The sequence below is a fragment of the Oryza sativa genome, chromosome 9 (assembly GCF_034140825.1).
Source record: "Oryza sativa Japonica Group chromosome 9, ASM3414082v1".
In the NCBI taxonomy this organism is placed as follows: domain Eukaryota; kingdom Viridiplantae; phylum Streptophyta; class Magnoliopsida; order Poales; family Poaceae; genus Oryza; species Oryza sativa.
The window spans coordinates 19117028-19234862 of record NC_089043.1 but is presented as its reverse complement, the minus strand read 5'-3'; the positions used below and the strand labels follow the sequence as shown (position 1 = coordinate 19234862).

General features: G+C 45.7%; 6 protein-coding genes across 7 annotated transcripts; 2 read left to right on the top strand and 4 right to left on the bottom strand.

The window, feature by feature from the left end:
• Positions 1-8821: 8821 nt before the first annotated feature.
• Positions 8822-13004, top strand: LOC9266409 (uncharacterized). 2 transcript variants are annotated; one of them, XM_066304010.1, is made up of 4 exons: positions 8822-9365; positions 9744-10130; positions 11897-12105; positions 12559-13004. In XM_066304010.1, the coding sequence occupies exons 1-4, from the start codon at positions 8992-8994 to the stop codon at positions 12684-12686; spliced, it is 1098 nt and encodes a 365-aa protein (XP_066160107.1). In that variant the 5' UTR covers positions 8822-8991; the 3' UTR covers positions 12687-13004. The 2 variants fall into 2 exon arrangements, with proteins under 2 accessions (XP_066160107.1, XP_015611189.1); XM_015755703.3 differs by having other exon boundaries at positions 11897-13004.
• Positions 13005-22216: 9212 nt separating this feature from the next.
• Positions 22217-23999, bottom strand: LOC107277671 (uncharacterized). Its single transcript, XM_015795868.3, has 5 exons — positions 23681-23999; positions 23282-23605; positions 23047-23190; positions 22834-22914; positions 22217-22741 (listed from the first exon to the last, which is right to left on the bottom strand). The coding sequence occupies exons 1-5, from the start codon at positions 23782-23784 to the stop codon at positions 22627-22629; spliced, it is 768 nt and encodes a 255-aa protein (XP_015651354.1). The 5' UTR covers positions 23785-23999; the 3' UTR covers positions 22217-22626.
• Positions 24000-26279: 2280 nt separating this feature from the next.
• On the bottom strand, positions 26280-27859 carry LOC4347055 (gibberellin-regulated protein 12). Its single transcript, XM_015755930.3, has 4 exons — positions 27657-27859; positions 27492-27548; positions 27355-27382; positions 26280-26732 (listed from the first exon to the last, which is right to left on the bottom strand). The coding sequence occupies exons 1-4, from the start codon at positions 27726-27728 to the stop codon at positions 26551-26553; spliced, it is 339 nt and encodes a 112-aa protein (XP_015611416.1). The 5' UTR covers positions 27729-27859; the 3' UTR covers positions 26280-26550.
• Positions 27860-43110: 15251 nt separating this feature from the next.
• LOC136351823 (zinc-finger homeodomain protein 9) lies at positions 43111-44692 on the top strand. Its single transcript, XM_066304219.1, has one exon. It carries the CDS (start codon positions 43213-43215, stop codon positions 44236-44238), a length of 1026 nt encoding a protein of 341 aa, XP_066160316.1. The 5' UTR covers positions 43111-43212; the 3' UTR covers positions 44239-44692.
• Positions 44693-62442: 17750 nt separating this feature from the next.
• LOC4347053 (mini zinc finger protein 2-like) lies at positions 62443-63094 on the bottom strand. The gene has a single exon (NM_001422760.1). It carries the CDS (start codon positions 63021-63023, stop codon positions 62682-62684), a length of 342 nt encoding a protein of 113 aa, NP_001409689.1. The 5' UTR covers positions 63024-63094; the 3' UTR covers positions 62443-62681.
• A 16771-nt stretch (positions 63095-79865) lies between these two features.
• Positions 79866-81708, bottom strand: LOC4347052 (myb-related protein 306). The gene is made up of 3 exons (XM_015755492.3): positions 81253-81708; positions 81041-81170; positions 79866-80954 (listed from the first exon to the last, which is right to left on the bottom strand). The coding sequence occupies exons 1-3, from the start codon at positions 81383-81385 to the stop codon at positions 80246-80248; spliced, it is 972 nt and encodes a 323-aa protein (XP_015610978.1). The 5' UTR covers positions 81386-81708; the 3' UTR covers positions 79866-80245.
• Positions 81709-117835: the final 36127 nt, after the last annotated feature.

Sequence of the window (117835 nt, the reverse complement as noted above, 5' to 3'; positions counted from 1 at the left end):
GCAGGTAATTTTCAGGGCAACCCACTGGCTCCGGTTTTAGGCACAACTACAAATGTGTGATGAAGATGGAGAGTTTCTCAAAGTTGCATGTCGCAAGTTGGAGACCACAGTTATACAATATTTTGCTAATTATGGTTGAAAATTTACAAATAGGTTAAAATAAATGTGTTCTTCTTATCTTGGTTTGGGTCCTTCTTTTTCCTGTTCGGCGTGTTCTACTTGTTTTGAACTATACTCTTTTCTGAAGTAATACTTTGTTGGCTGTATCTCTTATTAAATAAAGACCGTCATATTATAATCCATTATCTAAAAATGGCTCTCTAAACTACGGACCAAATAGAGATATGCACGATAGATATTGGGTATTTAGAAATATGGTATTTACTATATTATAAAAGGATAATAATTTCTATAAGAATACAGTAAAATATGACAACGGTTGGTATAACATTAAAATCGTTTTCGTTTATTTTTTTAAAGTGTCAATTTTCGTTTTCGTCTACTAGTATGGATGACTTCATTAAAAACATTAAAATCATCTTTTAAGAGTACCATTTTTTTCACTTGTGTCGGTCGGTCAGGAATTTCCCATTTTTCATCTCCGTCCGTGGTGATGTGATGTTTGGCGTGTGGCCGGGTGGGCACAGCGCCACAGCTGCACCGGCAGCACTGGTGAGATGGATGGAATGTACAAACTGGCCTGCACCGTACCGTGGTGGGATGTATGGAATGGATTCTTCAAACTGCGAGTGGGTATTTAGGAGAGAGGGACTAAGGGCCGATTGAATCAAATGATTTATATAGGAATTTTATAGGATTCAAATCCTATAAGAAATTTTTCTATTTGGCCCTTTGATTTAAAGGATTGAAGCTTTCCAAATCCTATGAAATTCTTATGGAATGGCACATTGTATGTGGATTTTGGAGGAAATTTAGCAAGAGCTCTAACCTCTTGGAAAATTTCCTTTGAGTCTATCTCTCTCATCCGATTCCTGCGTTTTTCCTACACTCCAATCAGACGACCATTCCTGTGTTTTTCCTGTGTTTTGCAATCCTCTATTTTACACTTCAAATCCTATCAGAATCCTGTGTTTTTCCTATTCCTCCGTTTTTCTACCCTGCGATTCAAAGGGGCCCTAAAGTTTAGTCCCTCTCTCCCAAACACCTCCCAAGTGTGGTCCAACTCTCCACGGAGAGTGCTACGCGTCGGACGTACGGGCGGCGTGAGAAGAAAAATCTGATGCATCTTTGAGCCGTCCAATCCACACGCATGCATCATCCGTCTGACGTCATCAAGCATTCATGAATACAAAACTATTTTAAACTATTTTTTCTCTTAAATTATTTATCCAAATTATGATTCGATTATACCATTAAATTCGTTGTAATTAAATCTTTAAAACAAGACCACACGTAGATATATTCCGATGAAATTTTTTTAAGCTTATTGTTAAATTATTTTTAAATATTGCATGATGTTCCATCAACTTTATAGGAATTATTTCACTAGGTAGATCGAAAATGTTTCAATCGTTTAAATCGAGCGTTGTTTCACCTTATATAAAAACAATATTTCAACAAATAGCAAAAGAATGTTTCAAGTCACTACAACATTTGATCCTTGTAAAGTGAAACATTATAAGTACACTAGGTGAAATAATTTTGGTGGAATAAAAAATAAAACGAATTCTCTTAATAGAGGGTTTCCATCACATCAAAACTTTCCTACACACATAAACTTCCAACTTTTCCATCACATTATTCCAATTTCAACCAAATTTCCAATTTTAGCGTAAACTAAACACACCCAAAGATAAACAGCTAGCTCTTCCTTGATGGTCTTCGTGCACTGGTGCCTGGCGGTTGGCCAACAGCCCAATTAGGACAGCCCCAACCCATAATATCTATAAGCAGTGTCTATGATGCCATGTCAATAAGACATCAAAATAGAAACTACACTCCACAACCCATAATTTCTTAAAGTGGGCCATTAATAAATACATCATCTCTCTTCTCTACCAATCATATTTATTCTTCATTTATTATGAAGACACTATTATCTCCTAATGCAAAACTAGATAGTGTCTATGCATAGGTTCTCGTGTTGAAGCTAGATCTTGCATGAGACCCAGTTTCTTCCTCTCTTCACTCTCTCTTAATTAATATAGTACGAAATAAGTTAAAAATCATACGTAACAATGTACTTAATGACATAAAAACTATCTTAGGTAAAAAGTTGGGGACTGCCCTTATTAATTTTTCCAATTAACTTGTTCCTCGATCTCCCCAACTCCCCATGGCCACTAGCGTGCTAGGGCAGTAGGGCTGCTGCTTGGGCGCTTGGCGTTGGTGGCAACCGGTGAGCTGGTGGCACAAGCGACGCGGGCTGGAGCAAATCGTGGGCGGCTGCAGGTGCAGGCTGCACGCTACCTCTGCGGCTCTGCCTCGATCTACAGCTAGAAGAGGAGCAGCGGTAGCAGCCAGCTTGCCGAACCATGCAGGTGGTTTTTATCAACTAGTACCGAGTACTAAACTACTAATCCATCTACTTTAAGTGTGTTTTGTTTACGTTAAAATTAGAAATTTAGTTGAAATTAGAATGATGTAACGGAAAAGTTGGAAGTTTATATATGTAGGAAAGTTTTGAAATGATAAAAAAGTTGGAAGTTTGAAAAAAAAAAGTTTGTAACTAAACACGGTGTTTGTTCATTTGCAATGTTCTTACTACTCTCTAAATATAAGGGATTTTGATTGGATATGACATATTCTAGTATAACGAATCTGGACAAGAAGTATGTGTAGATTTATTGTACTAGGCTAGGATACCCTGAAACGGCTAGGGAGGAGCGTATCCGTATCGGATACGTAAAGGGATACGGATACGTATCGGATACGCTCCGATACGTATGCCGTACGTATCCTCTATTTTCCTGATTTTCAGAAAAATGAAATAATTAGGGATACTCCCCTGGTCTGAAAAAATGAAATAATTAGGGATACTCCCCTGGTACGCATGGATACAAGGTACGATCTAATCCTAACTTCTCACGGGATACCAATCCTCGCCGCGTCCATCTTTTCCTACCCAACGACGTCGTCGTTCTAGAGCGAGGCAAAGGTAGAGCCGCCGCTCTGCAATGCGGGGCCTACTACTGCTGCCGCACGCCGCCGAGGCGCCGCATCGTCGCCATGCCCCGTGGAGCCGCCGCCGCCGCATGCCGCACCCCCCTAGCTTAGCGCACGCAGCACACACCTCTGCTCGCGGTTAGGGATTGCTTCATTCAAGTGAGGTAAGTATCGTGTATTGATGGTTCAGGGCATCCTGGATCTCGATTTGTTGGGGCCGGGGAAGGACGACATCAGTTTTATGATATTGGACACCGTAAAGTAATACTACAAAGCTATAAGTGACTTTTTGAAGATCCAGTACTACTGCAGTACTATTGGTCTGGTCAAAGCTATACAATTCTAAGCTTTAATGTATCTGTGTATTGCTCTATTAGTTATCTTTCAATTATTGGCAATCAATTCTCCCATTTTCTCTGAGGAGTGTATTGTTTCTTTTTAATTTATTATGTATATATAGACGTATCCACGTATCCATGTTTTTTTGAAAATAGTCATATCCCGGTATCCCCGTATCACATATCCGTATCCGTATCCTCGTATCGGGGTAACATAGGTACTAGGATATGTCACATCCAACCAAAATCTCTTATATCATGGGACGGAGGGAGTAATGTTTTATATTCTATGGATAGTATCAAACTGTGATGTGTACATTTCCAAAGAATTTTTCTTATATGTACTATACTTGTTTATATTTTGTGTGTCTGTATTCCCATAATATATATTGACATAAATCACTCGATTAGTATATATTTGCTTATTTCGTGATATCAACGTGGGCAATTTTTATGTTTTTCCATGGATTAGATTGAAATGCTCCGAGTCAATTCATTTGTCTCCGCCATATAGCTATGCTTTTATCCTAGGTCCACCACTGATTTCGACACTTGCACAATTTCGAAAAATCGTTGTCTTGGCCTTTCCTCTTGTGGCTTTGCATGCAGAAGCTAGCCGGACAGTTGCTGCCTACTGATCCACTCCCACTGTCCTAAAATAAGTGTAACCGTGAGTTTTCATGTCTAACTTTGATCGTCTGTCTTATTTAAATTTTTTATAATTAATATTCTTGTTGTTATTAGATTATAAAATATGAATGGTAATTTATGTGTGACTTATGTTTTTTTAAGTTTTTTTAAAAAATTTGCAAACAAGACAGACGGTTAAAATTAGACACGAAAACTTATGGCCGTGCTTATTTTAAGACGGAGGGAGCATTCGATTTGGAGGTCGTTCACGAGAATTTTAGAGGAATTGACCCATTTCTTATGAAAATCCTATAATATTAATTTCTGCCTATCGAAGAAGCCCTTATTATTTTACTGGTAGAGTAGTACTACTCCCCGAGCTCCTTAAGAGCAAATTTAATAGTATAGCCAACTACTAGCTCCAAATCATCTATAGTCAATGTAATAGCCAATTTCTACAATAGTTGCTTACTATACTATTAATATCTGGTCCTACTTGTCATACACACGTTACGTCTTAAAGTCCATGCTGCAGCTAGCTATAGATCTGTAACTCGCTGCTCTTCTTTCTTCCTTTATCTTTTTAAAATATGCTTATAGTTGGTTTATAGCCTGCTATTGTACATGCTCTAATAATAATAATATAGGTCGCAACTGCACCGATCGGCAATACCAAGAGGCTTTAACTGATTTTCTCGGGGTGACGCATGCGACACTTTCACTCCTCCCGTGTGCAATGGCCTTTGCATGCATGCATGCAACTCTTGGCATTCTTCCCCATGAACTACCTGCTATTTTGGCGCTGAACGACCCCGCGAAAGCATGCACGTAAAAATTTTGGAGGCGCCATCAACCAAATTTTGGAATGCTCCATCAACCAAATTTTGGAATACATCAACGAAAATTTTGGACGCGCCATCAACTAAAATTTTGAATGCACCATGAACGAAAATTTGAATTGAGCTAATCTGATCGCCAGCTTGTTCTATAAATATAGCGAGACTATAATTTTGGAGTACTTCTATGTGTTTGTTGCGCATGCACGCACATATACCGTTGTACGCAATAATGCATGTAGCAGTGGTAAGAGGAGGTACAATAGCAGGCTATAAGCCAACTGCAAATATATTTTAAGAATATAAAGGAAGAGATAGAAGAGTAGCGGGCTACAGATTTATAGCCAGCTATAGCACGGACTCCAAAACATAGTGTGTGTATGACAGATAGGACCAGATATTAATAGTATAGTATGTAACTATTATATAAATTAGCTGTTAGATTGGCTATATATGAATTGAAACTAGTAGTTGGCTATACTATTAAATTTGCTCTAATCCGGTCATGAATTTGTTGACGTTTTGGAGTTGGGCTGTTTGGCTTCAAAAGCTTGACGCTTTGGCCTCCACACACTCACTTTATTTAGAATGGTATGCCCCTGGGCATGCATGCAAACCACATTAATAGATGTTGACGCATCGTAATTAATATGGACAGAACATGAAATAAACACCCTAAGAGCAAGTTTAATAGTATATAGCTCACTACTAACTCTAATTTATCTATAGTCAATCTAATAGCCAATTCATATAATAGTTGCCTACTATACTACTAATATATGGTCCCACCTGTCATACACACATTGCGTCTTGAAGTTCGTGCTGCAGCTGGCTATAGATCTATAGCCCGCTGCTCTTCTCTCTCATCTTTTATCTCATTAAAATATCTTTACAGCTGACTAATAGTCTGCTATTGTACTTGCTCTAACTAATCACTCCTTGGTATATGAAATTATGTTCAAAACATCAACAAATAGAGTATATTGTGTCTGGGATGGGCTAGTGATGCGTGTGTATACCGTCCTCAGTTTCTTATTGTCACTACTAGAAAAAAGATTTTTGCAGGCGGGCCAAATCCATCTTTTCAGGCGGATTGGCGTTCCGCATATAAGCAAACAATTGTGAAAATAGATAATTTTCACAGGCAGGCCCGAGGCCCACCTACGAAAATCAACTTTTACAGGTGGATGACATCTTCACAGGTGGTAGATTCACCCGCCTGCAAAGCACATTTCAGCGAATAAAAAAAAAGACGCCCACCGCCGCTCCCGGTCTCTCCCTCCGGCCGACCACGGCTCTCCTCCGTCCGTTGCTGTCCCCACAGGTTTGGCACCGTCGTCGCGTCGTCATCGAGGAGGAAGTCGGTGGCGCCGTCGTCACGTCATCGAGGAGGAGGAAGCCGGTGGCGGCGGCGTCGCGTCGTCGTTGTCTTCGCGTTGTTGGCGCCGCCATCGTCGTCGTCGTCGTCGAGGAGGAGGAAGCCGGTGGCGGCGGCGTCTCGTCGTTGTTGTCTTCGCGTTGTTGGCGCCGTCGTCGTCGTCGTCGAGGAGGAGGAAGCCGGTGGCGGCGGCGACGCGTCGTCGTTGTCTTCGCGTTGTTGGCGCCGTCGTCGTCGTCATCGTCGAGGAGGAAGCCGGTGGCGGCGGCGTCGCGTCGTCGTTGTCTTCGCGTTGTTGGCGCCGTCGTCGTCGTCGTCGTCGAGGAGGAGGAAGCCGGTGGCGGCGGCGTCGCGTCCTCGTTGTCTTCCCGTTGTTGGCGCTGTCGTCGTCGTCGTCGTCGAGGAGGAAGAGGAAGCCGGTGGCGAGGAGGGAGCCGGCGGCGGAGGTGGGGAGGAGGGGAGCCGGTGGATCCGTCGCTTCACGATGCCGTGAAGGTCGTCGTCATCGCGGCCGAGGGGAGCCCACGGCTCGCGGAGGTGGCGTTGTCGTCGAGGAGGGAGCCGGCGGCGGAGGCGGGGAAGAGGGCAGCCGGCGGTGGAGGCGGGGAGGAGGGGAGCCAGTGGATGCGCCGCTTCACGGCGCCGTGAAGGTCGTCATCTCGTGGCTGAGGGGAGCCGACGGCAAGTGGAGGCAGCGTCGCGGTCGTCGTCGTAGAGGAGGGAGCTGGCGGCAGAGGCGGGGAGGAGGGCAGCCGGTGGAGGATTTTTTTCGTTAAGTGTGTGAGAGAGATGTGCAGAGGGAGGAGGGGGACGGAAATGAGTGGTGGAGAGGAGAGGATAAGGATGATTGATTTTCTTTTGTGGAGGCATGATTTTTCTATGCAAAATATTTAAGAGGCCCGCCTGCTAAAATAAAGGTATTTTAGCAGGCGGGCCTCTTAAGTGGTTCGCCTGGAAAAATTAATTTTCACAGGCGGACGGTGAGCTCCATCCCGATTTACATTTTTCTAGATGGCTATTTAGCTTCAAGGGTTATATCCGCCTGAAAAAAAAAGGCTAACGTTGTTAAAAATTTATAGTAGTGTGTAATTGTCGTCATAGCAGTGTACGTACATTCTCGATGCCATGTTCTAGGGTTGATCGTTGGGAGCATGCACCGAAAAACGAACGTGTGTTTGGAACACTAAACAATTAGCCTCAAAACGGATAGAGCAGCTGGATTAATTAAACAGAGGAGATCCTGATACCGAATCTTTAATTAAACAAAACGACATGCCAATGATTTTCCTCAGTCGGCTGTACGGACTACGGAGTACTCAGCTGAACACGTGTGGTTGGAACACTAAAACAACTGGAGTACTCCGGTTTTATTTTAATTGATGTTTTAAATAATGACACGCTCTACAAAGATATACCTTTGATCTTATTTTTTATTATAATATATACAATAAATAAATGCATGTTTACTTTTATTATAATGTTTTGAAAGACACAATCGTACGGTATCACAATCGTATCTGTCGAGAATACGGAGAGCTCTCGTTACATTGCCGCATTAACTGCGCAATAACTGTAATGCATGTAACGCTTCAACTTTCGTTACTCCGATCTACGAGTACTCCTACTAGCAGTCGGCTGTGTTTGGATCCAAAACTTCAGTTTTTTTTTCATCACATCTATCTGTTATACACATAACTTTTTAATCCCATCATCTCTAATTTTAATCAAAATATAAACTTTGCAGTGAACTAAATACATCCGTAGTCTAAGATTGATTGATTCGAAACGATCCTCCAAAATACTGTACTACTCCCAGTCTCGTGAGTGTATATATTCCACTCGATTAGTTAAAACTGAAAAAGGCCGCACCATACCACAAGCTGATCAACTGCTGAACCTCTAAACATTGACACGTACTGTATATTCCATCTTCGCTCCTGATTTTTTCTTTAGGGCATACGAGTATATATATGAGACAATACATATCCTTAGATTAAAATAATCTCTTAGAATCCATCTAATAACAACGTGTCCTTGTTTCCCATTAATACGTTTTTTAAACCACTAAGCGGTAACTTTGTGTAAAAATTTTTATGTAAAAGTTCCTTTAAAAAATCAAAAAATCTATCTTTTTTATTTTAACATATTTTCGGTTAAAAACTATTTATATAATTATAGTATAGTAGTAATACTACTACTCCTACCCTGACGCGTGACCCGGCCGGTGAAAACACCAACACTTTGGAGTCGAACCGCTGCGTCACTCTGGTCAGGCGGCATGTGATCGAGGCCGGTTTTGGTTTGACCGGAGTCGGCGCCGGTTCCAAGGGCAAAAGCGATCAAGCTTTTAGCTTTTCGACGAGGGGCACGTCTCGAGTCGAGTCGATGAGGTTGATCAATCAACATGGCGAGACCTAGCTCCGGTGCCGTTGCGCCTAGACACAACACAACCCTCTGCACGTTCAAAAAAACGCCATGCTTATTTATCCAAACGATCCACACCATGGCCGCACAGGGGGCACACCGCCACGCCAACTGGTACTAGTATAAATAACCTCACGCACGCCACGCACCGAGGGAGCGGAGGCGACGCGAGGCGAGGCGAGGAAGAAGAGGAGGGGAAAACATAGGGAGAGGGGAGAAGAAGAGGCAAAAACCCTAGCCCTAAATTCTCTTCTCAAAGATGGAACCAGACGTGGGGGCGGAAGACGCGGCGGCGGATGCCTCCACCGGCGGTGGGTCTCGTCGGGGATCCGTTCCCGGCGGTTCGGCCGCAGCAGCCTCTCGCGCCGCGCCTCCTGCTTCGCCGACGTCAGCGGCGGCGGCAACCACCCTCGGCGCGTCACCCGCTGCGGCTCCGCCGACGGGGCCAGCAAGCTCCCCCGCCGCGTCTCCTGCTTTGCAGACGTCAGCGGCGGCGGCAGCCTCCCTCGTCGTCGTCGAGCCTCCTGCTTCGCCGACGTCAGCGGCGGCAACCATCCTCGGCGCTTCACCCGCTCCTGCTCTGCCGACGTCGCCAGAAACCTCCATCCCCGCGCCTCCGCCTCCGCCTTCGCTGTAAGTGCTGCTCCTTCCCTTCCGTCGGCGATTGAAAGATTGATTGAGAATTTGGAATTACACAGGATTTTCTTAGGATTGGCAATTCCTTTGGATTTGTCACTGTTTATGCATTCGTTTCATAGGAACCATGCGCAGGAATTTCGTAGGAATACTGTAGCAACCCTGTGAAAACATAGGAATTTCATAGGATTCTGAACATCCACACACACCTCATTTTTTTCCATTAGCTACCATGGGACAGATGCTAATCACGTTGGAGTGACTAGATGGGAACTAATATTTTATTGCTTAATTATACTATAATACATGAGATTAATATTAATTGGAAAATTCCTGTGGTTTATATATTCCTGTGTTTTGAACACTTCATGGCAGGGTGAAAGTTTTAGATATGGACCGTGCCAAAACTCTGATAAAAGAGCAAGACTGGGATGCGGTTGAAGGATATATATGGAGTATTCTTTGTGATAATCAAGAGCACTGTGTCGATGACTTTGCTAGACTTCATCCTGCGTTATATCTCATGTTTCGTGAAGAGAAACTGTTTCAGCTATTGGCAGAAAACAAGATTGATGAAGCTCATATCTTCTACCAACACTCAATCGTTTCACTTGAGGACAGAGATGGAATTTTCTTACCTGTTGATCTCGGTGTTAGGATAAAAAATTTGGACCCATCTAATTCTTCGTCGGTTCCTATTAGAAGAAGCACGCAAGAAGAGCTCTCGCGCTATGTGAAACTTTACTTTCCAAAATCAATTGGGTAAGCATTGTTTTTTAAATTCAAATTGAAAATAGTATTAATTAATTGTCTTATTTACTGCAATTGAAAAATATGTCATTCTTTGATGAATTGAGATCACCTGCAGTGGTTATAGCCACAGCAACTTAAGCAGTCAAATAGGCACCGTTGGATTGGAAAGTAGTGGTCAAGATTTTCCTAGACGCTATTTGACAAACACTTTAGCTGGATTTCTCCTGTAGCTAACACTGTAGCATCTACTGTTTAGAACCAATGTGGCACAGATTTTAACCGTTGATTGTTTCAATCCAACGGTGAAAAATAATTCGTACTGTAGCTCTTGATGTTTTCAAGTTCACTGAAAGAAAAGAAAAGGTAAATTCAGTTGAACGTAGCTACATGATTGAAAAATATGATCTACCTTATTATCTCACTAATTTGGATGACTTGATACCCACGATATGTGCTGCCTGTTTCAAACTTTGCTTAATCTCATACAAATTTAACTAAAATATGTTCAGGGAGAATCTTTAGAATTCATTTCAGCTTGTTTGTTTGGGATATAGACATTGAGGTGGCTACGTAATATGTGCAGATATAGCAGATTCCACATAAAATGCTAGGCAAATTAGTTCATATAAGACAATAATACTGTTCAATCCTAATAAATATGCTATCTGAAAGGATGTTATCAGCTACTCTTTATCAATATTGCCATGTGCATTTTCCACAGCGGTGAGAGCCCCACTGTCATTTTGTAGAGTCTATTTTATCACATTCAACCAAATATGTAGTTGAAACTTAAAAAAATAATGGTATCTTAAAGTAATTAAATTTAGTAAAACAGCCATACTGTGGAAGTTCCTGTCGAAACAACAGCTAGTCTTCACAATTTTGCTCTTGCCTAATTGAGCGTATTAGCAAAGTAATGAGTTTTTTCCCCAAATCCTGTAATGTACTACTCCAAAGAACATGTGTACATTCTGCTGTAATTCACAACTACACCATTAAGACAGCCGACGTAGTAACTTTAGACCAGCTGTATCAATCACTATATCTTCATTTAAATTGAATGGCAGGACTATAATATATTATAGAGATGCAAGAGGCTTCTTTTATACTACTCTATTTCAGTACACAAAATCAACTTGAGTGTTTTCCTATTATGTTATTATTCTGAGAAACTGTTGAAACTGCCATGAACAATTCATTTTGCATTAAAACTGGTGTAGTACATGTTATCATTCCCATTAGTGAAATTTTGTACTTTTTGAAGATTTTAAACTGGCTGGAAACTAGAATGTCGTCTAGATAAGAATGGATGCAGTTATGCAGTTCAGCACACTCAACCCTAAAAATTGAAATTGATAGAATATATCCCCTTACCTTTATCTATGAACACAAATCAAAACCTGGTGTTCCAACCATATGCACTTCTTCCTCGGTTTCTTTAAGAAACCCTCTTGCATAGTAACCATTTGGATGAGAAGGCAATACCTGCGTCTGAAAGCAACCCTGTTGATGTCGATTAGGAGATGGTTGTGATTTGGATGGGGAGAAGGCAGCGCCGGTGCTTGGGGGCGAGTAGGTGAGGCGGCGGCACCCTTGAGCTCTGTGCAGCTAGGTCCGACGAGGGGCGTGGTTATTTTGTTGATGGCGTGGACGCATATTTTTGCAAAAAAAGTTAACTACTTTCACTACTTTAAGATTTGTTTTTGTTAAAATTTTGTCAACTGTGAGCAATTTGTGGAGAAATATTTTCATGACATATTTTCTTTTGAATTCAGACGGGAGGAATACACTACGTGTGAGCAATTCGTGGAGAAACATCAGCTGCAGAACATTTCATCTGAAAAAGATTGCATGATTTGCCTTGCTTGCGGGTGGGAAGTTTTGGGTATGTGGAAGATGAGACCTCACTTCGTATACGCACACCATGTTAAGCACTGTTCAGGGGTGACTCAAGATCTGTTGAATAGATTGAAAAATATTGATGGTAAGCCTATTCTAGATTTTACTCAGTTGGTTGGCAAGTTTGAAATGACAGCATCTTCTATGTCAAGCAAATATTCATCAGCAACCAAGAAACTCAAAAGGAAGAAAACTGATATGGTTGCATGTAGGTCTGGTTCGAAACGATCTAGGGGAAAGAGAAGTGAAGAAAAATCAGAGTTTTGTGATGAATTTGTTTTGGAGAAAGCTAAGCTAATTCACGGTTTTTGTGTTGATCTTGCCAACTTAATGAAAACATACGTTCCTGGGGAAGTACATGTGTGTTATAAGAAGATTTTGGATATTCAGCTGGTTGCATCTTCATTGGAGTCTAACATAAACCAAATGAAGTTAAAAGATGTTTTTGGGAGTAGTAATGAGGACCTCTTTGGTGATGACTTTGATGATGTTATGCTCAAAAAGCTTTCTGAACTGTACAAGCTCTGTATTGACCTAGGTAAGTTCACGAAGACAAGTGGTGTGAGGGAGGACTTGGCTCATTTTGAGGAGGTACTTTTGAGGATTGAGTCTGAAGTGGGATGTACTTTGAGGGTCGCTGGGTTGAAGAGGGCCATCTGGCTTTGAGGGTCTTGGGGAGCACAACCATCAGGGGGTTGGGAAGTGACCTGGAAGACTTCGTGGTTGTTTTTGTTGGGGAGCTCACCTGGAAGACTGGTTTAGAAGATGTTTTGATTGTATCTTTATGTATTTTGGGGGAGCGCACAAGACTTCGTGGTTATTTCTGTTTTTGGAGAAGATGTTTTGGTTGTATCTTTATGTGGAGTAGATGTTTTGGAGAAGATGGTTCTTTTTGTTTTTGGAGAAGATGTTTTGTTTGTAACTTTTGGTTTTCATCATACCAAGATATGATGAGGGACTATGGGAAAGTTTGTGGTTTCAGCAGGATTTCTGACCATACGATATTTGTGGTTTCGTCATCTGCTCTCCTCTTTTTGGCTTGGCCATCCATGCATGGCTCCATCTCCATGCAAATTAATCTCTCAAGCTCAAGACTCAAGGCTGACCAAATTAAACCAAGGTGTTTACCGTAAATTCTTCTTGTTTTTCCCCCGGTTTGGTATCGCCGTGGAGGTGTGGACTATTTTGTTTTCTTTCTGCGTGAATGCGTCATCGTCGATGGATGCATCGCGAGCTTGACATGTTCCAACCGATCAAATTATCAAAAGAATGTACAGAAGTATAACTACTTCTTCACAAGGTTTAATGGCCCTTTCTGTCGTGGGGCACTAGTAGAGCCGAAATTTTTGAAATTGCAGACATTTTGAAATATTTTGGTCCGAAATATTTCAAAATTTGAATAGATTTTATTATTTTTTTAAAAAAAGCACGTTGAAATTGTTTCTTTTTTTTTTTTGAGGCGGGAGGGAGGACCATCTATCATTTAATCTCTACTATTTTCTGAATGAATCTGACCTTTAATTTCACCTCTCTCGTAATCGATATCCCGTGAAAAATTCCAGAAGTTCTTACATTGATGGAGTAGCTAGCAGCTCAATTTGCTAACTGGTGGCACGTCACTCAGCAAGTCAACTTTCATGCAGCTTGGAGACGGGAGTCATGACCTGATGATGGACTTATATCCGTAAGAAAAATGAGATCGGATCAGACTATAAAGCAACAGACTAAACTTGATTACGATCAGGTTGGTGCAGATCAAACTAGAATTGAACTCGAAGTTCACATCCTGCAGCAGCTAGTCCGATGAGTTGACCCAGATCGATGGCCTAATATTCATGTATGTGATCGATGCTCGTTTAGTCATATATATGGTGTTGTGTTGATCAAGCAAGCAATGATTTTTGGTATCCCTAGTTGCAAAGCATGATTGGTGCTCGAAGAAAGGGCATACAGCTAATTCAGCGAAATGAAAAACACACCTAGGATCGGACGATGACATCAAACAAAGGCAGGATCTTTGATCGTGAACAAAGAAGATTGTAAGAACATATTCCTGCTGAATCAAACCATTTCCATTGTCAATTTCACCATGTCTGAAAAGTCCATGATCCTTGCAATGTAGACGAGCCTAAATTAAACTAGTGTACCAATTTTCATCATCACCTTGCTTGCAACCAAATTTCAAAATTCAAAAAGGAAAAAGAAAGAAACCTTGCTTGCAACCAACGACGATGCACACCGTGAGGAAGCTTGACATCAGAAATGCAAGCTATAATTACGTCTCTCCGACAATGCATGCCAAAACTTGTCTGAAGTTCTGAACAGTATCGTGTTTCATTGACCCGTTGAGACTTGAGAATGGAGATGAGTTGACCACATTTGCAAGAGTAGTCCAATAACTGAAGATGAATGATTTCTTGGTTCTTGTTTCATTAGCTGAACTAAACTCTAAACTATAATTGGTGTGCGCTCGCTGAAAAATGGTGTTCTTGATTTCACATGAACCAAACCCAGACCGTTCAGTGGTCGACAGAAAATTAAATTCGTGGAAAATGGAATAGAGACGAATAACTCAAGACAAAAAAACACTCTGTTACATCCAACAATGACACATTATTATTGAGATGGTTTTCTTGCAAAATACATGGATCGGTTGTAATACAACGGGGACGAAATGCAGGACACATCAACATTACACACACGCACATGTATACGTTCGAACAATTAATCGTCGAAATTAATTAAACAAAGCATTGTTAAGAATCTCAAAATCAATCAACGATCGATCACATCATGACACGCAATAATCACACACACATGACAGACAGTCAAGCACAAGTCTAGCTAGGTCTCTACTTCAATAATTGGCTCGTGTTGTACGCTGCGCATACGTACGCGTACATGTATACGGTCACTGCACACCGTATGCTCAAGGAGAAGAACGCCGTCAGCTTATTCCGATCCTTCGCCCCTTCCTCTACTACTACTTAATTATACGCTTACGCACATGTATTCTGAATTTATATGCCGTATCTACTACTCCCTCCATCCCTAAATGTTTGACGCTGTTAAACTTTTTAAATATATTTGACCGTTCGTCTTATTAAAAAAATTTAAGTAATTACTAATTTTTTTTATTATTTGATTCATTGTTAAATATACTTTTATGTATACATATAGTTTTACATATTTCACAAAAGTTTTTGAATAAGACAAATAGTCAAACATATTTAAAAAAGTCAACGGCGTCAAACATTTAGGGAAGGAGGGAGTACTATGTATTTATATGGTAGTATAGTATAGTGTATTTATATGCAGATACGTCGCCGGCTGACCGGGGTGGAAGGAGACCGTAGATCGACGGCGGTGGTCGGCGATCAGTGCGCCGGCGGCGAGTTAGGGTTGGTCGGGGGGAGCACGCCGCCGCGGGGGTTGGTGTTGGTCTTGGGATCCGAGTAGTCCGCCACCGTCGACACCATCCCGATGCCGGCCTGGAAAACCGAGCGCCACCGCACGTAGCGGCGCACTAGCTTCACCAGCTGCACGTCCCTCGCTTTCGCCACCGTCGCCACCACCACCCCTGCATCGATCGATCGACCGCACACACACCACACCAAAAATCATGAAATTAACCAATTAACACAGCGAGAGATCGATGAGGCGAGAGATGCGAGCGCGTGAGTACCGTGCGAGAAGGAGAGGGCGAGGAGGAGGAGGAGGGCGAGCAGCCTTGGCTTCGCCATTGCTGTGTGGAGATTGGGGGGAGAGAGGGATAGATGGAGAGGAAGAGATAAGAGGGGGGTATGGGATCGATGGTGGTTTTCATGAGGCTTTAAACGAGGGTTTTGGAGGCATCGATGGCGTCGGAGGGAGGTGTAACATCCTCAAATTTTAAGCTAAAATTTGACTGCGTCATACTGACTTTTGACTGGTTTTAATTCTTAATTAGCAAAAATCAAAATCCTCTTTAATTGAACCCTTTTTATTCTTGATTTTGGTTCAAGTGTTGCCCCCTAGGATTCCTTAACTCATTTTCACCCTTAAACCCTAATTTTTCCCCTACCCTAAACTCTAGTGTTTTAGCAATTTTCTTTCAAATTTCAAAACTTCAAAAATTTCCTTAGTTCACCCTTATATTAGTGAGATATTGCTACAGTGCAGAATCTTTGCAAAACCTTTCCAAAAACACTAGATTAAAACCCTTCTCTTTAGGCAAATATTCAAAATTTCCTATTCAAATCCCCTTCAAAATTTCGAAACCAATTCAACTCAAGCTGGGCCGAAACCTTCTTTCTCCTCCAGCCCAAGTCGGCCCAGTCTCCAGCCGAAGACGCCCTCTCCTCTTCTGTGGGCGCACGCGGCGCCCAAACCCGGAAATGCTAGTTAGCGCGCGCGCACCGGCGGCACGCGTTTCAGGCCCAGTAGGCCCAGCGCCGGCGCGCGCGCGTCTTCTTGCGAATTTTTTTCCTTTTTTTTTTACCTTTTTCCCTTTTTTTTCTTTCTTTTTTCTGATATTTTTTATCTTTAGCATGTTTTGAGTTTGAAAGTTTTTAAATTGACTTGAAAATTTTCAAATTTAAACTTGAAAGTTTTCAAATCTCGATTTGAAAGTTTTCGAATCTCGACTTGAAAGTTTTCAAATCTCAAATTGAAAGTTTTCAAAATTTTCAAATCTAAAGTTTTTAAATTGAGTTGAAAATTTTCAAATCTCGACTTGAAAGTTTTCAAATATCGACTTGAAAGTTTTCAAATCTAGATTTGAAAGTTTTCGAATCTCGAGTTGATTGTTTTCAAATCTCAAATTGAAAGTTTTCAAAATTTTCAAATCTGGACTTGAAAGTTTTCGAATCTCGATTCTCGAGTTGAAAGTTTTCAAATCTCAAGTTAAAAATTTTCAAATCTGAGTTGAAAGTTTTTAAAATTTAAAACTTAAATTGAAAGTTTTCAAATCTAACTTAAATTTTTTTCAATCTGTTAGTAAAATCTCCCAAAAAAATCTCCAGAATTTTTTCCTAATTATCATCATTAGTGTTAAGTGTTAAGTATATTAACTAATATAGATATAATATAGATAGTTAACACTAAATTGGAGGGAGTGCTCGCGAGCTATTTCCCTGGCGCGCACGCGCGCCCTAGCAACCCCCGCCCACGGAAACCGCCTTCGTCGCACACGCGCTCACGGTACGCCGCCGCCTCGGTCCTCCCAATGCCGCCCACCGAGTCGCGCCGACGTCATCGCCGTGCCGTGCCTCTCCTCCTCCGCCGCCCAACATCACTGGCGTCGCCGCGTGTGCACTGCCGCCATCACCAGCCAATCACGAACGGAAGCCGGTGCCGTCCCCTTCTCCTTCACGAAGTCGTCGCCGTGCCTTCCTCGTCCTCCTCCGGCGAACCGACCTTCGCAAGCAAACCGACATCTGCCGCCTATAAATAGCCGGCGAGCCCTCCCCTTTTCTCCACACAAAACCGAGCCGAGCTCTGTCTCTGTCTCTCCTGGCCATGTCCGGCCATGGCCGCCACCGATCGATCTCCATCCATAGAGCATCCCAAACCAAATCCATTCGCCACCAGCCACCCCGTACACCGAAGAACCCATTTTACCCACTTCCCCCTTCACTTCCCCTTTGAATCGAGCGTCACCGGAGCTCTCTCTCTCTCTCTCTCTCTCTCTCTCCGGTTCATGCAATTGTGCTCGCCGTTCCGGCCTCCTCTCTCACTCCCTTGTCCAGCCACCGCACTCCCTAGGTGTGCCACACCCGGGAACACAACCCGCCGCCAGTATCGCCGCCCTCCGGCCACTGGAGCACCGACGCCCCTCCTCTCCCTCCTGTCAGTTTGCTCGGCAGAAGAAGGAAGAGGAGGAAGATAACGGGAGGAAGGAGGAAAAGAAAGCCTGACAGGTGGGCCCATGAATACGTCGTGCAGCCGAGTGCCGGGTGGAAGCGCCAAACGATAAGCGACGTTGTTGATGACGGCGAGGACCTGGTACGGTCCATAGAAACGGGGCCTCAACTTGCCCTTGGTTGCATCCGGCAGCGACGCCGGCACTCGGTGGCGAACGCGAAGCCATAGATGCTTGTCATAGTAGCGCTTGGCGTACTGTTGGGCCTGCTCCAGACGGACGCGAACGTCGGCGAGGAATGCGTCCCGTTCCTCCATGGACTGCGCCACAGCCACCACCCGCGTCTCACTGGCGTCGTAGGCGCGGATAGATGGAGGGTCCCTGCCATAGACGAGCTTGAATGGCGTCGTGCGGAGTGCGGCGTGGAAGGAGGTGTTGTAGACGTATTCCGCCCATGGCAACCAGCGAAGCCAGTGGCGCGGACGGTCACCGGTGAGGCAGCGAGGATACATGGAAATGGTCTTGTTGGCCGCCTCCGACTGTCCGTCCGATTGGGGGTGGAACGCTGAGCTCCGGTGCAACTTGGTGCCCGTTGCCGCGAAGAGCGCTGTCCAGAACGCCGAGGGGAACACGGTGTCCCGGTCGGAGACGATGGACGTGGGTACCCCATGGAGACGGACAATGTCGGTGAAGAACGCGCGCACCACCGTCTCCGCCGTGTACAGGTGCGCCAGGGCGATGAAGTGGGCATACTTGGAGATCTTGTCCACCACCGTTAGTATGACGGTCTTGCCTGCAACGCGCGGTAAACCCTCGACGAAGTCCATGGCGATATCGGACCACACCGCCGCCGGCACCGGAAGCGGAAGCAGCAACCCCGCCGGGTGTAAGTGCTCCGTCTTGTTGCGCTGGCAGACAAGGCAGCCACGAACAAAGTCGCTGACGAGGCGGCGGTCATGAGGCGTGTGGAAGTCACGCCGGAGTCGATGCAGAGTCTTTTGATGCCTTCGTGTCCTTCGTCGTGAGCGGCCGCCACGATCGCCGATAGCCACGGTGACTCGGGAGGCACGTAGATGCGGCGCTTGAAGGTGACGAAGCCGTCCACGAGTGCCCACGGCGCACCGCATGTTCCTGCGTTGATTTCATCCCGGAGGGTCACCAGTGCCGGGTCGGAGGCCGAGGAAGAACGCAGCTCGTGGAGGAGGTCGAATGTTGGCATCGACAATGCAAGAAGCTGGCCCTCCGGTGGCGCGCGGCGTGACAGGGCGTCTGCCGCCGCGTTCTGCTTCCCTGGTTTGTATTCCACGGTGAAATCAAATCCCAGTAATTTACTTACCCAATGGTGCTGTGGAATCGTGGAAAGCCGCTGATCAAGCAGGTATTTGAGGCTGTAATGGTCCGTCTTCACGAGAAATTGGCGCCCCCACAAATACGGTCTCCAGTGTCGAACAGCTTGCACTAGTCCGATGAGCTCCCGTTCATATGCCGCCAGTGCTTGGTATCGAGCGGCGACCGGCCGACTGAAGTACGCGATCGGCCCGGCGCCTTGGTGTAGGACCGCGCCAAACCCCGTGCCAGACGCGTCGCACTCCACCGTGAAAGCCGTGGTGAAGTCTGGAAGGGTGAGGACCGGAGCGGTGGTCAGTGCGAGCTTGAGCCGCTGGAACGCATCGTCGGCGGATGGTGACCATGTGAACCCGTCCTTGCGGAGCAATTGCGTCAGCGGTGCGGCCACCGTCCCAAAATCTTGGATGAACTTGCGGTAGTAGCCGGCCAACCCGAGAAACCCGCGAAGATCCTTGGGTGAGTGAGGGCGCGGCCAGTCCACGACGGCTTGAATTTTGGAGGCATCCATGGCGACGCCGTGTCGCGGCACAATGTGGCAAGTAGGCGACGCTGGCGTCCCCGAATGAGCACTTGGAGCGCTTGACGAAGAGTTTGGCCGCGCGGAGCGCCATGAACACGGTACGGACGTGCTGTAGATGTGCTGTCCACGACGGGCTGTAGATGAGAATGTCGTCGAAGAAGACGAGGACGAAACGGCGGAGGAACGGCCGGAGCACATCGTTCATCAGGGATTGGAACGTGGTTGGCGCGTTCGTCAGGCCGAATGGCATCACCAGAAACTCGTAGAGCCCATCGTGCGTCCGGAATGCCGTCTTGTCGATGTCATCCGGGTGCATACGCACTTGATGATACCCAGACCGTAAGTCGAGCTTGGAGAAGATGGTGGCGCCGTGCATCTCGTCTAACAGCTCGTCGACGACCGGTATCGGGTACTTGTCTTTGATCGTGCGCTCGTTCAGCGCTCGGTAGTCGACGCAGAACCGCCACGAGCCGTCGGCCTTCTTGACGAGCAACACCGGAGATGAGAACGCCGACGAGCTCCGGCGAATGAGGCCTTGTTCGACATTGGCACTCGAGCTCGTCTTTGTGGCGAGCAGGGTGGCGGTACGGCCGAACCGCCACGGGCGCCGAGCCTGGCAACAGCTGAATGCGGTGCACGCGGTCGCGTTCCGGCGGCAAACCGGTCGGCTCCGCGAACACGTCGGCGAACTCGTCCAGCAGCGTGTCGAGGAGGGGGGTCGGCGCGCACGCCCACGCGCGAGGTCGCTGGTTGCCGGGCAGCCCATGGAGTGTGACCTGGCGATCAACGTGCCAGAATGACATCGTCCACGCGGAGAAGTCCCAAAGGATCGGGCCCAATGTGGCGAGTCACTGAGTGCCCAATACCAGGTCATAGCCACCCAGCGAGAGAACGTAGATGTCCGTCTTGAATTGCTCGGTGGGGACGCGGAACTCCATGTCGGGGAAGACGCCGGGGGCAGGGTACCTTGTCGCCGTTCGCCACCGTGACGTGGAGACCATTGCGCGGCTGGGGAGGCCGGTCGGCGCGGGATGCCGCATGTTGCGACATGAAGGTGTGCGTGGAGCTCGAGTCGATGAGAGTGTAGAGGTCGGCGTCGCACCATGACATGCATGGCGTCCGACGCGCGGACTCCTGTGGCCGCGTGCAGGGAGATGCGCAGGTTCTCGTGCGGTTCGTCGGGGTTGGCGACCTCATTGGCGTCGGGATCATCCTCGTCCAGCTCGAGGAAGAACAGGCGCCGGCAGGTGCGATTATGGCCCCGTGAGTACGGCTCGTCGCAATTGAAGCAGAGCCCTTGTCGGCGGCGTTCGTCCATCTCTTCTGGCGACAGCCGGCGGACAGCGCGTCCCGGCGCAGGTGGCGCGGCCGCTGGCTTGGCAGCGGTGGCTGCGATGTCCGATGCCGGACCTGGCGGGTGCGCTACTTGTGGTAGGAGAAGGATATGCCGCGGCCCGCAGCCTGTCATGGTGGACGCTGATGGCGCGACGCTCGTATGATCGCGCCAAGCTCATGGCCACCTCCAGTGTGGTCGGATTCTGCATCTGAACATCCAAACTGAGGGGTTCTTGTAAGCCAACCGTGTACAGCTGTACCTGTGGATCCTCGGAGAGATAGCCGGCGCGGGCCAGAAGGTCGAGGAAGCGCTCGGAGTAGTCGTCGACGGTCGTCGTCCGGCGGCAGGCCGCCAGCTCGCCGAGAGGTGCCGACCGTAATGGCGGTCCATAGCTCAGGTTGAGGAGATCGGAGAAACGACGCCAAGAGGGTGCGCCATGATCTTGTTCCAGACGGGTGTACCACTGTTGAGCACCATCGAGGTGATGGTACGAAGCCAGCCACAACTTGTCATCTTCTGGTGTGCGTTGACCCCGGAAGAATTGCTCGCAACGATTAAGGAACGGGAGTGGATCGCCGTGGCCGTCGAACTTGGGGAAGTCCAGCTTGTGGTAGCGGGGCGGCCGATCGCCTACTATGGCGGCGTCGAGGCATGCCAAGACTTCCTCAAAACGCTGGCGCCAGATGTCGTCGCTGTCGCCATTGTTGGCAGCCATGGTGGAGGTGGAAGCGCGACATGACGAAGGATCGCTGGAAGCTGATACCAAGATGTTAGGAGCTACGGCGAGCAGCCCCCGATTGCGCAAGTGGTAGGAATGGGTGACGGTAGGGCGAGGCCGATAACCTCGCCTCCCCGGCGCCGTGTTGTCGAGCCGAACAGAAACAGAGAAGGGCCCAGATTGTATGTGACTACTGAATAAACTAAATAACGAGGCCAGAAGTGAAAAGCAGCTGAAATAAACCTCTACTGGAGCAAATGATGGTTTCTTACAAGAATCCGAATGTTCTTTGACCTCCAACACCCTAGCTAGCACCTAAACCGCACGAGTTTGTCCATCATTGCATGTAGAATTTTCTTAGATAGGGCAGCTGACGACTATGGTTTTCTCAGGGAAAAAAAATCTTTTGCATAATATAATATAGCATACTTGCTGTTTAGAAACATTGATTGCATTGGATGAATTGATGGTCACAACAAATTCTTTCTAGTGTGTCATTAGGTTGTTACAAAAGGTGTTTTTTCTAAAGAATGATAGCAACCGTTACAAAGACACCGTAGCTGTTCTTCTGATAGAGGAGAATGCCATAACTTTACTACTCCCTTCGTTTCACAATGTAAGACTTTCTAGCATTGTCCACATACATATAGATGTTAATGAATCTAAACACATACATATGTCTAGATTCATTAACATCTAAATGAATGTGGGCAATGCTAGAAAGTCTTACATTGTGAAAACGGAGGAAGTAGAAACAAAAAGTGAAGGGCGTAAACTAAATCCAGGTGATACATTTAGCACACCAGCTTATGCATGAACAAGGACAGAAACAAGGCGAATGTTTCACCAATAATGCCTCCAGTAATGCAATCGAAACATATGACCATCAACTAGCGTGCTTATACAATAGTAATACGGTGTTTTAAGAGACAAACCTTGTTTCTTTGGTGAAGGACACCTGCATGAAGGAAAGAGTTAAAAGCTGTGAACTTCCTTAACCAGAGAACAGTCGAACAGAGAGGAGCATCAATTTAGTTCACAGGATATTACCTCTCCTTTGGAAGAAAACAGTGGGCTAGAAGAGATGCCGGCATCCGACCTATGATCTTTCTCTGATGCTTCCGGCAACACCTGAAAATAGCAATATGACGCAAAACATTCAGTTACAAATTGATAGTGAAACTGTAAGTCGGCTACACATCCAGATAGAGTAAAATTGAACTATATCTTCCGCACGGAGCCATATCAGGATGTGGCACTTACCCAAACCAGACGGGCATCATGCATTCCGGATTGACTGGGTACCGTGGCAACCGCAACAGATGACTGAACTCCGGAGTGTTGATGACCAATTCCTTGACGATCAATGCTGCCTGGATCCTAAGGAATTGCCATTCAACGGAATCCCTGTGTAGGAGAAACCAAGAGGGTGAAGCGACATAGTGAAGGATAATTGGACAGATGGAAGGGGCAAAATTAGAGCAGATGGGGGCGAGACCATCTTCCTGGGAAAGAGGAGCGCTTGCGGGAGAATTTCCGGACGAAATCGGCGCAGACCATGGTATTGGAGGAAGTAGCGTCAGCTTCGAACTCCCTCTCGAGATGGTCGCCGGCGAATTCGCTCCCCGGACGTCTGCCCTGGGCGACGTCGTCGACGGCGCTGAGGTAGGCGATGAGTCTGAGGACGGCGCGCGCCTCCACCCCAATCTGGCGGCGCGGCAGGAAGCGGCCGACGTACCGCCGCGCCTCCTCCCACCGGCAGTCCGCCAGCATGGTCTGCAGGGTCCGCGCGTTGAGGAACAGCCGCGTCTCGCCGCCCAGCCTGCATCCGATTCAATCAGCGACTAGTAGTAGTAGTAGAAGTAGTTAGGGAAAAAGGAGAGAAGGATTCGCGTACGCGTCCAAGGTGGCGTAGAGGTGCTCGCGCCGGAGGAAGGCGAGGAGTCGCCGGCGCCGGAACCGCCTCAGGAATCCGTCGGCTCGCTTGCCGGAGCTCGTCATCACGCACGCCGCTGCGATGCCCACCCCCCAAACTTAGAGATCTCAGGTCTCAATCTCTCTTCCCTGTTTATAGGGAAGAATCGCTATCCGAATCGGATGGGGAAAGGGAGCAGAAGCAGCGAAAGCGAGAGCCCTTCTCGGACGGGGTCGTGCGCCGCCGTGGGGCGGTGCCGGACTTGGGACGCGGCGGCGGCGGCGGCCGGCGGTGGAAGTGCAGAGTGTGTGGGCCTCGCTTCGGGCTTTATTTGGCAACCTTGGTTCCTGACCCCATTCTCCCCGGAACACACAGCCCACTGAGGAAAGTTTCATGTTTGGAAGGGGAATAAGTTCACCGGAGGTCCTCAACTTAACAGCGAGATTTTTTGAGGTCCCTTAAACACAAAACTAGAAATACGCACCTCTAAACTTACACAAATCATGCACACAAGGTCCTATGACAGTATATGTAGGTGGTTTCGCTGACGTGGCGTACTAGTCAGCAAAAATAAATAAATAAAGCACGTGGGGCCCACATGTAAGTGAGAGAAAACGATGTGGGCCCCACATCCCTTCTTTCTTCCCCTTTCTTCTCTTTCCTCCTTTATTTTCTTCTCTTCTCTCATCTTCTTCGACGGGCCGAGACAAGCGGGGCGACGGTGGGTGAGCGTGGCGGCGGCAGGCGAAGCAGGCAGGAGAAGCGGGGGTAGGCCACCGCGCTCGCCTACTCCTCGCAGCTCCTGCCTGCCGCCACCGCCGCTCTCCCCGCCGCCGTCCCTCCACCCGTCTCGGCCTGTCGAAGAAGACGAGAGAAGAGAAGAAAATAAAGGAGAAAAGAAAAGAAAGGGGCAGAAAGAAGGGATGTGGGCCCGTATCGTTTTCTCTCACTTACATGTGGGCCCCACGTACTTTATTTATTTATTTTTGCTGACTAGGATGCCACGTCAGTGAAACCACCCATATATACTACCATAGGATCTTGTGTGCATGGTTTGCGTAAGTTTAGGGGTGCACATTTTTTGTTTTATAGGTAAGGGACCTAAAAAAAATCTCACTGTTAAGTTGAGGGACCTCCGGTGAACTTATTCCTTTGGAAGGAAACGGGAAATTTCCGGCCCAACAGGCCCACGCCATCTGTCCCTTCGATGATCGGCTCGCTGTTCCTTCTCCCGGTCCCGGCCTCCCGGGTCGCCGCTGTTCGTTCGCTTCGCTCGCGGCGTTTTTTTTTTCAACAGAAAGTGTCGATGTATTTTTTTTTAAAGAATTACTATATAACGTAGACACACAACACACGCACACTCATCCCTATAAACGCACTCATGTAAAAAATGGAGTCAACTTTCAATTCAAAAATTCAAAACTTTGTTCTCAAATTATATTTTATTTTTTAAACTTTAACTTGATTTTTAAAACTTTCATCTCAATTTTAAAAAAATGATCGACAAAATTTTGTAACCTCCAACTCAAATTTTGAAATTCCCAGTTCATGTTCATACTAATTTCAACAAAAAAAATTGAAAATCCCAACTCAAATTTCAAAGAAATTTAAGCTTCTAACTCAATTATTTATTTATTATTTTATTATAGGAAGTAATTAAATTAAATGGTCGAATTAGAGAGAAAATTAGAGTTACCACATCGTCAGGGGTGCTAAGACCAAGTTTAATAGTATAGCCAACTATTAGCTCCAAATCATTTATAGGTAATTTAATAGCCAATTCATACAATAGTTACCTATAAACATAATATACTACACTTTTAACACCTGGTCCCACCTGTCATACACATATTGCATATTAGAACTCATGCTGCAGCTGGCTATAAATCTGTAGCCCGATGCTCTCCTCTCTCTTCCCTTATCTCTTTAAAATATATTCATAGCTGGCTTATAATGTGCTATTGTAGTTGCTCTAAGTGTGTGCGCAACTGCGGGTATTAGGACTCCCTCTTTGGAACATTGTGACCGATAGTTGACCGGATCGACCATTTGGTTCATCGGTCTACCGGTTCATCCGTGGACTGGGCAGTCGAACCACAATAATGTAGAATTGCTTGGATGGCCAGTTGATCACTGCTGCTCACTTGTAGCCTGGAGACCAGGAATCGGACCCACATGAAAGCATGTTTCCTTGAATTTGTTCCAGCGAAACCTTTGTTTTCGATTTTTCCTTGTTGAACCACTGGCCCAATCCAGCATTGGGAGGATTGGACTAATCGATTGAAACTTGTTAAAAATCAATCAACTGACGTTTAAAATGACCTCAAAGCTAGCCAACTTTGGCTTCCCCTTTCATAAAATCTTTGTACGCTTGGGCTCTTTTAAGCGGATCGTGCGTTAGCCAATGTGGAACAAAGTCAAAGCCCAGCGTCACAGGCAATCCTCTCGCAGGCCGAACGCTCGCGCGACGTGGCACGAGGCCGAGAACGCGAACCTGTTCGAGGGCAAATTTGGCGAGAATTGGCGTCGTCCGTGTCATGTTCTCTTGCAGCCGCGGGGTCGGAAAGGAAAGTAGCTCTACTTTGGCAAATTTCGATCAAATTAATCAAATCGAGTGAATTTCGTGGTAGCGATACAGCTGCATCTGCATGATTTGCATCACCCCTCTGGAACCGTTCAGGCGTACAGCAATGGATAGCCCAGATGTACATTTTTACAACCGTGTGTATGTAATGTATAGGAAGCCACAGCTGCCTCTGCCCCGACGGCCATGCTAGAATCAATCGGCATCGTGCGAGCAGAGTTTGGGTACTGAAATGACCAAAGAATTCGAGCGTCCACTGAAGGTTTTTTCACGGGCACTTGGGGCCGCCGCGCTTGGTCTTCCAGTTGTTGTAGCAGGGGCACTCGCCCTTGTTGCCGTAGAGGCCCGACGGCACGCAGAGGCAGGCGTTGCAGCACTTGTTGCAGAAGAAGAGGCACGGCTTCTTGTACTGCGTCTGGCTGCACCGGTACGCGCACTGCGGCGAGCACTCTGCAGCATCCACCCAACAAATTTACACGTTACAGCATTTTCATTAGCATCTGGCTGCAGCTTAGCCGTGTCTTGGACAAACCATGCAATGCAAACGTTTGCGGCTGGTTACTGCTGCTGCATTTCAGCGTGCAGATCTATCTAGCTTGTTTCAAGTTATCTGAATTTTTGGATCGTCACTGTTTTATCACTAATGAAGTAATGAGTGGATTAATGCTACTGGTCCACTGTACTTTAGCTCTGTATAGGAGATGTACTTGACAAAACACTACCTGTACGTAAGGCTGTAGTGTCACCTAGCTGACCCACAACAATGCAACATAGTGTATACTACTGCTTATTAGCGAATAAAAATAATATATATATATATATATATAGCTACTTATAGAAACCAATGTAATATAAAAAATACCCTAAATTTATTTTAAAATTAAGTTTTAAAATTTAAATTTTAGCAGCAGCAGATTCTTTATTAGATCAGACCATGCGGCCTGAACTAATATGCATATGCACGACGCATGCATGCCACAGAGGACAGGTGAAAGGTGAAGGGGTGAAAAAAATGCAGCTAACTACAGAAAGGTTTGCATGGACAGGATCACAGGAAGTATTTATCACTTACGATAGCTCTTCAGGCTGCCCTGTCCTCCCTGCAATTACGATTTTTACGCAAAGAAAGTAAGTAGAGTGAAATGATTAAATCTGCTGGATCTCAGAAACTGAACTAGGGACCGATTCATCTGTTGTGAGGAAACTAACCTTGCTTACTTGGTAAACGTTATCATCATGCTCACTGGTTGATCCCTTGGCTAGCGCCTAATTGAAAAATGCAAGAACAGCTAGCTAGTTAGCAGATGATTAAGCTTAAGCTTCTTGGAGAAACTTATGAACTACGCACACATATATAGCTAGACTAGATCTCACCTTGTGCTCGGCTATGGAGATGGCAAGGAGAGCAATGGCGAAGAGGACAAGTAGCCTACCAGCCAAAGCCATTTCTCTGAAGCTCCACTAACTGAAGAGAGAGCACCACTGCGTTGGTGTTAACTGTGTTAAGCGACGGAAAGCAGAGAAGCTATAGCTACATATTTATAGGCAAAGCAGTGGGTTCCAAGACGAGTTTGCATTGCCACTGTTCTTTCTCGCCATGGAGAAGCTGGCAAGTTGGGGAAAACAGCGAAGCAGGTACAGGGCGCATCGATGCATCATCTCCCAACATGCGTCAAAAGGAATAACACAGTGACAAGGAGCTGGCTAATTCAGTACTCATGGATACGCATGCATGTAACCATGTTCAGTTCACCCTCACCCCCATCGATCTAACCTTTTCATCATAGCATTCGTGCTGGAAAGATTCGATCTTATGTTCTTTAAGGTTGTCTCGATCTCCATTTACCAATCACTTGGCCATGTCTTGACAGGTAAATTTACTAACTTTATCCTAATTTAATTAAGTCTGCATTGATCGCATCATTTACGGTCGCCGTTGTGCTCAAGCAGAGATCCCAGAATTTTTATTTTTGGGACACTCCACCGCTCAGATCGGCACAGATCTTAGTAGCTAATTGAGCTTAGGACCATGAATGCATATGGGCGGTGGTGGTGAACTGATGCATTTGCGCGGCTAGCTGCTGCCTGCAGGTTGCCAGTTTGCGCGCGTGCACAGCACATGTGATGTGCCGCTTCACGTGGACGCACGCCCAATCCGGGAACACTTGCAAGTGAGCTTAACATAGACACTTCAGTGAATCAGTAAGAGTGTGAGATCTACGATCAGCACTGCATGCTAATATGCTATCTGAAAGGATCTGTTCTCAGCTTGTAGGAGGATGAATAGATCGTAGTATTATACACTGGCCGGAACAATATATAACTTATTTTTTAATTTATGCTAAAGCTTTACTATGAAAATTGTTTTTACGGACAACCAAAACATGTTCTTTTCTTTGAACGGTCACGTTGTTACTGACGTTTTATATAAAGAAGAAAATATCACATTTTAAAGAGAAAATGAGACCAGACCTTACAATATACGTTAATTAGGAAAAATTGAGCGAAAACCACAACAAACTTTCTAACTAGCATAAACAACCACAGCAACGAAAAAGGACAACCATGTACAACACTCAACAAACGCTGCTCAACACAAAAACGACAAGGCCAAGCAGCAAATTAGAAGAAAACAAGACTCCCAGACTGGCAAATATACTTGACATTATCGTCATCACACCATCACCTACGTGATCGGGCGGCTCCGACTTCGCCTAGAAACACCAAGTAAGGACAAAGATCCGACCCACGCTGAAGCACAATTCAAAAGGGCTCATGTCATCGTTGCCGCATGTCACGCCCCGTCGATGCCGCAGCTCCGACTTCACGATCACTAGTCTTACTGGTGCATGGGCGAGCTAGACCTACAAGCCTTGCAAACTAAAAAACTCACCACCTCACACTGGAGCAAAACACGACTGACGCGGGTAAGACTTGGGTCATCGCTGCCAAGCTCGCAATCGCGCAGCAGCTCCGATTTCCCAAAGGACAACGGCCAAACCCCAAATGAAATCAAGCAAAGCTTCGAGTCATTAATTGTTGCCAAGCTTGTCAAAGGCCTCGATGTTGCAGCTCCAACTTCCCAAATGCCATTCTTATGTGTCAATGCAAGGTAAAGCTAGGGACTACCACGAATCAAAACACGGCAAGATGGGGAGACACAAAAGATGCCTCCAAGAAGGGAACGACGCCCACAGGTGTCGCCATCTAGGCTTTCACCTTGGCCTCCACCGAGTTACCAATGTTAAAGCAGTCCCACTGTCAGTTGTGCTCGCTCGCATGTGTGTTTGCAACCGCCCTAGCCCAATGCAACACGTCGAGGTGACCTACTTTCGTGCACCATTGCCACCGGCATTCTCTAATAAAATGGAGCTGCTATCATCACTAACCGAGCCAGGGAGCTACCGGATCTAGGCATGGATGCCCCAGATCCAGCAAGCCTTCACTCCCGAGGTTGCATCTGACGCCGACCAGTTGGGTGGAAAGCACCACTTTCACCATAGGGAAAGGACGAGCTTGCCGCCACCTAGTGGGGAGGGGAGAGGGAGAAAATTGCAATATTGGAACTGCAAACATGGGGGCTTCGCTGTTTTGACACTCTGAGTGGATGACAAATGGACCCATCTGTGTCTATGAAATATGGGTCCAGTGTCATTATAGTAAAGGTTAATATTTGCAGTGTCATAATTGCAAATCCCCGGGGAGGGGGGTGTTCAAAATTAAACAACGTGTCCTTTCAAAAAAAAAATTAAACAACGTGTTTCTCCGACCGGATGAATTTATATCCCAGCTCGAAATACTACCTCCTTTCTTTAATATTTTAAACTAATTAACCAACATCAAACAAACGAAACCGGAGGGTCCGTTCAGCTGTGCGTCCACTTAATTTCCATAAAACACGGAGGTTATAATTAGTTGCGTGTGACCATATGCATTTGCAAAGTTAATCGTTTTATGGCCTTGGTGTCAAAGATAAAATGTGCTAATCATTTAGGAATACTGTGTAAGAATGCTTGGGAGTACTGTGTAAGAATGCTTGGGAGTTGGCATTATTCCAAGCCCCATCTCATAAGCGTGCCACTGCAAATCTCCATTATTGTATACGTTTATGCTAGCTACTGCTCGTCTCTTGAATATCTTGATCGGCGAGTAATGGAGCGTCTTAGATTTGGTTTTTGTTCAGTACTACTGTAGTTATGTTCCCTTAGCTGCTTGTACTTTTCTGAAGGTAATTAAACTGTTTGTACATCTGATTCTATATGCGTACTGATCAACACCCATCCACTGAGTATTAAATTAGACTGCTAATTGATCCGGCCGGAATATTCTTTTTAAGGGTACTCCGGCTGGAATACATACATTCTGTTGCTTTGTACTTACAGTGGATTTATTCCTCTTGCTTAAGTCAGTGTCAGGACACTCACTTTATAAACACTCTTCGTTGTCATTTGTCAAATGGCCAACAAAAGACGTAATTCAAACGCGTATTTATACGGATCAGGTCTGTACAAATAGTGTACCATATTGATGCATGACCTGGAAATTGCGTACATCGATTCAATGATATTAAACCAGAATGGTTAATTAATCAGATCAGATCAGAGCACACACATTTTCTGGTTCCAGATAGTACGTTTCTGTGTTGTTTGTTGGCTTAGCTACTATATAGTTCTGTCAGGAAGTTAATTAGGGTCAGTGTCTCGTTAGCGAGACCTACAGGCTGCAGCCATATATAGCCAGGGAACATGGCCCAGCCAGCTAGCCACAGGACATGAACAGCCCAATTTCAGGTCCAACGTAAGTGCATGCATCCATTCATATATGCATTAGCGTGCTCCATTATTAATTTGATCCTTTTTCCAGCAAGTAAAAGCCAAGAGAGAGAGCCAATCTCTTGTTCCGTGTGGTGTAGTTTGTACACTCATGCATCATATTGAACCTCCAGTTTGGAACGTGGGGAACATGTCAATTTAATTTGACAGAAACCATTCAAAGTTCATGGTACCTCAGGTGCAGAGAGATATTAAAATAGTTCATTTTACCTCTCTCTACTCTTCGCTTTATGTAAAATACACTATTAACTTCTGAACCCGGTAAATTATACCCTCCATCTATCAATACTGAACATTCTTAACAACCCCCTCCCCAAGACCAAATAAAGGGTGCTTTTTTTCCATATGTGGCAGCACAATCATAAAAAAAAATAAATGACCATGTGGGCCATTCATCCCCCTGGCTGCCTTACTTGGTGCGCTCTCTTTCTCTCTCCACCCACTGTCACCGTCCCTAGGCTTCCCGAGGACACCGGTGCTAGTCGGCCTCATCCCACCCAAGTAGCCATTGGGCGTCTCCATTCGGAAGCTTGTGCTCCTCAAGTACATGTGGTTCTAGGCAGATGTAGTCGGATGTCGCCGCGTGTTTCAAGAGTCCATGCGCCTTGCTTGTCGTTCCCAATGGCCGCGTAGAGGAATTCAATAGGGTGGTGAAGCTCGTTGGAGTAACACACACGAGGACCATGACGGCGGCCTCGCCGAGCTTCGACTATAGTTTACCTCCCCGAGTTCAATGAGGACAATGGCAGTGGTTGAGCACAAAGCTCTTGACGATGGTAGAGCTTGGGTATAGGTGGAGACAACCCCGGTGAAGGGGAGGAGCCTGAGTTACACGTATGGCTATGGTGAGGTCTACATCTCCAGCGCGGTTTGTGCCTCAGGCCTCCAAATCTAGACCTGTCGCTGTTGATGCTATGAGGAGGGTTGTTCTGTGTCGCGTGTATCTATCATCGTCCGGAGCTACGTGCCACCACAAACGCGTCGAGCTCATCGCCGCCCTTGTCCTCTCTTAGCTTTGCTGATGGAGTAGACCTGTCAGAGGTGGGAAAGTGGATGGAGGGAGGAGAGGGGCGGCCTAGCAGTGGAAGCCTAGCGGCGCCAAGACAAAAGGGGTCGGAGACAAATCAAAGAGCTCATTGACAGCTTTGGCTCCTCCGCCAAGTTCATCAATGGCTCATCGCTGCCTCATGTGGGAAAGAAGGGAGGAGAGAGAGAGAGTGGGGGACAAATAAGGCACTAGTAGGTAGGGTTTTCTTTCTCCACTACTAACATGGCAACTTGGTACACGTGGCATGCAACGTGACATCCTAGTGTACCAAAACCGACGAATAAATTGCATCGGCTGTAAACAAAAGTAATACTCTTGCATGCATGATTAAACTATTGAACAACTACTTTTTAATTGCCAATTTGATAAATTTCTTTGGAGAGCTATTCTTATTTCTTTATAGCTAAAACCACCAAATAATTTCACATTTGTTCAGTAATTGGCTTGTTAGTGTTGCCAAAAAAACATATTTTAGTATTAGCACCTGCTTTATATTGCGCTCTATGTATTACTAGAAATTATATCTTTTTTTAATAAAGCTTCAAGTTAATCTTATATACAGATACTTTTCAAGATGACACACTGGCTAACCTTAGGACTAGTTACAGAGGTGTGGCGATGATAAGAAGCAAATTCATATTGCATGCCGGAGTTTAAGGAGACAGTAATGCAAATCTTCGCCAACTTTATATAAGATTTAGTAATATGATTACTTCCTAACTAATATGTAGATTTAGCCTCTTGGGTTGGTGTAGTTTAAGTTTGTTTCTCGTTATTTTCATGTATTGTGACAAGGCTAAAAAAATTGTAAGAAGTGATTGTACTACCTTCTAATAAAGTACTCCCTCCGTCCCAAAAAAAAAGGCAAACCTTGAGTTTCCGTATCCAACTTTGACTGTCCATCTTATATGAATTTTTTTTATAATTCGTATTTTCATTGTTGTTAGATGATAAAACATGATTAATATTTTATGCGTGACTTGTCTTTTTAGTTTTTTTCATAATTTTTTCAAATAAAATGGACGGTCAAATGTTGGATACGGAAACCATGGTTTGTCTTTTTTTGGGTCGGAGGGAGTAAGGCAGAATGAATATTCATTATTTAAAAAATTCATCGAGATACAAATGAATACTACTAGAATATAGCAAATAGACTCAGGCCCAAGCCCATGACCAAATAATTAATGGCCCGTACTACAGTTGGGCCCATAATTAGATTTACTCGGCCTGAGATATGGTGCGTACGACGACGAATACACTGTATACCAGAGTAGTAGTACTGTTCTGAAGCCTGACTCTGCGTGGCCCATCGAACATGAAAAAACAGCACATCATCGGACCACAAAGTTACAATTTAAATCACTGACAAAGTTGTTAGGAGTAAATTACTAAAAAACATGACCATAATAAAGATGTAGAGTACTACCAAGTACCACATCCGGTTGTGAAAGATAAAAAAGAAAAACTACTCCCTCCCGGTAAAAAAAGAACAACATCGGTGTTGATCACCTGTGGTCGCCACGGCAATGGCAAAATGCAGTGCAAGATCCAAAGGAAACATCATCAACAGCGAGGAATAGTCCGGCCTGCCCGAACAACGCAGCCCTGACAGCACAGCCCTGCACACTGCCACTGTAACATCCAAGTCATGCATCGACTTGTCCGCACGCAAGGTCGATCGATCTGAATCGTGTCGTACGTGAGCTGAAAAGACCAAAAACCAAACAGCAAATCAACACATTTATTTTTCCATCAATCTCTGAACCAGAACCATTGCGTGAGTAGTAGACGCTGAGCTCGTTTCTGCAAGGAACCCAAGATTCACGATCAGTTAATTTTCTGATCTAAGGTGGTGTTTAGATTCAGGGACTTAACTTTAGTCCCTGTCTTTAGACACTAATTTAGAGTATTAAATATAGACTACTTACAAAACTAATTACATAAATAAAAGCTAATTCACGAGACAAATTTTTTAAGCCTAATTAATCTATAATTAGAGAATGTTTACTGTAGCATCACATAGGCTAATCATGGATTAATTAGGCTCATTAGATTCGTCTCGCAAATTAGTCCAAGATTATGGATGGGTTTTATTAATAGTGTACGATTAATATTTATAATTAATTTTCAAACATCCGATGTGATAGGGACTTAAAAGTTTTAGTCCCATCTAAACAGGGCCTAAGCACTCGAACCAAATTTTAGAGGACATGCAGATGGAGGGGGCAGAGAGAGAGACATAATTAACCCGGGCTCGAAGAGTGCAGTTACGTTCGCCGTGGTTAGTTATAAATTTTTTCTTCAGACTTCTAACTTTTTCATCACATTAATACTTTTCTACACACATAAACTTTCAATTTTTCCATCACATCGTTCAAATTTCAACCAAGCTTTCAATTTTAACGTGAACTAAACACACCTGTCTCGTGCGAGTTTTTTTTTCCTTTGCTTCTTCTCTCCATCCACACACGGGCTACAGGCCGGCGTGCGTTTTGTCAGTGGCGTTAACTCCCCCCCAATTAAATTGCCTCGGCCACCGGCTACTCCATCGCCGTGACAGCTATACTTGACACGGGTTGTCAAGCCAACCAAGCAGAGGCCGTGGGCCGCCATTGCCTGCCTGAGAATTAAACAAGGAAGAGAGAGTGCAATTTGCTAATGGCGGATCAGCGGATCGGTTGTTGTGGTTCGGCCGGCCGGACGGCGCGGGAGGGACCGAGCAGGATATCGGAGATCGCCGTGACTGAGCTGCTCTAACTCCACTTTTCTAGGATCCAGCCAAATAGTTTCAGTTTATCTAAAATAGTTGTGAAGGCTAGATTAAACGCTCTTACAAAATAAAGAGATGGAGCTGAATTCTGACTACTTCACACTTCACTTCAGACTTAATTAATATCTAAAGTTAAATTTAAAAGTTGGAGATCATGCTCAGAGCCTTTTTGCACCAGTGTATCACGTTGCGGACTTGCGGCAGGGCAGTAATGCCGGGTCAGGGAACGCTCCGCTGATCCTGTCTCTCCCATTCGTTTGAGCGAGCTACACGTCGCACCCGCCGTCGAACGCTGCATCTTCTTCACCTTCACCTGCACCTGCACCTGCTCCAGCCCCAGCCCAGGTGACGTCTTGGTTGCGCACCGTGTAGGTGTAGCCAACTCGGTCAGTTTGGAACGGATAGGTTTTTGGATCGACATGAACCGTTGCTTGCTGAGTTCAGGTATCCATGGTTCAAAAGGATGATATACCGTAGATTCAGGCCCGGTTCTTCTCTAATTAACATACAGATTTTTATCAAAGTTTCTGTTAGTATATTTTTCAAAGGAAGAATTACGAGTTAAAACCCCCCAGAACTATTGTGGTCGACTGAATTACCCCATAAACCGGAAAACCAGACATCGCTTACTATGAACTTTTAATACCGGATGAATTACCTCCCCTTGACCCGATCCAAAGCAGTTTTGTTCTACGTGGCATACGTATGGCAATCCATTACCCCCTGTCGCGCCCGCGCTTACCATCGGCCGCATCCACCTAGTCGCACACGCTGCGCTCGCCCAGCCACGCCCGCAGCCACTCGGGGGAGGAGGATGGGAGGAGATGGAGGCAGAGGTCCACCAAGAGGGGAAGATGAGAAAGAGGAGGTGAGAGAGTATATATGGCAAGTGGGCTCCACCATTAAAAAAGGGAAATGCTGACTGGAGTGCCACTCGTATGCCACGTAGGACAAAACCGCTCCGGATTGGGTCGAGGGGGGTAATTCATCTGGTATTGGAAGTTCATGGTGAGCGATGTCTGGTTTTCGGGTTTAGAGGGTAATTCGGTGGACCGCGATAGTTCAGAGGGTAATTCGTACTTTTTCCTTTTCCAAACTGCTAATGGGTATATCTTGTATGAAAACTTTTTATATAAGAAGTTACTTTAAAATATCAAATAAATTTATTTTCCAAGTTCAAAATAACTAAAACTCGATCAATTAATCATGCATCAATGGTTTTCTTATCTTCATATCTTAACTTTATCTTCATCTTCAATATAAATGAACACCACACCTCAATGTGGTTGTGGGCATGTTCGGATGGTTACAAACCGGTAACATTGAAAACCCAAAATCAACCACGACGAAACAAAAACCACGATGACAAAAACCTAAAATCAACTTCGACTCTAATTGCCATGCCCTTGTAAGTAATAGTCTTACCTGGACCACCAAACAAGCTAGGTGATCACATGCCACGGTATATAGCATGTCACAATGCCTTCAAACTATATAATATCCAACATTTTATAAATATGTTTCGTAGGCGAGTATGATCTAACTCTATACCATTTTCAACGTATGAAATAATCCATTCTGCATACATATATATATATCTCCACTAAATTCAAATTCGCTTAAAATTATGGCCTAGTGGTATGACCACTATCCAATAAAATCCAATTGATTTTCATCCATATTCTTAGCCAACTATATTGCCTATCACACCCAACGACTTTCCTATAAACTCACTTCACGTAATCTCTTCCCTCTATCTGTGTCTGTTGTTCACTGTCACCACACTTATCAATCTAGTTTGGCTAGGTTTTTTCTTTAAAAAAAATAGCTTCGCCACAAATTAAGATCCTTATTTTAAGTCATGTGACTTTACGGTCACTGACATGTAAATGTATAGCAAAGAAAGCCCATACTTAATTCAAAAGTTCTCTTAGAACTTGTTTGATGTAAATGTATAGCAAAGAAAGCCCACAATTAATTCAAAGGTTCTTTTACAACTTGTTTGATAAGACTTCAACTTATAAATTTAACTTCAGGAGCTTGATTTAGAGTGGAGTTGTGGAGTAACTAAACCCAGCTCAACCTATCTGGTTTATTTTGTGACTATAAACATTTTGGTTAAACTCTAACTCTAAGAAAGATAAAGTCGGAGCTAAAGTTCCCCTTAATCTATTGGCCACCGGCGCACTCAGACCTCCGGAGTAGAGGTGGAAAAGATGGGCAACGGCTTCACAGTTCACCACCCGACGTATGATGTACTTTCTCCGTCCCAAAATAAGTGCAGCCATGTACTACCCGAGTAATATCCCCAAGCGCAACATGCCAACAAGCACTGTCCACAAGGTAGGAGGCGAGTACAGGAGTTTTTCCTGTAATCTGTAGCAGCCAGGTCAGCCCTGCAAAAAGGGGGCCGTGATAGATTCCTGCCTGTCCCTGCGAACAATGTACTCGAACCAGAATTCAGGAAAAAAAAAAGCAACAACAGCAGCAGGCCAGCAGCAGCAAGACAACACGCGTACGAGCAGTGGATCAGAACCGTGGGAGCTCCAATCGGACGGGCGACGCAGGGCCGAGGTTTTGACTCCGACCACCCACGGCCGGGGCCCAAACGCCGCACAGCTGCCATGTGCAGAGGCCCGCTGCTGCCCCCGCCGAGACAACACGCGCCCGAACCCAACCCCATCATCCATCCGCCGATCGAGTCATCTACTAGCCCCACAGGCCACAGCTGGGACGGCGGCAGCAACAGCGACAAGGCCGCCACCGAGATCGAGCGAAGCGAACGGAGTACGTACCCACACAGGTTGGGCTCGGCACGAGGGAGTTGGCGGCGGCAGCAACGACAGCTCACCCACTGCCTCCCTCCCTCAATATATATGGTTATAATCTGATTAAGAAATTTTCTGTCAACACTTCTACCGATCATGTGCTGCCCTCTACCTGCTTTCATCACTGGAATTATCACTACCTTCATCCCCCATATCTCATACTCGTATGTTCTCTATGGAACATGCCTCCATCATCAAGTGGTCGGTTTTGAAGTACATCTTCTATCAAATGTAAATTATACTAGTGTATAAACCCCTATAGGTGCCGGTTGCCACTCACCATAGACCGACACCTACAAAGCGGTACTCGGTGCTGGTTTTATAAATATGAAGCAAAACCTCCACTTCTCTTACTGGTCGAGTAAAATTAAAGACGCTAGCTGCTCTATTCCACTCATCTAGCTCGAGGAGGTGACGAAATGTACATATGTCACACATATGTGTTGGTTCTTACACATGTCTGACATCTAACTTGCCACATCAGCCCTCTAGGTATCAGTTACTACCTCCGTCCTAAAATATAAACAATTTTAGCTATTAATCTGGATAAAAAATGCTTACATTTTAGGACGGAGATAGTATATAAAAAGAAATCAGCACCTATGTAAATCACCAATATAGATACCGGTTATTCTTTAAATCCGACACCATAGTCTCGCCCACATACGACAGTGGTCAGGTTACCATTGGTAGGCCCATCTTTTATATATGTGCCCATTAACAAGTGTAACCGGCATCTATATGGGAGTTGGGGCAATATAGGTGCTGCTATATTTCAAAACCTTTGCATACGTTCCACTTCAAATATTTGGCCTTCCGATCTCGTGGGGGTGAGAAAAGCCAATATGTGCCGGTTTAGAATGAACCGGGTACAAACGATGGTATTCTCCAATAGGGATATTGTAGTAGTGTTATGACTTACAATAAACCTCGACCGACGAGAAGATCCTCGAAGATATATCAGTTGGCTTACAACCGGAGGTTAGCTAGCAAGAGAAAATTGGGATTTTGCTATCGCAAAAGGATGGTTTCGCTGGAATACTATCCCTTCAAAGTGATTCATTAAAATGCTATCCTAAACTAAGGGGTGTTCACTAAAATGCTATTTTGGGTCTTTTTGTTGCTAGAAATGATTTTGCTCTATTTTCATTTTTGTTCTTACCAAAATACCCTTGCCTCAGATAGGTTTACAAGATGGAATCGATCAAATCGATCTCATCCCGTCGGCATCGGCGCTGACTGAGGAGGAGTGTGGAGCGACATTGGTAGCGGCAACACCGTCGCGCCTCCGCATTGGGTTCGGCTCTGGTGCCGGTGCCGGCCCCCGCCACTCCCTTACCTACTCCTCCCCTCCCTCTTGCCCCAGTCCACTCGCGCCGCCGCCTCCATTCGCGTCCGCCGCCCCTCAGTCAGCGTCTCCATTCGCGCCGGCGGCCCACGCTGTTCCCTCACTGCTCCTCCTCCAGTCCAGTCGCGTCGCTGCCTCCATTCACGTCCGCCGCCCCTCAGTTAGCACCGTCCCACCCCGCCTAGCCCGTCGACCAGTGGCTCTGCCGCCTCCGTCGCATCAAGGTCCACTTCCGCCTCCTGCTCCTCGGTGGCGGTGATGCGGCGGCGGCGGCACGAAGAAGGTAGCGGACGCATGAAGAAGGCGGCGGGGGCGCGAAGAAGGCCGCCCGCAGCGGGGGAGGCGCCGCGACGAACACGCGGATCACCGGCGGCAGTGGCTGCGGCTGGGGGGCGGCGATCCGTGGCACGAACTCTAGTTGAGGCGGCTGGCCAAGCCGCTCCTCTGCAGGTCCCGCTCCGCCACGCCCTCGCCACGGCGCCGCCGGCCACTGCCCGCCTCCTGGCCACCCCGCTCCCGACGTCGTCCTCGAGAGAGAAAGAGGGAAACATGAACAAAAGAGAGGTTAGGGAGTATGATAGGTGGGCCCCGCATAAGGGGTATTTTGGTCCAAGAAAAAGTTAAAATTGAGAAAAACATTTCTATTCACCTAAAAGAGCGAAAATAATATTTTGGTGAATACCTCTCAGTTTAGGATAGCATTTTAGTGAATCAGTTTGAAGCGATAGCATTTCAGTGAAACCACTCTTTTACGATAGTATAATCCCAATTTTCTCAGCTAGGAAGATCGGAAGACGGAAAGGGGAAATAATTAAGAAAACCGGTGGCCAAATTTCACAAAATTTTCTCTACAGCCCTCCAGGCCCACACTATTAACAACTTGACATACTACTCTTGTAGTGTCTCTAGTGTTTAATTTCCACCCATACATACCGCGTGCTTGGTTTAGTTTGTACCAACGGCACATGCTGCACCCACACTGAATATCTTCAGAGTTTAGAGGGAAACACATCTTACACTCTATCCCCTTGAGGCCTTGACACCGCCCTCCCATCTCTGTACCATTGCACGTACCACTTAGCACTAGTCACCGGTATTTACTCGCATCACGCATACAACTGCTAGTGCTGTACATCACTAATTAACTCCACATTCCCATCTCTGATCAGCTAGCTCGACCGGAGCCAAAAAAACGAATCAACCATCAACGATTTTTTTTCCAGGACGATGTGTTGCGAGCCCCTCCAATCTCTCCATTTACTGCTCCATGCAGCAGCAAACCTTTTAGTTTTTACCGCATCATGCAAGTGCATCACGTAGCTTAGAACGTGTGGATCCGACGGCCAGGATGGCTGTCAACAGCTGATCGATCGGTGGTTCGGCCGTATCCCACCCCTGCCAACTACCTCGCCATCAGTGAGTAATGGCCAAATTTATGGCCTCTCTCTACTCTCCCTCCATTTACACTCACACTATCTCGTTTCATGTCATCACCTCTGACCTTTTGTGCTAGATGCCCTGCCTCTAGCTAATACTCCCTCCTTCCCTAAATATTTAACGCCGTTAAATTTTTTAAACATGTTTGACCGTTCGTCTTATTCAAAAAAAACTTTTGTGAAATGTGTAAAACTATGTATATACATAAGAGTATATTTAACAATAAATCAAATGATAGAAAAAGAATTAATAATTACTTAAATTTTTTGAATAAGACAAACAGTCAAATATTTTTTAAAAAGTCAACGGCATCAAACATTTTGGGATGGAGGGAGTATCTCTCTCTACTCTATCAGTCTATCAATCTAGTATCTATCTATCTCTAACTCCAAAGGCTCCAAAAGTCCAAACCCTGAAAGGATGCAGCCCTAAGCAAAGGTTATGGTGTAGGCCGTGTTTAATTCAGTCCCAACAACCCTCATCTTTCAACTTTCCATCACATCACATCCAAAACTTTTCTACACATATAAGAGCAGGTACAATAGCAGGCTATAAGCCAGCTATAAACATATTTTAAAGAGATAAAGGAAGAGAGAGAAGAGCAGCGGGCTACAGATCTGTAGCCAGCTGCAGCACGGACTTTAAGACGTAAGGTGTGTATGACAGATGGAACCATGTACTAATTGTGTAGTAAGCAATTATTGTATGAATTGGCTATTACATTGGCTATATATGATTTGAAGCTAGTAGTGGGCTATACTATTAAACTTGCTCTAAACTTTCAACTTTTTTTTTCTAAACTTCTAACCTTTTTTCAGGAAATAAACACGGCCGTAGTAAAGCTGCAAGAGGAGGACCAGGACGTAGCTTGGGGGATGGTGTACAATTGTACACCCTGTGCTGCCCATCTATCAGTATAACCCAGCCTTACATCACCCATAGCTTGAGGGTTGAATCTGTTAGAGCTGATGCATGCCAGATTTATTGTGTCTAGTTGATAAAATTTGTTAGTATGTTGATCACACATAGGACAATTGTTGATGTTATGGTGAAGAAATGTCTAACGTGTGCATGGTAGTTCAGGTTGAAGGTCAGATTTAACTAAGAAAAACAATTATAGAGATGGCTTCCCTTTTTTTTCTAATTAACATACAAATTTTAACCCGATTTTTGTAACATGTTTTTCAAACTGTTAAACGATACATTTTATGTAAAAACTTTTTATATATAAGTTGCTTTACAATATTAGATAAATACAATTTCTAAATACAAATAATTAAAGCTTAATTAATTATACATTAATGATTTTCTCGTTTTGCATTCCGTACTTAATCTTCACCCAAACGGGGCCTAACCATGTTGATGTTTAATGTAAGAGCCATATATGTTTGTAGTTGCCGAATTAACCTTGGAGTTCATATCTTCGTTTCTTTTAAAAAATAATATACATAACAATTGTTTACTTAATTTCTCTTTTTACCATGATAGTATATGTTAGGATTCAATGTAGTTGGTTCAGTGTCCCTCTTATTTTGATCCTTATCCAACGGTCCATATATACATCTACTTCAAGTACAATAACATATGAGCATGTGTAACAAGTCATTCAAATCTTCATTTTTCTTAGCTAAGAATGTATTGTCAAATAATGATTGAGATTTTCCATATAGTGGTAAAAACGGTTACATGTTCTGACCATCTGATGATGTCAATGACATCTCATATGGAGGGTCAAATTAAAACCATCCTCTCCTCTGTTCCTGTGGTCACACGGCATTGATTCACAATTCAAGTCATACACATATCTAGTTGTAATACAACTGCAAGATATGCAAGACTATGGTGTTATAAATCATGGTCTATCTTGAAAAAAACACTAAAATGTTCTTTTTCTTAGTCAGTGATATATGATTGAACAGTTTTATCTATCTAAATATAATAATGTAAATGTCACAAAAATTGAAGAAAAGACTATTTGTTGCCTCTCTGAGATTTTCGTTAGTGTTAATTATAAATACAACGATTTCATATGTAAATCTCGTGATATAAATACATATTAAATAATATGCACTGTCATAGCCTGTCTCCAGCAAAACGTTAAAAATATACTATAACTACACAAAAATACACGTGCAATAAATTTTATCGATATTCGTTATACACGATGACAACTGTACAAGGAACACATAATTTACACGTGTACATAGCTCCAGGTTATGTGGTGATGTCAATGACAGCTCAATTTAAGGGTCAAACAAAAAACCGATGTCGTTTGCGGCGTCACCGTATATCCGTATCGCCGTCAACTTTCGATCTAACGGTCCGTATTTATCCGGTCACGACACATCCATATCATACTCAATTCAATATATGGAGTGCACTCATGGTATATCTCCAAGAAAAAAATATAATAATTTCCAATCAAACTTTTATTGGTGTCACTAATTACATGATTAATGAGTTTTTTTTCCCTCTATTCCCCTTGTGTCTCACTCTCTCACCTCTCTCTCTCTCTCTTTCCTTGGCCTTTTTATTCTTATCTCCTCGCCTTCGCTTCACCTCCTTACCTGTTGTTTTCCTCACTCCCTTGACCCGTCGTCCCATGCTAAAGCCAAAGCTTAGGCAGCAGCAGTAGGCTTAAGCTTGGTTGGTCAAGGGCGAGTGGCCATGGAGGCCATGGACGTCAAGTACAAGCCGCTCGTGTTCCCCAACGGCGCCATCAAGAAGGCGGCGAAGCCGGCGGCGGTGGCGCCTGCGGTGGGCGGCGGCGGAGGGGGAGAGACGGTGTACCGGGAGTGCCTCAAGAACCACGCGGCGAGCCTGGGCGGGCACGCGCTGGACGGGTGCGGGGAGTTCATGCCGTCGCCGGCGGCGAACCCCGCCGACCCGACGTCGCTCAGGTGCGCCGCGTGCGGCTGCCACCGCAACTTCCACCGCCGGCTGCCGGAGGGGTCCCCCCCGCCGCCGCCGCCGCCGGCGCTGCTGCCCGCGCCGCCCATGCCGCCGCACCGCGGGGAGGAGACGCCCGAGGTCCGCCTCCCCGGGGTGGATGGCGACGAGTCCGACTCCGACTCGGACGGGTCGGAGTACGACGACGAGCGGTCCGTGTCCCCGCCGCCGCCGCCGCTGGCGGCGGCGGTGGCGCACCAGGTGTACTACCCTTCGGCGCCGCACATGCTGCTGTCGCTGGGGTCGAGCGGGCAGGCGCAGAGGCTCCCGCCGCAGGTGATGTCGCCGGCGGCGGCGGCCGCGCCTCCCCCCGGCGGCGGCGGCGGCGGGATGCCGAGGAAGCGGTTCCGCACCAAGTTCACCGCCGAGCAGAAGCAGCGGATGCAGGAGCTCTCGGAGCGGCTCGGGTGGCGCCTCCAGAAGCGCGACGAGGCCATCGTCGACGAGTGGTGCCGCGACATCGGCGTCGGCAAGGGCGTCTTCAAGGTCTGGATGCACAACAACAAGCACAACTACCTCGGCGGCCACAGCGCCCGCCGCAGCGCCTCCTCCTCCTCCGCCGCCGCCGCCGCCGCCCCGCCATTCAACCCTCCCACCTCACCTCCTCCTCCTCCTCCTCCTCCTCCACACGCCACCGACTTCAACATCAACGGAACAGCCACCGCCGCCACCGCCGCCGCCGCCGCCACCATCGCCGCCGGCAACCACCAAGAGAACGGAGCATCGTCGCCGCAATCAGCATAAAAACTAGAGAGAAAAAGAGACAGCAAGTAGCCTTCAGTGATCATTCCATTTTCCTTTTTTTTTGCTTCTTAGATCGCTCATCCAAGAAATTAACCCCAAGAAAGGACGCCGCGGCTGCAGATCAGTTCTTGATGCCTAGTTACAGCAAAAGAAAAAAAAAGAGGAGAAAGAAGTCCAATCTTTCCTTATCCCTGTATGTTCTTGGGATCCGATGATGATGGAGAATTAGGGATTTTAATTAGATTATCTCATCTCAAAAGTGGCACCTCTCTTGGCTGTTCTTGTCCTCCCTTTGAAGCAGAGGTAGGAGGAGAGGGTTCTTCCTTCTAGAATTCTAGGATCTCTCTTCTCTTTGAGAAAAAATGTATACAAAAATGGAAGCAGCCTCACCTCTTGCACTCTGCTCACTTAATTAGTGTTATTATTATTATTATTATTATTATTATTATTTTTACTACTGTTCTTTCATTAATCAATTGACTTGCTTGTACTTTCGCTTTGCTCTTTGCGATTAAAATAATAACAACAACCGCGCGCCACCCTTAACTTTTTACGCGGTTAAACCTACATCATTAGCAGCGCATATTATAAGATGCTTTGCATAGGTATTTGCATGAATCTCTACGACAAACATGTGTTCCAGTTAACTAACGTGCGTATAAGCTAAAGCTAAACCATCACTTTCATATTGTCATATTTTACCCAATTCCAAATCTTTTCTGCTACTACTTTCCTCCCAAGAACCAACAAGAAGTTCTAGAACTCTGATCACTAATAGCATCTGTTGGAAACATTCAGAATTGTCACTAGTGTATTAGTGGATCGATTTTCTTATGAAACAGACGATTAGGTAACAATGGAATGAATTGATGGGAGCGTCCACTGTCTGCTACTGTACACTGGGGGTACAGTCTCTCTGGCATGCTTGCCATCACTTAGCCACAGTCTTAAGCAGGAGTTCCTCCTCCATTGAAGCTCTCTCTCTCTCTCTCTCTCTCTCTCTCTTTCTCTCTCTCCAGCCTCCAGGCATTTACGCCATGAATTAAAAAGGCAGAGCTTTGAGCTGCAAATCCAAGAGCTAACCAAAGGAGGAAGGAAGAAGATCTCCCAACTCCCAAAAGTGCAGCAGAGGGGCTCTCTTGTTTGGTACAGTAGACAGTTCGCAAGAGAGAGAGGATATGGGTTTTGCTTTGCGCTAAGAATGTCTTAGCATCTGGCTTAAAAAGGGAGTTTAGCTTGCTATGCTGCTGCTGCTGCTGCTGTGTAGGAGGAGGAGGTGGTGATCGATGGGATGGAATATGAGGAAGGGGATGCTTTTTGTCGTGCTGGCTGGGGTTTGGCTTCTTGAAAAGCTGATGGCGGCATTGACACTGAAAAGGGCCAAAAGGCCGAGAAGAGAGAGAGAGTGAGCTAGCTAGCTCGTGTCACTCTCTCTCTCTCACTCACTCACTCAGTTACTATGGCTGACAAGCCAAATCATGCAGCTACGCTCGTGATGGCATTAGCGTTGGCATGGCACTCCTGACAGAGCAGGCTCCAAAGAAAAAACAAGGCTCTTTTCTCTTTTCTTTTCTTTGTTTTATAGATTTTTTGTTTTACTGTTTTGGTCCCTCTGATCTTTCTTTTGCTGCTCAATTCCCAAAGGGTGCAAGCAATCGATGGAACCACCTGCTGCTCCTAAACCCCAGCGCATGATTTGCTCTCAATCCATCCCCATAATTATTATTATGATTATGGCGTTTGTGCAGGGGGGTGTTGCCCCCATCTCTCCATTTTCTTTTTGGTTCTTTCTATCAGCAAAACCATTATTAGTAGCTCATTGTATTGTGTACATTGTTATGCAAACAGATCTGTATTGTTCCTGCCAGAGCAATATCTGGGCTCTGGAGTAGTCCATGCTTGGATTTCACAGGGCTGTAGGTTGTCTCATTTGTAAATGTATGGTCTGCTGATCTGGTCCTTGCATCTGCCATTGTTGACTTGCATATAGGACATTTGGACATCTCGTTCTATTATGTTTTTCGCCATATAATCCTTCCTTTCAAAAAGGAAAATTAACTTTTGCATGCTGGATATAGCTTCTGTCTAGATTCGTATACAAAAGTTATTTTTTATAGGACATAGATAGTACACAGCTAATTAACTTGGTTCAATTGATTAACATGTTTTAGATGTTTTAGCGCAGAATTCGCTAAATGGTAAAGGATGGGAGACCCAGTAGTAGTACTTCATTTGGACATTTGTGCTTGCTAAAGGGTTAATATAGAAGTGCTATTGTTGGACTAGAAATGCTATAAGTTACATGCTTGTTATAACCGAGAGAAAATTCTCTCTCTTTTTTTTGTCATTGCAACATTGTTCTTTTTTTTTGTTTCAATCCAAAAGCCACTCTTCTGCTATTGGTTTTCTTTCCTCTTCGGCATTGCCATACGGTCAATATTGGTTGACCATAAAAAAGTTTGAAAGAAAACCATCGAAGGGGAAGACATGTGCCCTTGGTGATGTTACAAATAAAGAAATTAGAAAATAAAATATAAGATGCATGGTCATGAAAGGGACATGGAGTTATAGAAAAACATGCACAACAAAAAAAAAATAAGTTTTGTCATTTTCGGAAAAGAATACACCCATGTTGCTCTTAATATTTTTAGAACAAGCACCATATAAGATAGCAACAGTGAGACTGATCAATATTGGTGATCATGTCATTTTCTACAAAGATAGCAAATCTATGAGATATGAAAAAAAAATCTATGAGATAGCAAATCTCTAGTTCCTTAGTGTTTGTGACCATAAAAAAATATCACAACAAACAATGTTTCACATAGACAGTACATACTTGATATATTAGGCCTTGTTTAGTTTCCAAAACAAAAACTTTTCACTCATCACATCGAATATTTGAACACATGTATAAAATATTAAATGTAGATAAAAAAGAAAACCAATTACACAGTTTGCGTGTAAATTGCTAGATGAATCTTTTAAGCCTAATTGCGCCATGATTTGACAATGTGGTATTACAGTGAACATTTGCTAATGACGGATTAATTAGGCTTAATAAATTCGTCTCGCAGTTTCCTGGTAGAATTTGTAATTTGTTTTATTATTAGACTACATTTAATACTTCAAATGTGTGTCCGTATAGATGTGACAACCAAACACAAATTTTTTTCCCAACTAAATAAGGCCTTAGTCATACTATACAAAACTTTGATTATAATCTATATAGCCAGATGGTTAGACAATGGAGTTGTACATTTCATTCAATCCACGCGAGGGTTCAAATCATATTTTTAACATTGTCATTCATTAATATAGAAATACATACGTATACACAACCAGTTAACATGTTTACACCCTTGCTTCCAGAGGTGTTTGGTGCCTATATATATCTCATCCTCTTGAGTTGATTTGCATTATTGTTTTACATGATTCCGTGATGCCTCTTTAAGGGGAACTCATCATACGGATGCCCCTGATGATCATGCTTTATCCTGTTCTAGTGATGGGCTTGCAAGGTCTTGATAGATTTCTTTGCTGGGTTGGTGGGGATCATGTGATGGCAAAACCCTAACAAATAATACCACCCCCTGCCATTGCTGCATGATGCATTGCCTCCTTAGATTCTTCTACCCCCTATGCTGATCTTCCTTTGGCTAGGTTCCCGAAATGTACAACTGTTAATTTAATCCAAAGGTAGATGTCTTCCTAGGTAAAGGGATGCTAGCTAGCCAGATAAGATAAAATACCTAAGATTATTATATTGATGGAGTTTTTGGTAGAACCATGATGGCAGCAGGAGGCATGAGTTAACATGTTATATTATTAAATTGATGGAATTCGCTGACATGTTACGAGTACTAAATGGAAGTTGGATCCTGAGTTTTGTTTAATGGATCAATGCAGGATGACAACATCCCGGGTGCTACCTTAAAGCATAACATTTGACAATGTGCTGCGATAAAAAAAAATTCAATTCAAAATTCAGTCACAGACAAATGTTAAAAATGGACAAATTCATGCCCTATGGAGCCTTAAAACATTGTGGAGTGTTTGGTTGTTGGTCACACTTTATCATAGTCTGTCACGTCTAATATTAGATAAGTTGATAGCTATTTAGTTGGTGCCACAATTATGGTAAATATTCTTTTTCAATTAACTAGGTCTCACAAATCAGTGATTTAGAAATGTATGATAAGATCGATAGCTGAGATGTGTCAATGAATTTGATCACCTCACAAGTGTGGTAGCTTTCGTTGGTTCATGGTTGCTAAGTATGGTTGACAACTAAAAACAACCGTACGTAGACACGGAATGTGTTGCATCTTCTTCTTCTTTTTTTCACTTACTATATCCGTTATATAAAAAAATCAAATTCTAGCTACAAACCTAAAAGGAGTAAATCTTTAGATGCCCGATTTCGGATATATATTTAGTCAACGCCATTCTAATGGAATGATTGGATAAATTATGGTCAAAGGAAAATTGCTCATATGGATGACTTAAAAATTACATACCAGCTAACAAATATCATAGAAAAGTTATGTGATACAGAATTTTTTTGAGAAATTATACGTTTGTAAAAAAAAACAATTTAGCTCGAATGATCCATATATCCATAAGCTGTTTGGAACATGCCCAGATTAGATATCAAATTATTCTTCCTAATTATACTGCACAAACATGCTGCAAATGCCAGCGGAATCGATGGCAACGTGCACTTCAGTCCTAATCTTTTTTTAAATCTTTTTTTCACCCCATCCTGATCCTGTCCTAATCTGTTCCAGCTCCGAGATAAGCACAGAAGTGATTCTTCCTTTCCCAATTTGATCACCTTAAGACGACAAGCACGCGCATGATTAGGGACCACTTGACTACCGCAAAGCTTCCGCCGTCAGCGCTTAATCCTATTTTTTTTCCAATCACTTTGCAGGTGTGTGACAAATCATGCCATGTCGCATCACAATGGATCGTGAAATCTCTATCTCCATACGAGCTGCCATTTGCTGCCGAATCTTAAAATCAGACAAACAACTAGGATAGGATATATATGACTACAGAGCTCCTTCTAAAAAGAAAACCATCTTATTGATAGCCAGCTTATAAGAATATGAAGAAACTGGAAAATCCATAGCTTTTAATTTATTTTTCAAATTCTATAACTACAGCTTCCTAAAATTTGTTTATTGGATTTTCTAATTTTTGAAGTAGTTGCAGCTGTTTGCATCCCCTTTTCCTAACCCCTCCCTCGTTTTTTATACGCACGTTTTTCAAACTACTAAACGGTACGTTTTTTGCAAAAAGTTTCTATACGAAAGTTGTTTAAAAAAAATCATATTAATCCATTTTTGAAAAAACAAATAGCTAATACTTAATTAATCACGCGCTAACGGACTGCTCCGTTTTCCGTGCTAGGGGGGGGGGAGTGTTTCCATCTAGGAGGAGAAACTTTCCAAACAAGCACATACTACTAGTAGATAAAAATTTAAATTGAGCAGCATAATGATCCATTTATATGTACTCTCTCCGTTTTAAAATATATCTACTTCCAATGCTCAAATTTCATCTTAATTTATTTATATCTACCTCTAGAGTAGTATAGTTTTTTTTACCTCTATTTAGTTTTTGTACACTATTTACATCTCTGTCCCATAAAAAACCAACCTAGTGCCGGATGTGACGTATCCTAGTACTATGAATCTGGATATATATATATATATATATATATATGCCGAGATTCGTAGTACTAGAATATGTCACATTCGATTCTAGATTCGTTTTTTATAAGATAGAGGGAGTATGTCTAAACAGAATTACCACTGCTATGATGATGGGTAGTTTAAATTTTAAATGTAACCAAGAGTAGACAGCAAACTCATGAGCTAAATCAGCAGCAGGGAGTACTCAAGCCAAGCTTCCCAACGGCTGTGAAGTTTGGTTAAAATTGATGGCGCTTTTGTCCGTTGTGTTATCCCCAATTGGACACTTGCCGTCAGTGAGCTGTCATGGCTCAAACCCAAGCGGTTTTTTTGGGCTCTAGCGGATGCATGCGTACTGCTCTACTCACTATAGCCGCATGGTGCGCTGCAGAGCCTACGACTACGATCAGCTCAGCAGCAGCAGCATCAGTAGTGCCTTCCAAGTAACAACTTCCGTGCAATGCGTATGCTCCGCTCAGTTCACTGTTCAGATTCAGATTATCATCATATGGTCCTTCAGGTTAACCATCCTTCTGATTACTGCTCTTATTACATACTGATCAATGTCATTGTTTCGGTCGGTGGCGGATCCAGAAAATCAATTCGTTGATGTCATAACATATTTATCGGTGTTATAATATGCTAATTATACTTAGATCATGGTGTTGTAACATATGGATAAACAATTTCATTATAGGTTTTACTGAAAGTCGTCGGTGTAATATCACCTGATACCGGCCCTTCAACTGTAGATCCGCCCCTAGTTTCGATTATAGCTAATTATATACCGTTATGTAGGTGAAAAAATAACATGGATAAAACTTTTACATATTCTTAAAGATTTAAAAGCCAATATAAAAAATAAACTATGATAGAATTGTTTCTTAAAAATCAAAATCAACTATAGAATGTTTTAAAATTTAGATTATGGTTACGGTTAATAAGCTGGAGAACAAACGATGATATAGCTAACTTTTGTTCACATGTTTGGATGCCAACATTTATTATAAGCAGCGACAGATCAAGAAGTTTTCTAAAACCAAAGTCACATACACATTCTAGGGAGAAAATAATGTTGCAGTGAATACGACTTTGAATGCTTTTGTTCGAGCCAATACTCGTCAAAACTGATCCTGGACCGTGTCAGTGCAGCTAAGCTGGATGGGTTGATTTGATTAATTACCTCTCCTGCAGCAGCTAGCATAGCAGGGCCGTTGCACAAGCTTGACCAGTGAGCCGTTGCTGATGACAATGCCTTTCAATGGAGTTTGTTGGGCTCCTTAATGCGGCGCGTCAGTGCAAACAAACAAACAAAAAAAAAACCCGGTTTTCTCGACGACGACGACGCGTAGTACCTTCTCACGCGGAGCAGTCGCTGACATGTGGGCCCGTGCGGGTCGGGCCGGGAGGTGGGGCCCACATGGCGGCGGGGTGGTCAACGTGTGGTACGGATTACGGAATTGGGAAGCCTCTGGTTTGGTTTCGGGCGATCGAAACGGATCTGAGATGATCTGATGTGAGTGTGTAGTAGAGAAACGAAATGCCGTTTTGACTTTAAGATGGTTATGTCAATAAAGGCTCTCTCTCGAGACCACCATGATCACCTCATCAGGGAGTAAATGGATGCTGCATGCCGTGAAAGCACCATCCGCTTTCAGATTTTAAAGCCCCTGTATCGTATCCACTGCCGCTGGCATTTTACTCCCTCCGTATTTTCATATACGACGCCGTTGACTTTTCGACACCACTCGTTTTATTTAAAATTTTTATGCAAATATGAAAATATTTATGTCACGCTTAAAGAACATTTGATGATGAATCAAGTCACGATAAAATAAATGATAATTATATAAATTTTTTTTGAATAAAACGAATGGTTAAACGTTAGATAAAAAGTCAACAGCGTCATATATTAAAATATGGATGTAGTACTAGCTAGTCCCCTTTTGTTGAAGACATTGTGTTTGCACACAAAGAGTAATAAAAATTAATTTCTTACAAACTTCTTGCTCGTAAAAATCTCAATCGTTTGATCGAGTTAATTAGAAGTTATAAAAAATCAAGGTTCAACCACAGCGAAACACATTAGTGTTTATAAAAAAGTTTATAAAAAATTAGTACGTGTATCATTTTCCTTTCCACAAAACAATAGACGACGTACAGTGACATGTGTTAGCTTTGAAGAGATTAAATTACAGTCTGAAATACAATGATTCAAATATATGAACACAATGAATGCACAATATATAATACTCCCTTGTCCCATCATACCAGAGATTTTGGGTGAATGTGACACACACAATAAATCTAAACAGACCGTTTGTCCAGATTCATTGTCCTATAAATCCCTTATATATGGTATGGAGAGAGTAATAAAGTTAGACCCCCATTGCCGCTTTTGGGGGCTTGTTGGAAGTGTAATGTGGCTTGGCCCCTTCCCGCGGTTTGGAGTTTGTGTTTAGCCGCCGTAGTTCTCTAAGCTTCAGTTTTCATTTTTTTTATTTTGCCTTTTCTCCCCTCCTCTGGCATAAGCCGATCTGGCTGATTGCGTTGAATATCAAAACTCTTTTCTTCTAATATATTGACGTATAATCTTTTCGTGTGTTCGTGAAAAAAAAATGTTAGACACCAGAAACCGCTCATAGCGCTGATTGGCTCAGACGACACCGTTTGTGCATGCTTAGCATTTTACTCGGTAGGCAAGCACGCATGCTCACCTATATTTCATTTATATTTTAACCAACACAAGTTTCTCCTTAGTATCCAAAATTTTCTTCTTTCAAAATAATGTTACACAGAATAACTTGCTCAAATATGCTTAACAAAACTTATAGTTGTCAAAGTTGTATTTTGTACTGGATAGTCTCTGAAACGACGTCACTCGGTTCGTCACAAAGTTGAATGGCTCAGATCGATCGCTATAATCCGTTACATTGTGGGTTTTAGCTAATAGTTGGGATAGTCAACGGCATAGCATGCTCAGAGTCTTAATTAGCCCCCGGACCATCAGTGAGCTAGCCCTTTCAGTGGCCATAACAACTACTCTAAGGGTGTGTTTAGTTGGAAAAAAGAAAATTTTTGGGTGTCACATCGGACGTTTAACTGGATGTCGGAAGGGGTTTTCAGACACGAATGAAAAAAACTAATTTCAGAACTCGCCTGGAAACCGCGAGACGAATCTTTTGAGACTAATTAAGCCGTCATTAGCACATGTGGGTTACTGTAGCACTTATGGCTAATCACAGATTAATTAGGCTTAAAAGATTCGTCTCGCGATTTCCCCCATAACTGTGCAATTAGTTTTTCTTTTTATCTATATTTAATGCTTTATACATATGTTCAAAGATTCAATGTGATGTTTTTGGAAAAAAATTTTGGGGAAGTAAACGGGCCCTAAGCTTCAAACCCTAAAGTGCATCTAATCTAAGTGATGGTGATGGATGCTATCACACACCAAGATGATTAGGCTCTGGGACCAATCGATGTGCCCTTAACCCTAATCCTAAACCCATAAGAAGCATGCATCTCAACCTAGAGCCACCATTAGCTTTACTTAGCTAGTGACCTCTCCATGAGCCGTATCAGAAAGTGCTTCTTCTCACAAAAGTTCTTTCTTTAATTTTAATTTTCTTTTCTGTTCTTTTCTGTGGTATTGAATCGTCTTACATCGGCTGTTCAGCTGCCTTCTTGGATGAGTGGTGTAAAAAAAAGTTTGAGCAGAAAATGCTGTGGGCCGGACCATATGAGAAAGGGAAAAAAACAGGGACCTTTTTGAGAAAAGGAAGGTGTACTCTTTCAGAATTATTCATCACAATGAGGTTATGTGATGGTTGGAGCTCACCTGTCAGCCTGTTTAAGGCTAGAAAACCTAGTACAAACAGGAGTGATTTTGCTTGAGAACATCATCGAGAAAAGGGCTTGATTTCTGTGTCACTACTGGCTGTACCAATCACAGCTTTTCTGTGGCATGTAATATTCAGTGAATAAAATGTGTGTTTATCTTAGAACTTTTTTTTTGAAACCTATGTTTATCTTAGATCTGTTTGTTAATAATAATGATATCGATAGGAGCCCGATTGATTGGTGCCAATGTCTAACCATCTTCTGCCTTGTTTTTTTAAAGAATTGTCTAATCATCTTGGAAATTAGCTCAGGTTGTTTAATGCAGTAGCTGAGTCCTGAAACTGTTTTAAAAACATAATGGTATGAATGTGAGTCAGTTGATTCATTTTGACCTAATAACTAAGGCTAAATTAACAAAGTAAAACATGTTTCTTTCAAGAGATATTTTATGGCACTTAATAAAATATCTTGAGGTACCTAAATTTTACAATAGAAATTTTCGTACCTCGAGTTATCTAGTACCCTGAGATATAAGTTTCACAATAGAAAATGTGGTATCTTCCAGTACCTTATCAAGAATAGTAAAATTATCATTCTTTAAAAGAACTAGTAGGATATAATTCTGAAGAATATAATTCTTTGAAGAACTAGTAGGATATATAGTAAAATTATCCAGTGGCAGTTCTCAACTACTAGATTAGTTAAAAAAAAAAACAATCGGACTGATAAACACTCCAGTACTACTAGTTGGTTTAGCTTGCATCTTTTTATAGTAATAATAGTACTAATTATGTCATTCTCACAGAAATCTCAATAGGAGTATATGTGGACACATGCTAATTGTCTAAGGTGATTACTGGTCAAAACTGGAGACCACCCAATAATTCACTCATTTTTCACACTCAACCACCACTGATTTATCTGTTTATCAGGTTGATGCTAACATCCAGACACTTGGACCAAAGCTCAAGCAATGGAGATAAGCCTAACTTTTCCTTCCTTTTCATCAAAGCATGCACAGGCCGAAATGCCGCTCTCATTGAGGTAATTGTCCTAATCCCTTTTTATCGAAGGATTAACGTGTATGGTCCCATTTTAACAAAATGGAATCTTTGGAAGAATTCATAAGCAGTTAACAAAGACTTTTAGAGTTCATGTTTTCTTTGATGCTTTTCTTAGAAGCATTTTTTTGCCTAACAAATCAGTCAATGTTTCCTACATTCTTGTGTTATCGACATCGCCCTGTCCTCTGGTAACATCCAAGATGCACTAGTGACCTCTATTTTTATGACATAAAGCAGATCATGTTAGGTACAAAGAGGATAAACATGACACAATTCCTTAAGAGAAATATCTTCTAGTGCAATTCCCATACCAACAATTTTAATCACTTCTATATATATAGTGAAGAAGGTGAAAACCTTAAAACAATATTATACTACATATATACACACTGTTTTAGATAATGAAAAAAATCATTAAGCAATTAAACTACACATATATATGCACTATATATGCCATAGTAAAAGAGAGAATATTCTGAATGTAGGGAGCACAAACCATGTAGGCATGTACTAGCTCACATGAGAGTGTCTTGTGTGTCAAAGATCCAATAACTCCTAAAAAACCAGTACACACCCACTAATTTCCAGTTGGTTAATGCCCCCTGCTGTAACCACATGCACCATCAGGCTCCCCATTTGATGCAAGGGGAGGAAATTCTGCTGCCCCTGGGGTATCTCTCTCTCTCTCTCTCTCTAGCTGGCAATGGCACAAACTCAGCATGATTCCATTTATTGAGTGCATCTGCCATGGCAATAATAATGCAAATGGAGTAAAAGTGGTGAGGAGGAGTCTGGTGAAAGTTGGGAGTGGAGGGAGAATTATGCTGCCCTGGGGGGCAGCTAATCATGTGCATAAACACCCTTGCAAGATTAGAGATTTACATGAAGCTATGGTAATAGGAGTACTCCCACATATACATTGCTCCCACTGAGGGGCAGGCACAGCCTCAAGTAGAGAGGAGCAAAGCCCATCATTGATGCCTCTGTGTGCAATTGACTGCATTGCATGGGTGGCACTCATATCATATCTGTGTTCTACTGGGGGCTTTGATGTCCTCCACAAAGATTCCCTGTGGATAATATGGAGATGGGGGCATAATTGTGAGCCTCAGGTGTTGATGGACCATGTCCACTTGATAATTATTTTTATTATTTTTACTTTGCTTTGCTAGCTCTGAATGCATAAAATCTTTTTATTATCTTCAGCTTCTCTGATGGTGCAGGAAATTCATGTGCTGCTGTAAATTCTAGATTTTTTAGGGTCACTGTGACAGTAACACTTGATGCACTGGGTCCACAAGAAGGTGTTGTATTGTATTGCATCCCATATAATTGAAAAAGAAGCTCAGAGTAGTGTCAAGAGGATGGGGATCTTATCTCTGAAACCCCATCAAAGTTAGCCGAAAGTTTCAAGCCTTTCCCATCATTTTCCATCTTTATTCCATTGATGATAATAAGCTATTGTTAACATTCTAGCAGTAGGCTCATCAGGAACAGTAGTGGCCAGGACAGGTTACTCCTGCAATTATCATCTTTCCAGTACAAGGCAGACAAAATTCAGTTGGGCTGGCATTTGTTACCTTCAATCTGTCACATTTTGGCCATCTTTTGTATACAGTGAGAGACCTAACATCACTATGTGCACTCCTAATTTATTTGCCCCTTTATTTTAGCCCTTATTTTTTGCTTGCCGAAAAATGCATGCATGATTAATCCCTTTCAGGGTTGACATGATAATCGCAAATTTGCAATGATGCATGCCTTATTTGCTCTGTACTGTTTGCAAGTCACGAATTAGTGGTGTCATTTGCAGGTGATCATTACAAACTGAAGGCTGAATGGGTGGATCGTGGAATGTAAAATTATATTGATTAATTAATTCCCTGCGTATCCTAATTTGACACGTTTATGATGTGATATTATTAGAAGCTGATAGAAGTGACAATTGGAGTTGGAAAAGACACCTTTCGCTGTTTGGAAGTCTTCAGAAATAAAGGAGGTCTCTGCTAATAAAATGTTAGCACTGGAGTAACTACTTTGGAAGTCATTATCGAAAAAAAAAACTACTTTGGAAGTGCAAAGAGTAGTGTCATCTTATATATTCTTATTGACTTCTGTAAAACGGAAGCACCGACCTAAGTAAGTAGAGTTTGAATTACGTCAACCATTTCTTTCAGAAAAAAAATTAGAATACCAAATTTCAACTGGTTAGCAGTTATAAAATTTTGGTAGTTTGGAGATATGGGCTTACGAGTGAACGGTCCCATTAACCATTATGGGCCTAAAACCAGCTCTCCGTTGGGCTTCCATGCATCCACATCGATGGTTGCACAACTCTTATTAGGCTTTTGTTATTAGCGGCCCATTTCCTAGATCTGCCAATGTTCAATGGGCCTCATCTCTCTTACATTTGCCCCATCTTTGTGTTTTTTCTTCTCCAATAATGAGAGGTTATCAGCATTCTTTCTCCTAAAAAAATGAGCGAATAAATTGTATACATTGTATCGAGTGGATTATACCTTCTTTCATTTTACACCAGGTTTAGTATATATTTTCACTTTGCACCAATATATATTAAAATAAGTTTTATTTTGCACCGGGTTTGTGTAGTAGAAATGAAAATGAATCTTTTAAAATAAAAGTAGAACTTATTGAACTTGTTAATTTTATACCACGTTTTGTAAAAATGTTCATTCTTATTTTGTAAAAGATCATGAAATTTCCTTAGTTAAATGATGTGAAATGTATTTCAATACAACCTGGTGCAAAGTAAAATTATGGGCCTGTTCGGCGGCTTGTTATAGCAGCTGCTAGACAGCCGAAGCAGCTAGTCGCTAATTATTTCGCTGCATCTACAAGCAGCAGCTTGGCTGTGAAGAAGGGTTGTAACCTGCAGCCGAACAGACCCTGTGTGGTGCAAAGTAAAACACGGCTCATTAATTATTCTGTGCAAATTAAAGCGCACTTTATAAAAAAAAAACACCAGAGGAACATGCAACATGGGGCCTCTAATACGCGGCCGTCCACGCACACCTAAGGCCCGCGAACGTGTTACATGTTTGCACGGTTTTGATTTTGGCCTAGCCAACTTGTGCTTGCTTTTTGCTTCCACTCGATAGAGTTCTATGGTCTTCTAATCAACAACGCAGAGCTCTAGGACAACCTACCATCTAGCGAGCTCGTCTTGGCCCTCTTGGTGACCAAGTTAATAGGATCTTTGTATGAAATCGAAGTATTTATTATTATTATTTCATGATAAATAATTGGCATGATAAATAATTGATTTTAATATTTGATGATTATTGGTGAAGTAGTGCTCTTTGTGTGGAATCGGTTAGACAAAATAGGGTAGAACGGTCAAATCGGCGAGTGTGCTGTGCGATTAGACCAATTATCCCGACGGTGTATCCTCTCTTCCCTCACCACCTCCCCTATATCTTTGGTGGCCAATGGCACCATATATAGCCCGCGTCGTCACACCACCCCTTCCCCCACTATTATTGTCTACCTCTCGTAGCCTAACTGATTGGCGTGACTTTTCCTTACCACACTTTCTTGACCTGATAACAATGGTGCCATTATCACCCACAACTAGTTGGCCACCTGGAATCAACTTACAAAGCCTTGTCCTTCTAACCATATCATTTCTAGGTCAACCCTTTTACATTAAGTAAAGACAAAGCATCAGTGGGGTGCTATGTGTAAGTGGGTCCATCCGTTGAATGGGCTAACTTTGTGCGGCTCTAGAGGGCGGGAAGCACATGCACATGCGCACACGCACACACATCTTCACCTTAATCGGATGGGGCGTGCGGCTCTAAGCTCCCCCCTCTGCACACTCATGCACGCACATGCGCGCACACACAACCCCACCCTAATTTGATAGGGTGCGCGCATGCCTCAGCAACATGTCAGAACCTGTTCGTGCGTTAACATTTTTGCACGCACCACACACCGCATGTCACATGTATATACCCACGAGCGATACTTCATCTTATAAAACACAAATATGTAAATCTCACAATATTGGTAACAAAATGCACCACGTGACATTGAACTCTAGTCGATGGAATCATATATATACCCATAAGCTACTCTCAACTCCATTGTCGCATGCCAAATTGCCAATTAGGAGTATCTAATAAGTTTTCACTCATGGTTTTAAATCTCCCGCTAAACTGCCGCTATCTCCCGCTATAGCTGTTTGAGAAGGGTTCTAGCTATTTGCTCTCATGTATAATTTAACCGCTATAGCTCCATTTAGCCCGCTATAGCTGTTTGAGAAGCTAACCGCTAAATGCCTTAGCCCGCTATTTAAAACATTGCTTTCACTATATATCAATATATGCTACTTCCTCCGTCTCAAAATGCAGATATTTTTTTAGGTTGGCACGGGTATTAAGAAAGTAGGTGAGAATGATTGTAGGAAGTGTGTGATGGGTTGAAAAAAGAAAGTAGGTGAAAAAAGTGATTGTGATTGGTTGAGATGAGGAGGTAGATGGAAAAATAGTTTTATTTTGGGACAAGACTACACTGTGCTAGAAATAAATATATTTTGAGACGGAGGTAGTAGAAGAGAAAAGTCTCGGCGATCGATCACCCGTGCCATATCACGACATAACCTTATATTATTCGTCGTTTCGATCCCTTCCAAAGCCTCTCTCGCTCGCCGCATCGATCGATCATAATCCAATGCCTGCCTTGTGCACGCTGGCAAACGCAATACGGTTGGTATTCGCTAGCTAGCTGCTCTCGCTCTCTGTACTATGCCGTGTACACAAGATTCTTCTTCAGGACGGTGTGGCTAGCTAGCTTTTATCAGAGCCAGCCACTCGCCAGCGTTCATATTCGATCGAGACTCCGATCCCTGCAAGCAAATCCTCGCAGAATAATGCTGCAGTACACCCAGCTTGTTCGTATACCCTGGCGTTGGCACGTTGAATTGTGCCTGATCAGTTGAGATCTCGATCGATTGGTGGTCTCGGCGCCGGAGGCGTATTCAGGTAGATTTGGGACACCATCAAACATCTGATTTGTCAGAAAACGGCATGGATCAATCCAAACAAGAATAGATTATGCATGCAGGAAACACACAATTTGTTGATATATATCAGATGTAACTACGCGTGTGTTTTTTAGAGTCAAACTAATTGTAACTAGGGGAAGGAAAGAGGAGACGAGAGAAAAGAAAAACGTGTTATAGATTTATAGCCAGCTACAATATAAGCTCTAAAACGTTATGAGCCAAGTATTTACATATGTAACTATTTTTTATGGGTAAACTATTAGATTGGCCGTAAATAACATGTCAATTAATATTTGGAAAGCTATACAGTAAAACTTAGTCTAATGTTTCCTTAAGGATAGCATATATGTTGTTGGAATATTGCAAATATGCTTAATAATTAAACTCCTAAATGGTACAATTTTTTTTAATAAAACACATTATTTCTTGTAAAAACATTTTTAAAGAATAGGTTTTAAGTGACACTATTTGCTATGATTTCTTTTATTATACGCAAGAAGCACACGTTCCACTATACAACAACGTGGTTGGGTGGTGTATCTACATCCTGTATAGTATTAGAACTTTCTCTTCCTGCGGTACAACCATGGAATAGATTGGACCTCCTGCATATACATACATGTACTGATGTACAGTGTGCAACTTGGAGATTTCCAATTTTCCTTTCTGATTGGATTAATTGATTAATTTACAAGCGGGTCGTCGCCGGCTTTAAATGGATATGAGCCAGCAGCTAGCTGGGCAGCACTAGCTAGCAATATATGCATGGCAGCTCTAATTAGTAGCGAATTAAGCCATCCAAGTTTAATGGAGCTAATTAACTCCCATTTATAATGCGGCGAGCTGTCGTGCCCCTGCAGCTCATAAACACCCATCGAACAGGGGATGTCTGCCTGTGCCTGATCGATCGATCGCCCTACTTCCCCTTGCACTGTTACATGGACAACCGTTCCTGTTCCTCCCTGCTTCCCCTTGTCCTTGTATGCACGCCAAACCAGATAAAATTCAGTAGCTCAGAGCCTCTTTATTAGATCCACTACTAAAATTTTTTACACTGTCACGTCGAATGTTTGGACACATGTATAAAGTATGCGTGTAAATTGCGAGACGAATCTTTTTAGCCTAATTGCTCCATGATCTGATAATGTGGTGCTACAGTAAACATTTGTTAATGACGGATTAATTAGGCTTAATAAATTCATCTTGCGGTTTACAAGTGGAATCTGTAATTTGTTTTGTTATTAGTCTACGCTTAATACTTCAAATGTGTGTCCGTATATCCGATATGATATGCCAAAACTTTTCACCCCTGAATCTAAACACAGTCAAACGAACTTATCTGACATTCAGAAGCCAAATTAATGGAAATGCTCACATATTCGAGTTTTGTCTCGCGTGTTCTGGAAAGAAATTTCATTTTGTTATTAAAAAACAATATAAATGAACCCCTATGAACAAATCCGAGAGATTAGATTGAACCTTTCCGAGAAACTAGTTTGATATATCCTAAAATTGATAAAATCATCATAGGTATCTTGTTATCGATGCCTACCACAGAAAACTTACAAAGAGAGTGGGTTGGCAGATTAACGGAAATCGGCATAGGTTTCTCGCTACCACTTAAAAAAATAATTAGTCGTAAATACGAGCATTCGTAACCTTCAAACTAACCAGCTGACCTCAGTTTGTGAAACTTTATGGAAATTTGATAGAGGAATAGAACAGTTAAATGATGTGTTGTAGCCGGACAAAGGGAAGAAAGAAAGGGGAGGGAAAAAAATGAAAAGGTGTGAGGAGATAGAAAAGGAGAACGGGCTATTCATAGTCATAGATGTGTCTGAAATTACTGTTATAATTGTTGTCGTGCTGCCCTTTTTATGCTGCTGTCGAGAGAGAGAGAGAGAGCTATAGCCAAGGGACTCAAGCCAGGTCCAAGGAATGAAAGGAATGCAGCTACTTTTCCTTCCACATAAATGTCAAAATTACACTCGTGTCGACTGCTGCTCTGCTAGTGTTCCTCTTGCTCCCAACTTTCTATCACATCATACCACATTAAAAACTATTTTTAATTTTTTTTTAAACTCCCAACTTTCTTTAAACTTTTAACTTTTTTCAGGAACTAAACACACCCTCAATTCATTAACTCCAAGAGAAAAAAAAAGAAAAAAATGGAAGTAGAATTTCTTCGATGTACGTACATTTTGTGGTATACAATGCCACATGTATGGAGTATATATCGTCGCCTGTACTTTGCACGCTTGCAGCTCCAGTTTCCGTACGTACAAGGACACGGTATGCGTACAGTATAAATGTATAATACAAAGTGCCAGCTCTGTATATATAATTGTACGTGCATACAATACAATACACTGATGAGTACAGCAGCGTCACATTCAGAGCTTCAGTTTCAGTTCATGAGCATGCAGAGTGTGATGTGAAGCAAAGAATACCAGCTAATCAACACGCAGCAACAAAGATGTCAAGATCGTCTGATGCAGTGCAGACAATGCAATAATCAAGCCGGCTTGTTGAAGATCAGATATGGATTGGATCAGAGATTCAGGGGAAAAAAGTTAAAATAAGGCATTAATTAATTGATTAATTAGAGATGAGAGCAAATAATCACTTGGGGGGAATAGGGTCAATCAATCCATGGGTATACAGATTACACAAGCTAATAATTAATTAATTAATTAATTAATTAACAATCGCGAGGTCTGATCATATCCTAGGCATGCAGCATGACGATGCACCGGCCGGAGACGGCAGCTGCGGCGGCGGCGCGCCGCCGCCATTGCCGCAGCTGGTCTACTCGCTGCTCAACGAGGACGACGACGACGGCGAGGAGGAGGAGGTGTCGCCGGAGGCGCAGTCGTCGTCCCAGGCCACCTCGTACACCTGCACCCTGCGGTGGAAGCTGCGGTGGCAGCCGCAGGCGGCGCACTTGAGCGCCGCCGCGGCGACGCCCACGGCGCTTGTGCTGTTGCCGCCGCCGCCGTCCTCGGCGGCGATGAACTCGCGGCAGCCGTCGACGGCGTGGCCGCCGGTGCTGGCCGCGTGGTTGCGGCGGCACTCGCCGTACCTGACGCCGCAGCAGCTGAACCTCACCGCCGGCTCCCGCCTCCTCAGGACCACCAGCCTCTTCATCATGGCGCGACACGCCCACGCACGCACACTCTCGCTTTGCTGCTCTCTCACTCGGCACCAAGCTTTGCAGCAATGAACCCACCCTGCTGCACAGCGCTGCGTATTTATAGCGGCCGCCGTCTCTCCTTCCATTTCTTCACCTGGGGTGTGTCTAGTTCACGCTAAAATCGAAAGTTTGATTGAAATTGAAATAATGTGAAGGAAAAGTTGGAAGTTTGGAAAGTTTTGATGTGATAAAAAAGTTAAAAGTTTGAAGAAAAAATTAGGAACTAAACCAGACCCTAATGGCATTGGGAATGCTAGCTACCTTAGCTCTCCTCTCATGCATGGATGGACCTAGTAGCGTGACTAGTGTCTAGTGATAAACTCTCACACACATGGCCCCCGTTTAAAACAGATTATTTACTGGATTATTCCGAAGGATTATCTACTTAAGACCTTGTTCGGTTAATCCCTCTGAGAGAGGGGAGGGATTGGAGGGGATTTATTCCACGCCAATCCTCTTCAATCCCCTTTAAACCAAACAAGTCCTAATTGTTCTTTACATTTAAGGGACCGGTTATCTATTACGATGGTATTTCGACGGTTGGATCATGTGGCACGGAAGTGTTTTGCCCAGCATGGTGGGTGGGGATCTAGTATATACAGATTGATATCCACTAATTTTTATGTTACTGTTTTATGTTTGTGATTGGGATGAGTGTTTTGGTTCTTTGACTGTGTGCATTACATACATAGACCGGGAGTAGGCTCAGTTTGGTTTTATCATCTTAGTTTAATTGATTGAGTTTCAATAAAGCTTCCATTATAAAAAGAAATAAGGATCTGACTATAAAGTGGGACATATGTATGTCTAAATTCATAGCCATAATCCCTTACATTTAGAGACTATGGGTGTAGGTATAAATTAAATACTTTTTTTTTTTAGAAATGAACTCCACAACAGCTTAAAACATGTTGTTTAAGCAATGCAGTATAAGAAAGTTCTTTTTCTTAAAAGGTATTTTTAGAAGTGTAGAGCAAATAATCTATAACAGTGGTCCAGTGAAATAGCTGAAAAGAATAGGCCATGATCGTCCATGCATTCACCTGCTCTCATGGGGGATTAAGCATCAAGCACAATACCTAATTGGGCATTTGGGCTGGCTGGTCCAGCAAATTCCACCTCACAACACCAGAGAGAGCTAAACAATTCTTGGGCCACTATGGGAACCTAAGATAGATTGGAGCCCTTCCTTTAAATTTGTGCCCTACCTCATCCTCCAGTGGCCTGCTTTCTCTGAAAGTCTGAATGAATGTGAGTATGTTTTTCTTCACCACCCCCTTTTCCTCTCATGCATATATAATTGGAGTGGTCAGTTAGATGGATACTTGAATCCTAAGAATCCCAAAGGAGTAGGGTCACTTTGAAACTTTGATGTAAAAGGGTATCATATCAAAGCATTTGCATGGATGCCAGCCTAGATGTCCAAGAAGGCAGGGTGTTTTGGCCTTTGCCCTGCAATTCTCTCTGCCAGGTTGCACATCATCCAAATGCAGGTACCTGTTCCTCCCTTCCCTTCATGTGCAATGGATTTCAATTCAGTGACTGTTTCAGCATGTGAGATAATGTTTGCACATGGATTTATAAATCGATGTAGACTCCTAAACCACATTTTTTTTTCATGAGTATGACAGGAGAAAAGGCTAGACCCAATCAAATACAGAAAAAGAAGAGAGGATCGCAATCATGCGAACGGCGCAAAAGCGAAAACATTGCCATAATCAAGCACAAATATAGGGCTGATTGGAACCAATATAGGCTTAATTAAACAGTGATGATACAGTTTCTACTTTGTCGAATACCAAACATACCAGCAAAACCATTCAGACAAATTCAGTAGCGCAGAACAAAATGCTATTATGTCAGTTGTGGAAGACCCTGATCTGAGTGGGGTCTAAGGTCATCATACTTTCATCTTTTTCTTAGGTGATTCATCTACTTGAAAAGCAGGGAGTTCTTACACCTGGCAGATTGACAATAGAACCATTCAATTCAATTTCAATGGTATTGAGTAATATTGCCAAGGATGCATATTTTAATCACAGAACATATGCAGAAAGCACACCTTGATCCAAGGGCAAAACAATATCTTGGAAAAAAATTGAAAGAAGTATTGTTGCAATGGTGCATAGATTCATAATCATTTTAAATTAGTGAACAGCATAGGTACTTCATCTTCATAAGCTAAATGTAGGAGATTATCAAGCAAGAGAAGATAAAAGACCAGGGGAAGAGTGAAAGAACCAAGGCAACTTGCCAAATCCAAGTCCAAAATTCAGGTTATTCAATAATTAAACCAACTTGCCATCATTCAGATTCCTAGTTGAGTATACAAGATTCACCCATCTGAAAACTCAAGAGAGCATTGCAAATCAATAGCACTCTCGTGCTCAAGATTCAATGCAACTAGAGATTTGTTTTCTCGGTGGAGTGAAAGGACAGCAAGGAATGAAATGAGACAACGAAAGCTTTTGCCTTTTCTTCTTAACCACCCAACCGTGGGAGAACATCGACACTGCATCCATCATTTTCACTGGTCTGTAGGTACTACCAGATGCTATCAAGATAAGATTGCTCTCAGAGTGTAGTCGATCGAGCCAGTGTGTGTACTTGCTTAACAAATCATTTCTGGGATTAATCCAAAATTTTCCTTTGTAGCAGATGTTTTTTTTTCGGAGACGCAAAAAAATTGCACGTAAATATATTAGAAGAAAACAGAGTTTTAATTACACAACGCAAGTGATCCGAAAGATCATTGCCAGGGACAGGGAAAAATAAAAGGAAAGAAAAGACTGTAATTAATACCTTAGCGTGAATGAACTTAATTTGCATTCGATCAACATCTGTGGTGGCCACTGGTCAGAACAGTGTGAAGAGTAGATCGAAATCATCACGCAAATCAGCTACCATCCAGCTGGAAATATAAAAACGAATTGAAAGAGGAGCAAAGGATGGAATTATCAGCTGCTGTAGCAGCATGATCTTAGGCCGTAGATCACTGTTCATCTTCACTTAGGCTTTCTTTTCTGTCGGATCAACATTTGACCGAGAGAAGAAAGAATCGCAGTTCACGACAAATGAAATGAAGGAGCAGATAAGCTAAGAAACGACGACGAAAACAGCGATATCCACCGATTTTTTTTCCTCACAATTATTACTATCCTCAATAGGGTAGCTTTTTAGATTTATGCCGGCTGATATTGACCCTGGATGAGACAGGCAGACAACAAATCTATCATATATAAAATTATATAGCTTAGTTGACTGTAACTATTCAGTAATCAGAATCACTGAATCAGTTTCAGTTAAAGCGCCCATAACAGGAAACAAAGACTAAAATTCAAGGAAGTTGATGATTGCAGGATCATGAAACCTTGCTTTAATTTTTTTTTAAAAATTCAGAAGTTCTTAGAGTATCCTCATTTTTTGTGATAATGGCTCAAAACATCCTTATCCTATGACACAGTTGAACAGCAGGTTTGCTGTACTGATGCATGGGCATCGTTAGTTCATGAGTACACGCATAATCAGTCCAATCATTGCTAGAACAACACGACAATTTCTGCAGCTCCTCGAATCAGTAATCACTCGGAGATTTCGTGGATGGGCTCTGACTAGATGATAACTGAATCACGGCAAAAAAGATCGCTGATTTCTCTCATCGACTACAAAAAAGAAAAATGATTTGCTGAATTCGGAAACATAGATCCTATCAAGATTCCAAACAGATATTTCAGTGAACACCAGAAAGCTGAAATTTCAGGTGCATTTTTTGGAGATGAGATCGAACACTGCAAACTGCATCTTGTTCTAAAGCAACCACAGGAACAACGAACCACCGGAACCAATATTTTATTCCCCGATCACACTTATAACTTATCCCTATTTATATTAGCATGGTCTGTTATAATGCAAGAGCATTGGTAGGGCCCGTTTGACACAACTCCTGCTCCAGGAGATCAGCCAAACAGTTTCAGCTCCACCTAAACTAGGAGCGGAGTTGGATCGAGTGCTCTCACAGAATAAACTAGATATGGGAGCTAAGTTTAGACGGCTTCACAACTCTATTCCGGGTCCTAGAATGTAATGGCAGAGATGAGATTTGTGTTGACATGGGTGAAAATAAGAGGCGTCGTGGAGGGTAGGCGGGCTGAGCTGCAAAGGTATTCATGGGCCTCCTACGCGTTTGGGTTTCGGCCTTTGTGTTTTTCCAGATGGGCCTGATATATGGACGAAATAGATTTAATTGGGCCAATATTTTGTTTTGATGGGGGTGTTGTCTATATTGGTGTGTAAAGAATTCTTCGATTTGGTTTTCTTCTGGTTTGCCTCTTCTTTCTTTGAAAGAGTATTGCTCTCCTTTTCCCCATTAATGGCACTTTTTTTAGAAACATTTTTTTTTGAAGAGATAGCACATGTTTCATTAAATTTTAAGTTTATCCACTTTTCTTTATATTGTAAATATATGGGTAAGGTATTAAATTAAAAAAATTGAGGAATACCAAGTGGTATTGATTTAATTAAAAAGAAATAGACACACAATTCGGGTTGAAGGTCTTAATGATTTAGGCATATATCCAGATATAATAATATTAAATGGCATATGAGATTTATACAAATAATGTTGGTTTTCTTGCAACTTCAATACATGTGAATGTGTGGCTTGAGGCACATGGATGCCACATTTTCCCCTTACCGATCGACAAGATTGATAATGACCTAGAATTGGCCATCATTTGGCTACTTAATTTTGCCAAATCATGGGCAACCAAAGTTTTGATAGGGAAATTTTGGTCACCAACCAATACACGCGCCCATGCTAATTAACGTTCAAAGCGCGCACTATCTTTTAGGGAGACATTATTTTCTTTCCCATTTGATATATAGATGGATTCATGTCACATGTAAAACAAGAGGAGAGACATGTTTTTGGCAACACAACCACGTGCATATGATCAAATATTTGGTTAATTTTAGCCTGTTTACTATTATAGTTCTTTTTTAAAAAAAGAAAACCAAACCAATATTTGGTTAATTTTAGCCTGTTTACTATTATAGTTCTTTTTTAAAAAAAGAAAACCAAACCAGTGCCACAGTTTGGCCAGCTGAAGTTACAAAATTCACAGGAGTTGATAAATATATATTTGGCAACTACCATTTGCTCAATGGAAATCCTGCCAAATTCAACTTTGAAATTGATTTTCCACTCATCCAAACTATCATTGTGGCCTACAGAAATATGGTACGAGTGACTGACACGTGGGTTTTAATACCTTCTCTTTTTTTCTAAAGTATAAAACACCGAGGGTGAGTCATATGGCGGCCATATAAGAAAAGTAACTATGTGTACATTTGTCAATAAATTTTCTTCCAAAAATTTATAAAATACAAATATAGTATAATATATTGTAACTTTCATGTATATAAAATAACTTACATGTAAATGTAACTATAGTATAACTTACATGCAACTTTCAAAACTTCCCCCGTAACACACTATTTTTGCGAAGCGAAGGTTGCGGGACCTGCATGTGCTGTGATTTTTTCTTTTCCGCTTGGAAGAATCCTTTAATAAATCTTATAATAAATATTACGGTTAAAAATTATATGGAAGTTACAAACAAGTTACATTATAATTACATGTAAATGTAAATTATAATATAGTTACACTACGTATTTACATTTGATTTTATCGATGAACGTGTAGCAAACTGTAAGAAAAAACCTCTTTAGTTGGGTACTTGGGTTTATGGGGCATAGCCGCATGGAGCGAAATAATCCTGTCTTTACAGTAAACTCTATGGCCAACTTTTTGTTCGTACTGTAGTCCACAAGGACGAAGAGTACTTTTTTCCCCCCAAAACCTTTTAATTACATTCAAAAAACAAACCTCAGATAGCTATTAGCTAATTATGATATTAAGAATTTAAAATTTATCCTACACCATCACTAAGGACCTAATGTACTGAGATTGAACTTTGAACAGTAACAATATCAAGAATCACGGTGTGTCAGTCTCACTAGTTTCTATCAAAAGTACTAAAGACTATATATTATTTAAAATGTAAGAATACTTATGTGTGGTTGCTATAGTGTATGAGTGAATTACCTGTCCCACCTGTTTAAGATTTTAGGTTAACTGTCAGCTGCATGTAACTTAATATAGTGTTAGAGTCAAAGTTTCTCAAATTAATTCTATCAACTCCAAGCTAGCACAATTAAATAAGAGCATGCTTGAAGAGGTTCTAACAACTGTAGTTTCTCTTATAATTAAAAACTCCCCAAACAATCCCGCATATTATCCATATTTTGAGATATTGGAGTTACAAAATCTAGAAAATAAATTAGAAGCCAGATTATGGATTTCTTATAGCATATCCAAATTCTCAGAAGTTAGCTACCAACCAGCTGTTTCTTACTCCATCCGTCCCATTTTAAGTGCAGCTATGGTTTTCCGCGTCTAACTTTGACCGTCCGTCTTATTTGATTTTTTTTTGAAAAAATTTAAAAACATAAGTCACGAGTAAAGTAATATCCATGTTTTATTATCTCATAACAACAAAAATACTAATTATAAAAAAAATTTAAAATAAGACGGACGATCAAAGTTGGGCATGGAAACTTATGGTTGCACTTAAAATGGGACGGAGGGAGTACAATATTAAGCTTCCTCAAACTGGGTTTAAGAAAGAGATATTCTTCCATTGTTAGAGAGGTTACTTCCCTACCATTTGAAAGGTAACGAATTTAAATCATTTGAACTGATTAAAACAAACTATTGATAATATAATGTTAATACTTTTCTGGTTCTTGTGATGATGTATAAAATGTTATATATACATCGTAGTATTAGACAGGAGCTAGATATATACCCATAACTAAAAATATTTTACTGTCTTCGAGAAAACATCTGCATGTACCAAAATTTTGTACCGATATCTCGAGATACCCAATATATGTAGGTACCACGTTTTACATTATCAAATCCGATATATCTCGGTACAATTTTTAAGGATGGTAAAATTACCTCCTAACTATATCTAAGTTGAACTAATTTGGGGCTGCAACGATCAATAAGTATATACATATATATTCTTATAGAATTGATTTCAGACTTGAATTGAGTTAATGCCTCCGTAACTCCGTTTGACATTTCCTTTATATTTTTGTGGCAATTCGTGTGCTCACGTGTAGCATCAACTGACCTATATATATATCTTAACAGTTTGGCTGAAAAATGTAACTTGTAACAACTTGGTACGCAACTGGATCAATAAGTACATATTTTCATAAACTCGATTTCAACGACCTTGGATAATTGATCAACTTAATGTCTCAGCTTAATTAGAATTTTGTTCGTATTTTTATGGTGATATATATATGCATGCTCACGCGTAGTATCAATTGACCTAGATCTGTTGCAGTACAGTGTATTGATCATAATTAACACATCAGTACTGCAACGCAGCAATCGCAAATGCACGCACTGTGGCAGAAAGAAAATTCCAACTTAATTCATAATTGTCCCTGCACGAGATTGATCAACTTCTGAAACTTAGGATTAATTGCACGGGCTGTTTTAATCAAGTCGATTGATCTCTGGGTGTCACTGGTTTGTTTCTGAGTCGATTCGCATTTGCACCTAATTATTATTATTTCGATCGCGTCAGCTTCAGCAAGTTTAATACATGTCCTGAGTGACTCGATAGCGTTGCTTTCGGGGTCAGCGTCTAGAATAAATTGGCCATTAAACTCGGTTTCGCTGAACTGAAACAAGAAGAAGAAGAAGAAGAAGAAGAAGAAGAAGAAGAAGAAGAAGAAGAAGAAGAAGAAGAAGAAGAAACTGTAGCTAGCTCGATGTGTGAGTAGCTCTCTCTGCTACGTACGCGTGTACAACTACATATATATACTGACATACACATCGTCTGACGGATTCAATTCGATCATCGATCCATCGATTTCTCCCCCTTAATGTCACGCCGCAGTTTACTCCTCGATCGACAGTGTGCGGCTTTAAATTTTGTTTGTGTGCATCGTATCGATCCATATCTCCTACGATCTTGGACGACAAATTCGTCCCATCTAGTGGCGAAGGCAGGAAATTTCCTGAGGCAGGACGCCTTCTTCGTAGCTTAATTATGGATTATGCATTATCATTAGCAACTAACCCCTTCTAGCTATGAACCTAAACACATGCATGTCCAGATTCTTTATATCTAGAGTTTCTTTCTTTTGAGACAAAGTAGTAATTCTAACTCCAACTAGCATTTTTCTAAAAATAAACACAGTATAATCACAAACATTCACGTACACGTACGCACGCACTCACATCTAACAACATACACATGCATCCTAGTCCTATAAACATCTCCAAGAAACTTAGCCGCATATCTTCATATTGGTAAAGTCATCTCGATATGGATGATTGGGAATCGGCATGTTTTATCCCAGAAAACCTAACCAGTTAATCTACGCTCACTTCGTAACTGATATAAGCATCGCATTAGCATGTGAACTCATCACACCCTAATCTTATTCTAGCTAGTGAAAGTTAACAGGGGTTTTGACTGTATGCGTATATATAAGCATGAGTAATAATTGAGCTTAATTTGAGTTTTGGGTTCAGTTAATTAATCAAGGTAGGCATGCAACCTGACAGTAGTGATCATAATCTGCGACGAAATTCCCCCACATGATGCCAATTACTCCAATCACTAATCTGCCAGTGTCCGGCCGGTGCATGCAACGGGATAACAATGGCGCTAGCAATGTTGCAGCAAAAATTAGCTGTACGCATGTGATGGTGTGTGTGGCCGAATAGTTCTAGCGTACACATGTACACTCTTATATTGTCCAATATATATATTCTGGTGCCACACAGAGGAGCTAGGCAGCTGTTTCCAATGGAAAATTAAATGGAATATGACGACACAATCGATCCATGCATGAATGCCGGACATTTGAGATGCATATATTTCTCCATATATGGGTCCTGAATCTGCAATTAACACCACTGCAGGAGTTACTCGATGCATTGTAATTGCATCCAGTACTATACTATACTAACTCAAGTTATTATATATGGCAGGCAAAGTCAGCAGCATAAAATCTAGAGGTTGGGTTGCCAATACTTATACCAGCTAGTACTAGTCAGTACTCAGTACATATACTGCTACACTGCTTCTTACACATATTTTCCTGCAGTAACATTGCACCATGGGTATACATATCATCTCTCATCAATAATGTATACTCCCTATGTTACCTCCGTTCCATTTTAAGTTCAGTTGTAATTTCTGTCCAATGCTTGACCATTCGTTATATTTGAATTTTGTTATGATTAGTGTTTTTTTTATTAAATGATAAAACATGAATATTATTTTATGTGTGATTTTTTTAATTTTTTTATTTTTTTTAAATAAGATGGACGGTTAAACATACACACAGAAACTGATAACTGCACTCAAAATAAAACAGAGGGAATAGATGTGATTTGTTCTCACTCTCTTGCAGCCTCGCAGTGCTGCAATTTAGTAGTAGTACCATGTCAGATGGCTCTTCTACTATCCATATGGCAAATAATAATTTATTGTGAGCAACTTAATTAATTATTTATATATGATGATGATCCATCTCTGGATAGTAGGTAGTACTATGACCATGTTTAGATCCCAACTTTTTTTCTTCAAACTTTCAACTTTTTCATCACATCAAATTTTTCTACATACAAACTTTTAACTTTTTTGTCACATCGTTTCAATTTCTTCGAACTTCTAATTTTATCGTGGAACTAAACACAACCTATATATAGATACCCTTGATGCATGCATGGGCATAATTTCTCCTTAGATTATTGAAGAAAAGATATGTAATTAAGCTATAGTTAGTACAGCAACTTTGCATCGATGCTTCAGTGCAAAACACACATCATCCATGCATCCTGTGCTCTCTCCTCCATATATTGATCTTTAGTTCTTTACAGCTAAGCTAGCAGGAGAGGCAAGCGGCATATGCATGCAGTGAAGTACTTGTATGGATGATCTCTCTATCTAGCCAGAGCATACTAATAAGTCATCTCACATGTGCAGTGGTGGAGGTGTGCATTTATGAATTTGTTTTCTCTTTTGCTCAGCATTCAATTCCCACACTCTTTGAGTCTGAGTTTTCTCTGCCACTTTGTTTATCACCATGTCTCTGGCTCCATCAGCACCACCGTAGCTGTTTAGATCGAGGGGTGTAAAGTTTTAACGTGTTACATTGGATAGTATTATATAGGGTGTTGTATAGGGTGTTCGGGCACTAATAAAAAAACTAATTACAAAATTCGCTAGTAAACCGCGAGACGAATTTATTAAGCCTTATTAATCCGACATTAGCAAATGTTTACTGTAGCACCACATTATCAAATCATAGAGCAATTAGGCTTAAAAGATTTGTCTCGTAAATTAGTCGCAATCTATGCAATTAGTTATTTTTAAACCTATATTTAATACTTTATGCATGTGTTCAAACGTTAGATGTGATGGGGTGTAAATTTTTTGTGCGGGAACTAAACATGGCCCATGTCTCTCTCTAGTCTATATCTTTTCTTTGACTGCTATATATTTCATACTCCTACTCCTACTATACTCAGTAATTAAGAGGGTGTTTGGATCCAGGGGTGCAAAGTTTTGGCGTGTCACATCAGATATTATATAGGGTGTCGCATGGGGTGTTTGGGCACTAATAAAAAATAATTACAGAATCCGTCAGTAAACCGCGAGACGAATTTATTAAACCTAATTAATTCGTCATTAGCAAATGTTTATTGTAGCACCGCATTGTCAAATCATGGAGCAATTAGGTTTAAAAGATTCGTCTCACAAATTAGTCACAATCTGTGTAATTAGTTATTTTTTAACCTATATTTAATACTTCACATAGATGTTCAAACGTTCGATGTGGTAGGGTGAAAAATTTTGAGGCGAGATTTAGACAGGGCCTAAATTACTGCCAATGTTCAACCATGCATGTGCTCTTTCTCCATGCAACTGCACTGAAATTTTTGATGGAGCAGTAGTGCCCAAATTCTTTAGGATTATGAATGGGGGTAACATTAAGTTTTCCCTGCATATATATATTCACATGTCTCTTCAGCATGCTTGCATGAAATCTTTTTTAACTTTTGGCCATGAGGTCATGGCTTGCATATGAGAGCCAGGCCATATTTGAAAAGTTTTTTCTAAAAAAAAAATTAAGTAAGGGTGTGATGCATGAAGGACATCATGAACAGGACAGTGCAGTGCCTTGGCTACCTGAACATGCAGGAGAAAGGAAAGGTCGATGGCACTCTATAAAATCTCTGCAAGCGAGAGTGAGCTATAGTGGCATTTAAGCGACTCTTTGTACGTTTCCAAGAACTACTCAAGTCATGACATTGCACTCTAGCTCTTGTTTCCTTGTACTTAAATTCAGCAGTAGTATATCTACAAGCATATGTACATGTGCATATGTACTATCCCTGTAATGCGATATACTACTTGCATATACATTTGTTTTTAACTCTCCCAACATTTTTGACAGTATGGGTAAAATCTGACTGCATGTAAAAAAAAAAGAAAAGAAAAGGGAGAAATCTCACTACTGAACCAACCATATACTCTACCCGTTCCAAATTATAATTATTTCTAGGATTTAAAATTTCTACCTTTTCATCTTAACCAATCCTAATTCTTTTTTACCTCAACTTTATTAATTTCCGCTAAAACTTCCGGAAATACTTATAGTTTACAGAATCAGTAAAATATCACTGCATCTCAAAAAAGAGAAATCTCTGACGTTCTGAACCAACTAGATTCTACACGCTGTACAATCAAACATGCATGTCGGTAAATTTATTAGCATAGGCTTGAATTTTTATCCCATTATTAAAAAAATGTCGGTAAAGTTATTCAATAACTATTCCCGTTTGATATATTTGCCTATTTCTATCTCATCACCCTGGTAAGTCATTTATTCAAGATAATACCAATTTATAGTTTTCTACTTCCCGGGCTCCTTATGATGAGTTGATGACAATCAACATTGGCATGTAAAATAGTCTTTATTAGCGGTCTCTCTTTATCGTCATGTAAGTATATTTGGTGACGTGGAAGAGAGAGGAAGAAGGAAAGAGAAAGATGGTTGCTACGCATGACAACGGCATATAGTCGACTCTTAGCATTTATTAGAAATTTTTTGTTGCATTGAGTCTAATAAAGGAAAGATGACTAGTAAGAAAGTATTTTGGTACATTAATGGTTAGAGACCGTACTATCTTAACTATTGTAACGTGATAGCCTCTAATTAATGTAGAGACCACACCGGTCTCTACCTTTGTACTTGCCCTCAGTCCCTCACTTACTTGTGGTTTTCCGAAAAATCATGCATAAATTAAGCTAGCATCCAACGGATTTGCTAACTGGTATGCGACAGAAATTTAGGGATAAAATCTTACATGTTTTGGATCGTCAAATTCGCACCAAGATTTGTGCCTGAGCTCCTTCTCCTATAACTCCGGCGCCGGTGACGCCCAGCCCAACTCGATCCAGCTGATTAATACACAGTTCTTCACAACCAAACGGAAGAAATTCGCCACCATCTGCTCTTCCCAAGTTTCTTTGGAGCTCTCGCGTCGTCCTCCCCTAGGGGCGGCACGGGAGGCGGCGACCCGGCCGCCCCTCTCCCTCCCCTCCTCCCCCTCTGCTTCGCCGCCGCCCGAGCGGCCGCCGGCAAAGCCGGCCGGCCGCAAGGACGGCGGCGGCGGGGCCTCTCGCGTCCTCTCTTCCGGGCGGGCAGGGGGCCGTCCTAGGCGGAGCGGCGGTGACCACCAGATCCAGCCCGCTCCGGCCGGATCTGGCGGGGTAGCGACTAGCGGCGGCGAGGGTGGGGGCAACGGCGGCGGGGAGGGCGACGGCGATGTCAAGGGCGCGTGACGCTGGGCGGTGGTGGCTGAAGGCGGCGGGGATGGCGATGGCGGCGGGGATGGAGTTGGCCGATGGCACGGAGGCGGCGGCCTGGTGCTCTCGTGGCGGCGACGGCACGTTACTTGGTGGCGACGGCGGCGGTACCCCCCAGATCCGCGCCTCTCGGCCGGAGCTGCAGGGTGGCGGCAGTTGGCGACGGCGGCGGCAGTTTGGCCAGCGGCAGTTTGGTCGGCGGCAGTGGGCGACGACGACGACGACGGCCGGCGGCAGTTGGCGACGACGATGACGACGGCCGGCGGTAGTTGGCGACGACAAGGACGACGGCCGGCGGTAGTTGGCGACGGTCTCGGCCGGATCTAGATACCGGCGGTAGTTGGTGACGACGGCGGCTGTGTGGTGTCGGCGGCGGCGGCGGCAGTGGGCAGGCGGAAACGTGGTGGCTGCCGTGTCAACTGGCAACGGTGGTGGAAGCCATGGCGTTGAGCTGTTAGCTGCTCGGTGGTGGAGGGCGACGGTGCAGCAAAGGTTTTGCGGAGGCGGTGGTGATGTCGGCGGCGGGGAAGGAGTCGGGTGCGAGGTGGGGATGATGACGGCGAGGTGGTTGGGTGTTCGGCAGCAGCGGCTGTGGTGGTGGTGACCGTGTTCGCGGTCACCGGAGGCATAGCGGCCTCGGTTGACTAGCCGAGGGCGTGGGAGACGGCCGCATCTGGTCGGCGCGGCACCGTTCGGTGGAGGGGTCGGAGACCGGCTTGGCACAGAGAAGTGCAGCCGATGGCAGTGGAGGCCGGCTCGGCGCGAGAGGCACGGGCGGCGGAGATGGAGGCCGGCTTGGCGCGGGAGGCGCGGCCGATGGAGGGAGGCCGGATTGGCGCGAGAGGCGCGTCCAGTAGAGGAGGCCGGCTTAGCGCAGAGAGGCGCGGCCGGCGGTGGAGGAGGCGACCTAGGTGTGAGGAGGAGCTGCCGGTGGGTGTGGCGCGGTCTTCGGCGCACGAAGGCTGGCCGGCGGGGGACGCCGGTGCAAGGGTCCCACATGTCGGCAAAGCTTGTGTGGTGGTGGAGCATCGGTGCATCAGTCGTGGTTTCGCAAGGGCGATCTCGTCTGTGCCCTTTGTTGATCTAGTGGCGGTCGGTCACGCTTAGCGGCGGCCAATCCGGTGCTAGCCTTCTCCTGGTCGTGTGTGTTGGCGATGTCGGCGTGTGGGTGGTGGTATATTTTTTCCTTTTCCTAGTTACGACTCTCTCCAGGGTTGTAATCTTATAATTTTTTCCTGCTCTATCAATAGAACTTCGCACCGTCTCGTGCGAGTCGTTCAAAAAAAACAACCAAACGGAAAGAAGGATTTCGACAAATTTGCTAATTAAGGCTGTTGAGCCTTAATTAGCTGTTAGAACATTCAGGGATTCATCGTTAGGCATATTTTGGTGTTGATCTTTATATAGAAATACATATAAATGTGATTAAAAAGACACACTACAAGTTGTTATAAATGTGATATTTATATAGAAATACATATAAATTCCTTAGACTCTGTTTGGAATTAGTGCTGGCTTTTTTTTTCTGAAAGTAGTGCTCGGTTGTCATTGGTTGGATAATCCCCCGTCCAAAAATATAACAACTTTTAGCACTCAGGTTTTATCCTAAAATATAACAACTTCTCCACTAACATTCTCTTACCAACCAATCTCAATCCTCCCACCATTCACTTTTCACACCAACCAAATTCAAAAAATGCATATTGAATTTTAATTTTTTTTGACAAAATTTGATCGGAATTTACCAGGAGGCAGTGGTCGTTTTTGGCTCGGAACCGGTTAATTTGATGAACCCTGAACATAACTCTAGTAAGATACAGTATATACTTGCCAAAGGAGCTAGCTGAGCCACAGGGTCGCCATCTCAAAGGAAGAAAAATTAGGTCAAATGTCTAAGTAGTTATAAGAGCTAACAAAAATGTGATGCTGTCGAATTAATCTAATGACGTACAAATGGTCTTCTAGGTACACATTTGGCGGTGACGGAGAGGCTGTAGGAGAGCTAGCACTCCACAAAGGCACAATGCCAATTTATTTCCCATCCCTTTCCTTGTGTCGATGCCTATCTTTACTCAATTTAATTCGCATTAATTGGAATTGTCATGTAAAATCATGTATTGCAAGTGCTTTTAAGAGCTTCCGCTCTTTTCTATAATTTCTAAGATATCGACTTAGACTTTGATACATATATATGTTTGATCGATCATTGTCTTTTCTTATCATATATCCATAAAAATAAAAAATATATAACTACCTAAAAGTATTGTTATGTCCAAATTTGCTTATTTTCACATATGAAATCTTAATTTTTTTTTCTCTGAGCTGGTTTTGTTAGACTTGGCCACAATAACGTGGGGATAACATATCTTAAATTAATTTACATAGACTATGATGACCCAGTTGGCACATTTGAGGAAAGGCAATCAATGATATTCACTAAATGAGATGCAAGATTTATTGGGCATGCATTATTTGTCTTGCTAGTACATAGTAGCAGAGGCCCTATTTACATGTATATATAAATAAATAGGAGAAAATCAGAAAAGGATTATGTGTTGAAAATTTGAAGATTTTTCTTAAGACATTAAGTCCATTTCAAAGTAGAATTAAGTTGCTTTTGGGAAATCAGCACCATCTATAATCTATTTTTTTATTGGTGTGGGGAATGGTAGGTGTATGACTCCACCTATCAAGTACCAAGTTTTAGATCCATGTGTTCAGAAATATGGTTGTGTACACTTTTTGACGTAGGAGTCACAAGTTATACTTCCATTGTAAAAAAAAAAATGTTTGTTCCACATATCAATAGGAGGAAAAAAGTTACAGTATATTTTTATGGAATTGGGCTGTGATGTTTGTTATTAGAGATGTAGTTATATATACTCTATCGAAGTGCATCAAATAGTTGATGTTTTGTTATTATCCAGGCCAAACAAATATATATTGTTCAACCTCTTTTAAACAAAGAAATACTAGCAAGTCAATGGAAGTGATACACTATGCAAATTTTAACGTTTCATATACAGCTCCATGAAAGTATTTGGATAATGAATTATAGTAATTAATTGGCATTTCATCCTACAAAAAAATATGTTTTTTTTTAAAAAATACAAATGGAAATTATTAAAGATTGTTATTAGCCCACACAACCTCGAATTTGGTGCTAAGTATAGTTGCTAACAAGACAAAGTTTAATAAAATCGATGTACATATATTATATAAGTAGAGAAATTAAATACTACCTACAGCATGCATGTGATTTTCATTATTAAATCGAATCAAATAAATGCATGATAGCTCTATTTTTATTCTAATTGAATAAAAAGATCATTTGATTTTCATTATTTATGCTTTGTCTGATAATATAATTTAGGTTAAATTAAAAGGTGCCACAAACACACAAGCATTCATAGAAAAATTAACCGGCCGGTGCAACATGATGCCCGGATCTCAAGATTTAAATACACGTAATTTAAACGAGTATGATTTCTTATGAATATTAACTAGCTCTCAAACGAGTTTAAACTAAATTTGAGCTTAAAAATGCCTTTTTTTAAAAAAATCTTATGTGATAATGGAATAATTAAAATAAAGTTGAGTTTAAGTTTGTTTTGTTGTTATGTATATTTATACCGATTCACTTAAAAAACATTGGTTAAAAGCCTTAAGGCATAGTATTTAAAAAAATGCAGGAATTTCATTGGAAATATGTCATTTCCAACAGAATTCGGGAAGAACTCACTTTCCAAGCTACTACTCATCAGAGCGGCAACACTCGCTAGATTTTTCTCAGAAAATTAATTAGGGGAAACAAGACACGATGTATAGTAAAATTAATAAACTGTAACATCTATACACATATATATCTTTTAAAAAGATGTACATTTATGTCTTTATTTATCCACTCAGGACTAACTAATCACAAGTCACAGGCCTACCATTAGTATAAATTAACTTACATATGATCAGTTCCAAACCCTAGCATCATCAGAGAGACTAATTAACTAAAAACCTACAAAAGAAAGGATTAATTAACCAAGCTAGATCAACACCTGCAAACTCGATTTAAATCACCGAGAATTAACTCGAAGCCCTTTTAATTAGCTTTGATTAGTTGCATCTTGATTAATTAACTCGGCAACTTTCCATTATTTTTTTTTGTTCTTGCTGTCTACTTGATTAATTTAATTTTGGTTGTACTACACTTAAAAGAACTCACTGGGGTCCCCCAATGGCACCACGTCCATGAGCCCCATGCCGCCGTCGTCGAGCAGCCAGCTCTCCAGCATCGAGAACGCCGGCGCGGGGCCGCCGGCGCCGCCGCCGGTGGCCATCTTGCTCGTCTCCGTCGAGCACTCCGGCGTCTGGGCAGTCGCCGCGGCGGCGGCGCCGCTCTGGCTCGCCGACGCGGACGCGGATGCCGCGCCCTCGCCGGAGCACTGCGGCTGCTGCTGCGTCGTCGCCGTCGTGGAGGTCGACCCCGACGCCTCGGGGCCCTTGCCGTTGCCGCCGCCGCCGCCGCCCGGGCGCATCCAGCCCTGCAGCAGCCGCGCGATGTTGTCCGCGCTCGACGCGTACGCCGCCGACGACCCCGCTGGCGTCGCCGCCGCCGCCGCCGTCGCCGGCGACGGGTCGGGGTGGTCGAGCGAGAGCGCGTCGCGCAGCGCCTGCCGCGCCGTGTGGATGTCCGTCTGCAGCCGCCGCTCCCACTGCCCCTTAGGTGCGGCGGCCTTCACGCTTTTCCCGCCGCCGTCGCCGTCGCCGCGGCCGCCGCCACCCTCCGAGGCGGCGCCGCTGTCTTCCCCACCTCCGGCGGCCTGCATCTTCTTGAGCTTCTTCTTGAGGTGCGTGTTCCAGTAGTTCTTGATGTCGTTGTCCGTCCTCTCCGGCAAGTACGACGCTATCGCTGCCCACCTACACAGCCAGCAACCCACTCATCAGCCATGGACGCCATGGACAAATCAATCAAAGCAAACCATGAAAAACCAAGAAGAAATCACCGGTTGCCGAGGAGAGCCTGGAGGTGGACGATGAGCTTCTCCTCCTGCTCGGTGAAGTTCCCCCGCTTGATCCCCGGCCTGAGGTAGTTCGTCCACCGGAGCCGGCAGCTCTTGCTGCAACGCATCAGCCCTGCACACGCGACGCGCACAGATGAAAACAAAAATCTCGGATCTCTCGCCGATCGATCGATCAAGAACGCAAGAACACGCACCGGTGTTCGTCGGCACGGCGCGCCAGTTGCCGGCGCCGTGCTCCTGGATGTAGGAGACCAGCATCAGGTCCTCCTCCGGCGTCCATGGCCCCTTCTTCACCCCGACCTTGTCGCAGCACGGCGGCCTCCCCATCCTGCAGCTCGCCGGCGGCGGGCGGCGGTGGTTGGTGGTGTATGCGTGTCACTACTACTCGATCTCGATCAGGGAGGAGACGAGGGGAGACCGGGGTCCAAGAAGAAGAAGAAGAAGATGGGGGTAAAAGGGGAGGGGGCGAGGTATATATATAAAGCTAGCTAGTAGCTAGCTCGCCATGGCCGATAGATGGCAAGCTCGAGCTACAGCTGCTGCTGTTGCTGTGAACTGTGAAGTGTCACTGCTAGCTGCAGTTTGTGCTCGGGTTTGACCTAGGTAGAAAGCTGAGCTAATAACATATAACGATGGATGAACTGCGGCGAAATGACATGTTACATGTACACATGGTGACAAGAACGCAGATATATACTAGTATGGCGTAATAAGGCGAAAACGAAATATTGTTTTTTTATTAAGGCCCTTTTTAGTTTCAAAGTTTTTTTTTCTAAACTTCTAACTTTCCATCACATCAAACATTTCATACACACAACTTTTCTATAACATCGTACCAATTTCAATCAAACTTTCAAACTTCAGTGTGAACTAAACACAACCCTGTTTATTTTATTTTGTTTTGCTTGCTGGCGCAAGATAGATATGCTTTTTTAAAAAAAACAAAGTACAAACACATACACTTGTATTGCGCACGCATCCGCGCACCTATCTCAATGAGCATCTCCGAAAGACAAAACTAGTATATCTTGAGACTGGCGAAGTTATCATGAGCGTCTCGCTGTCAACGGGTACGTGACCTATTACTGAAGGAACAATTAGCCGTAAATGCAAACATTCATATCAAGTTTAGAACTTAAATCCAAGCGGTTAGTTTCACCACAAGGATCATAATTAGTTGAGTTACGCTCATTTCGTGTGTGTCGTCATTTTAGTTTGCTCTTAAATATTAATGAATTCATTTAAAGTGGTATAGTAGATTTGATTTAGTTGTGTGGGGCTGTTGAATTTTATAAGCAGAAAAATGCAAAAATAAATAAATAAATCTTCTCATATGTAATTTTCCTACCTAGACATTTTGGCCACGCCATTGGTGACGTGTCTAAACAGGACAATGCTGCCACACTGGAAAGAAAAACAAACTTTGGGGTTGGCAGCCTCTCGTTGCCATGCCGTTGCTAATGGCATGACAAAAGGTTGAACTATTGGGAATTAAGATGCAAGAAAGCTTGTATGTATTCTTTTAGGAAAATATTTAAATATTTTTAATATCATCTGTCTGTTGTGATTGAATTTTAAAATAATAACCGTATGCATCATTTCTCATGAAATCGTATATATATTTAATTTGTGGTGTCTTGTCGTCACACAAATAATAATTATGGCTTTCCGGTGAACATAAAGATAGTAAATATGCTATCTTGCTTTCAAGTATTTGTTTTTAGGGTTAATTGGTCCATGCCATTACAAATATGCCAAATTAGAAAAATATTATTACTATTCGTGATATCAGCTAAGTGCCACTGAAATTTTATAAAATTAAAATCATATCATCGCCGTTAAATTTACTGTCAACTCCATCGATTTTAATCTCGTTCTCCTCCCTCTCTCTCTCTTACTGCCGCTCTCTCTTCTCCACTCTCTGTGCGAGGCTGAGGCCGAAGAGGTGGTCACCGCAACGCTGGCTCTGGTCGAGGTAGAGCTCATCAAGGGGAAGCCAACGGTGGTGGCCATAGGATCTAGGGATGCCCTGAACGACACATACCAGCGTCCGAAGCTCATGGCAAAAATGGAGAGAGAACTCGGAGGAACTATGAGGTGCAGGACCTTGGAAATGACCAGTGGAAGGGAGGGGAGGAGGTTGATGCCACTTTATTGGTAGGAGGAAGGAGGGGAATGACCGTGGGGAGCTCGGCCGGCCATGGAGGAGGCGAAATGGCCGAAGTTCAATGGAGATAGAAACCGGTGATTTAGGTGGTATTTGAATCCAGGGACTAAACTTTAGTTCCTATTACATCGGATATTTGGACACTAATTTGAAGTATTAAATATAGACTACTTACAAAACTAATTACATAAATGAGAGCTAATTCGTGAGACAAATTTTTTAAGCCTAATTAATCCATAATTAGAGAATACTTACTGTAGCATCACATAGGCTAATCATGGATTAATTAGGCTCAATAGATTCGTCTCATGAATTAGTCCAAGGTTATGAAAAAATGGGTTTGTCAGTAGTCTACGTTTATTACTTCTAATTAATGCCCAAACATCCGATGTGAAAGGAACTAAAATTTTTTATAGCTCCATCCAAACACCCCCTTAGTGCGGTATTGAATGGAGATTCATGGGGGAAATAAAAAGAAGGGAATGGGGAATCGATTTTTGTAATTACTAGGAAATGAAATTGTGTGGGGAGGTGGATTAACTTGTTGGTGGGGCTATGGTTTTGGCCGGGAGAGATGAATGGCTGAGCTGAGGTGAAAGACGACGACGTGTCACCTCCCTAGGTTGGAACTTATGGTGGGTCCCACATGTAAGGGTATTTTGGTCAATATGATGATAGAAAATGTGACGGCGATGGTATGGTTTTAATTTTACAAAATTTTAGTGGCACCCAACCAATATCGCTAATAGTAATGTTATTTTTCTAATTTTGCACATTTATAATGGTATGGATCAAATTTAATCTACTCTTGTTTTTACCTTGTCTTGTGGATGTCATGGTTGAAATCCAACCAAACCTTGTCCTCTGCCAAAATCTTGTGTCCCTCTTATTTCTCTCAAGGGAAAAATGGAAGAAAAAAACGAATGCGTGGGAGACGGCAGTGTGAAAATGGCTAAAACATAAAACAAATTTAATTTTAACTTACTTTTCTTCCTTACCTTTCTTAAATCATGTGGTTTAGATTTATTGTTCCCCCGAGAGCCTGAGACATGCATGTATTTGTTCTTTCTTCTCGTTTGATCTCCTTTACATCTGTAAAAGTTCAGGGTTTCTTCAAGAACATAAGAATCTTAATTATAACACGAATTTTGTAGGAATTAGTTCAATTCCTACAAATTTTCTTCAACATGTCCTTCATCCAAAAGAAGCCCTTGAGGCCACACTAGCACACCAATGGACAACATATTGACCGTGTATTTGTATCTCCAATAAGATTAGGTGGTGTTTGGATGCAGGGACGAAACTTTAGTCCCTGTCACATCGGATGCTTGGACACTAATTTGGAGTATTAAACATAGACTACTTACAAAACTAATTGCATAAATGAGAGCTAATTCGCGAGACAAATTTTTTAAACCTAATTAATCCATAATTACCATATGTTACTGTAGCATCACATAGGCTAATCATGTATTAATTAGGCTCAATAGATTCGTCTCGCAAATTAGTCCAGAGTTATGGAATGGATTTTATCATTAGTCTATATTTAATACTTGTAATTAGTATCCCAACATCCGATACTGGATCCAAATTTAGTGTAGGTGTTTCTTACACCCCAAACTCAAGTCTTTTCAGTTTTTTTAGCAAGGGCTTGGCAGCCCCTATTTCTATTGCCAGAAATGTGACAAGCTACAGAGTTCCAACTCAAATCTTTTCATGTCATCTCATCTTACATGGCAGAAAATTAAGAGGTGCACTCACACTAGGATTTAATTTAGTTAACCCACAACAACCTAGCTTACTATCCTAATTAACACGATGTTGACGACCCAAACATTGTTTAGCATAACTCATAGTACAAGGTTCCAGAAATAGATTTTCTGGGCAAATAGCTAGTACAACAGTGAACAGAGATTGTCAAACAATTAACAAGAATTGTCAACAAGCCATGTTTTCACAAGAATACACAACAGTAAAATCTTGTGTGCAGATGCGCCAAACACGTGGTACTATTATCTTTTTGGCAGTGAGTAGGGAGTTCTTCAAAGGAGGACAGCAAGGGTGCATTTAATCGGATGGGGGCTCGCTAAAGTCAGCTTGATTGGAGTGAACTGATCTGCGTGCATTTATTTCCTGAGCCCCCCTCATCATCATCGTCCCCGGCCCACACACCTTTTTTTTTCCCTCCTTAAACTCACTTTTTCTGCACCATCTTATTAGAGCAGGTATAATAGTGGGCTATAAGCCAGCTGCAAATATATTTTAAGAAGATAAATGATGAGAGAGAAGGGCAGCGGGCTACAGATTTGTAGCCAGCTATAGCACGGACTCTAAGACGCTGTGTGTGTATGACTGGTGGGACCAGATATTAATAGTATAGTATGTAACTATTGTATGAATGAGCTATTAGATTGTCTATAGATAAATTGGAGCTAGTAGTTGGCTATACTATTGAACTTGCTCTTAGTAGTATTAAGGTTTTTAAACGGGTCAAATGTGAATTCAATAGTTTCAAAATGAATGCAGCATCCGAACATGGCATGTTTGGTTGCTGCTACAATTTACCATCATTTGTTAGCAAAATTGTCAACTTGTCTAAGGGTATATTTGGGGGAGCTACTCCCCCAAAGAGTTTAAATTTCACTCACATTCTAAGAATCTAGTTGTAGAATCTAAAAAATGAACTAGAACCCAGAAACTGAAAAACCCCTTCTTCAGATTCTCAGAAGCTGGTTACTAACCAGCAGATTCTTAAAATCTTAAACTCACCCAAACAGAACCAAAGGTTATGTGCGTAAATTCTTTGCCAAACTTAATTAGCAAGGCTAAAAGAATATCTCCACATTTTTTTAAGTCATTCACAAATGGAACCTAATTTGTTGGTTGGAAATATTATCGTAATTGTGGCTACAACGGAACAATTATCTGAGTTAAACAATCTTAAACGTGATAAATTATGGTAAGTGTGTTGTGTCTGACAACTAAAACATGTCAATAGCGTGGACATGATCTTTGAAACTATTCATACAGCTCGGATGTCATACTAAGCAAACAGATAAAAATTACCAGCTCGCCATCACTTTAGAATAGTGACAATGATCTAAATGTTTAATCTATGACTGATAAGTCATGGAAAAATAAACTAAGTAACCAAAATAATTTATGGACAAATCTTCCATTGTATACGGACTACTTTGCAATACATGATTCTAAAAATATACGAAAGTAGAAAAATACGGAAATATGATGTCATGTTTTACACAATGATCTTAGGCAACCATGTTTCAGTAGCAAATAATAAAACAATAAATGGACTTTTAGGGGAATTTCATACCTTTCACTCCTCCTCTTTCTTCTTTAGCTAGAAAATAATAAAATAATGAACGTGGTGTCTAATAGCAAATAACCATGTTTTGATGGTGTCTTTTTTTTTCTAAATATTGACTTCTATCGTATCCACCAACAAAATTTACCTTAATCTTATAGGGTTAAAACACATGAATATAAATTTGGTGTGTTTGGATGCTTCACGGGAAATAAATGTAGGAATTTTAAAGAAATTGTGTGTGCCAGAGATAGGGTAGAGGAAGGAAGAGAGTGCATCGGACAAAAGAGGTATGAGCTCATGTTTATTTTCCTATGAAACAGGGGCAAACCCAAACCATCGGAATTTTGGCATCTCTATGCCTTTGATCCGAAGGGTCTATAGAAATTTTTTTTTGAGGATTTCAGTTCTCCACAAATCCTTTGAAAATTCTTCGATCCAAAATAGCCCTACATGTGTTCTTAGCGATATAAAAACTAATAATGGAAACTAAACTGCAAAAAAACTTCAAAATAGGTTTCAAATAGGTTGCGAAAAACCAATGAACTAAATTATGTTTTAAAATCTAAATTTTAGCTACGGTAGATATAAGACAACAAGCAATCGAGGAGAGGCACGTCTCATTTTTATAGTTAGGGGCTGATCGGAACTGTTGGCTGCTACAGCCGTCACGGCTGTGGCCGTTTTCAGCTGCTGCTGCTGCTTTTTAGCTCTCGTAGCCGCAGCGGTTGCAGCAGGAAGCGCTACCGATCACACTCTTAGACTCAAATAGGGAACGGTTTCCTATTCAAAGTACAGTGCCGGTTTGAAGAACCTCGTTTCCTATGTATTTTTACAGGGGTTTACTTGCAGTAAACTTTGCTTGAGTGCTCTTACCTTTAGAAAGGCAGGAAAGATCAAGTATGTGTGGTATAGAACACTAGTTCTTGTTGTATCCTAGGACATAACCCTTCGAAGGGGGTTAAATCTCACTCAAAAGTCGCTCACCTTCAAATTGTTTTGATATCACATATGTGAAGCCTTGGATCATCAGGTTATATATAAGCAATTTTACCATCCAACATTTGGTACCTCGAGGTACCACATTTCACACACAATTTTCATACCTCAAGGTATTACTCCCTCCGTTCCATAATATAAGGGATTTTGACTTTTTTGCTTGCACTATTTGACCACTCATCTTATTCAAAAAATTTATGCAAATATAAAAAAAGTAAGTAGTTTGGATAATAAAGTAAGTCACAAATAAAATAAATAATAATTTTATTTTTTTAATAAGACGAGTGGTCAAACAATACAAGCAAAAAGCCTAAATCCCTTATATTATAGGACGGAGGGAGTACTAACTACCACTAATTAAGTACCTCAAGGTACCACATTTCACACACAATTTTGGTACCTCAAAGGTACTACTAAGTACCTCGAGCTACCAAATTTTACACTAGAAAGTATGTGGAGGTACCAAAAATTCGTAGTATCTCGAGGTATTAAATGTTGGATGATAAGATTGCTCAGCTATATAAGCTATATATAGTTAGGCTCATCCCTTTGAGTATGCCAATTGATATCAGGGAAAGGCATGACTCAAGTATTATTGACAACATTTTTTTGAGGGATTATTGACAACAATTTATATGCTCTAAAATTTACTGCATGTGGCCGGCCTTCAAAAAATGATCAAAAAATTTATAGAAACACGTCTTGTTTAATTGTCCTGCCCATCATGTACTGAACATATGTACGTAGAATACGATGAAATTAAGCCAGCATGGTCCCTTCTTGAGTGTCTACTTCATGTATTAATTAACGCATAAGTAATTATTGATTAAGTAAAGCCGGAATTGCATGCGCTGCTATATTATTTTGAGTGAATCTTCTATGTTGTACAGAATCAAACCAGCTCTCATGTATGTTCTGTACGTGCATATATACGCGCGTGTACATATATACGTACTGTGTACACGCGTATATACAGTATGTGCATTAGCGTGCAAATTTTAAGGCCCATTTGAATAGCAGGATTGAGAAAACAGAGGAAAAGAATATCATACTTATTGGATTCCTATGGGATTTTAAAACACAAGAAAGTCTCCAAACTATCGTTTGATTAGCACATGAAAAAAACGCAGGAATTTTAGATACATGAAGATGAAACCATGAGGTGAGACCTTATATTTATTTTCCTCTAAAATTGCTCTAGTAAGATCTATTCCATAGGAATTTTAAAGAAATTGATAGGAAACAATCCTCTGTTTCAAAGGATTCTATAGGATTATTTTTCATAGGATAAAATCCTGTAGAATTCCTATGGTTTTTTCCTTTTGAATCAAAAGGGGCGTTAGTATATATATACGGAGTAGATCAGTAGGATCGATGCACGTTAAATAATATATATACTTATATTTGCGTTCTCGATTGGTCCACAACAATACTTGCTACTCGTGCATTTACACACACACACACACACACACACACACACACATATATATATATATATATATATATATATATATATATATATATATATATATATATATATATATATATATATATATATATATATATATATATATATATATATATATATATATATATATATATATATATATATATATATATTGATTGATTCTGACTCGTTAAATTGAGATATAAAACGCACTACTTTCATCGTAAAATATAAGTTTTTGGTTAATAACGGATCCTAAAAACATAAACCTCACTTTAGTGGAATTAAATAGGGAATGTTGTGTAGTGGAATTAAATAGGGAATGTTGTAATTGGTTGAGAAGATGAAGTGGATATGGAATTTTAATGATGGAAGATTCTGATTGGTTGAAAAGATAACGTAGGTGAAAAAGTTGTTATATTTTGGATCAAATTTAAAAGGCTAGATGCTATTACATATATTTTGTGATAGATGAAGTAAAAGGTCAAAATGTTTTATAATATAAAATGGAGATAGTACCTGTGTACACTATATATACCATTATATATTCGTCATTTTCACTGTATAACAAGATGTGTGGATTTAATTGTGCGAAGTAAAAGTAGCTCAACTGATTTGGTTCCTTGTGGTGGAATCAACCCATCCGGATTCAAGTCTAGACTTGAAGTGAAGCGCTCGTGATGATTTCATCAATCTCAATATATGCTGGTCCAGTCTTCCGGAAGTGATCATAGGGGTAGGGTGTGCATGTGTGCGTTAATAGGGATGAGTATGCGCACGTTACAAGTGTCTATGATTGTACTGTGTTTTTTTTAAAAAAAATGTGTGGATTTTGTCGACGGGTGGTACCCGTAGACCGGATATAGAGGGTATTGGGGTACGTTGGTACAAGGATCTACGTAGTACGACATCAAGCAAACAAAAGACAAGAATTATACTGGTTCAGGCCCCTTGATAGGTAATAGCCCTAATCCAGTTGATGTGGGATTATATGGTAGAAAACACAGGTTACAAAGAGAACAAGGGAATTTGTTGGATCCGGCGAGATTGTAGTCGAGTTGATTCGACTAGCTCTCGATGACTTGGCTCCTCGTAAGCTCCGGCTTCGTAGGCTGTGGAGGTTGTGTTGGCTCTGAGATTCGATGCCTAAACCCTCCCCGGGGGGCCCCTTTTATATCGCAGATGTGGAGGTCTCCTCATAGAACTCGGAGGTATCAGACCCTATACGATACGCCAACGACCCGGTTCTGCCCGAGTAGGATTCTTCCCATCTGTAGATTCCGTGAAAGGTTTCCTTAGAATATACAGGAAATATCCGCATGCGCGTGGGTATGCCATATCAATATGTAACGTATATCGAAGGGTAAAGGGTATGCCTAACCCGTAACCTTGACAGTAGCCCCGACTTCTGCTTAAAATGAACTCGTGCAACCATTTGCGACTTCGGGTGTCGAGACTGTTGTCATTCCCGGTGCGAGGACCGCGGAGATAGACCGTAGTCGAGCACGCCATTTGAAGCCCAACGGTCACGAGCGAATTTTAAACTGAAGTCCAAAAAACCGCCGCGCGTAACGGGACCAGAAATTTCCGGCGGGCATCTCTCTCTGTTCAGTGGAATTCGCACCGTCGGTAGTGCGCCTATTTAAAGGAATTTTGGGAGTCCATTTTGAAGTCCACCGAACCTGTTAAACACACACCACCTCCAAGCACTCTTTGCCTTCTCTGCCGCCGCAAGAAACCCTAGTTCATCAACCTAGTCTCGTTTTCCGGCGACCTTCGATCAGCAATGGACCTCGGCAAATCAGCTTCCACCAGTGCAATGTTGAAGAAACTCCAGGAGGATGGCGCTCTTCCTGGCCGTGGAACCATGGAGAGGGAAGCAGGAGGTACTAATCCTCAGCCCATCTTGGGTCGCATGGTTGCGATCGAAGATTATGTTCTCTGCGGTTTTCTCCCTCCACCTTCCGAATTTCTTTTCCTGGTTTTAAATTTCTATGGTCTTTCTCTTTTCCATTTGAACCCCAATTCCATCGCCTTCCTTAGCATCTTTGTGCATCTTTGCGAGGCCTACATCGGGGTAGAGCCTTTCCTTAATCTTTTTCGCTTTTACTACGAACTGCGTTGGATGGAATCCAACAGGGTATCTGGTTGCGTCGGGTTCCGACTTCGGGATGGCCTGAAGTCGCGTTATATTCCCTTCCACTGCCCTTCTTCTCGCAGCAAGTGGAGGAATAGGTGGTTTTATCTTGAGATCAAGGAATCGAACCCTGTCTTCGTGGTTCCCGAAGATCAACCGGACAAGATTCCGTCTTGGACCGCAAAGCCCCCCTTGACCCCCTCTCTTCAGTCGTTTATCGACATCATCGACGATCTCCGAGTACGGGGTTTGTCAGGATATGAAGTCGTTGCAGACTTCGTTGGTAGGCGGATCCAGCCGCTTCAGGCTCGAGCCCATCCAGCTTATAACTATTCCGGGCCAGAGGACGCGACCCGGGTTTCTCCTCAGGGTATCTTTCTCGCATTTATCTTGACATACTTGTGCTCACATTCCTCTTGACTTATCAAAGGTTGGTTCTCGATTAACAGGTCTGAGCGGTGAAACCGTGGAGCGCCGCGTCGGCCAAGTGATGATCAGTGGCCCGACCACGGCGAGTGACATCCCTGTGCCCCTTTGTGAAAAGGGGGCGGCGGAACGTGATGAAGCCATCAACGTAAGTATATTCGATGAACATCCCGCATTCTCCTTTCGAAATCAATTTATGACTTGATTGAGCGTAGGCCCTTCCTTTGACTGATATCATCGGACCGCTCGCGGACCATCAGGTGGCGTCATCTCTGAAAGTTAAGGTCGTCAAGGAGGTGTCTGATGCTGCCACCACTAGCGGTGGCAATGTTCCGACAAAGCCGAGGAAATTCTCGTCTGTAAGCAGACAACGTCGCAAGCCGTCGACCCCCTCGGTAATTTATTTTGTCGTTAAATCATGCAGCAAGAAGGATTTTTCCTTACTTTGCGTTCATTGTCTTCCAGGCCTCAGATGCGTCTCCCCCACCTCCACGACGACAATGCATTGTGACAATCGGCGAGAAGTAAGTAGATGATTTCTTCAATCCCCGCGCTTATTATTCGATTGTTGTCTGACTCGTGGTCGTCCTGTAGGGAGGCGCAGGCAAAGGCTGCGCGAGCCAAGTCCGGAGGAGCTTCCAGTGCGTCGCCTGTCGTGGCCTCGACGGATGTCGTGCCCGCAACCGGGAGCCGGGAGGCGACGCCTAGTGTCCCAGTCAGCGACCCCGCGGCAGGTCGTGATCTGCCAGCTGCAGTCCTCACCTGGGAGGAGCTCCAAGTCGAGATGGGGCGCCTCCTCGAAGCCGGTGCTCACGGCATCGGCCGCGAGATTGCGGAGGCGAGGTTGGAAGCGGCGACAGCGAACGTGCGTGCTGACAGACTGGTGCGCGAGTTGGCTGAAGCCCGTGAAGACCTCACGAAGATGAGGGAGTTGGCGGCCGGCAACGAGCGACAACGGAAGGGGCTCGAGGACCGAATGTCGGAACTCGGGAACAACCTATCTGAGATCCGGGGCTCGTTGAGGGTCACCTACACTGGCCTTCACCAGCTCGCCGGGGAATGCGGCGTCACGTCCACGATCCCGGCGAATCCCGATGAGTTTTCGCTGACCTCCTCTCTCGCGGAACTGGCGACAGCGATGGGGGAAATCCCCTCCAAGCATGCGGCCAGGATTGCGGAGGAGACGTCAAACGGAATCTACACCGGGGCGTGTCATGTCCTCGTGTGTGTAAGGCTGTTGCGTCCTGAACTCATCTGCGCGAGATCTTGGACTAGGGGGCGGCCAGCAACACGCGTAAGGAGGTGATGGAAGAAGTCGGTGATCTGGGGGAGTCTGTTCTCCCCCTTTTTGAAGAGTAGGACTTCTTGTATTTCCTAGATAATGTGTAAAACTCGAACTCTGACCGCCTTCGTGCGTGCGATTACTATCCCGGCTTACTTTGGTATGCTGACCTCGGGAACTTTTGTCCTCTGTAGAGATGTTGATGACGAGGATGTCCAGCAGCGCGGGCAGCCCGAGTCACTGGCAGTAATTTCGGTACTCGAGTTTGAACCACACGTCTCGCCTGACCATGTGGATCAACCCCTTGATATAGAGGGAAGGATGGCGACGACTTCCTCAGGTTAGTAGTCCCTTCACCCCTTAATGCCCACCTGACTAGGTCAGCCATGTTCCCGAAAGAGATGTATAGCTTGACTTAGTGGTTATCACGTTTAGCAGATCTCGAGGGTGCCCTTGCTAGCCAAGATCGTCGTATCCAATACTGGAAGACGAAGTTTGAAGTGGCGGAGCTCGAGAGAACCATGCTGGCCGTGAAGAAAGAGCAGGCTGTGGAAACGCTCCGAGGCCGTGAGGTATGGTTTAACTCGTACTTGAAGAGTTGCTGCACATCCATGGCCAGAGTATGCAGGGAGCTTCGAGTAGTCCGCGGAGATCCCGAGGAGTCGGTGGCCGGGTACATCTCGTGGCTTAATAGGGCCTATGCCCAACTCGATGGAATCGGCAAGCGTATCGACGAGGCCTTGAAGCAGGAGTGTCGTCGATCGAGCCGATATGCCGGGGGGCACGTGTTGGCTTGCCTACAAGATCATCGCCCACACTTGGACCTCGAATATCTTCGTGAGGGTTTTGCTCGTTCTCGGAGGACTCCGGCGGAGATAGACTATCTGGCAAGGTCAATGTCGCCGCTGGCCAAGAAGATCTTCCAGTCTATGGACTGACGTTGGCCTTCTTGGTAGTACTCGTACCCTATAACAAATATCTTAGGAAAAGATGTAATGTAGCGAAATATTTGTGAAAAAACTGTAAGGAGTATTTTGTGAATAAAGAAATCTATCTTTGACAAATGTCTCTTACTCTGGATGTCATGTGTAAGAGTGCGTTCTCAGTTAACGACTTTAGTCAGCCGTTTGAGTCGTACACTCTCCCTAGCCCCCAGCCTTGTCGTCGGAGGAATTTTCTCAGAGGATAAAGCTCTTGGACCTTTGGCCTGCCTTGGTTGAATAAGCTCTGATCCTAGCCCCCAGCCGTGAAGTTGGAAAGTTGATTTCCGATTTCACGGCTTAGTTAATACGCATGGCGAGAACTCTTACACGACCAGATCTTACATGGTCTTTCGTCTCTACAGGATCTGACAAGGCCTTATCGGCTCTGGGCGTCCCTAGCCGAAGATCCCTTAGGTTCCTCGGAGGCCTTGTCGAGACGGCGTAAAGGGACATAAGGACAGGTTTCAACGCTAGGTGTCATCACAGTGAGGGATCATCGGGCGAAACACGTTGATTGTGATATGGGCCTAGAAATAGCCTTTATTGATACTGTAAGGGTGCTTACAGGTATGGATGATATTGACTCATACATAGAATTTACGTATTTGGTCAATGTTCCAAGAATTTGCTAATTCGCGACCGTCGCCGTCTGCGATTTTGAATGCGCCTGGCCGCAAGACTTGTGTGATCGTGTAAGGTCCTTCCCATTTAGGTGAGAGTTTGTTTCGCCCTGCTTGGCTTTGAACTCGTCGGAGGACATAGTCGCCGATCGAAAGTATGCGTGCACGGATGCGCTTCTCGTGATAACGGCGGAGGGTCTGTTGATAGCTGGCTGCTCGGACGGCAACTCGTTCCCGATGCTCCTCGAGAAGATTTACATCGATATCTCACTGCTCCTCCTGGTTCTCGTCGGAGTACTTCTGTACTCGTGTACTCTGATGTTGTAGCTCGCTTGGGAGCATGGCCTCAGAGCCGTACACGAGGATGAAGGGTGTTTCCTTATAAGACGTTGTCGGTGTGGTGCGTACGGCCCATAGTACTGATGGGAGTTCTTCAACCCACCTTTTGTCGTGTGACATGAGCCTGTCATAGACGCGGGTTTTCATCCCTTGTAGTACTATGCCGTTTGCCCTCTCGACTTGTCCGTTGCTTTGAGGGTGAGAGACCGAGGCGAAGCATATTTTGACCCCCTGCCCGATGCAGTAGTCCTGGAAATCGGCGCTGATGAACTGGGAGCCGTTATCAGTTATGATGTAGTGTGGTAGTCCGTATCTGCAAAATATCCCTTTGATGAATTTGATGGCGTTGTCGGCCTTGATTTCCCCCGTGGGTACTGCTTCGATCCATTTGGTGAATTTGTCGATCGCCACGAATAGGAATCTGTAGCCACCCTGTCCTCGTGGGAATGGCCCAAGTATATCTAGCCCCCAGCACGAGAATGGCCAAGTCAGAGGGATAGTCTGGAGCGCTTGCGCGGGTAGCTTTGTGTGTTTACTGTGGAATTGACAGGCTTCACATCGCTGGACCATGTCGCATGCATCTTTAAGGGCGGTTGGCCAGAAAAAGCCTTGTCGAAAAGCTTTGCTGACCAATGTCCGACCGGCGGCGTGTGACCCACATATGCCTTCATGTATGTCGAGGAGGAGGTGTGTAGACCCCCGATTTTGGAAATCAGAAATCTTCTGTGTTTATCCGTACCAATCCCTGTGTCGGTGACATGGGGCCGGGGGTATCGTGACTAGAGGCTTGGGTAGCCGTGGTCACCTACGTGGCCTGACCCCCTCGGTGGGGGGGGGGGGGTCGGGCCCGACGGTGACGTGGCCACCCCTCCCTCTGTCTCCCCGAGGGGTCGGGCCGCTCCCGTTTCGGCCCCGAGGGCTGGGGCGCCCCGACCCCCTGTGGTTTTGGCGCCACGTGTGTGGGTTAGGTGAGCACAGCGGGCTCACCTAACCGCATTTATAGCAGGTTGGACGAGCGCGCCACGCCGCATTTAATGCGGCGCAGCGCACGCTTATCCGGACCGTGACCAGTCGCGGTGTGTGACCGGTCACAGACCGGTAAGATCGCGGGTTAGGTGGCAACAGGCGGCCTGTCACACGCCTCGCCCCATCCCGTCAGAATGATGAGAGCTTCCTGGCTCTCGTCCCTAGCCGGAGCCGGCGTGCTAACTCCTGGAGTTGGTATGTCAGTCCCGGTCAGATCCATTCCAGGCTTCAGCGCAAGGATGGCAAGGAAGTCGCTGGCCATTAAATGAAGGTTGAAGTGGGCGTCCCCGGGAAAAGCGGGCGAGCGGGGCAGGAGGCGTGTGCTCCGCTTGTCATATGTCCTTTCCGGCTGTAGATTAGCCCTCATTGTAAAAGCGTGTTTCCTTTCTTAGGTAGCGGGAGGCCCATGTGGTGACCCCTGACCAGATAAAAAGGAGGCCCAGGCCTGAGAGAGAAAGGAGGAGAAAAAGAAAAAGAGGAGAAGAGGGGGGCGAACGGGGCTAGAGCCTGAACGCTCTCTCGCTCTCCGGCTCTGGATATTCCTTCACTCACAGATCCACCAGAACACAGGAGTAGGGTGTTACGCTTCTCAGCGGCCCGAACCTGTCTACGTCGCCCGTGTCTTGCGCATTTCTTCTCTCGCTGACGTTCCTCAGATCGAGGGCGAAGAACCTCACTTAGCGCCCCCGGTCGAACCGGCAAAGGGGGGCCTGCGCGGTCTCCCGGTGAGGAGCCCCACGCTCCGTCATCTGGCGCGCCAGGTAGGGGGCGCGCGGGTCTTTCTAAGCCCTCGTCCTCTCTCGTGTGCGCCAAGCTTCGCCCGCTCAGCCGAATGGCCGAACGGGCAGTGGCGCACAGCCTCTCTCCGAACGCTAGCGGTGACGATGGGGAGCAGAACCCGCGCCGTCGGGCTCGCACCCCACCGTCCCCCTCTCGCCGAAATCCTGGGCGGGGGGAGGCGCTCGGGGAGGTCGGAGGATCCGCGACTTCGCCGCCCGCGGGCAACGGGGGAGGACGGCGAGACGGGGCGCGTCGCCGCCTCGTCTACGGCGATGGCAGCACGCCCCAGGGCGCGCTCCAGGCTGCGGGCGCGCTCCTGCGTCACCCGCCCGTCGTCCCCGATCCAGAGACTCCAGCCCGACGTTAGCTGGATGACGTGGCCGACTTGGTCATGACGGCGCAGCAGCGACTAGGCGCCGGCGGGCGGTCCTCCGCCATCGAGGCTTCTGGCGCTGCCGCCGCCGGCTCCAAGTCGTCGAGGCGGAGGGCGCGGCGAGCGGCGGCCGTTACCCGCCGTTCGTCCGCCATTCCCTCGTCAACGCCCCCAACCCAAGAAGATGTGCGTGGGGGGCCGGATGCCCGCCTCGATATCGAGCGCCGGCGCGACGCTCGTCACGCCGCCCACGCAACGGAGGGCGCTTCCTCGTCCGGAGCGCCACTTCGGTCCGGGCACGGGAGCCGGCCCCCCGTGTCCCCGGTTGGCGGTGCCGGCTGTCGAGCCTTTGTGGCGAGCCTTCGGAACGTCCGTTGGCCCCCAAGGTTCCGGCCCACCATCACCGAAAAATATGACGGAAGCGTCAATCCCGCCGAGTTTCTCCAGATCTACACGACCGGGATCGAGGCCGCCGGGGGTGACGACAGGGTCATGGCGAATTTTTTCCCCATGGCCCTGAAGGGTCAGGCGCGGGGTTGGCTAATGAACTTGCCACCCGCGTCGGTCCACTCTTGGGAGGATTTGTGCCAGCAGTTCACCACGAACTTCCAGGGCACATATCCGCGCCCAGGCGAAGAAGCGGACTTGCATGCGGTACAGCGAAGGAACGATGAGTCTCTTCGCTCGTACATTCAGCGGTTCTGTCAAGTCCGCAACACCATACCGTGCATCCCCGCACACGCGGTGATCTACGCGTTCAGGGGGGGCGTGCGGCACAACCGCATGCTCGAGAAGATCGCCTTCAAGGAGCCCCAGACCACAGCGCAGCTTTTTGAGCTCGCGGACCGTGTGGCTCGCAAGGAGGAGGCCTGGACCTGGAACTCCTCCGTTTCTGGTGTGGCAGCTCCGGCCGCCCCCGGGTCCGCCGCTCGGTTAGGGCGGCGGGACAGGAGGAGGAAGAAGGGGTCGGCCCGTTCCGACGACGAAGGTCACGTCCTCGCCGTCGAGGGCGCTTCGCGGGACCCCCGAAAGGGGAGGCCTGCGAGCGACAAAAAGAAGGAGGCCGGCGCTCCCAGCAGGGAGCGCCCGACCGGCAAGTGGTGTACCGTGCACAACACCTCCCTCCACGACCTCGCGGATTGCCGCGCGGTCAAAAGTTTGGCTGAGCGGACGAGGAAGTGGGAGGAGGAGAAGAGGCAGGAGCGCCGTGAGGGCAAGACCCCGGCGGCTCCCGCCGGCAACCGGCGAGGTGAGGCCAAGCAGAAGGCCACCGCCGAGGACATCGACGATGGCGACGATGACCTGGGGTTCCAGGAGCCTGAGGACACCGTCGCCACCGTCGATGGGGGAGCGTGCGCTCACGCTTCTCGCCGGAGCCTCAAGGCCATGAAGCGAGAGCTTCTGGCCGCGGCCCCTACCCATGAGGCGACGCGGCGGGCGCGGTGGTCGGAGGTTGCCCTCACCTTCGACCAGACCGACCACCCGCCGTGCGTTGCCCGGGGAGGACAGATCGCGATGGTGGTTTCCCCCACCGTTTGCAATGTGAAGTTGGGGCGTGTCCTCATAGACAGGGGTGCAGCCCTCAACATCCTTTCCCCCGCAGCCTTTGACGCCATCAAGGCCCCGGGGATGGTGCTCCGGCCGTCCCAGCCGATCATCGGTGTGACGCCGGGGCACACCTGGCCGCTGGGTCATATCGACCTCCCGGTCACCTTCGGTGGTTCCGACAACTTCCGCACGGAGCGGGTGGACTTCGATGTGGCGGACCTCAGTCTGCCCTACAACGCGGTCCTGGGGAGGCCCGCGTTGGTGAAGTTCATGGCGGCGGTCCACTACGCCTATCTCCAGATGAAGATGCCGGGCCCCGGTGGCCCCATCACCGTCCATGGCGACCTCAAAGTCGCGCTTGCTTGTATGGAGCAGCGCGCGGACCACCTTGCCGCGGCGTCCAAGCCTGCGGGTGGCGACGAGAGGCTCAGCACCTCCGTCCCGGCCGCCCCAAGGCGGCGGATGGTCACGTGCGACGAGGTCCCGGTCAAGGAGGTTTCCCTGGGCGACGGCCCGTCCAAGACCACACGAATCGGTGGTCTTCTGGACGACAAATAGGAAGACGCGCTCGTCTCCTTCCTGCGGGCAAACGCCGATGTCTTCGCCTAGAGACCGGCGGACATGCCCGGGGTCCCCAGGGAGGTGATTGAGCACCGTCTCGCCGTGCGGCCGGGCGCAAGGCCGGTCCGGCAGAAAGTGCGGCGGCAGGCCCCGAAACGTCAAGCCTTCATCCGCGAAGAGGTGGCGCGACTTCTGGAGGCCGGATTCATCCGTGAGGTCATCCATCCGGAGTGGCTGGCGAACCCGGTCGTCGTTCCCAAGGCGAACGGCAAGCTTCGGATGTGCATCGACTACACCGACCTTAACAAGGCATGTCCTAAGGACCCTTACCCCCTGCCACGCATAAACCAGATTGTCGACTCCACCGCGGGGTGCGACCTTTTGTGTTTTCTAGATGCATACTCTGGTTATCATCAGATTCGCATGGCTAGGGAGGATGAGGAAAAAACTGCATTCATTACCCCCATAGGAACTTATTGTTATACGACAATGCCTTTCGGGTTAAAGAATGCAGGTCCTACTTTTCAACGTACTACTCGAATTTCTTTGGGTAGCCAGATAGGACGCAATGTTGAGGCCTATGTTGATGACTTGGTTGTGAAGACGCGCAACCAAGAGACCTTACTCTCGGATCTAGCGGAAACTTTCGAAAGTCTCCGCTCCGCCTGCATAAAGCTGAACCCCGATAAGTGCGTGTTCGGCGTGCCTGCGGGCAAGCTTCTCGGGTTCTTGGTCTCTGCCCGAGGCATTGAGGCCAACCCCGAGAAGATATGAGCTATAGAGCGGATGCGCCCCCCCACCAAGCTTAGGGATGTGCAGTGCGTCACCGGCTGCATGGCCGCCCTAAGTCGGTTCATATCGAGGCTGGGAGAGAAGGCGCTACCCCTATTTAAGCTTCTCAAACGCTCCGGGCCGTTTACCTGGACGGAGGAGGCTGAGCGGGCCTTCACTCAGTTGAAAGCGTACCTCAGTTCTCCTCCAGTCCTGGTCGCCCCGGAGCCAGATGAGCCGTTGCTACTCTACCTAGCGGCAACCCCGCAGGTGGTCAGCGCGGCGTTGGTCGTGGAGCGCGACGAGGACAACCCTCGCTCCACGCATCCCTACCCTGTGTCGACTCGACCCGGGAGAGAGCAGGGAGGAGAGGCCCCCGAGCCGAACGGCGGCCCGAGGCCCCCGACGGCCGGAGCTGGCCCTCCGCCTGCTTGTCCGACGGTGCCAGGCGCCCCCGACCCCCAGGATGGCCCCGGGGCCACTGCGGGAAGGCCGCGCCTGTCGCCCTCTGACCCCGAGGTCGTCGGCACAGAAGCCGAGTGCACCCCGCGTGGCCTCTCGGACGAAGAGCACCCTGGAGATGCGGCCCCTGGCGCAGAGGATCGGCCCCGCCGAAAGGTGCAGCGGCCCATCTACTTCGTTAGCGAGGCCCTCCGGGACGCCAAGACCCGATACCCTCAGGCCCAGAAGATGCTTTACGCTATTCTAATGGCTTCGAGGAAGTTGCGCCATTACTTCCAGGCGCATCAGGTCACGGTGGTTACGTCTTACCCCCTCGGCCAAATCTTGCATAACCGAGAGGGTACTGGACGGGTGGTGAGATGGGCAATCGAACTCTCTGAATTCGATTTGCGCTTTGAACCACGCCACGCGATCAAGAGCCAGGCCCTCACCGACTTTGTGGCGGAGTGGACCCCAGCTCCCGAGCCCGTCTCCGCCCCCGAGGCCAGCTCGGGCCCCTCGCATCTGCCTCACACCGCCTACTGGGTGATGCAGTTCGACGGCTCCCTGTCTCTTCAGGGCGCCGGTGCGGGGGTCACGTTGACCTCGCCGAGCGGAGATGTCCTCAGATACCTGGTCCGCCTCGACTTTCGGGCGACCAACAATATGGCGGAGTACGAGGGACTCCTTACGGGACTCAGAGTGGCAGCTGGACTGGGGATCCGCCGCCTCCTGGTGTTAGGCGACTCCCAGGTGGTCGTTAACCAGGTCTGTAAGGAGTACCAGTGTTCTGACCCGCAGATGGACGCTTACGTGCGCCAGGTGCGGCGTATGGAGCGCCATTTTGACGGCATAGAGCTTCGGCACGTGCCCAGACGGGATAACGCGGTCGCCGACGAACTCTCAAGGCTCGCTTCCTCGCGAGCCCAGACTCCACCGGGCGCCTTTGAAGAAAGGCTTGCCCAGCCGTCGGCGCGACCCGACCCCCTAGGGGAGACGGACGCGCCTGAACGGCCCCCGAGGCCCGTCGGAGTCCAGGCCTCGGGACCCGAGGGGAGCGCTCCCAGCTCCCCTAGATTGATTGCTTGGATCACTGAGATCCAGGCGTACCTCGCAGATAAGACTCTACCTGAGGACCGCGAAGGGACTGAACGCGTCCGGCGCATCTCCAAGCGCTACGTGTTGGTGGAAGGGACCCTTTACCGGCGCGCGGCTAACGAAGTCCTCCTGAAGTGCATTCCTCGGGAACAAGGCGTCAAGCTTCTCGCCGATGTCCATGAAGGCGAGTGCGGAGCCCACTCCGCCTCACGTACCTTGGTTGGCAAGGCCTTTCGCCAGGGTTTCTATTGGCCGACGGCTCTCAACGATGCGGTCGACCTGGTCCGGCGGTGCAGGGCGTGCTAGTTCCACGCCAGGCAAACCCATCAGCCGGCCCAGGCCCTGCAGACCATACCTCTTTCATGGCCGTTTGCTGTCTGGGGGCTCGATATCCTGGGTCCGTTCAGGCGGGCCCCGGGCGGGTTCGAGTATCTGTATGTCGCTGTCGACAAGTTCACTAAGTGGCCCGAGGCTTATCCGGTCATCAAGATCGATAAGCACTCCGCGCTTAAATTCATCAGGGGCATCACTGCTCGGTTTGGGGTGCCTAACCGTATCATTACGGATAACGGCACCCAGTTCACTAGTGAGCTCTTCGGTGACTACTGCGAAGACATGGGCATCAAGCTCTGCTTCGCCTCCCCCGCCCACCCCAGAAGCAATGGCCAAGTGGAGCGCGCCAACGCGGAAATCCTCAAGGGCCTCAAAACCAAGACCTTCAACATCCTCAAGAAGCACGGCGACTCGTGGATCGAGGAGCTGCCAGCGGTGCTCTGGGCGAACCGAACCACGCCAAGCCGAGCCACCGGGGAAACGCCTTTCTTCCTCGTCTACGGCGCGGAGGCGGTCCTCCCATCTGAGCTCACCCTGAGGTCCCCTCGGGTCACCATGTATTGCGAGGCTGATCAAGATTAGCTTCGCCGAGACGACCTCGACTATTTGAAAGAACGAAGGCGGCGCGCGGCCCTCCGAGCCGCGTGCTACCAGCAGAGCCTGCGGCGCTACCATCAGCGCCACGTCCGGGCCCGATCACTCTGCGTCGACGACCTCATCCTACGCCGCGTCCAAACGCGTGCTGGACTGAGCAAGCTCTCACCAATGTGGGAGGGTCCGTATCGAGTGATCGACGTCCCCCGGCCGGGCTCCGTTCGGCTGGCCACGGGCGACGGCACAGAGCTGCCTAACCCGTGGAACATCGAACACCTTCGTCGCTTCTACCCCTAGTGGGGATCGGGCATCATGTCTCGGGCTCGGGCCAACCCCGCACCCCCCCCGGGCGTGCAGGATTGGCCGGGGGCTACCACATGCATATACTTACCTTTTTTCTCTTCCGTATTTCAATAAAAGCATTTTTGATTTCCTGAGGACTGTGTCTGTGCCATCATTTCCTTTTGAAGAATCTTGGCTTGAATTAGCACGCTCGTGCTCGACCTTGCCCTCGGCGGCCCGGGCCGGCTAAAATCGCCAAACGGGGCCCAGAACCGAGCCGTGCCCTGGGGCATGGTGAACTCCGAGGGGGAATCGGCAAAGGCCCACAATCGGGTCATCCATAACCCTCGGTCACCGCGCTCCCGGCCTGGCCAGTCTCGACACGAGGATCTCCCCAGGCACTAGCCTCGACCCGCGCCGTTTGAGGCTGGGACCTGGGCACGAGCCCTTGTTCAAGCCAAGACACAGAAGGACCGCGGCACAAACCATTCTCGTCTCATACACACAACAAACAGAACTGACGCGGAAATTTCCTCTTTACTTGATTACAGATTAAATCAGTCTATACAAGAAGGGGGCCCGAAGGCCACGGAAGAAGAAGCAAAAGTTATTAAGATTGGCGGGGGCCTGGGGGCTCACTCCGACGCGCCCGGGACGTCGGCCTCGTCGTCGCTGTCGTCCGCACCGTCGTCACCGCCCTCCTCGTCGGAGTCGAGCGCGAACGCGAGCCGAGGGGCCGTACCCTCGAAGCTGTGGACGATATGGTCGGTGGCGTCCCGGACCTTCGCGCGCGCGCCGTCCTCGGTTCCGGGAGGAAACTCTTCCAGCGCTGCCCACGGGGAGAAGTCAGGGTCCCTGGCCTGGTAGCTTGCCAGTACGAGCTCCACCGCCCCCCGGGCGAGGTCCCTCGAGGATGACTTGATCGTCTCCTCGAGCTCCTCGGGGAGCCGCTCGAGGGCCCCGGTCATCTCTGAGAGGCGCTGGGCGAGGCCCGCCTGGTTGGCGGCGTACTTCGCGTGCCGCCCGCCCCAGAGGCCCGCTTGCCGCCCGGCGCGGTCTAGACGGGAGACGGCGTCCCGAAGCATGCCGGGCCCTACTTCGCTCGCCAAACGGAGGGCCTCGACCTCCCCGGCGGACGAGTCCAGCGCGCCCTGCAGCTCGGCGATGGTGTGTTCGGCGGCTGCGAGGCGGGCGGCTAGGTCGCCTTGGCCCGCAGCCGCTCCGCCGCTGTGCGCTCTCGCGTCCAGCTCCTTCGCCCGCGCTTCGAGCTCAGCGGCCCGCTGATCCAGTGCGGCCCTCTCGGCGCGGGCGCCTTCCAGATTGCGGCGCGCCTGCTCCTCCTGCGCTGCCTCGCGGAGGAACAGACTGTCCGCCAGCCGCTGCGCCGCGGCCTCGGCCTCCTCGAGAGCTCGCCCCCGCTCGGTGAGCGCGTCCTCGCGGAAGCGGAGTGCGGACTCCTCTTCGGCGCAGGCGGCCTCGTGCGCCGCCAGTGTTGCCTCCCGGGTGGCGACGGCGGCCTCGCGGTCCGCCAGGTCTCTCTCCTTCGCGTCAAGGGCGCGGGCGTGCTCCTCCAGCGCCGTGGCGCGAGCCTCAAGGGCCTCTTCGCGCTGCCGGGACGCCGCCTCGTTCTCCGCCGCCCGCCGTTCCCGGGCAGCGGCGGCGTCAAGGACTCCCCGGGCGGCGTCGAGCTTCTCCTCTAGCTCCGCCGCCCGGCTCCCGTATTGGAGGCGGAGGTCGTTCCGCGCCTCGTCGAGCACGGCGGTGGTGATGAGGGCAGTCTCCCGCTCCTCCTCCACCTCCCTGGCGATCTCCGCCAGGTCCCTACGACGGGCTTCGAGCTGTGAGGTGTGCCGGCGGTGCGCCTTGCGGCCCGCCTCCACCATGGCCTCCACCGAGCGCCGCCCCTCCTCGACGCGCGCCCACGCCGCGTCGAGCTCCGCCCGCTCCGCCTGCAGGGCCTCCATCTGGGCACTTAACCCATCCAGCACCGTGCTGTTCGCGGCGGCCAAGGCCTGCAGGAAGGGCTCCGCGCTCAGTGGGGCAGCAGAAGACAGAGGGGAGAGCCGCCTCGGTGTGGGTGCCGTGCGGCTCGGCCCGCCGATCAACGTGCCGGACTCGGGGGCGTCCCCCGAAGCTGGCTCGTCCTAAGCGTCACCCGAAGGGTCGGGCCCGAGCGGCGCGCCCGCGGCCTCGTCGTGGGTGGCCTCGGAAGTCGTCGTCGCCTCGGGCGGAGTCGGGTCGGGGGTTTGGCAGGCCGCCTGGCGTGCGCGCGCCGCCTCTGCCTCCCGGACGGACTCCCCGGCCCGGCGGAGTCTGGCCTCCTCCCGAGCGGCCTCCTCAACCTGGCGAACCCGGACGGCCTCCTGGGCAGCCTCCTCGGCTTCCTGGAGGCGGTCCGCGGCTTCTCGCCGGTCAGCTTCCCGCCTCCGGGCCTCCGCGGTCGCCGTCTCCTCGGCCTCAGACCGGCCGGGCTTGGAAGGGCGGGGGGGGGGGGGGGACGCAACGGGATCTCGCTGAGGCAGAAGAAAAACCAGAAGACAAAAAGAAATAGGTGAGTGAAAACTCGCCTTGGGAGATGGGAGAATGAATACGGCCGCGGTGGGCGCGGGGACGAACCTGCGAGGAGGTCGGCTAAACGACCACCTCAGGGGCGAGATGAGGTTCCCCCGACATGGCACGATCCCCCCCATCTTGCGGAGCCGTTTCTTCTTTCGCTCCCCCTCGGGCTGCGGCATCGGCACGGCACCCTCCGGGCGCCTGCTGCTGGCACGCACCGCCCCGCCCCCTCGGGGAGGAGATGGGGGAGGGGTTCCCTCCTGCTTCCTCTTCCCCCGGGCGTCGGCAGGGCGGCTGCCCCCCAGGCCCCCGTCGCGGGGCCCAGAAGCACGACCCCCTCCCGGGGTAGATTGTTCCCCCCTGCGGCTCCCGCCCGCGCCATCGTGGCCTCGGGGGGCCCGCTCCCCTGACGCCCCGACCACCTGCATGATGGTCAGGATCTTGGCGCGCTCTGGATCGCAGCAGAGGGGGAGGACCCCTTGGGGGATGAGGGATGCCTCCACGTAGCTGAGATTCAGCACCCGTTGGACCACCATCCTGAAGTCCTCAGGGTCCCAGTCCCATTTGCGCCCTTGGTGGGTCCTCATGTAGTCGTCGGGCCCGGTGTACTCCCAGGCGCCCCGGGCGCGCCGCTGGAGCGGCGCGATCCGGCGACGAAGGTAGTCGCCGAACACCATGGCCCCCGTGAGCCCCTGGGATCGCAGACCCGCCAGGCGGTCAAGAACGGCGTCGTAGCCGTCTCCCAGATCTACTGTCGCTCGCCAGCTGGAGGCCTGCGCCGGGGGCTGGCTCGGAAGTCGGAGGCGCGCTTCGTCGGCGAGGGGGGTGTAGAACCAATCGCTTTTCCAGTCGTCCCACTTTTTGCGGAGGACGCAGGGAATGTAGCGGTTCAACACCTGCCCCCGCGGCTGGAAGTAGCAGCCACCGACTACCGTCGGCGGCGACACCGGCTGTACGGTGAAGAACCACCGGAACAGCTGGAGAGATGGGCGCACCCCGATAAACATCTCGCACAGGTGCGCGAAGATGGCCAACGTCATTATCGCGTTGGGGGTGAGGTGCGCCATCTGGAGATCATAAAACTCCAGAATATCCATGAAAAAAATAGAGAATGGCAGGACCAGCCCCGCCATTGCGAAAGAGAGGAAGAAGATGGACCGCCCCGGGTAGTGTGGCGCCGGGCGTCCCTCGGCCAGCGCGACCACCTCCCGGCCGGTGGCGGATTCCGGCATGAATCGGCGCGGCAGCCCGGCCTGCCTCTCGCTCACGATGCGGGAAGGCGGCAGCACGCTACCATCGAGCGGTGCGGAGCCCCGTGCCATGACGCCGGCGGAGGAGGAGCTTGAGAGCGAGCGAGTGCGGCAAGGGTAGGGCACAGGAAACGGAGAGTTAGAGCACAAGTGGCAAAGGCAAGGGGAAGAGTGGCGAGAGGAAGGAAACAAATCCCTTCCTTGGCGTCTTTGTACCCTTGCCAACGCTATGCCCGGCTCCTCGCTTCCCGCGCCCACTACCTCGCCCCCTCGTTTCTCGCGCCCACGCCTCCACTAACCCCACTCGCCCGTTTGCGGCGCACGCGGAAGATGTGCGGCCGTGGCGTTTGAGATGGGGCAGATCGTGCGCGCATTAACTGCGCTCGCCAACCGCGAAAAACGCCATCATCGTGTCCCCGGGCGAAACAAACCTGCTCGAGTAATGTAGCGGTCTTGAAGAGGCCGCTCATTATTGTCGATCGGTTTTTCCCTTGCCAATGCGCGCGATTTGCGACCGTTGGGTTTTCGCCCGCCTGTGGGGACCGGCCCCACCTGTCACCGGGCCTAAGGAGTGGCATCACGCCCGAGCGCCTCCCTCGGGGGGGTGGTCGCCCTAGCGTAACGCTGGGGGCTACTGTCGGTGACATGGGGCCGGGGGTATCGTGACTAGAGGCTTGGGTAGCCGTGGTCACCTACGTGGCCTGACCCCCTCGGGGGGGGGGGGTCGGGCCCGACAGTGATGTGGCCACCCCTCCCTCTGTCTCCCCGAGGGGTCGGGCCGCTCCCATTTCGGCCCCGAGGGCTGGGGCGCCCCGACCCCCTGTGGTTTTGGCGCCACGTGTGTGGGTTAGGTGAGCACAGCGGGCTCACCTAACCGCATTTATAGCAGGTTGGACGAGCGCGCCACGCCGCATTTACTGCGGCGCAGCGCACGCTTATCCGGACCGTGACCAGTCGCGGTGTGTGACCGGTCACAGACCGGTCAGATCTCGGGTTAGGTGGCAACAGGCGGCCTGTCACACGCCTCGCCCCATCCCGTCAGAATGATGAGAGCTTCCTGGCTCTCGTCCCTAGCTGGAGCCGGCGTGCTAACTCCTGGAGTTGGTATGTCAGTCCCGGACAGATCCATTCCAGGCTTCAGCGCAAGGATGGCAAGGAAGTCGCTGGCCATTAAATGAAGGTTGAAGTGGGAGTCCCCGGGAAAAGCGGGCGAGCGGGGCAGGAGGCGTGTGCTCCGCTTGTCATATGTCCTTTCCGGCTGTAGACTAGCCCTCATTGTAAAAGTGTGTTTCCTTTCTTAGGTAGCGGGAGGCCCATGTGGTGACCCCTGACCAGATAAAAAGGAGGCCCAGGCCTGAGAGAGAAAGGAGGAGAAAAAGAAAAAGAGGAGAAGAGGGGGGCGAACGGGGCTAGAGCCTGAACGCTCTCTCGCTCTCCGGCTCTGGATATTCCTTCACTCACAGATCCACCAGAACACAGGAGTAGGGTGTTACGCTTCTTAGCGGCCCGAACCTGTCTACGTCGCCCGTGTCTTGCGCATTTCTTCTCTCGCTGACGTTCCTCAGATCGAGGGCGAAGAACCTCACTTAGCGCCCCCGGCCGAACCGGCAAAGGGGGGCCTGCGCGGTCTCCCGGTGAGGAGCCCCACGCTCCGTCACCCTGGATCAGTAGTTGGTATACACATACATAGTTGGATCACAACATATCACGAATGAATTCAGGCTAAAAGAGTTAAATACTTACATTAGGGCTAGGTAGGCCAACAACTATCAGAGAACAACAGCGGAAGACAAAATAATATAAGGGCCCGGTTAACATGCCACAGGCAGTCGACTGGGGAACGAGACCTAGAACAAGACCGCACTCCGATCATCTTGTGGGATACGCAAGCGTACCGACAAGGGCTTCTCTTCAACACTCTCCTAAAAGATATATAAATAGCAAGGGTGAGTACCAACCGTACCCAGCAAGCCACCACAACAACAATGCATATGATAGAGGGTTTTTCAAGGAATGGCTTCAGGTTCTTTTGCATAAAGCTAGTTTTGTAATTCTTTTCACAAGCCTAAGACCTAGCATAGACTGATCAAATTTTAATACCAGTTTTCACATTAAACAACGACGGTTCTGTCCACCATCCATTATGATCCCAAGGATAGCTTTCCGCCATTGAATCGTCATGGTTTTCTGAGGACTTCCACTTTCCCGCCTCTCAGGAAGTGGCTCCAACAGCATAAAATCATCATGCAATATCCCATCCCACACAAGTTAAAGAATTTAGAGTCTAGCCAAGTGTAATACATGTCCCGGTGCTCAATAACCGCGAGCACGGCTATTCGAATAGATTTGGTTTACTCACACTGCAGTGGATATACACTTTACCCGCACTCCGCGACTGCCCAACACATGAGCCTCGTCCCAACACATGAGACGCGTCACGGCAAAGCTTTTCGATAACCTCGCATTGGCAGTATCCGCTCCATGGACTTAAATCCTCATGCACTCTAGGCGTCCATGTTTCTAGTAGTGTGAGGAGTTTTGGCGCTCCCGGGAAAGAGAAGTCTCACACATATTAAATTATGGTTCAAGTTAAGTTCTCTCTCTCACACACTCATGGCAGTCCTACCAATGGCGACACCGATGTAGGGCACGCCTCTCGGCCCTACCTCAACGGCTGTCCCATCGTAGCGCACCTGCCTCACTCAGGGGTGAACCATCTATGCAGGGATACTGCCTCCGCTCGGCTATCTAATCCGCTAGGTCTATACCCATTCGAGAAGTACGGTTGTACGGGGGTCGTTTCATGCTTAACTTCATGGCTCGGTCCTTAATTGACCGGGGACGGTACTAGCCTTTCCCAGATACCACCCAAATCCTCCGTCCGCCCAAGTCGAAAACAATTGTTTAATTTTATTTCTCCTTTCACAAATTATGTCATCAACATCATGGCAATGTGGCGCTCATGTCTCCACATGCCGCATCTCAATTACCTTCCCAAAAGTAATTGCCCAAGCATCATTTGATAAATATGAGTATGCATGATTCTAGAATAGCATTTCTAAGCAATTGTCATAATTGACTAGGGACTCATACGTAAACATGGTTACGAAGGAATAAGGGGCAAACAATAATCAAGGCATGGCATAATCACAAGTAGGATGTTCATCATTGCATGCAATTTTATTTGTAAACAAAACAATTTCACAATTGGGATCAACATGTTCAAGGAATAGTGATGACTTGCCTGCTCAGGATAGTCCTTATTCTCGATATAATCTCGATCAACCTTCACCTCCTGGAAGTTGCAGACATTGCCTCACGACTAACCGATACACAAAGTCTATGATACGCGAGAAAAACCAATATTCAAACAACAATCAAATATGCACAACAAAATGTACTTGTTAGGGTCGTACCTAGGGTTGCTCATACTATTATTGCTTGCTAGGGGATTCCAATCATGCTAAGGGCTAAAGTTTCTTAATCTTTCTGTTGTCACGGTGGTTTATTTGGAGCTAGCCATCGTAGTATAAATGAGATACACATCTTGCTAATATGGGGTTTAGTCTAGCTAGTGGTTATGGAAGGATTATGGCTATATATGCATCTATCTAAATAGAACGGTTATATACTAGAGGTTCTTTTGTCGGATGGATTTAGGATCAATCAAATAATTACAGTGAATCATTTGTATTATTATGAACATATTTTATTTGTCACAATAAATTATGAAAGGTTAATAATTATCCATGCTCTATATGTTACACTTGTGAGGCTAATAATATTACAGATTATCCCATCACATAATTTTACAATGAATAATCCTAATTTACAATTGAACTTAGATCATATTAGATCAAGGTCTATAATTAGTATTTATCCACCATACATGTTGATCATATATTCTCTTAAATTTTAATACATGCAATCAAGCAATTTAATACTACAGCGTATAGCTATAATGGGTTGTACAGTATATGTGTATGTGTGCAACAACGTATAAGGTTTTGGTCGCCTACTGTACATGAGCTTATTTAGAAAATGTACTACCCAATGCTCCAAGTGATTCCTGAATATATTGTAGTTTAATTATACATTAGCTAGTTTCTATGAGTGATATTGTATATGTGATGTGACAAGTTTAAGCACTGGTTCTATTGGGTTACTAATAAGTGGTAATCAATTTAGGCATATATATGCTATTCTATATGGTATTGCATCGATTAATTTACTTAGTGATTCCTCCACATCTAGCTCTGTTATTATTCTCCTAAACAGGTTAAAGATTCATCTATGTGTGTTTATATTTTAGTTACATAATCATAAGGCTATACTTGATTTAAATAACCTATAAGCCATGGATTTAATTATATGGCCATCGAATATTAAATAAGTACTAGTATTTTCCTATACATCCATTCATTTGAGACATCACATAAAATTAGTTTGTGTGGTTGTTACAGTGGCAAGACATGTTAGAGACAAATATTATTACATCCACTCTACTGTACAATACTAATTTTATTTATTAGCATATTTTTAAGTTGACTATTATGCATCATCTTGATATTAATTATTTAATATTTATAAATATATTTTATCAAATAGTGAATTATATATCATTGGAAAGCTTATGAATTTAGGTTCAAGTTTCACTCAAATCGGAGCTGAAATGAATAAGTTATGCTAGTGTAAAGATTCAAATTTGAATTAATTCTAATAATTGCGAAATGGTACTGTTCCTAATTCATTTATTTATAATACAACCTTATCCACAAGCTATAGTGACTGACAGGTGGGGTCAAGGTCTTGATTTTCTTTTCTACAGAATTAGTTTTCTAAGGGAAATTGGATGGAATTAATGACAGGTGGGGCCACTCTAACCTCTCTCCTCCATTCTCTTTTCTCTCTCTCTTCTCTGTTTTCTCCTCTCTCTCTCTCACGGCCTCGGCTAGAACAGGCGGGCGGCACGGCGCGATGGCAAGCGGTGGGGGAGGGGGAGGCTCACCGGTTCGGCGGCGGGGTCGACGGAGACGCGGCGGCGAGGTCGACGGCGGAGCACGGCGCGGCGACGAGGCACATCGCGGCGGCGGGGCGCGTCGGCTCAGCGGCGGCGGCGGCGGCTTCCAACGAGGCGGCAACGCCGGGGATGGGAAAGAGAGGGAAAAGGGAGGGGAGGTGGTGGGGGTAGTGTGGGGAGCAATGGGCAGCCGGGGAGGGGCTTATATAGGCGCGGGGAGGGGTGGCCGGCTTTAAACGACGACGGGACGGCGCGGCGGCGTGGGGCTCGGGGCGACGGCGACGCGCGGCGGCGGGACGGCGCGGCGCAACGGCGACAGTGCGCGGCGCGGGCGGGGCTTGAGGCGCTGATGGCGACGGCGGTGACGCGAAGGCGTGGTAGCGGCACAGGGCTCGGGGCGCGGCAGCGGCTCAGGGCGACGGCGACGGGACGGCCGCGCGGCGGGGCGCAGGCGCGAGGCAGCGAGAGGACGGGAGTGCGGCGGCTCGGGTGCAAGGCCGACGGCGACGGCTCGCGGCGCATGGCGATGGCGACGCGACGGGCGACGCGACGGCGGCGACGGGAGTGGCGCGGGGCTCGGCGCGGCGCAGCCGACGGTGACAGGCGATCATGACGATGTGACGGCGATGACGACGGCGCGCGGCGCGGTAATGATGGCGACGTGACGGCGACGGCGACGGCGCACGGGGCGCGAGGCGGCGCGACGGCGCGCGGCGGCAGCGGCGGAGCGAGGCGACGGCGACGGCGACGGCGGCGCGGGGCGCGAGGCGGCGCGCAGCAGTGGGCGGCAGCGGCGCGGCGCGGCGCGTGCAGGGGCACGGGGCGCGAGGGGGAGCGCGGCAGTGGAGGGGGGGAAGGGCTAGGGAACTACATCAAACACCTAGGCCATAATGAACAGTGACTTTTTCCTAATTATCCACTTTTGAGGCCTATTTCCTATTAAAACTTGTCCCATAATTTCTAGATTTCACACAATTAGAGTTTTACCCAATATATGTTTTATTTTAGATGAAAGTTGACCAAAATTTAATATTACCCATATTTTATATATTTTCCTATTGTATTATTTAAATGAGGTTTAAATCTAAAATTAACCTAGATAATTTTGGAGGCTTTGAGGGTTCTAAAATTAATTTAAAATATCCTAATGTGGCCATTATTATTACAATAGCACATTGAATGAACTTATTTGTATAACAATGCATTTTACGTGGGTCTACTCATTCTATAAATATAAATTGAGACTTAGTACAACATTAATCTAATTGTTTAATTAAACACTCACATATTCTTATTTATGTATAAAGCCTAATTTATTTATATGACCATTATTTTATATGAGTGATTTTCATGCTATGAGGAGCTTGATAAGGTGTTTCAAATATTAATTATATATTCTAGTGAGATACTCTATTATAGATGGGGCCATTGATGTGATCATCATTTCATGTGTACTTATATTTCATGTGAGATTGGATTCAAGTGAATTATATTCAACTATGTTGTTTCCTTTTGTTAAATATGAAATCAGGCTATCAACATGGTTTGATTATTTAATATTTGATTTGTGATTTATACCACAGGGTTTAATAATTGACTTGTACTTTATTTGGCCTGGCTTTCATGTGCATAAATATTTATGGGATTGATAATAAATATCGTATCGTTGTAAATCGTAACTATTGCTCGGGTGTAAATCTTTAGATTGATTTTTTTCCATTGCGTCGATTTATGGTTTGGCAAGCAATAACAACCATAACTTCCAGCATGATGCAAAAAGTTTTAAAAAGTTCGAAATTTTAGTGATTTTTAATGTCAGGAATTTTCAGGATGTTACAAGGTGTCTACCGTCGTCGGTCGAGATGCATTTGAGAAGTACCCCGTTTGGCGCTTTCTTGTATAGATCGTTGCCGACCATACAGTAGATCTTTGCTTTACGGGTTATTTTCTCGGCCTCTGTATCGTCCTCGGGCAACTCCTCGCTGCTGATGAATTTGATTAGTGGGGTGCGCCAGTCGTCTGTGGTTTCGATGTCGGCAACGGCGCGTTCTGCCTCGGTGACCTCCGAGCTAATGTCGGGGGTGTTCGGGCTGACTTCGCCGCTAACCTCTTTCACTGATGGCTTTGTCAGGATATCGAGAAAAGTGCCGGGCTCGAGCGATTCTCATCTGGACGCATGTCGTGCTATGTCGTCTGGCTCGATGTTGTCCTTTCGGTAGACGTGTCGGACCTTGATCCCATCGAACTTTTTCTCTAGCTTCCTGACTTCTGCGAGATACTTGGATAACTCGGAGTTAGAGCATTTATAATCTTTGTGTACCTGGTTCGCGACTAGTTCGGAGTCCCCTTTGACAATTAGTCGCTTGGCCCCAAGTGTAGCTGCAACTCATATCCCGGCGAGTAGTCCTTCGTATTCTGCAGTGTTATTGGTCGCCCTGAAGTTGAGGTGGATTACGTGATTGAATTGATCTCCGGAGGGAGACGTCAAGATAAATCCTGCCCCGGCTCCTTGGCTGTTGAGTGTGCCATCGAACGCCATTGTCCATGTTGCATTGTCGCCTTGGTTGTCTGATTTGTTATCTGGCATAGTCCAATCGGCAACGAAGTCGGCGAGTACCTGGGACTTGATGGCTGTTCGTGGCACAAAGTGGGCATCAAACTGGCTCAGCTCGACTACCCATTTCGCAATGCGGCCAACAACGTCTTTGTTTCTCACAACTTCACCAAGAGGAAAAGAGGAGACAACTGTGACTCTGTGGGCTTGAAAATAGTGGCGTAGCTTCCTTGATGTCATGATGACTGCGTAAAGCAGCTTTTGGATCTGTGGGTATCTTGTCTTTGCGTCGTGGAGAGCTTCGCTGACGTAATAAACTGGTCGCTGTACTTTCTCTCTCTCGACAACAATGACAGTGCTAACGGAGTGTGGCGTGGCGGCGATATAGAGGAATAATTCTTCATTAGTTTAGGGAGCAACAAGTACAAGGGGGTTTGATAGGTAGCGCTTGAGTGCAATGAATGCCTCTTCGGCTTCCTGTGTCCATACAAATTTGTCTTGTTTCTTCAACAGAGCGAAGAAAGGTTGTCCTCGTTCTCCCATCCTAGCGACGAATCTGCTTAGTGCTGCCATGCATCCGGTTAGCTTTTGTACCTCCTTGAGTCCTGTAGGCGACTTCATGTTCTCGATTGCCTTGATCTTCTCGGGGTTTGCTTCTATCCCTCTGCCAGAGACAAGGAATCCGAGCAACTTGCCCGACGGTACTCCGAACGTGCACTTCTCAGGATTGAGCATGAGGCGATATTGTCGGAGGTTGTCGAATGTTTCCTGCAGATCGTCAATCAATGAGTCGTCTGTCTTGGTTTTGACAACGATGTTGTTGACGTAAGCCTCGACATTGTTGCCAAGCTGGTTGCTAAGTGCGCCCTGGACCGTGCGCTGGAAAGTATTCCCAGCTGTAATCAGTCCGAACGGCATCTTAACATAGCAAAATACCCCGAACGGCGTGATGAATGCTGTCTTCTCTTTGTCCTCTTTTGCCATGCTGATTTGGTGGTAGCCAGAGTAAGCGTCGAGGAAGCTCAATAACTCGCAACCGGCTGTTGAATCCACCAGTTGGTCTATTCGAGGAAGTGGAAAGTGATCCTTGGGGCACGCCTTGTTGAGGTCGGTGAAGTCGACACACATTCTCCATTTTCCGTTGGCCTTCCACACCATGACTGGATTGGCTAGCCACTCTAGATAAAGTACTTCTCTGATGAAGCCAGCTTTGAGAAGTTTGTCGAGCTCTTCTCGTATGGCTTGTTTTCGGTCTGGTGCAAATCTCCACAGTCTTTGCTTTACTGGCTTGGCATCGGGTCGCACCATGAGTTTGTGCTCAATCACCTCCCTAGGGACCCCCGGCATGTCGGACGGCTGCCAAGCGAACACGTCGGCATTGTCGCGGAGGAAGGTGATGAGCGCGAGTTCCTATTTCTCGTTTAGTGTCGCCCCGATCTTGACGGTCTTGTCGGGGTTGGCACTGGAGAGTGGAACAATCTTGATGGCACCGTCTGGTTTCGGCGTCTTGTTTGTCTTGGTCACTTTCTTGGGTGGCTCAGTCGTGGCGGGTGGGCTGGGCGTTTGCTCGACCATGTCGAGGCTCCGCTTGTCGCATTGCACCGCCAGCTTTGCGTTCCCCTGAATAGTGATTGTTCCCTTCGGTCCCGGCATCTTAAGCACTTGATATGCGTAGTGAGATGCGGCCATGAACTTCGCAAGTGCAGTTCTCCCGATGATGGCGTTGTAAGCTGTATCGAATTCAGCAACATCAAAGGTGATCTGTTCTGTTAGGAAGTTGTTGGCTTGGCCGAAAGTCACGGGCAACGTAATCTTGCCCAAAGGTCTGGACGATGATTGGGGAGTAATTCCATGGAAGGGTTGATCAGTTGGTGTCAACTCGTTTTGCGAAATTCCCATCGCGTCCAAAGTGCTGGCAAAAAGAAGATTGATTGAGCTGCCACCATCAATGAGAACTCGCGCTACCTTGATGTTCCGAATGGTGGGTTCGACCACGATCGGATATCGTCTGGGATAACGGCGATCTTAGGGTGGTCTTCTTCTGAGAACTCTATCTTCTGCTCAGACCACTTCATCTTGGGTGCAGCCCCCTGCCATGTCGAGCAGACTTCACGTTCCACTTTCTTGTATTCTCGCTTGGACGAGTACGTTGTGGAACCACCGAAGATGTGTGAGACGTGGAGGTCGGAGTCTGGATACGCTGAGTCCGGTTCGTGAGGAACCGTCTCTTCGTTCGTCTCGACAACGCGTACTCGCTTGCCTTTTTCAAATGCCATGTGCTTCTCGAGCGACTTTTTGAAAACAAGGCAATCTTCCAGAGAATGTCTGTCCGTCTTGTGTATGGGGCACCATGATTTCTTTGTGTCGCTACTTTGTGGGTATGGGCGTTTGGGAGGGTTCGCGTATTCTGCTGCGAGGACTTCTGCTTGAGCTTTCCTTTTCCCGTTTTTGTGATTTTTCTTCTTGCTTGACTCAGATGTGTCCGTGGCTGGTTTCTTCTCTCCCCCGGTCTTCGGCCTATTGTTCTTGCGTCTTAGCACATCATCAGCGTGGGCGCATCGCTCAACGATCTCGAATAATCTCCGAGTGGTTCTGATGCATCTTGTCGCCAACTCCTGGGTAGTGTAGCGATCTCTGACACCAGATTTGAAGGCGTGAATTACAGAAGCGTCGGTGATTTCAGGAATTGTGTTTCTGCACTCGTTGAAACGTCGAACATATTCCCTCAATGATTCACCCGAGTTCTGTGTCAACGCGTGTAGGTCGTCTTCGATCGCGTGGCACTTGTATGTTCCTTGGAAATTGGCGATGAATTGTTGCCACAGGTCTGCCCACGAAGAGATTGAGTAGGGAGGAAGATGCATCACCATGAACGTGCAGAACCCTTCAACGCGGTTGGTAAATAGTTCGCTAACGCGTTGTCGTCTGCTCTGGCATCATAGAGTACTGTGGAGTAGACTTGAAGGAACTCCTCTTGGTCGATGCTCCCATCATACTTTTTTATTGCTCCGGGTCAGAATCTCTCAGGCCATCGGACATCACGTAGGGAACGCCCGAAAGCCCTACACCCAGCGTTGGGGGCGGTGGGTTGCCGGCGGTCGTGTGTCCTTCGTGGATGTTTGTCTGACGATGAGGAGGACGTGGATGATGACGATGACGATGGGTCGCTTGGTTCCGGCGTACGATTACGAGGATGACGGCCTGGATCTCGGGAATCTTGTCGTCGTCTTCCGCTGTTGTCTCGGCGCCGATCTCCATCGTCGTCGTCGATACGGCGGCGGCCATGACCAGTATTGTCTGGCACCCGTTGTTCACGATCGTTGTGATCGTGGTGGTTGTCGTGGTCCCGGTCCTCGTTTGAGCGATCTCCTCGATTTCCGTTATCATGGCGCCGTGAAGAGACATGACGCCGAGAGCGATTCACGTTGTCTCATGTGCGTCGTGCTTCCCGGCGGCCGTTGATTTGATCTCGAAGATCGCCAGTGCCGTGAGGTGGAGGGGTAGCTTGTTGAGGTGATTCCCTCCGTTCTGAATCTTCACCACTGGCCTCGCCAGTTGGTGGCTGCTCCTGGTGTGCTGCGGTAGCGGCTTCTTCAAACGCGTTGCTGAGGTTAGTCACCAATTCCCATAGTCGTTCTGTCCAACGCTCGAGGTCAACGTTCAGAACGGGATCATAAGGAGTTTCCCTCAGTATCGCTTGAACGGCCCTGATGTGCTAGGCTGGAGTAGTCGATTGATTCCCCGCTTCTGTGTTGGCGTGCGCTGACGTACCAACGTCATCGATAGCCAATACCTCCCGCGGCGCGCTCGTTGTCGATAACCCATAGTCCTCGAGGAGATGTAAGACCGATGGTTCGTGAGGATC

Bases quoted from the DNA above. Each gene is read 5' to 3' on its own strand.
- LOC4347055 (XM_015755930.3), bottom strand. From the start codon at position 27,728: ATGGCTTTGGCTGGTAGGCTACTTGTCCTCTTCGCCATTGCTCTCCTT. The intron at 27,549-27,656 runs GTGAGATCTAGT...TTTTTCAATTAG, and splicing joins TCTCCATAGCCGAGCACAAG to GCGCTAGCCAAGGGATCAAC. The intron at 27,383-27,491 runs GTTAGTTTCCTC...TCGTAATTGCAG, and splicing joins ACGTTTACCAAGTAAGCAAG to GGAGGACAGGGCAGCCTGAA.
- LOC4347053 (NM_001422760.1), bottom strand. From the start codon at position 63,023: ATGATGAAGAGGCTGGTGGTCCTGAGGAGGCGGGAGCCGGCGGTGAGG.
- LOC9266409 (XM_015755703.3), top strand. From the start codon at position 8,992: ATGGAACCAGACGTGGGGGCGGAAGACGCGGCGGCGGATGCCTCCACC. The intron at 9,366-9,743 runs GTAAGTGCTGCT...ACTTCATGGCAG, and splicing joins CCTCCGCCTCCGCCTTCGCT to GGTGAAAGTTTTAGATATGG. The intron at 10,131-11,896 runs GTAAGCATTGTT...TTTTGAATTCAG, and splicing joins TACTTTCCAAAATCAATTGG to ACGGGAGGAATACACTACGT.
- LOC107277671 (XM_015795868.3), bottom strand. From the start codon at position 23,784: ATGACGAGCTCCGGCAAGCGAGCCGACGGATTCCTGAGGCGGTTCCGG. The intron at 23,606-23,680 runs GTACGCGAATCC...AATCGGATGCAG, and splicing joins CTCTACGCCACCTTGGACGC to GCTGGGCGGCGAGACGCGGC. The intron at 22,742-22,833 runs GTAATATCCTGT...TCCTTCATGCAG, and splicing joins TGTTTTCTTCCAAAGGAGAG to GTGTCCTTCACCAAAGAAAC.
- LOC136351823 (XM_066304219.1), top strand. From the start codon at position 43,213: ATGGAGGCCATGGACGTCAAGTACAAGCCGCTCGTGTTCCCCAACGGC.
- LOC4347052 (XM_015755492.3), bottom strand. From the start codon at position 81,385: ATGGGGAGGCCGCCGTGCTGCGACAAGGTCGGGGTGAAGAAGGGGCCA. The intron at 81,171-81,252 runs GTGCGTGTTCTT...TCGCGTGTGCAG, and splicing joins CGCCGTGCCGACGAACACCG to GGCTGATGCGTTGCAGCAAG. The intron at 80,955-81,040 runs GTGATTTCTTCT...CTGGCTGTGTAG, and splicing joins CAGGCTCTCCTCGGCAACCG to GTGGGCAGCGATAGCGTCGT.